Source organism: Moschus berezovskii, chromosome 13 (assembly GCF_049115385.1).
Source record: "Moschus berezovskii isolate FMDL1 chromosome 13, NW_MosBer_1.0, whole genome shotgun sequence".
In the NCBI taxonomy this organism is placed as follows: domain Eukaryota; kingdom Metazoa; phylum Chordata; class Mammalia; order Artiodactyla; family Moschidae; genus Moschus; species Moschus berezovskii.
The window spans coordinates 23,842,456-23,986,634 of NC_142472.1; positions in this window are offsets into that span (position 1 = coordinate 23,842,456).

Sequence of the window (144,179 nt, forward strand, 5' to 3'; positions counted from 1 at the left end):
TTCTGGGAATTAACTGTAAGAACACTTCTCAATCATAAAACCTAGTTTATGCTGCAGTTAAAAATGGTCCCAAGATTTGAGTGACTTATACAGATTTTATCTTGATCTCATGTATTCTTTTTTTTAAGGATCAACTCCATTTCCTCTCCATTACCACCTTCACTCCAGGACCCATGGATCAGTCTTTATACAGCAGTGATTTAAAATCTACTAATCAAAAGTCAGTTCAGTTCAGTCGCTCAGTCGTGTCCGACTCTCCGCGACCCCATGAATCACAGCAGGCCAGGCCTCCCTGTCCATCACCAACTCCCGGACTTCACTCAAACTCATGTCCACAGAGCCGGTGATGCCATCCAGCCATCTCATTCTCGGTCGTCCCCTTCTCCTCCCGCCCCCAGCCTTTCCCAGCATCAGAGACTTTTCCAGTGAGTCAACTCGTCGCATGAGGTGGCCAAAGTATTGCAGTTTCAGCTTTAACATCAGTCCTTCCAATGAACACCCAGGATCGATCTCCCTTAGAATGGACTGGTTGGATCTCCTTGTGGTACAAAGGACTATCAAGAGTCTTCTCCAACACCACAGTTCAAAAGCATCGATTCTTCGGCGATCAGCTTTCTTCACAGTCCAACTCTCACATCCATACATGACCACGGGAAAAACCATAGCCTTGACCAGACGGACCATTGTTGGTAAAGTAATGTCTCTGTTTTTTAATATATTATAAAGGTTGGTCATAACTTTCCTTCCAAGGAGTAAGCGTCTTTTAATTTCATGGCTGCAATCAGCATCTGCAGTGATTTTGGAGCCCAAAAAAATAAAGTCTGACACTGTTTCCCCATCTATTTCCCATGAAGTGATGGGACCAGATGCCATGATCTTTGTTTTCTGAATGTTGAGCTTCAAGCCAACCTTTTCACTCTCCTCTTTCACTTTCAAGAGGCTTTTGAGTTCCTCTTCACTTTCTGCCATAAGGGTAGTGTCATCTGCATGTCTGAGGTTATTGATATTTCTCCCAGCAATCTTGATTCCAGCTTGTGCTTCTTCCAGCCCTGTGTTCCTCATGATGTACTCTGCATATAAGTTAAATAAGCAAGGTGACAATATACAGCCTTGATGCACTCCTTTTCCTATTTGGAACCAGTCTGTTGTTCCATGTCCAGTTCTGACTGTTGCTTCCTGACCTGCATACAGGTTTCTCAAGAGGCAGGTCAGGTGGTCTGATATTCCCTTCTCTTTCAGAATGTTCCACAGTTTATTGTGATCCACAGAGTCAAAGGCTTTGGCATAGTCAATGAAGCAGAAATAGATGCTCTTCTGGAACTCTCTTGTTTTCTCCATGATCCAGCGGATGTTGGCAATTTGAAAGTTAGACATCTCATTTTCTTTTACATTTTTTAGACCCAATTAAGTAACATGAGTAAACTGTTGTTGATAGCTGCAAAGGAATCATTCCCCAGTGAGAGGCAGTGTATTTATGTCAACAATAATACAATCTCATGAGAAGGACTTGTTGTCTTACTTTGAAGATTTTCAGTATCCTACTTTTACTCTTTTTCTTCCTGTTTTCCGTAAGCATCCAGTGATACTTGTTCACCTTCTGCAGAGAGCTAATCATTTTCCTGCCTGGTTTGTGTTGGGACAGTTCCTCAGCTGCTCAGTGAATGGATCATGACTCATGTCCATATGCTTTGTGAAGTTTCTAGGCACACCTTCATGATCAGTTGAAGTATCAGGAACTTTTATTTTTGAATTTAAATGTAACAAACAATGACAATGAGGAATTAAAATATATGCCGCTAAATTGGTCAGATCATGTTTCTTATGGAATATAATTTATGTGTATATATATTATTAAATTTTATTTAATTATGTGTTTATTAGACATTGAAAATTACAGAATAAATGTAATGAAACATAATCATGTCTAGAAAATTGAGAATACAAGGAATAAAGAGAAAATAAAATTCATGAATATAACCAGTTAGGTTATTCTTTTCATTACACTTGTATCAGAAAGTGTTTTAAGTTGTAGAAATAGAAATGACATGTCACAAGCTGAGATAAAGATGGTTTATAGCAATAAAAGCTAAATAAAAATGTGATGACTGTGTTGTAAATTTTAAACTGTTTTAGATTGAAACCAAGGTGAAAAAAATGGATTTCCAACTTTTATGCAAGGAGAAAAGAAGCAGAGAGGGCAAGGAATGTCCACGAACAGGCCCATTTGTCACTTTGGGGAAAGAACAGGCAGAGCTTTATGTTTCTGAAGAAGCTTAGTATAACATATATGGGCTACTTCCCTGGCATTCCCTAGGAACGAATCCTTACATTCTTAATCATTTCAGCAAACTTAGAATCTAATAAAATAACTATAAATCTCAGCATTACCACTAACTAGACACATGACATTGAAAACTTTGCTTAACTTTGCTAAAGTTTAATTTTTATCATCAGAAAACAAGGCTGACTATGCCTTTTTCTTAGGATATATGTGAAGATTATATGATATTGGTTCTGTATCTTTTGTATTTTCCACTATTGGCTCTTGGCACATTTTTGGAACCTAATAAATTGAAGTTTTTATGATAATATCTGGGCATATTAAATTAATTATATTTCAGTATATTTTAAAATTTGAAACAATATAATGAAAAATGTTGAATCATTCAATATAAAAAAATAAAATCATATTTACTGAGGATACAGAAGAAGAAAGACTGAGATAGCAAACCTGCACATCTTATTCTTCATTTCTTACCACTTCCATTTGGAAATTTAGAATAAAAGACAGAGACTTGCCTTTTGCCAAAATTTCTCTGAGACAAAGGCATAACTGGTGAAACCAGAGTGTGGTGGTGGTAGCATGTCTTAGCTTAAACTGCCATAACCACACCAGGGACTGCATGGCTTAAACAACAGATAATTATTTTCTCACAGTTTTGGAGGCTGGTATTCTGAGATAGAGTGCCCACATGGAGAGTTTCTGACATGAGCTCTCTTCCTCTTTTGCACCTGGCCACCCTGTCACTGTATCCTCACCTGACAGAGAGAGAGGGAGAGGGAGAAAAAGAGAGAAGGGAAGAGAATTCTCTGATGTCTCTTCTTATAAAAGCATTAATCCTATCAGACCAGGGCTTTGCCTTCATGACCTAATTACCTCCCAAAGGCTCTATGTCCAGGTATCTTCACATTGTGTGTTGGGACTTCAGCATATGAATTTAGCAAGGGGCGCAAATATGAGGCTCATAGCACCATCCGAAAATTCTGCCATCTTATCTGGTGATGATGTGTTTCAATAAATAAATTCTCAAGTTGGAAAAAATTTAGTTTCTATGGGTTTATAAAAACTATGTATTTTTTAAGTGTAAGCTTTGAAGCAATAATATATCATTCTTTTAGGAATTATTAATTGGATTGTTGTAACAAATGTTTCCTCAAGAGCTTTGTAAATAAGAAATAGAAGTCTGTAATTAAACCAATTTTCCTTCAACAATGTGATATTTAAATTTTACGTTCCACTTTGTGCTTAAAAATGTAGGTGCTTGTCTGTGTAAACTTTAGATATTTTTTCTAATCATACATTCACTATGTACCTATATGTGAAAATGAAATTTCTCAGTCGTGTCCTGCTCTTTGCAATCCCATGGACTGTAGCCCACCAGGCTCCTCTGTCCATGAAGGTTCTCCAGGCAAGAATACTGGAGGGGGTAGCCATTCTCTTCTCCACGGGATCTTCCTGACCAAGGGATTGAACCCAGGTCTCCTGCAAGGCAGGCAAATTCTTTAAGGTATGAGCCACCAGGGAAGCCCCTGTAGTGTGGGAACCAACATAAAAATGGAAATAAGGGAATACATGGAAATAAGGAAATTCCAAAATATTCAAAAATTGTTCCCAGTTAACAAAACTTGAAGATGGATGGTGAAGTTTGTCTCATTTATTGAGAACACAGAACACCAGGTTTTTTTTTTTTTTTTTGGATCTTTATATGTGATACTGTGTGAAAAGACTTTATATAATCAATAAAGAAGTTCATTGTGCCTGTGATTAATTAATACACAATATGAATTCTAAATGAGTATAAAATGAAAACACTTCTTAATTTATTTCAATAACTATATCTAAATTTGGTATCAATTTTAATAAGTTTATCTTTTAAGCCAAAGTTGTTTATAACCGTAATTTACCATTTTTTATCAAGCAGGTGTATTGAAATTACTTTTCTGTATTTATTCATATGTATAGGGGGCTTCCCTTGTAGCTCAGTTGGTAAAGAATCTGCCTGCAGCTCAGGAGACCCGGGTTTGATCCCTGGGTTGGGAAGATCCCCTGGAGAAGAAAATGGGAACCCACTCAAGTACCCTTGCCTGGAAAATCTCATGGACAGAGGACCCTGGTGGGCTTCAATCCATGGGGTTACAAAGAGTCAGGCACGACTGAGCGACTAACACACACACATTTAACATTCTAAATCTTTTGAATAATAATTTTATTTACTTAATTTTTGCTGTGCTGAGTCTTCACTGCTGCCTGGGCTCTTCTCTAGTTGTGGTGAGCAGGGGCTGCTCTCTAGCTGCACTGCAGGGGCTTCTCATCGCAGTGGCTCGTCTTGTTGCAGAGCACAGGTTCTAGTGCATGGACTTCAGAACATGGGCTGCAGAGCGTGGGCTCAGCAGTTGTGGCTGCCAGGGTCTAGAGCACAGACTCAGAAGTTGTGGCACATTGGCCCAGTTGCTCTGCAGTTATATTTTACATGGAATTATATGTTCACTTATATATTTTGTGTGTTAAAAGTATTTTTTAACCTAAAATACTTTGAACTAAATTGACTGACTCCTGTATAGCAAGTTATACCCTTGATTAAACATTCTTTAAGGATACTTAAACTAATTTTCAAACTTAATAATGAATAAGTACACACAGAAAATTCTCCAGTGTAGTTTTATGTTCCTGTTCTGAAATTAATGTTTTTCTTTGTTTTTAGATAAATTTAAAGTGGTATTAATACTTTCCCTTTCCCAAAACATTATTTAGGCTTTTAACTACATATTTTATATTTGTTTCTCCTTGATTATTTTGTGCTTGCTGTGCTTAGTCACTCAGTTCAGTCCAACTCTTTGCAACCCCATGGACTGCAGCCCCCCAGGCTCCTCTGTCCATGGGGATTCTCTCCAGGCAAGAATACTGGAGTGGGTTGCCATGCCCTCTTCCAGGGGATGTTCCCAACCCAGGGATCAAATCTAGGGGTCCTGCATTGCAGGAGGATTCTTTACCACCTGAGCCACCAGAGAAGCCCCTTAGATTATTTTATATATGGACAAATTAGAAGACACATTTTTCAAATTAAAAAATAATTTCAAATGTATGATCTGTATAAATTTTTTAAAATTCATTTCTCATCCTTGTCTTTCTCCTCTTCCACTTCCTTCTCCTGCTCTCCCACTTCTTCCTCTCTCTGTCCATAATCACACACATACAATTTCTAGATATTTTTCAGACACATTGAACCATAACCTAACAAAAGAAAACTGTCTTTTGATACCAGATATGTGCTAGAGTTCGAGTAAACCAGTTAATTCTATGACCTAGGGAGAATCAGTTCCTCATACATAAATTATATTTTGAATAAATGTAAAATAATCATTATTCATATGACATATAAAATTATGTAAGATCATGTTAACTGAGGCACTGAGCAATCAGAAAATCTTAGCAATAAAGCTACCAAAACTGTGAAATTAATATAAAAGAGTTAATTAGAGTGTTGTCTTGCCTTGGATGTTTTGGAACATGTCCTAAATAAAAATAAAATTGACAGCTTCTAATCCAGCAATTGTATATATCAGCAGTGGATAGTGTCCTAGTTTCTCTCTTACTTATTAGACTTGGTGTTTCTGCAATGAAGAAAGAAAGTAGGTATTAGATGTTATAAGAAGCCTTCTAGTATTAGGAGATATGGTCTGTCCTAAGTCAACAGATATGGTCTGTCCCCTTTTTAATCATTTTGAAGATTAAAGAAGTGGGATCAAATAGCCTCTCATAATTCTTTAGGTTAGGAAAATTAAATGTTTAAATCATATTAAATTATCTAGGTTAAAATTATAATAATTCTAAATTAATTGACCAATTTGGCAAATATTTCATATTAACCTGATAAAAGTTCAACTGTTGATTTTTACCCCAAACCTGTGGTTTGTGCTACATCCTTAACTGGATAAAAGACTCTAAAATGCATTTGTTTGTTCAGGCCAAAATTCACAGTCTTCGTTAAATTTTGTTTCTCTTTCATGTGCCTTATTTCATTCATGGAAAAATATATTTGGCCTAAAACACAAAATAATTTGAAAATTATACTGAAGTTGGGCAGGGAAACTACTGGAGACTATCATCACATCCAGCAAGAAACTGGTGAAGGTGAAATTAGGAACTGTGGTGAAATTGACACATGAAATGACACGTGTCATACTTTTGAAATATTAGTTATAAAATGTAAACTTTAAATTCAAAATCCTCCAATGACTTCTCATCACATTTAGAATAAGATTAAAATTTTAATAAAATCATGCAGAAATCTGTATAATCTGGCCTGCAGTTAATTCTCCAGTTTCATCTCTTACTCTTTTCCTAAATGCATTGCATTGACATGTCAAATAGACCCCTGGTTTAAAACCTCTGCACTTCCTTTTCATATCTCCAATCATGTATTCCTGTGGCTGGTTCCCTGACTTCATTTGCTTCTCAGCTATATGCTATCTTCACAGTAAGAATTTCCTGGTACCATTACCTAAATTAGCGTCCCTTCATACCGATCTTATTTCTCTGATGTTTTCCTTAATGCTGTTTGTCACCACATAAACTTATGATGTATGCAATTGTTTATAAGTATATTGTCTATCTTACAGTAATGTGAGTTTCCTGAAGAAGGAGACTTCTTTTGTTACAGCTGTCTATCTCTTACGTGGGAGGAATCTGTTACATGGTAAGGTCTCCTTAGATACATGCTTAGCTTATGTAATTCTCGTAAAAACAAAGTAGCAAGCTTTATTACTGCAGTTTTTGTTAGGGAAAAAAACCAGAGACTTCTCCTTCTAGGTTACAGTTCATTGGGAAATTCAAATTTCTGCTCTGTCAGATCAAAACTATCATCAGTGTTTATTGATGTATTAGAAAATGAACCTCTAAAAATTATACTATTTATATTTTAATTATGTTGGGCAGATGCACATCAAAGGAGAGCTTTCTAGTTATATTTGGGAAGAAGGTTTTAGTAAAAGAACTGTAAGGATCTGTTTACATTATCCGGTTATTATGTGATAATAATTTTTATCTTATTTTTTATTGAAGTATAGTTCAGTCTACAGCCATACCACCCTGAACATACCTGATCTCATCTGAAGTATAGTTGATTTACAATACTGTGTTAGTTTCAGGTGTCCAGTAGAGTGATTCAATTATATATATAAATTATATATATATGGTATATATATTAATGTATATATTAATATTTATTTTTTCATATTCTTTTCACCTATAGGTTATTAGAAAATATTGAGTGTGATTCCCTGTGCTATACAGTAGATGCTTGATGGTTATTTATTTTATATAAAGTAGTGTGTATGTGTTAGTCCCAACCTCATAATGTATCCGTCGCAACACCCCACTTTCCTGTTTGGTAATCATATCTTTCAAGGAATTGTCTTGTTGGTGCTAAGAGAATGCTGCTCTTCATGGCTGAGCAGTTATTTCTGCCAGTGGAGAGATCTGGTCCAGGCATAATGCAGGTACAATGTGCAGTAGAGGGGAGTGAGGACATTAAAGGCAGAAACATCTTTTATGAAATTTTTGTCTTTCCATAAAATATGAATTTTATTTTGCAAACTTTTGGTAACTTTAGGACTCAAACTTGTTATTTTTTTTTTTTTAATTTCTTAATGATATGAGAACTACCTCATTGAAATGTAAAAATCAGGGGAGATCTCACCCCATCTTCCATTTCTGTTTTTGTTGGCTGGCTCCATGCTCCAAGTTCCAAAAACACCTCCTGTCTTCAAGATCTGAGAAATGTGCTTTTCCTCTGGATGAAGCTGCTGAGCTAACACAGATGCTCACCCCAAACAGGTGAAGTTGGAATGCACTATGTGTGAGCAGTTGTGGTGTCCATGCATCTGACAAGAACAGGTTATTATCTTGAGAAGGTGTATGTAATGGGATGTATCTGCTTGAATCTACAAAGAGTGAGCTTTCTGTCTTTCCTGTCTTTTGGTGAATTGTCTATGATGCTCATCACATTCTGATTTTAGTACTTTGTGGAGCCTCAGGAGGACAACCCCAAAATATGTCATAATGGCCTATTTGTTTACTTTGAATTGAAATTACTTGAGAAACAGTCCATGTAAGGCACACCCTGACCCTACTCTGTCCCTCTGAAGGTACCCTTCTTGCATCTGGAGGTAGAAGGACTCCCTTATTGTCAAAAATAAGGAATTCAGGACCTGGAAACCTGTATTAACAAACCTGGCTGCTTCTTTAATTTACTATCTCAAGCCCAACCTCTGTTTAGAGTCCTTGCTAATTAAGCACCTAAAGCCTAAATTTTTTCACCCTGTCAGTTGCTTACAAATTTATTGTTTCTTTGTCTAAAAGTATAAAACCTTCCTGCTTTGGTCACTGTTTAGGTCTCATTTTTATGATACCTTTGTGCACAGAAATTAAACTTTTTTCTTTTCTTCTGTTAATCTGTCTTGCATAAATTTTATTTTCAGTCTATCCACAAGAACCCAAAATCAGTAGAGGGGGAAATTTCCCCTCCCAACAGTTTGTTCAGTAATAAAAGTTTCTCTTTCTTTACTACCTGTGGAAAATTTCTGTGTTGGACAAAATTTTTGTCTTTAATTACATTTCAAAAATGAATTCAATCTCTTACTTTTAATTGTGTCGTTCTATTTGTTAATATATCATAAGGCTAGGTAGTGAAAAATGGTAATATTTGACTCCCATAATAGACCGTCATTTGGCCTGCCTTCCTGGGAAGAGGTATGAAATCCAGATTAACTGAAGTAACTAAATGGATCTCCCATTATCAGATTAATCACACAGAGGTTAATAATCTCTGTTCAAAGTAAACTTGAGAGTCAGTTTACTAGATAATTGTACTGACCTGAGATTTAGGGAACCTGATCTTTTGCAAATTTATAGGAGCTGCTTGTTTCAGTTTCTTTCATGATTTGGCCAGTCACATTTTTTTTTTTATGTAAATGATGAAAATTCAGGAAGGTGAAAAAATAAAGAAATTTTTATTTAGAATAGGGATAATGAAGGATTGGGGCTTCCCTTGTAGCTCAGTCGGTAAAGAATCTGCCTGCAGTGCAGGAAACCTGGGTTCGATCCCTGGGTCGGGAATATCCTCTGGAAAAGGAAATGGCAGCCCACTCCAGTATTCTTGCCTGGAAAATCTCATGGACAGAAGAGCCTGGTGGGCTGCAGTCCATGGGGTGGCAAAGAGTCAGGCACGACTGGGTGACTAACACTTACTTACTTCATTAACCTTACTTAATGAAGGATATTGAAGATTAGAAGGTAAAATCAACTTGGATAGGATAAGGAGACACATTACATTTAGATTAGAACCTTTCCCTTTAATGCATAAAGACATTAGATTGCTTTAAGTCGCCGTAAATTTACATAATAGCATTCCCATGGTTTCCTTTTTTCTAGATGCTCCAAATAATTGTTTAAGAAATCTTGTTATTTAATATCATCCTTTGATGTGATCTTCCTTAGGGGTGTGTAACATTTGGTAATTTGTGATCTTCAAATCACAAAGACAGATGTATTGGTAAAGTGTTAATCTCCAGATATCAAAGGAAAAGACCAGTATCTTAACTTGATTTCAGTCTAAATCTTTCTTGATGTCCCTGTGGTTATATGGGTTTCCATGGCAATGGAAGTATTTGTAGGAGTGAAGACATAAAATATGTGTTGGGATCACAAAACCTTTGTAAAATGTCTTCCTTAAATTTATTCTTTTTTCTTCTTTCTCCATTTGGCTTGTAGAAGGAAGAAAAGTGCATAGCTCAACTCTAATTGTGTTGTTGACAACATATAGCCAATAAAATCCACTTCAGCTTCATTAATCAAAAGTGAAGTTCAGTGCTTTTGACTTGCTAGCCCTACTTAATATAATCATAGAGCAGAATGGCTGGGACAGGAATTCAAGATTCTACATGCATGTAGTACTGCATAATATATTGGAAAAAAAAAAGTATGAATTTGGAGAAACTTAGATCCTCCGTTTACCATTTGGTGAACTTGAAATCATTGATAACTACACTAAGGTTCAGTGCCTCATTAGCAAAATGGAGATAATATCTTGCGTTCTATGTTTTTGTAAGAATCAAACACTAAGTACTGTGCATATCACACAGAAGATGCCTACTTCTGTGAGGGTGTGTGCTCAGTCGCTCAGTCTTGTCCCACTCGTTGCAACCCCAGAGACTGGAGCACACCAGGCTCCTCTATCCATGGAATCTTCCAAACAAGAATACTGGAGTTGGTTGACATTTCCTCCTCCAGGGGATCTTCCTTGTCCAGGAATCAAATGCATGTCTCTTGTATCTCATGAATTGGAGGCAAATTCTTTACCACTGCCACCTGTGAAGACCAATAAATGCCTAACAAATTCAATTAATATATTAGCTATCAAAAATTTGTTATCTCAAGACTCACAGTGGAAAATAAATTACCAATTGAGAAAACCTATTGACTAATAGCAAACTAATGGCTCTGAGGGTTAGCGATATTCACTAAATGTAATCCGTGAATTGAAATTATTTTTGCTAAGCTACACATCAAGCTATCTGTTTTACACTTGCTTCTTTATGATGCCAGGTTCCTCTGTCCATGGGATTCTCCAGGTAAGAATACTGGAGTAGGTTGCCATGTCCTCCTCCATGGGATCTTCCCAACCCTGCATTGGCAGCTGGGTTCTTTACCATGGGCACCATTGGGAAGCACTGTAAGGACTCAGTAATCACTCAGCTTTGATTGTTTGGTTGTGTGATATTCATTATGCAAAGTGATTACTGTGAGCAGCATTTGCATTTACATAAGTAGAGAAATATATAAAATTCTGCATAAAACATTATTTCTATTAACATTTAATTTTTCAAGCACTTTGTAAATAAATGTTTACAAAATTTTTGGTTAGATTTCCTGCACAATACATAAAAACATATATAATGCATATAACCAAAACAATTTGAAATATTCAAATATTTTAAAACTCACTCACCTAGAGCCAGACATCTTGGAATCTGAAGTCAAGTGGGCCATAGAAAACATCACTACAAACAAAGCTAGTGGAGGTGATGGAATTCCAGTTGATTGCAAATCCTAAAAGATGATGCTGTGAAAATGTTGCACTCAATATGTCAGCAAATTTGGAAAACTCAGCAGTGGCCGCAGGACTGGAAAAGATCAGTTTTCATTCCAATCCCCAAGAAAGGCAATGCCAAAGAATGCTCAAACTACCGCACAATTGCACTCATCTCACTCTCTAGCAAGATAATGCTCAAAATTCTCCAAGCCAGGCTTCAGCAATACATGAACCATGAACTTCCAGATGTTCAAGCTGGTTTTAGAAAAGGCAGAGGCACCAGAGATCAAATTGACAACATCCACTGGATCATCAAAAAAGCAAAAGAGTTCCAGAAAAATATCTATTTCTGCTATATTAACTATGCCAAAGCCTTTGACTGTTTGGATAACAATTAACTGTGGAAAATTCTGAAAGAGATGGGAATACCAAACCACCTGACCTGCCTCTTGAGAAATCTGTATGCAGGTCAGGAAGCAAGAGTTAGAACTGTACATGGAACAACATACTAGTTCCAAATAGCAAAAGGAGAACGTCAAGGCTGTATAGTGTCAGCCTGCTTATTTAACTTATATGCAGAGTACATCATGAGAAATGCTGGGCTGGATGAAACACAAGCTGGAATCAAGACTGCCAGGAGAAATATCAATAACCTCAGATATGCAGATGACACCACCCTGATGGCAGAAAGTGAAGAGGAACTAAAAAGCCTCTTGATAAAAGTGAAAGAGGAGAGTGAAAAAGTTGGCTCAACATTCAGAAAACTAAGATCATGGCATCTGGTCCCATCACTTCATGGCAAACAGATGGGGAAACAGTGGAAACATTGGCTGACTTTATTTTGGGGGGCTCCAAAATCACTGCAGATGGTGACTGTAGCCATAATATTAGAAGACGTTTGCTCCTTGGAAGGAAAGTTATGACCAACCTAAACAGCATATTTAAAAAGCAGAGACATTACTTTGCCAACAAAGTTCCATCTAGTCAAGGCTATGGTTCATCCAGTATTCATGTATGGATGAGAGTTGGACTGTAAAGAAAGCTGAGCCCCGAAAATGTGATGCTTTTGAACTGTGGTATTGGGAAGGAATCTTGAGAGTCCCTTGGACTGCAAGAAGACTGAACCAGTCCATCCTAAAGGGATTCAGTCCTGGGTGTTCATTGGAAGGACTGATGTTGAAGCTGAAACTCCAATACTTTGGCCACCTGATGCGAAGAGCTGACTCATTTGAAAAGACCCTAATGCTGAGAAAGATTGAGGGCAGGAGGAGAAGGGGACAAAAGAGGATGAGATGGTTGGTTAGCATCACTGAATCAATGGACATGAGTTTGGGTAAACTCTGTGAGTTGGTGATGGACAGGGAGGCCTGGTGTGCTGCATTCCATGGGGTTGCAAAGTGTTGGACATGATTCAGCCACTGAACTGAACTGAACTGAAGTTTAAGAGTACTTGAAAAATTACTTTTTTCCCATTCATTGAGGCAAAGAGAGCATTTCCCTTTCCCTCTTTCCAAGTTTATTTCCTTGGGAATATAGTAAAGCTGAATCCCAAGTTTTTAGCTCTTGAAATACAGAAAAACCTTGCAAACGTTAAGCTCAGCGTATCACTGTTCTGGGGCTTCTTTAACTAAATACCACAAACTGAATGGCTTAAAATAAAAAAAAAAAATTATTTTCTCACATTTCTGGAAGCTAGACATTGAAAACCAAACTCTCAGTAGGCTCATGCTCTCTTTGAAGGTCCTATGGAAGATTTCTTTTTTGCTTCTTCTTAACTTCTGGTGATGGCCAGCAATCTTTGGCTTTCCTTAGCTTGTAACAGCATCACTTCAATTTATATGTCCATTTCCCTGGTCATCTTTTTTCTCTGAGTGTCTGCATTCATGTGACCCTGTTATAAGGACATCAGCCATCAGATTTTGGTCCTCAAATTGAATGTGATTTCATCTGATCTAATTAGGTTATCAAACCAAAGTTGGGTCCACACTTTAGAAAACCACAGTTGTTCATGTGCTTTAGTAAAAGCCAATCTACTGACAGGGTTGCAGTGAAGCAAAGTGCAATAATGTTTATTGTAAGCTCCAAATAAGGAGACCAGACAGCTCACACTCAAGAAAACCCAGATTCTGATGGATATTAGCAAAGCATTTTTAAAGGCAAGGTGAAGGGTAGGGGATGTCCATGATCACCTTGTTTACTTCTTCCATTTGGTGCAGGTTTTAGTATCTGTAAAACAACTCAGTAATGTTCATCAGATACTGTTATTTGTGTACTTTCAAGGTGGAACCAATGATGCTCTGACTGTCACATGGCATATTTACTGGTCAAATTGTTGTCACTTCTCCAGACCTCACTGTTTTTTTGTTGTTGTTACTAGATGTTCACATTCTTTGAATAATTAACTCTTGAGCCAATGTTTTGTGACTCAGAGGAGGCCTGGAGATCACCTTTTCTACAAGTAGAAGGTAGAGTACATGGTAGTGAGGAAAGTCCATTCTATGAAGGCCCATAGGATTCTGCTTGGTTGCAATCGCATCTGTAAAGCTTTTATTTCTGGATAAGGTCACATTCTGAGATTCAGCATGGATGTGAATTTTGCAGAGAGACTATTTAACCCAATATAGTTTGCTCTCTGTCTCCCCAAATTCACATTTGTCCTACATGCAAAATGCACTTACTGCCTTCAAACATTCCAGAAGCCTTAACCCATTACAGTATTAACTCTAAATACAAATTTCATCTAAATATCATCAACTTAAATGTTTCAAAACTTTTTAAGAACATACATATTTTAGTACTTGATAATAAACCTATGAAACATTTTTAAAGTATATATATACACACAAATTTATATTTTATTCATGAGTAAATAAAATACATATTGCCTTTTTTCATTTTCATGAAAACTTAGGATTATCTTGTCGATTTACATAAACACATGCACACTACTGTTGGTATTTTAGTTGAGATTTCCTTGAATTTGTAGAGTAATTCCAATTCATTAATTTATAAAAATTAAGCAGAATAACATGAAAAACACTGACATCTTAAGTAATAATCTTCTTAGTGCATATATCAATTTTATATTGCTGACATCATTTCTCTTAATAGTCAATAAAATTGACATTCTTAGGCCTTCTGCTAACTGATCTTCTCCAATCCTTACATTTTCAATAATTACATCATCATTTCCATACCATTAGCTGTTAAACATATTATTTTTAAAACTTGATTCTCAGTATACATTGTCTTTGTGAAATATTTAGATTTCTTTACATTCTAAACCTAGGCTTTTATAACATGGGCTTTTTTCTAGTGTTCAGGTTTTATTCTAATTCTCATATTTGTTGAATTCAATATTTCATTTTTTTTTTTTTAGAAAACAAACTGACACGAATTGTATACTCATTTATATGTGTGGGAAGACATAAGATGCTTTTTACCTTGAAAAATAGTTGGATAAAAGACTTAAATATACTTTTTTTGTATAGATATATGAAACAATCATAGAATAGCAATTGCTATTCTTCCTCTGTGTATTTTTGTAATTTTCTAAAATTAGAATATAATTCTTTTTCAGAAGATTGATGGTAATCAATTCTAATTTTTATCCATTTGTCTACATTTGGCTTTTTTTTTTTGTAATTAATTAATTTTTTATTGGAGGCAAATTATTTTACAATATTATATTGGTTGGTTTTGCCATACATTGACATGAATTCGCCCCGGGTTTACATAAGTTCCCCCTCCTGAACCCTCCTCCCACCTCCCTCCTCCGTTTACCCTCCCTCTGGGTCATCTCCGCATACCAGCCCCAAGCATCCTATAACATGCATTGACCCTGAACTAGTGATTCATTTCACATATGACAACATACGTGTTTCAATGCCATTCTCCCAAATCATCCCACCCTCACCCTCTCCCACAGAGTCCCAAAGACTGTTCTATACATGTGTCTCTTTTGCTGTCTCGTATACAGGGTTATCATTTGCATCTTTCTAAATTCCATATATATGCGTTACTATGCTGTATTGGTGTTTTTCTTTTTGGCTTACTTCACTCTGTATAATAGGCTCCAGTTTCATCCACCTCATTAGAACTGACTCAAATGTATTCTTTTTAATGGCTGAATAATACTCCATTGTGTATATGTACCAAAGCTTTCTTATCCATTCGTCTGCAGATGGACATCTAGGTTGCTTCCATGTCCTGGCTATTATAAACAGTGCTGAAATGAACATTGGAGTACACGTGTCTCTTTCAATTCTGGTTTCCTCAGTGTGTATGCCCAGGAGTGCGATTGCTGGATCATATGGCAGTTCTATTTCCAGTTTTTTGAGGAATCTCCACACTGTTCTCCATAGTGGCTGTACTAGTTTACATTCCCACCAACAGTGTAAGAGGGTTTCTTTCTCTCCACATCCTCTCCAGCATTTATTGCATGTAGACTTTCGGATAGCAGCCATTCTGACTGGTGTGAAATGGTATCTCATTGTGGTTTTGATTTGCATCTCTCTGATTATGAGGGATGTTGAGCATTTTTTCATGTGTTTGTTAGCCATCTATATGTCTTCTTTGGAGAAATGTCTGTTTAGTTCTTTGGCCCATTTTTTGATTGGGTCATTTATTTTTCTGGAAATGAGCTGCAGGAGCTGCTTGTATATTTTGGAGATTAATCCTTTATCAGTTGCTTCATTTGCTATTATTTTCTCCCATTCTGAAGGCTGTCTTTTCACCTTGCTTATAGTTTCCTTTCATTTCCCCTAAAGTCAGGAACAAGACAAGGGTGCCCACTCTCACCACTACTATTCAACATAGTTCTGGAAGTTTTGGCCACAGCAATCAGAGCAGAAAAAGACATAAAAGGAATACAAATTGGAAAAGAAGAAGTAAAACTTTCACTGTTCGCTGATGACATGATCCTCTACACAGAAAACCCTAGAGACTCTACCAGAAAACTACTAGAGCTAATTAATGATTACAGTAACGTTGCAGGATATAAAATCAACACACAGAAATCCCTTGCATTCCTATACACTAATAATGAGAAAATAGAAAGAGAAATTAAGGAAACTATTCCATTCACTGTTGCAACGAAAAGAATTAAATACTTAGGAATATATCTACCTAAGGTAACAAAAGACTTGTACATAGAAAACTATAAAAAACTACTGAAAGCAATCAAAGAGGACACTAATAGATGGAGAAATATACCATGCTCATGGATTGGAAGAATAAATATTGTAAAAATGAGTATACTACCCAAAGTAATTTATACATTCAATGCAATCCCTATCAAGCTACCAAGGATATTTTTCACAGAACTAGAACAAATAATCTCACAATTTGTATGGAAATACAAAAAACATTGAATAGCCAAAGCAATCTTGAGGAAGAAGAATGGAACTGGGGGAATTAACCTGCCAGACTTCAGGCTCTACTACAAAGCCACAGTCATCAAGACAGTACGGTACTGGCATAAAGACAGAAATATAGACCAATGGAACAAAATAGAAAGCCCAGAGATAAATCCACGCACCTATGGACACCTCATCTTTGACAAAGGAGGCAAGAATATAAAATGGAGAAAAGACAGTCTCTTTAACAAGTGGTGCTGGGAAAACTGGTCAGCCACTTATAAAAGAATGAAACTAGAACACTTCCTAACACCATACACAAAAATAAACTCAAAATGGATTAGAGAGCTAAATGTAAGACCAGAAACTATAAAACTCCTAGAGGAGAACATAGGCAAAACACTCTCCGACATAAATCACAGCAGGATCCTCCATGACCCACCTCCCAGAATATTGGAAATAAAAGCAAAAATACATTTGGCTTTTTAAAAATATTCTCTATATAACTATTAATACTGTGTGAATCCTTTCTCAAAAGTTTCAGTATATGTGCAGAAAACATGAAGAATTAAAGTTTTACTTTTCCAAACATTTAAATAAATGCAAACGTTTTCATGAGTGACCTAAATTTCAAGGAATTGTTCATTCATAAATAATTTAATATCATCTCAGAAACAGTTGTAATTCAGTGAGCTTGGTCGTACTATCAGTTCATTGTTTACTAAGGCAATATTAACTGACATTTTAAAGTAATACTTAGTAATACACCTGGCTCAAAGGAACAGTTTCATTGCATGCTAGAAGAAAAAATGTATGCACTTACCAATAAAAGGAAATTATTCTTAACTTACCAAACCAATATGATGTGAGATTCAATGAATTATTCTGATTCTTATTGGGTGGCACATCTAATGTGGTAATATGTAATGAATCATTTTTAAATTTTATATAATAGGATAAACATTACATAATTTAAAATATATTTTATCATGTATATTATATATTTTTATACATATTTATATATATGTATATTTCTAGTTTAAATAAACTGAATACAACTTTTTAAAAAAGACTCTTCAGATGGCATCATCAGGACTGAGGTGAACTTGTACTGAATGGAAGTATGCTGAGAATTGCTGAGTGTCTTTTAAGCAGCAAAGAGCTCAGACAGAACTTGATACACTGATGATCAAGTATCATGAAAATGTAACAGCATTTAGAAATGGAGTAGTGGTCTTAGAGTAATGGAAATGGGACTTAATTAAACTTAAAAAAATTTTGCATAGCAAAAGAAATAAACAGGATTTAAAAGACAAACCTCAGAATGAGAGAAAAAAATTGCAAATTATACAACCAAAAAAGGATTCATCTCCAGAATATATAAACAGCTCATACAGCTCAACATCAGGAAAACATACAGCCCAATAAAAAAATGGGCAGAAGACCCAAACAAACATTTCTCAAAGAAGACATAGAGATGGCCAATAAACACATGAAAATATGGTCAACATCACTCATATTAAGAGAAATGTAAATCAAAATTACAATGAGGTTATCACCTCACACCAGTCAGAATGGCCATCAAAAAATCTATAAACAATAAATGGTGGAGAGAGTGTAAATAAAAGGGAATCCTCTTGCACTATTGGTGGGAGTGTAAATTGATACAGCCCCTTTGGAGAACACTATGGCAATTCCTTAAAAAACTAGGAAAGAACTACCAACAATCCCACTACTGGCCATATACCCTGAGAAAACAATAATTGAAAAAGATGCATGTACCCTAATATTCCTCAGCACTCTTTACAATAGCTATCACATGAAAGCAACTTAGATGTCCACTGATAGATGAATGGATAAAGAAGTTGTGGCACATATATACTTTGGAATATTAGTCAGTCATAAAAAGAACACATTTCAGTCAGTCCTAATGAAGTGGGTGAATCTACAGCCTGTTATGCAGAGTGAAATGAGTCATAAAGAAAAACAAATATTGTGTATTAGCATATATATGGAATCTAGAAAGATGTTATACTGATGAACCTAAATGGAGGGTATCAGTGGAGACAGTCACATAGAGAACAGACTTGTGGACACAGAGGAGGAAGTAGTTCAGTTCAGTTGCTCATTCATGTCTAACATTTTGCGACCCCCATGGACTGCAGCACACCAGGCTTCCCTATCCATCACCAACTCCTGGAGTTTACCCAAACTCATGTCCATTGAGTTGGTGATGCCATCCAACCATCTCATCTTCGGTTGTCCCCATCTCCTCTTGACTTAAATCTTTACCAGCATCAGGGTCTTTTCAAATGAGTCAGTTCCTCACATCTGGTGGCCAAAATGAGTTTCAGCTTCAACATCAGTCTTTCCAATGAAAATTCAGGACTGATTTCCTTTAGGATATAGTGGTTGGATCTCCTTGCAGTCCAAAGGACTCTCAAGAGTCTTCTCCAACACCACAGTTCAAAAGCATCAATTCTTCGGTGCTCAGCTTTCTTTATAGTCCAACTCTCGCATCCATACCTGACTACTGGAAAAACCATAACCTTAACTAGACAGACCTTTGTTGGCAAAGTAATGTCTCTGCTTTTTAATACGCTGTCTAGGTTGGTCATAACTTTCCTTCCAAGGAGTGCGTATCTTTTAATCACCATCTGCAGTGATTTTGGAGCCCCTGGCAAAATCACAGTCTGCCACTGTTTCCCCATCTATTTCCCATGAAGTGATGGGACAGGATGCCATGATCTTAGTTTTATGAATGCTGAGTTTAAATCAACTTTTTCACTCTCCTTTTTCATTTTCATCAAAGGGCGCTTTAGTTTTCTTCACTTTCTGCCATAAGGGTGGTGTCATCTGTGTATATGAGGTTACTGATATTTCTCCCGGCAATCTTGATTCCAGCTTGTGCTTCTTCCAGCCCAGTGGTCCTCATGATGTACTCTGCATATAAGTTAAATAAGCAGGGTGATATTATACAAACTTGACGTACTCCTTTTCCTATTTGGAACCAGTCTGTTGTTCCATGTCCAGTTCTAACTCTTGCTTCCTGACCTGCTTACAGATTTCTCAAGAGGCAGGTCAGGTGGTCTGGTATTCCCATCTGTTTCAGAATTTTCCACAGTTTATTGTAATCCACACAGTCAAAGGCTTTGGCATAGTCAATAAAGCAGAAACAAATATTTTTCTGGAATTCTCTTGCTTTTTCAATGATCCAATGGATGTTGGCAATTTTATCTCTGGTTCTTATGCCTTTTCTAAAACCAGCTTGAACATCTCAAAGTTCATGTATTGTTGAAGCCTGGCTTTGAAAATTTTGAGAATTACTTTGCTAGTGTGTGAGATGAGTGCAATTGTGCGGTAGTTTGAGTATTCTTTGGCATTGCCTTTCTTTGGGATTGGAATGAAAACTGATCTTTTCCAGTCCTGCGGCCACTGCTGAGTTTTCCAAATTTGCTGACGTATTGAGTGCAGCACGTTCACAGCATCATCTTTTAGGATTTGCAATAGCTCAACTGGAATTCCATCACCTCCACTAGGTTTGTTCATAGTGATGCTTCCTAAGGCCCACTCAACTTCACATTCCAGGATCAGATACCAAGGGAACATTTCATGCAAATGTGGGCTCAATAAAGGACAGAAATGGCATGGACCTAACAGAAGCAGAAGATATTAAGAAGAGGTGGAAGAATACACAGAAGAACTGTACAAAAAGGTTCTTCACAACTCAGATAATCTCGATGGTGTGAACACTCACCTAGAGGCAGACATCCTGGAATGTGAAGTCATATGGAGGTAGAAGATTGTGGGACAAACTGAGAGCATAGCATCAGAACATATAAATTACTGTGTAAAATAGATAGCCAGAGGAAATTTGCTGTATGACACAGGGAACTCAAATCAGGTGCTCTGTGACAGCCTAGAGGGGTGGAATCAGATGGGAGGGGGATTAAATAAAGTGGTCACATATGTATTTATATACCTATGACTGATTTATGTTGATGTATGGCAGAGACCAATAGAATACTGTAAAGCAGTTATCCTCTAATTAAAAAATAAAAAAAGAAAGAAAAAGAGTAGTGGCATCTGCAAATATTTATCCAGCACAGGTTACAGGGGGACCTATATCTCTCCTCAAAAAAATATTACTTCTTATGCAATTAAAATGAACCCACCATCTGTCTAACAACCACTTATATAAAAGCTTCCTCTTCTCTCATACCTCTACAAGTTTGCCTGCTGACCAGGTTAGGCAGTTGACCAGTGTACATGGAGCCAACAGCTAATGTGTGCATAGCCACGTACAGCCCTGAGTTAACTGCTAGAGAGAGAAGCCCTTTAGTGGATAGCTTGATCTAAACCTACATAGGAACAACCCTTATGTACAGAGCACGCTTCCCCTCATATTCATTAGCATACAGTTCTATCTGCAGTTTGAAGTAGATAAAGTCTGAAAATATTGCATGTATATGTCTGTACACACCCTCACCCAGAGCATGTCCCCCTGCAGGATAGGAGACATGTGTCCCTTCTCCTTGTGTCCTACACACACACACACACACAGGCATGCACACACACACACAGTATATGTAATTAAGTGCTTTCCCATGTATACTTTAAAAGCTACTCTTCTTATGAAATTGTAAAGTGCTTAAGAAAGCTAATATTTGACATATATTAACAATTCTTAGATGATAGATGATAAAATAGTTTCAAATATGCTCAAATCAATAAGAATGGGGTAAAATTATATCAGTAAGGAACCAAATCTGGAATACAGTCAAGTTCAGTTCAGACTCTCTGTGAATGTTTTTAATGAACGATTCAATTTTAATTTCAATTTATAGATAGTATAATCATCGTTCCAAATATTAGAATACACAAATCTGCATGTTGAAAAGACTTGATCTCACCGTTTCTCTCTCTAACTTACTCTACCCATTTTGGTCCTTCCTTTGTAACCTATTTTGTTACACCTTGTGTATTATTCTAGTATTTCATTACAAAACATGATTTTGTGCCCTTATTCACCCCTTCCATAATTACAGCATGTGCTCGTTTGCTAAGTCGTGTCCAGCTCTTTGCAACCCCATGGATTGTAGCACACCGGACTCAGACATTGTCCGTGGGATTTTGTAAGCAAGAATACTGGATTGGGTTGCTATTTCCTTCTCCAATATATAGAGCATACCATTACTTTACTTTGCCATTTTCTATTTTTCACTTCAACACATAGGCAATTTATTATTAGTATTTGTCCTTTTTTTCGTATTTTATTGTTTCTCGTATGCCTAATACTTGTTTGTATTGGCGTGCCATAGTATTATGTCCTAGGTCTAAATAGCTGGTATTTGTTTTTAGTTTTTGCTATTACAAGCTGTATTAACATAAGCAGCTTTGTAGATCCAACATTTCCTCAGTCAGTTCAGTTCAGTTCATTTCAGTCTCTTAGTCGTGTCTGACTCTTAGTGACCCCATGAATCACAGCACGCCAGGCCTCCCTGTCCATCACCAACTCCCGGAGTTCACTCAAACTCATGTCCACAGAGTCGGTGATGCCATCCAGCCATCTCATTCTCTGACGTCCCCTTCTCCTCCCACCCCCAACCTTTCCCAGCATCAGAGTCTTTTCCAGTGAGTCAACTTGTCGCATGAGGTGGCCAAAATATTGGAGTTTCAGCTTTAGCATCAGTCCTTCCAATGAACATCCAGGATTGATCTCCTTTAGAATAGACTGGCAGTCCAAGGGACTCTCAAGAGTCTTCTCCAGTACCACAGTTCAAAAGCATCAATTCTTCGGCGATCAGCTTTCTTCACAGTCCAACTCTCACATCCATACATGACCACGGGGAAAACCATAGCCTTGAATACACGGACCTTGGTTGGCAAAGTAATGTCTCTGCTTTTTAATATGCTGTCTAGGTTGGTCATAACTTTCCTTCCAAGGAGTAAGCGTCTTTTAATTTCATGGCTGCAATCAGCATCTGCAGTGATTTTGGAGCCCAAAAAAATAAAAGTCTGACACAGTTTCTACTGTTTCCCCATCTATTTCCCAAGCAGTGATGGGACCAGATGCCATGATCTTCGTTTTCTGAATGTTGAGCTTCAAGCCAACCTTTTCACTCTCTTCTTTCACTTTCATCAAGAGGCTTTTGAGTTCCTCTTCACTTTCTGCCATAAGGGTGGTGTCATCTACATATCTGAGGTTATTGATATTTCTCCCGGCAATCATGATTCCAGCTTGTGCTTCTTCCAGCCCAGCGGTCCTCATGATGTACTCTGCATATAAGTTAAATAAGCAGGGTGACAAGATACAACCTTGACGTACTCCTTTTCCTATTTGGAACCACTGTTGTTCCATGTCCAGTTCTAACTGTTGCTTCCTGACCTTTATACAGGTTTCTCAAGAGGCAGGTCAGGTGGTCTGGTATTCCCATCTCTTGAAGAATTTTCCACAGTTTATTGTGATCCACACAGTCAAAGGCTTTGGCATAGTCAATGAAGCAGAAATAGATGTTTTTCTGGAACTCTCTTGCTTTCTCCATAATCCAGCAGATGTTGGCAATTTGATCTCTGGTTCCTCTGCCTTTTCTAAAACCTGCTTGAACATCAGGAATTTCATGATTCACATACTGCTGAAGCCTAGCTTGGAGAACTTTGAGCACGACTTTACTAGGGTGTGAGATGAGTGCAATTGTGCGGTAGTTTGAGCATTCTTTGGCATTCCCTTTCTTTGGGATTGGAATGAAGACTGACCTTTTCAGTCCTGTGGCCATTGCTGAGTTTTCCAAATTTGCTGGCATATTGAGTGCAACACTTTCACAGCATCATCTTTCAGGATTTGAAATAGCTCAATTGGAATTCCATCACCTCCACTAGTTTTGTTCATCGTGATGCTCTCTAAGGCCTACTTGACTTCACATTCCAAAATGTCTGGTTCCAGGTGAGTGATCACGCCATCGTGATTATCTTCATCGTGAAGATCTTTTTTGTACACTTCTTCTGTGTATTCTTGCCACCTCTTCTTAATATCTTCTGCTTCTGTTAGTCTGCCTAAATACCTAGAGGGAAATCCCCCCAAAGTGTTTATGGCAGGCAGATCTAAAGGTAGATGTGTTAGTCATGTTGATAGATGGAGCTAGATTATCCCTAACATTGTTTCTAAGAGTTTGTGAATTTGCACTTCCATCTGTAATGAACTAAGGGGATTCTGCTCTATCTGTTCTAACTGAATGTTTGCAAACTCTTGGATTTTTGTAAACCTTACAGCTGATAAATGATACCTCACTGCACTTAACTGCATTTTATTAATATGAGTGAAGTTAGAAATGTCATAATTTTAAGTAATAGTTATTTCTTAGATAATTATTTAAGGTTATCAAGATCATGGCATCTGGTCCCATCACTTCATGGGAAATAGATGGAAAAACAGTGGAAAATGTCAATCTTTATTTTTTTGGGCTCCAAAATCACTGCAGATGCTGATTGCAGCCATGAAATTGAAATTAAAAGACGTTTACTCCTTGGAAGGAAAGTTATGACTAACCTAGATAGTACATTAAAAAGCAGAGACATTACTTTGCCAACCAAGGTCCGTCTAGTCAAGGCTATGGTTTTTCCCGTGGTCATGTATGGATGTGAGAGTGGGACGATGAAGAAAGCTGATCACCGAAGAATTGATGCTTTGAACTGTGGTACTGGAGAAGACTCTTGAGAGTCCCTTGAACTGCAAGGAGATCCAACCAGTCCATTCTAAAGGAGATCAATCCTGGATGTTCATTGGAAGGACTGATGCTAAAGCTGAAGCTGCAATACTTTGGCCACCTCATGTGACGAGTTGACTCACTGGAAAAGACTCTGATCCTGGGAAAGGTTGGGGGCTTAAGTAAATTCAGTTTGTTCATGATATATGTTCTTTAATAATCGGCTAGATTTTGTTTACTAATATTGTTTTTTAGAATTACTATATTGCCATAGTAAGCTAGATCTCTAGAATTTTTCTGTCCTACACTTTGGAAGTTGTGGTATCTGTCTCAAATTGACCCAAATAAAAATTTTTTTTGATCTTTTTTTTTTTCTCTTTTTTTTTGCTAACAATTTACATAACACTGGAATTTCTGAGTTTTGAAAGCTTGGTAGATTTGCCCTATAAATTTTTTTGTGTATTTCTGGCAGTTTCAGTATTTTATAATCAGAATGTTATCTTTATTAGTTCCACAGTTATGTATTTACAATTACTGAGTTTACTGTAAGCTAAAATTTTAATAATTTTAAATTCTTCATGAGTATTCAAAAAGATATTTAGTTTTCTCATATGAGGGTTCCAAGTGTAATATATATCCTTAAGATATGCCTTATTTATTATGCTGATAAAACTTTTTCCTCTCTCTTGTATTGACAGAGATGAATTTATGTCCACCATAATTACATAATCCCATCTATTTATTTTTTGTTTTGTGCTGTGGAGAAATTCAAGAAATATGCAGCTTGTGTCAAGATGTATGTTATTTTTTGAGATAAGTGATTTTTAAAAATCTTACATTTCCTTTCGTTAATGTGGTGTATCACATTGGTTGATTTGTAAACAGTGAACCATCTCTTGAATGAATCCTACTTGATCATGGTATATGCTACTTTTATATGTTGTTGAATTTGGTTTGTTAATATTTGTTTAGAATCTTTGCATCTATACTCATTAGCATGTTGGCCTGTAATTTTCTTTTTGTCATGTCATTGTCTCGTTTTGGTATCAGAGTAATGATTTCCTCATAGAATAGATTTGGCAGTGTTATATCTTCATCAACTTTTTTTAATAGTTTGAGCAAACTAGATATTACCTCTTCCTTATATGTTCAGTAGAATTCCTCTGTAAATCCATCAGGTCCTCGACTTTGTTTCCTGGGAAGTTTTTATTTAAACATCAATTTCACTGTCAGTAATCAGTTAGTTCAGATCATCTGTTTCTTCTTGATTCAGTCTTGGCAAGTTGTATGCTTCTAGAACTTTGTGCATTTCTTCTAGGTTGTCAAATTTACTGGTATATAAGTATTTGCTGTATTCTCTTAATGATTTTTTGTATCTCTGGTATTGGATTTTATTTCTCCTCTTTCATTGTCTATTTTGTTTGATTCCTCTCTTTTGGTATACTTTTTGGTAAGTATAAAGGTTTGTTTATCTTGTTTATCTTTTCATAAAAATAGTTCTTTTTTTCATTGATATTTTCAACAATTCTTTGGCCTCTATTTTATTTATTTTCTCTCTGATCATTATTATAATCATTCCTTCTGCTGACTTTGGGCATTGTTTGTTCTTTTTCTAATTCCTTAAGATGTGGTAGATCAGGTTGCTTATTGAGATTTTTCTTGTTTCTTGAGGAAGGCCTGAACGTTTGCCTCTTAAGAACTGCTTTTGCTGCATCCCATAGATTTTGAAGTGCTATATTTCCAATTTTATTTGTCTCAAGATTTTTTATGATTTCTGTTTTGATTTTTTCATTGTCCCATTTGTTTTTGGGTAGCATGTTGTTTAGTCTCCATGTGTTTGTGCTTTTCCCATTTTTCTTCCTGCAGTTGATTTCTGGTTTCTTATTTCTGTTCTCAGAAAAAAAAATGCTTGATATATTTTCTTTTATCCTCTCTAATCTTTATTTTTATTCTGGACCTTATATATTTTATTTTATTTTTTAATTATTTACTTTAATTGGGGACTAATTACAATATTATAGTGGTATTTGCCACATATTGACATGAATCAGCCATGGGTGTACATGTGTCCCCCATCCTGAAACCCCCTCCCATCCCATCTCTCCCCATCCCATCTCTCAGGGTCATCCCAGTGCACCAGCCCTGAGCACCCTGTCTCATGCATAGAACCTGGACTGGTGATCTGTTTCACATATGGTAATATACAGGTTTCAATGCTATTCTCCCAAATCACCCCACCCTCACCCTATCCCACAGAGTCCAAAAGTCTGTTCTTTACATCTGTGTCTCATTTGCTGTCTCGCATATAGGGTAATTGTTACCATCTTTCTAAATTCCATATATTTGTATTAATATACTGTATTGTTGTTTTTCTTTCTTACTTACTCACTCTGTATAATAGGCTCCAGTTTCATCCACCTCATTACAACTGATTCAAATGTGTTCTTTATAAGAGCTGAATAATATTCCATTATGTATATGTACCACAACTTTTTTATCCATTCATCTGCCGATGGACATCTGGGTTGCTTCCATGTCGTAGCTATTGTAAACAGTGCTGCAATGAACATTGGGGTACACATGTCTCTTTCAATTCTGGTTTCCTTGGTGTGTATGAACAGCAGTGGGATTGCTGGGTCAAATGGGAGTTCTATTTACAGTTTTTTAAGGAATGTCCACACTATTCTCCATAGTGGCTGTACTAGTTTGCATCCCCACCAACAGTGTAAGAGGTTTCCCTTTACTCTGCACCCTCTCCAGCATTTATTGTTTGTAGACTTTTTGATAGCAACCATTCTGACCAGCATGAAATGGTGCCTCTTTGTGGTTTTAATTTTCATTTCTCTGATAAAGAGTGATGTTGAGCATCTTTCCATGTGTTTATTAGCTATCTGTATGTCTTCTTTGGAGAAATGTCTGGTTCTTTGGCCCATTTTTTGATTGGGTCGTTTATTTTTCTGGTATTGAGCTGCATGAGCTGCTTGTATATTTTGAGATGTGTTTTGTGGCCTAGTCTGTGATCTATGCTAGAGAACACTCCATATGAGCTTGAAAAGAATGTGTATTCTGAACATCTAAGTTATTTGTTCTAGTTTCTCCTCTTAAAAATATCATTTATAAGTATGTGGTCCTTAATACTTCTAAAAAGTGTATCCACATGCACAGAAGTTTTATAGTTTTTGCCCAGTTTTAGGAGCTTTACAGAACCTATGTAAACCTATTGAGAACTGTTTTCCAGATTCAGAAGCCATGTTATTGTTATTAATTTAAAACAATGTCATTTATAATAACAGTGCTATTTATACTCCAAGTCAAATGTAGCACTTTATGAAACTTTAACCCTAGAGAGTTTCTTCTTGTTTAGCAGTCATCCTTTATAAATACTATATAGGGAAAATTAATAAGTAATCTTTTGTACTCTGCTATTCAAAATATGCTCTCACAAGGACATTTTATTTCACACATATTTTTGAATAAGGAAGATTTTTGTTCTTATTGTTTTGCTTATTTTTCTCTAACAAAAAAAGGAAACGATGGCTTTATGTAACTGCTGCTGCTGCTGCTGCTGCTAAGTCACTTCAGTCGTGTCCAACTCTGTGTGACCCCATGTGCGGAAGCCCACCAGGCTTCCCCATCCCTGGGATTCTCCAGGCAAGAACAATGGAGTGGGTTGCCATTTCCTTCTCCAATGTGTGAAAGTGAAAAGTGAAAGTGAAGTTGCTCAGTCATGTCTGACCCTTAGCGACCCCATGGACTGCAGCCTACCAGGCTCCTCCATCCATGGGATTTTCTCGGCAAGAGTACTGGAGTGACTTGCCATTGCCTTCTCCGTTACTAACAAGAATATCAGTAGAGCCTTAACTAAAATTTGGTCTTCTGACTCTGTCCTAAATTCTATCCACTCTACCAGTGGATCTCAGTGCTAATCTTTTGAGCAGTACCTGACTGTATAATTTTACATAACCACAGTACAGAGAGAAAAACAAACAGAATAGAAGTTTTATAAAGTAAAAGTATGTTTTCAGAAATGTCCTATACTTTTACATGTTGCCTTTTGTGCATATATGTGTAAAAGTACCATTGAGCTTATTTTAATGACAAAATGCAATGTTGTCACCTTTAAACTTGAGCCTGTTTATTTTCTAATCTACAAAACTCTGAATTCTAAAGATTATCTTCTATACTACAGATACCTAAGATTCATTCAATTAACATCAGCTTAACTGAGTTATTACTGTCTGCTTTTCTCTCTCTTCACTAAAATAATATGTAAGCATTTGACTTAGCCTTACTATGCTCATGATGTATACTTTCATGCATAATATTTATCTAATAAGTCAAGAAATCCTATCAAAATCTGGAACATATTTGAATTGATGATCTCGTTAATTTTCAGTCATCTTAGATTTTTAAGTAATAAGAAGCAATGATAATTAAAATAATTATTGCTAATGAATACTATTTCAGATATTAATTCCCTGTTGCTCATTTAAAGGAGTTTTTAACCAAAAATATCCTACTATTTATAGATACTACTTCATTCATACAATCTGCAGAGAGTCAGATATTCTTATAGCCTTATTAGCTAGTGTCAGTAAAATTAAATCACAGTTTGATCTTTTTTTTTTTTTTAATTTTCAATCATCTATTCAGAAAACGTTCTCAACTAAGTACATAAAGATGTAGACTTCTGCTCAGGAGAGCTATTTAAAAATATGTTCAATAAATTTTCCTTTGTTCATTTCTTTGCATTTGTGCTTTTTCAATAAAAATGCTTTTAACTGAAAAAAAAAATAAAAAAAATAAAAAATCATGGTGTTAACTTTGCCTAGAGATATAGCTGAGGAAAAAGTCTCACATGCAACAGAAGCAAATAGACCATTGTAGCCTCCTATTCAAAAATGATACAGTGATAGTCATCATTAAGCTGTGTGTTTGCTACATAGCAATCCAGAAAATTTGAGTTTGGGCAAATATGTCAATGTATCATTATCACATTATGCTAAACAAATTACTAGTGAGTGTGGACAAATGTCTTATAAAAATATCGATGGTATTAACCATTATATATAAAAATTATATAAATGAGTATGTAAAATAAAATTCCCACAAAGATATTTATTGTATCTGTATCATATTAATTATGTGGCTGTTTAAATAAAGATAAGTTCAATGCAAAAAAATAAAAATAAAAAAATAAAAATATGTTCAATAATTTTAGGATATTTTTCAAAACCTGATTTTAGTGGATTATTTTCAGAGCTCCTGTTTATATTAGAAAGGTGGCACTGGTGGTAAAGAATCCGCCTGCCAATACAGAAATAGTAAGAGATGAAGGTTTTATTCCTGGGTTGGAAAGATTCCCTGGGGGAGGAAAATACACCTCACTCTAGTATTCTTGCTGGGAGAATCCCATGAACAGAGGAGCCTGGTGGTCTACAGTTCATGGGGTTTCAAAGAGTCAGACATGACTGAAATCTGAGCAGCATTCTTTTATTATACTTTTATTAAATAAAAGTATTCACATTACTTTTATTATTAAATTTTGAATTTTGGTCACATGATTAAAAATATATATGACCAAAATGTATATGCAATATGTGACTTATTTTTCCTGGTACAGTTTCACTGGTCTGTTTTCCTGTTTATGTTTCAGCAACTTATCAAGTACAGTAATCAAGATTGCTATATAGTAACATTCACATACTCATTCAATAAAAATACTAAAAATTTGGTTCTTGTTATTTTTAAAAAATATCTTCAATCTAGTTAAATACTATAATCAGAATGGGCTAACATATCTTTCTTAAAAAGTACAATTCTGGTTTACTCTGAATTAAAAAAAAACTTTTTTTTCCTTATAGAAGAACTTAAACATATTCTTTTAATTTCAACAATATGAAGCTAATTTTGATATGAGAATTGATGAGCAATATGCAAGTTAGAACTTACGTAATTTTGAATATAAAAGATAAGGCAAACATGGAGAGGGAAGGTAGATAAATCGTTGTCTTCACTGAAAGCTTTTATTATTTCTAAATTAAATTTCAATAAAACTAGTTCTCACTGCTCTAGTAAAGGCAGTTTAAATAACAGTTTCAATCAGTAAGTATAGTTGCTACTTCTGCATTTTATAGGACATAATATATGCTTGAATAGCTGGATTGTGATTTTGCCACAAGAACCTTCCATATCTACTTTTCTTTTGGTAGTAAATACATAAACCAACATTCATCATTATTTTATTACTGTAAGCAAAGTCATTTGGACTTGGAAAGGCCAGATCATGATGCAAAGCAAGCTTTTAAGAGAGCAGCATGGTAGCTTTGCTCTTCAGCAGTAGCAGTGACTATCCAGTGATTATCACCTTTTATAATGTTTGAAGTTGGTACATCTAGAACATGGACAATTAGTAATAAGTGATCATTTTGCCTCCTTCTCCCTGGCAAAGCCATAAGAGGTTAATCCAGCTCTCTTTTAATCTAGAAATGACGGCAGGTATAAAACATACAAACTTAATTCCTGTTTTCATTTTAAATTCATGACTTAGATGGCTTTTAGTGCTGCCTGAAATTCCTCCTACATACATGTAGTATTTAATAATTAATATTAAATAAAAATAATAAGAACATATGAATTAGTCTGTTCTCTCATTATCCCAAAATTCTGTTTCACATCTTCCCTCTTTTCAAACCCCCATCCGTTCAATATCCTGCTGTCTCTCAGCTGAAGAGTTTATTCATTGTTACACTAAAATAGAAGTTCTCACATAACTACATTCCACCAGTGAGTAAAGTAAATTGGCATCCTGGATTTTTTTTTTTTTTTTTTTTTTGAGGAGAAGGAATACATAATATGCAGCACAATATACTGGGCCCCATCATGCCCAATATACCATAGTGGAGAATGTAGAGACAAATCTCTTGCTTCCGTACGTGTACACACAGACACACACACAGATACACACACACAGACACACCCTTCCCAATCAGAAAAGAAGAGAAAACATGCACCAGGCACTGGCTCAGAACAGTTATCAAAACTTACTCCTGAGTACTCCCTGACACTACTTATCCTGGCAGTAAAATGAGGCCTCCACTTTCTGGTTCTCCTTTATCTCTGTTTATGTCCATAATTCAAGTGTTTCTTCATCATGTCTGTGACTCATTCCAAGGTGAGCACTGAGGAAAAAGAGGTTTCACAGAACACAGGCTAGTATAGCTGGGGGTGGGTGGTGTGTAGGATTTTTCAAAGAGCTTTATAGTCACTTGTGTGAGTGTATGTATGGCTACTCAGGTTTCCGTGGTTAATGTAGTTAACACTTTCAAATCCCTGTGAAGTTACCTATTTCTTTACTTCTGCGAATTTCCTTGGATGACTCATTATAACCAAGAAATTGTCTGGATATAATTTTCAAGCACAAAAAGATTCTTGTGTTTTACCTACTGTGTTCCATTTGTCTTCCCAAGCCTGAAATTGGCAGTTACCATGCAACCAAAGAAAAGTATAATTGAGAAGAAGACATTTTTAATATGGTCATCATCAGTACACTTAATGTCAATATATGTCAGGGCTTATCAGTGGAAGATGTTTTAAAAAGTCTGGTGGGGGGGCATTCAGGACAGAGGTCACATATCCCTATGGCCGATTCATACTAATATATGGCAGAAAGCTTCACAATATTGTAAAGTAGTTGGAGAATTCCAATTAAAATAACTAAATAAATTTTTAAAAAGAAATATGCAAGAATAAAGCTAAAAATATGAATAAAACAAAAAATAAACCAAAGCAAGTCTGGTGGATACAGCAGTGACACTCCTGCTAAGATTACCTGCCTGCAATAACTACTTTAAGAATTTCCATTTGGGCTGCAGGGCAGAGACAGTTGGCTTTTCCCCTGTGCAGGGCTCTGAATCATGGCCCTCTCGGTGATGTCTGCACAGGCAGAGAGCACCCCCACTATTGTAATAGAATATCCTTTGATTCTTGCTTACAGGTGTGATAACTTTGTCCTTAATTCATATTTTTCTTCATGAACTTTGCTAAAAACAGCAAGAAGGCATCATCGTATGGAATATCCTAAACATTCCCTGCGATTTTCTTTGGTTTTATAGTCTCAATAAGTGTGTAGCCTCTTCTCAAAAATACATCAAGTAATGGTTTGACCAAATGTTTATTTTTTTTCCTTTTTGATTTAATTGGAGGATAATTGCTTTGCAATACTGTGTTGGCTTCTGCCATACATCAACATGAATCAGTCACAAGTATACATATATCCCCTCCCTCTTGAACCTCCCTCCCACCCCCCACCATATCCTACCCCACTAGGTTGTCACAGAGAAATGAGTTGAATTCCCTGTGTCACACAGCATATCCCACTTACTATCTGCTTTACATATGGTAATTTATGTTTCTGTACTCTTCTCTCAATCCATCCCATCCTTTCCTTCCCCCACTGTGTCCCCAAGTCTGTTCTCTATGGCTATGTCTCCCCTGCTGCCCTGCAAATAGGTCCATCAGTACCATCTTACTAGATTCCATATGCATGCAGTAAAATACATTTGTCTTGCTCTTTCTCACCTATTGCACTCTGTTTAATAGGCTCTAGGTTCATCTACCTCATTAGGTCAAATGTTTATTAGTATTATTTTAATACCTACTCTACTTTGAACCATATGAAACTCATGTAATATCTCCTCATCACTTTTGTTCTGCCACATATTAGGTTGTGTTACTACCAACACTTCCAAATTTTATCTATTTCAAGAAACATGTTTAGTAAATATTTTTAAAAAGTGTAAGCAAGTTAGAGGCTTATTTTTCCTTTAGATAAAACATATATGGAGTAAGACAGCGCATGTCTTCTTGTGGTAGTTTTATACTTATTAGAGACTAGTAATGAGTGTCTTTGTAGTAGGAAATGGCAACCCACTCCAGTATACTTACCTGGAAAATTCCATGGACAGGGAAGTCTAGCGGGCTACAGTCCACAGGATCTCAAAGAGCTGGACACAACTGAGCATGCATGCAATGAGTGTCTTGCATTCTCAGTGCATCAGGGATACAGGCAGACCTCCTTCTACAGTTCTTCACTTTACTGCACTTCACAGAAGCTACTTTTTTTTTTTTTTTACAAATTTAAGGTTTGTGGCAACCCTGCATGTAGAAAGTATAGTGGAGCCTTTTTCCTAAAGCATGTCCTCATTCCCTATCTCTGTGTGACATTTTGCTTATTCTTGCAGTATTTCAGAATTTTTCATCATTAGTACATTTGTTACAGTGATCTGTGATCAGTGACATTTGACATCACCATTGTAATTGTTTTGGGGTGCCACAAACTGATCTTATCCGGGAGTTGGTGATGGACAGGGAGGCCTGGCGTGCTGTGATTCATGGGGTCGCGGAGAGTCGGACACGACTGAGCGACTGAACTGAACTGAACTGAACTGATGTGCATTCTGACTGCTCTACTGAATGGCTGGTCCCTGGTCTCTTTCCCTCTCCTCAGACTTCCCTATGTCTGAGAAACAGTCATGTTGAACTTAGACAAAGTACTAACTCTCTAATGACCTGTAAGTGTTCAAGTGAAGGGAACATATTAAATCAAAAGTTAGAAATGATTAAGCGTATCAGGAAGGCATGTCAGAAGCCAAGATAGGACATAAACTGACTTGCACCAAACAGCCAAATTGCAAATGATAAGGCAAAATTCTTGAAGGAAATTAAAGGTGCTATTCAAGTGCACACATGAATTATCAGAAATTAAAGAGGCTTGTAACTGATTCAGACTTTTAGTGGTTGGAGAGAAGATCAAACCATCCACAACATTCCATTAAGCCAAAGCCTAATCTAGAACAAATAAGTCTCTCCAATTCTATGAAGGCTGGTGAGTGGAGAAAGCTGCAGAAGAAAAGTTTGAATGAGCTAGCGGAGGTTGCCTCATGAGATTTGAGGAAAAATGCTATCTCCATATCGTAGAAGAACAGATTTACAGTGTAGACAAAGCACCCTTATATTGGAAGAAGATGCCATCTGGGACTTTCAGAGCTAAAGAAGATGAGTCAATGACTAAATTCAAAGTTTGAAAGGACAGGCTTACTCTCCAGTTAGGGACTAATGCAGCTGGTAGCTTGTAAGTTGAAAGAAAGCTTATTTACCATTCTCAAAATCCTAGGGTCTTTAAGAATTATGCTAAGTGTACTCTGTCTATGATCTGTAAATGAAGAAACGAAGCCTGGATAACAAACAACACATCTGTTTAGAACATGATTTACTGAATATTTTAAGGCCACTGTAACCAGAATTGAAAGAGACAAGTGTACCTCAAAGTTCATGGCAGCACTGTTTACAAAGGCCAGGACATGGAAGCAACCTAGATGTCCATCAGCAGATGAATGGATAAGAAAGCTGTGGCAAATATACACAATAGAGTATTACTCGGCCATTAAAAATAATACACTTGAATCAGTTCTAATGAGGTGGATGAAACTGGAGCCTATTATACAGAGTGAAGTAAGCCAGAAAAAAAAAAAAAAACACCAATACAGTATAATAATGCATATATTTGGAATTTAGAAAGATGGTAATGATAACTCTGTATGCGAAACAGCAAAAGAGACATAGATGTATAGAACAGTCTTTTGGACTCTGTGGGAGAAGGCGAGGGTGAGATGTTTTGGGAGAATGGCATTGAAACATGTATATTATCATATGTGAAATGAATCACAAGTCCAGGTTCGATGCATGATACAGGATGCTAGGGGCTGGTGCACTGGGATGACCCAGAGGGATGGTAAGGGGAGGGAGGTGGGAGGTGGCTTCAGGATGGGGAACACATGTATACCTGTGGCGGATTCATGTCAATATATGGTAAAACCAATACAATACTGTAAAGTAATTCAGTTCAGTTCAGTTCAGTCGCTCAGTCGTGTCCGACTCTCCGCGACCCCATGAATCACAGCACGCCAGGCCTCCCTGTCCATCACCAACTCCCGGAGTACACTCAAACTCATGTCCACAGAGTCGGTGATGCCATCCAGCCATCTCATTCTCCGTCGTCCCCTTCTCCTCCCGCCCCCAACCTTTCCCAGCATCAGAGTCTTTTCCAGTGAGTCAACTCGTCTCATGAGGTGGCCAAAGTATTGGAGTTTCAGCTTTAGCATCAGTCCCTCCAATGAACATCCAGGATTGATCTCCTTTAGAATGGACTGGTTGGATCTCCTTGCAGTATAAGGGACTCTCAAGAGTCTTCTCCAACACCACAGTTCAAAAGCATCGATTCTTCGGCGATCAGCTTTCTTCACAGTCCAACTCTCACATCCATACATGACCACGGGAAAAACCATTGCCTTGACTAGACGGACCTTGGTCGGCAAAGTAATGTCTCTGCTTTTTAATATACTATCAAGGTTGGTCATCACTTTCCTTCCAAGGAGCAAGCGTCTTTTAATTTCATGGCTGCAATCAGCATCTGCAGTGATTTTGGAGCCCAAAAGAACAAAATCTGACACTGTTTCCACTGTTTTTCTAACTATTTCCCATGAAGTGATGGGACCAGATGCCATGATCTTTGTTTTCTGAATGTTGAGCTTCAAGCCAACCTTTTCACTCTCCTCTTTCACTTTCATCAAGAGGCTTTTGAGTTCCTCTTCACTTTCTGCCATAAGGGTAGTGTCATCTGCATATCTGAGGTTATTGATATTTCTCCCAGCAATCTTGATTCCAGCTTGTGCTTCTTCCAGCCCAGCGTTCCTCATGATGTACTCTGCATATAAGTTAAATAAGCAAGGTGACAATATACAACCTTGACGCACTCCTTTTCCTATTTGGAACCAGTCTGTTGTTCCATGACCGGTTCTAACTGTTGCTTCCTGACCTGCATACAGGTTTCTCAAGAGGCAGGTCAGGTGGTCTGGGATTCCCATCTCTTTCAGAATGTTCCACAGTTTATTGTGATCCACACAGTCAAAGGCTTTGGCATAGTCAATGAAGCAGAAATAGATGTTTTCCTGAAACTCTCTTGCTTTCTCCATGATCCAGCGGATGTTGGCAATTTGATCTCTGGTGCCTCTGCCTTTTCTAAAACCTGCTTGAACATCTGGGAGTTCACGGTTTACATACTGCTGAAGCCTGGCTTGGAGAATTTTGAGCATGACTTTACTAGCGTGTGAGATGAGTGCAATTGTTTTAGCCTCCAATTAAAATAAATAAATTTATATATTTTTTAAAAAGGCCACTGTTGATATCCATTGCTCAGAAAAATATTCCTTTCAAAACATTACTGCTCATCACCAATGCATCTGGTCACCCAAGAGTCTGATTGAGGTGTAGAAGATTAATATTGTTTTCCCACCTGCTAACACAATATTACCTTGCCAACAAAGGTCCATCTAGTCAAGGCTATGGTTTTTCCAGTAGTCAAGTATGGATGTGAGAGTTAACTCTAAAGAAAGCTGAGCACTGAAGAACTGATGCTTTTTCACTGTGGTGTTGGAGAAGACTCTTGAGAGTCCCTTGGACTGCAAGGTGATCCAACCAGTCCATCCTATAGGAAATCAGTCCTGGTTGTTCATTGGAATGACTGATGTTGAAGCTGAAACTCCAGTACATTGGTCACCTGATGCGAAGAGCTGACTCATTTGAAAAGACCTTGATGCTGGGAAAGATTGAGGGCAGGAGGAGAAGGGGACTTCAGAGGCTGAGATGGTTGGTTGGCATCACCGACTTGATGGACATAGGTTTGGATGGACTCCAGGAGTTGGTGATGGACAGGGAGGCGTGGCGTGCTGCGGTTCATGAAATCGCAAAGAGTCGTACATGACTGAGCAACTGAACTGAACTGAACACAACATCTGTTCTGCAACCCATGAATCAAGGAATAATTTCAAATTTCAAGTCATCTTATCTAAGAAATACATTTCCTAAGGCTATAACTGCCACAGATCTGATGAATCTGGGCAAAAGTAAATTGAAGATCTGGAAAGGATTCTACATTCTAGATACCACTAAAAACATTGGTGATTCATGGGAAGAGGTCAAATTATCAGCCTTAACAGGGATTCAGAAGAAGTTGATTCCAGCTTTCATGGATTATTTTGAGGAGTCCAAGATTTAAGTGGAGGAAGTAATTGCAGATGTGGTGAAAATTGCAGAAACCAGGGTTAGAAGTGGAGCCTAAATATGTGACTGAAATGCTCCAGTCTCATGGTAAAACTTTCACAGATGAGGAATTGCTCTTATAAATGAACAAAGAAAGCAGTTTCTTGATATGAAATCTACCCAGGTGAAAATGCTGAGAAGATCATTGAAATGACAACCAGCAATTTAGAATATTGCTTGAACTTAGTTGGCAAAGCATCAATGAGTTTGAATAGAATTTCCAATGTTGAAGGTTCTACTGTGGCTAAAATGCTACCAAACAATAGCATTGCATGTTGCAGATAAATTTTTCATAAAAGAAATTAATCAGTGTGGCAAAATTCATTGTTGTCTTATTTTAAGAAATTGTATCAGTATCTTCCACTATGCTCAGTCATCACTCATCAATATCAAGAGAGTACCCGCCGCCAACAAAGAGATACAACTCAGTGAATGCTCGGTTGATAGTTCGCATTTTCTAGCTAAAAATAAAAAGTAAAGTATTTTTTCTATTAAGGTATGCACTTTGTTTTTTAGACATAATGCTATTATTGTACACTTGAATAGTATTGTACACTAGTACACTACAGAATAGTATAAACATAACTTATGTATGGACTGGGGAAAATTTTTGTGTGACTCACTATATTGTGATATATGCTTTATTGTGGTGGTCTGGAACAAAAGTCACACGATCTCCAAGGTATGCCTATAGGAGATTCCTGATGGAGTTTCAGTCTACTCTTCCTCATTGTAGAAGACAGAAAAGGGGTCAGGGAGAAATTGCTTGTTCCATTGATCACAGAGAGTGAATCATACTTATTCTCACTGGCCAAAACTATTACAAGGGTGGCTATGGCATTTCAACTGGAAATATTGTACAACTTCTGTAATACAAGGGTTATTCAATAATAAGGAAGGGGAGGTTGGGTATAGAAGAGACTGGATACTTCCATCATCACATCTCTACATGTACTGCACATTTCACTTCATCTCTGCTACTTTGGATGAATATTTAGGATCTTTATAAAAATTGAAAAGTATGTTAGAAGTATATCTGATGCACAATCTTCCCATTGTCTATTATATACCACAGTTGGTTCTTATGACATCACTTGTGTGACTTGCCCTCTTTTGGATTGTCAAGATTTGCCTCACTACTCAGTTATTTACATCAGCCTATCAACCTACAACCCTTATGAAAGAATGTGTGTTTTAAAACTTTTGTTATAACCATCCTCTGCCATCTAATGCCAATATCTCTCTTGGGCCAAGCTGTCCAATGAGGTGGGTGTTACCTTTTGAATTACATAAATAAAATACAAGGAGAATTCAATTTCTCAGTTGCACTGGACACATTCATTCAAGTGTTCCATAACCGTATATGGCTAGTGACTAACATACTGAGCAGTACTGATTATATACTACAATCTTTGTACAATATATATTGGACAGCCCTGTATAATGAAAATATACAAACTTCTTAGCACCAGAAGATAATAAAACAGTAACTATCAAAATTGAGAGATGCAAAAAATTTTTATATGAAGGAAAATGTGTAGCTTTAAGTGCATACTTTAGAAAAGCACATTCAGCTCTAATAAGTTTAGAAAAACAAAAAATCCAGTGATTATAAGGGAAATAAATGAATCAAATGGAAAACAGGCAAATGAAGAGGATTAGCAAAGCCAAAATTTGGTTCTTTGAAATTAATAATAAAATTAATCAATCACTATTAAGGCTTATCCAAGAAAAACAAGTGTCTCCTACAAAATAAATGTTAAGAATAAAAATAGGAGTCCCAAATATCATAAGGAAGAGAGAGCGAATGTTGCTGAAGTGAAGGTCTACATGAAGTTGGCTCTATCTTGGTAGTGAGTGATGTCAAAAAAGCAAAATGTAACTCTGTAAGAAGTCTTTAAGAAAGTGAATAATGCTTTGAAACGCATTAAAGGGAAACAAAAATAATTGTTATCAGTTTGAGAAAATCACCTGTGATCTTTGACACAGAAGAACGGACTTTTTTTAAAGAAAAGTTCAGACTTAGCAGGCAGAAGTCCAGCAGAAAGTGCCCAAACCAAGGGAAGAATATTTGTTTAACCATCCACTCCACCAAAGATTTTTTTGGAGTCTGCTCTGTCTTAATGGTGGTTGTGCAGGGGTCAGTGCCTGACTCTTCAAGCACTCTGTGAGTTCTCAGAAAGTGTTCAGTGTCAAAGTTCTGCATAGAAGTATTCAGTGAATCCCTGCCAAGAGCTCAAGCCACTGTTGCCAGCAAGGGACTAAGGAGAGAGATCTAACCTCCTTGCCTCCCACTGCTGCTGCTGCTGCATCGCTTCAGTCGTGTCCAACTCTGTGCGACCCCATAGATGGCAGCCCACCAGGCTCCTCCGTCCTTGAAATTCTCCAGGCAAGAATGCTGGAGTGGGTTACCGTTTCCTTCTCCAACACATGAAAGTGAAAAGTGAAAGTGAAGTCGCTCAGTCGTGTCCGACTCCTAGCAACCCCATGGACTGTAGCCCACCAAGCTCCTCCATCCATGGGATTTTCCAGGCAAGAGTTACTGGAGTGGGTTGCCATTCCGTTGCCTCCCACTAAGACTCATAAAAAAAGAGTTTCTCCCTAAGTAGGACATATGTGTGGCAGTTGAAAAGTATTCCAACACACAATGGTACCTTTTATTATTGTAACTGTTTTTGAAATTAGAGTATAAACTTTCATATAGCAGAACCTAAGTATATCTCACTGATCTCAGTAAGTACATGTTGACCCATTGTTTTAAGTTTGACAGATTTGTTTTTTTTGATTTATTGCTTTTTATGTGGTAGGTAGAGTTTCACAAGGTAACAAATTATGAGAACCTTATTTTGGTATCAGACAAGTATAGTCACTGAAATGGTGATTAAATAATTGTGAGAGGAAATTAGAATAACTTGTCAAGCTAGATAGACCATCTGTATTGAAATAAATACCCTGTAGAGTAGAGACTCAAACTAAGAGGGTTGTGGCCTTGCTTTAAGGTTCTATTAAATGTGGCCTTGGACATGGAGTATATCTGAACTGTAATTGTTTATATCCCATGGCCTGGATGTGTGTCATTTCATCTTTTGATTAGACCTTTCAACTAACTGTTGCTGTTAGTGAAATCAGGGTCATGTGTATGCACGCTTACAGATTTTAAGATTTTAGAGCTTATTCCATAGTGTAAGGTAACCTCTTTGAGGGTAGTCATCACGTGTTCATTCTTATCACAGAAAAATGCAATTTTAAAAATTGGATTCTATGTAGCACTTAATTTGCTTATGAATCTGTATCTACTAGTTGACTTTTAAATTCATTCTACAAATATGTATTGAGTCCCCATAAGGTGCTAGGTACGTTTCTGTGGCCAGTGATAACAGCAGTGAATGAATCTGTCCTAAACCCCTGTCCTGATAGAGCAGATGCCAGAGTTTGTAGTATATCTGAGAAAGGTTAGTACATCCAATGAGATGAAACAATCTCTTGATATAAACATGAAAGTGTTGTTGTTGTTCAGTTGCTCAGTTGTGTCCAACTCTTTGTGACCCCATGGCCTGCAGCACACCATGCTTCCCCATCCATCACCATCCTGGAGCTTGCTCAAAGTCATGTCAATGAATTCAGTGATGCCATCCAAACATCTCATCCTCTGTCATACCCTTAAATCCAATATAAAAAAGAGTGGAAAATTTTTCTTAGCTATCATTCATGAGTATGTTCAGATTTTGTATTAAGTTATCTTATTTATACTAAAATGCATTTATAATTACATCTCATTTATTATATGCATTATAAGTGCATCTTATTTATAATATCTCTATTCATATTTTGGAAAACTGTAGGTGTTTACTACCTTGCAGACAAGTCAATTTGTATTCCAGTTCCAGTCAAAGTGATAAACATCTCTCTCCAAAAAGATCTAATTTCTTATGATGGCCTTGGTAGATGTATTATACATAATTTATTCATTAATTTAAATACAGATAAGTAAGTATAATAAAAAATAAAAAATAATTTAATTATGCTACTAGTACCGGACCCTGCTCTCAAATAGTAGAGTAACTTTTCTGTCTACATGGAAAAAAATTTTAGCACTTTGTATTGCTTTAAGAAACTCTAATGCAAGCTTATTTTTATATAGACTGCATGCTGCTGCTGCTGCTAAATCGCTTCAGTCCTGACCGACTCTGTGTGACCCCCATAGAGGCCAGCCCACCAGGCTCCCCCGTCCCTGGGATTCTCCAGGCAAGAACACTGGAGTGCATTGCCATTTCCTTCTCCACTGCCTTAAAGTGAAAAGTGAAAGTGAAGTCGCTCAGTCCTGTCCGACTCTTAGCGACCCCATGAACTGCAGCCCACCAGGCTCCTCCGTCCATGGGATTTTCCAGGCAAGAGTACTGGAGTGGGGTGCCATTGCCTTCTCTGATATAGACTGCATTCAGTTCAGTTCAGTTCAGTCGCTCAGTCGTGTCCGACTCTTTGCATAGTTTACCTTAAACATTTGAAGAATCGGATATGTATGTCTGCTAAGCCTATGCTGCTGCTGCCAAGTTGCTTCAGTCCTGTCCGGCTCTGTGCGACCCCATAGACGGCAGCCCACCAGGCTCTCCAGTCCCTGGGATTCTCCAGGCAAGAATACTGGAGTGGGTTGCCATTTCCTTCTCCAATGCATGAAAGTGAAAAGTGAAAGTGAAGTCGCTCAGTCATGTCCGATTCTTAGCTACCCCGTGGACTGCAGCCTACCAGGCTCCTCCATCCATGGGATTTTCCAGGCAAGAGTACTGGAGTGGGGTGCCATTGCCTTCTCCCTGCTAAGCCTATAAACCTGTCTTAAAAGTGAAGCTGATCTTGTGAAGAGAAATTTAGAAAACTAAAATATACCTGAGACTCTCAATATAATATGCATTACATTTGGGGATATTTATTCTGAGATATATGACATTGACTTGAAAATTTAAAAATCTAGTTCTCATTAATTTTCAAACATATATTAAAGAAAGAGAAATTATTAGTTCAAGTGAATAAGATTTTTAATATTCCCCAGTAGTGGAGTACAGTGATTAAAACATTTTATTATTAGAAGAAATTGCTTCCCATAAGAGATTATTATTAAACATCAGTGGAAGAAAGCAAAGATAAATTAGCAGCCTCTGTAACAAACCAGAAGTCATTGAAATCTTGGGAGGAGAATTGCTACTTTAAGACTTTGTATGGGTGCTTCCAGATGGGGAAAATTCTCTGATGGAATACAGTGATTTTAAGTTTGCTATTTGCAGGGTCAAGGAACAGAAGAGTCATAAGAGTAATATCCTAATCAGAAAAAAAATATACAATATATTAATTTCACAGGGCATTTTCATGATAGAATTAAAAGGTAAATGTAGCATAATTACAGAGGAAAAAAGCCATAAATGTATACATGTTAACTAATTAATAAAAAGTGCTAACATTTACAGACATCCTCAGGGTATGTATTTGTTTGCTTTATTCTTGTGTCATATCAAATTTATCTATATCACCAAGTATGTACTGTATAAATTTGAACAATCACTTTCACTACATTATGTTTATTATATATTATATCATGGGCTTCCCAGATGGCTCAATGGTAAAGAATCCACCTGACAATACAGGAAGTGCAAGAGACATGGGTTCAGTCCCTGCATCACGAAGATGCCCTGGAGTAGGAAATGGCAACCCACTCCAGCATTCTTGCCTGGAAAATTCCATGGACAGAGAAGCCTGGCAGGCTTTAGTGCATGGGGTTACAAAGAATTAGACACAACTGCATGAATGAGCACATACTGTATTAGTCTTCTTTGGTATCTCAGTGGTAAAGAATCAGCCCGCCAATGCAGGAAACATGGGTTTGATCCCTGGGTCAGGCGGATCCCCTGAAGAAGAGAATGGCTACTCCAGTATTATTTTTTCTTTTTTTATTTGCTTATTTTAATTGGGGACTAATTACTTTACAATATGGTGGTGGTTTTTGCCATACCTCGACATGAATCAGCTACAGGTGCACATGTGTCCCCGCATCCTAAAATTACCTTCCTCCTCACCCCATCGCTGTAGGTTGTCCCAGAGCAACAGCTTTGAGTACTCTTCTTCATGCATCAAACTTGCATGGTCATCTATTTTACATATGGTAATATACATGTTTCAATGCTATTTCCTCAAATCATCCCACCCTTGTCTTCTCCCACAGAGTCCAAAAGTCTGTTCTTTACATCTCTGCCTTGCATATAGGATCATCATTACTGTGATCTTTTGTGTTCTTTTTTATAGCTCAAATGTGTTCCAATGTGTTCTTTTTTATAGCTGAGTAATATTCCATTGTGTACATGTACCACTACTTCCTTATCCATCCATCTGCCAGTGGACATCTAGGTTGCTTCCTTGTCCTAGTTATTGTAAATAGTGCTGCAGTGAGCATTGGAGTACATGTGTCTCTTTCAATTCTGGTTTCTTCAGTGTGTTTGACCAGCAGTGAGATTGCTAAAACTGGGCATAGAACTGCCATAGGACTCAGCAATCCCACTGCTGGGAATACACACCGAGGAAACCAGAATTGAAAGAGACACATGTTCCCCAATGTTCCATGCCGCACTGTTCACTCCAGTATTCCTGCCTGGAGAATTCCATGGGCAAACGAGCCTGGCAGGTTACAGTCTGTGGGGTCACAAAAGAGTTGGACGTGACTTAGCGACTAAACAACAATACTTATTATATCATATTATACTATACTAATACACTGCCTTTTTTCCTTAACTTGTGCCTGCATGTGTGTGCAGTGCTCTGTTATGTCCAATTGTAGCCCACCAGCCTCCTCTGTCCATGGAAGTCCCCAGGAGAATACTGGAGTTGGTTGCCATGCTCTTCTACAGGGGTTCCTCCTGACCCAGGGATCAAACCCTTGTCCCCTGCATTGGCAGGCAGATTCTTTACCATCTGATCCACCAGGGAAACCCCTGTGCCTGCATAGTAAAAAGTATTTTTGAAGGATTTTTCAGTTTTGTCTGCTTCCAGCAACTGACTTTGAATCTCTCCTTTTCAAGCAGATAAGTGTTAATCTAAAACTCATTAAAATCTTTCAGAGATTCTGCAACCACTTCTTGTACACAGTGATAACATTTAGTGTTATTTGATATTGAAACTGTCAGCCTTGACATATCACTGAATTGTTCCTTTTTACTGTGCCTTCAGATATAAAAATATTTTCTTATATCAGTATTACCTTCATTTCTATACCCTCTATTTAATATCTATTAACAATATTAAATCTTATAATGTCTCATTTGTTTCTATTTACTTTTACCTTTTGAAAGTCTTTTTTCTTCTGGTATTCTTGCTTCTTGATACTTCATTTCTGTTCCATTCCGTCGCTCAGTCGTGTCCGACTCTTTGCGACCCTGTGGACTGTAGCCTACCAGGCTTCTCCGTCCATGGGATTCTCCAGGTAAGAATACTGAAGTGGGTTACTGTTTCCTTCTCCAGGGGATCTTCCCGACCCAAGGATCGAACCGGGGTCTCCCGCATTGGAGGCAGACGCTTTAACCTCTGAGCCACCAGGGAAGCCTGATATTTCATTTACTTCCCTTCAAATAATGTCTGCCTTCTTATATAGAAGGTTGGTTCCTCCACTCTCCATTCATTGTTTTTGTAACACATTATTCTTACTCAGCTCTTGATGTGTGTGTTAGTCGCTCAGTTGTGTCCAACTCTTTGCAAATCTATGGACTGCATCTCTTTCATGTGTCTATCCGACATACTACCTCTTGTAAAGGTCTGTAAAACTGCTTATATAAAGGTCTACAACAGAAATCAATTTGAGAGAAATAAACAACATATAAGAGAGGCTTTTAAATATATATGTAAAACAGAAAAAGATATAACAACAATGTTTATTAATTTTTGAATCTAAAACTAAATGCTCATCAGTAATGATTTTTTTTTTAAACTTTGGAGCTAATAATACTTAATGAAAGTGATTTACAGTGATATATATTCTTTATAATGTGATCGTTTTCTTTATGGTAAAATGTGCAGTGTGTTAAGACTTCAGAATCTGAGGCATGTTTCAGCTCCTTTCACTACCCAAATATTTGAAGTCACCTAATCCCCAAGTCTTCTGCTTTTTCAGTGACATGAGTGGCAAGATAGCCTGGACAGTGTCTTGGCACCCTTCAGAGACAATGAAGCAATGATGTCTGTCAATGCAAATGCAACTTGTATCTGCTTATGAAACCCTTTTGTTACTTGGATTTAAATTTGGGTGTCTCCGTTATGCTAGAGACCAATAAAATAATGAACTGCCACTCTGAAGATTCGGAAAGCTAATCAATCTCCTTCCTGACAAGTATAAAACTTCTCTGCATAATGTATTTCGTGCTTCACATTCATGGTTTGCTTTTCAGTCAGTTATAGAGCTTTTTACTAAGACACTTTCTCTGTCAAATCCCCCCATGAAATAGAGATTCTGTATAAGTCTTTGAGACACCAAGGACTTCTCTCATGGAACAGCAACTGTTTAATATATTGTAGGACTGATTAAATAATTAAATCACTATCTGAGAAATAGTTTTTACTGGTACTGCTGAAGAAGGTTCTTTATACAAAGAAACATTACCCAGCATCCTACATTATAATTGCTCATATTCCAATGAAAAGAATGCTCAAATATTTAAGCAAAGTTGAAAAACTATGTAAGACTCTATGTAAAAGACAACATGTGGTTATCTCAAGGCCAATTAGTATATAGTCCTGTGAAGATGGATGACCATTTCAGGAAGAGGATATAGCATAAGGATTATACCAAAAGACTCAAAAGAGCATAACACCAGAAGACATATAAATAGCTTTGCATGTCGAGGGCATGGGGATAAGAGATATAAGAGGAGATGGAGGAGATGAATCATTAATGACATTTTGTGTCTTGTAAAGGTATTGGATTTTATCCTGGGGATTTGAGATGGGGAAGTGACCCTATCAGGGGTATGTTTGAAAAAGATTATTATGTCAGCTGCATGAAGGATGGATCCGACAGGGATCTGAAGCACGAAGAACCTTTAATAGACACGAAAGATGCAAAGAGCAGGAAAGACAGTGCACATTAGTGAGCCTTCAAAAATGTTTATTGAGTTGAAATGAATTGAAGAAGTTTGTTGAAACTTTTCTTTCTCACGTCTTATTTTTAGAAAATGTCAATAGCAGCTATTCATTGGGTTGCTTCAAAGTTCTTCCACCGACCCCCAGTGAGGGTGAGATAGTTGAAGTCTGGGTGAGTGACCCATCTCATCACAGATGCTTCAAAAATGTCATCAAACACTCCTCTACAGATGTTCCCATTGTTCAAAATCGTCTTTATAGATACTGTCTTATGCTGCAGTCTGACGCACAAAATAGCATCCTGCTTTTTGCAATGGAATTCATTAGGTACCTTAATTATTACCTTTACACTTGGGCAAACAGCATGTCAGTGATTGTGTCCTCTTTGATTATTATAACCATACTCCTTGGCTATTAACTAGTCTTACAGCTGTGGTTTATTCTTTTTTTCTTTCTGGGTCATTTTCAGAAAATTTTGCCAATAAAATAAATCATTTAGCCATTTCTTGTCAACAATCTTGAAAGTTGCTATACCAAAGAGCAAGCTGCATACGGATGATTGAAAGCTGACTGCAGCATTTTTATTTTTGGAACATTTCCACATTTTTATAAATATGTCCTCATAATGCTGTCATATAGACAAAAAGAAATACAACTTTTTCATTTTACAAATGAATGGGCTAAGACCTGAAAGACTGATTTGTAAGAAGTCGGTGTGAAAGTGCTTAGTTCAAAAGGAAACAGAATAGCCCACCCCCACATAATAATATTTCAATCACTAGAATATTTACATTGGTGACATTTTATTAGTTTAGATTTAGCAATAGAAAATTATTTTCAGTAATAATAACACACACATTTTTTCCTTTGTATACATACATATTTCCAAGCTCATAGCCTAGAAACGATGGTCAACCCAGTAGCAGTGTGCACCTTGGCAAACAGACTGTGCTTTCTCATTGAAATGAATCAAAGGTCTTCAAAGAAATGGCTAAATTAGGATATAGTGCAAAAAATATAAAAATCTGGTTAAACATCTCCCAAATCAAAGAATCTATCAAAAGCTAGGAGCATATCAAAGTGATTCATGATCCAATTTAAAGAGGCTTCTATTAATGGTATGACACAGTTTGAGCAGTGAAGCAAGTGGAACCAAATAGATAAAATTATTGAAATTAATAATAAAATATAAGTTAATTAATTGACAATGTTACTTAATGAAAAATTCAGTCACATTTGGTGGATTCTAGGAAACCAGAGTGTTCTGAAAACTGAGAAATAAAAGGAAACATTCAAGCAATCATCTGAACATTTTTGAACAAACTAAAGGTAGCTAATTGAAGTTATTTTTTACATTGAGCATTCCAGGTAATAAAGGGTAAAGAGTATGTGGGAATTGGAATATCATCATATTGCAACAGCTAATGAAGTTATTGACAAAGAAAATTATTAGCAATGACTGCCCAATTATAGGAAAGAGGCTCAAAAGGATTAAGTTAACTACACTTGAACCCACTGATTAATATTAACAGAAAAAGAGAAAGAAAGAAGACTCATGCAAAATTTCTGTGACAGGTAGTACTGAATACTATCTGTGACACGTGTAGTCCAAAATACAAAATCTGAGTTGGATCAAACCAAAAATATCAATTTATTTGAAACACAGGAAATGCAAGGAAAGATTAAATGGTACTAAGGGATACACAATTCAGAATATAAGACATGTACAGGAAAATTTTTTTTCAGAAAAAACGCATTTTTTAATTACATGAAAAATAAAAGAAGACAGTGTAATATACAGAAGACCTGTATATTAAAACAATGTTCAGAAACCCTGTAAATATAATGCATTATGTGGACTTGTTTGGGTACTCATGTAAACCAACCAACTTAGGAAAGAAAGAAAGAAAAATAGGGCACTGTGAATACTGACTAGAGGATTATGGTGTTAAGATATTATTATTAATTTGGTGATATGATGAATGCCATTATATTTTTAATAATTCTAATAATTTAGAAATATATATTGAATTATTTGTAGATGAATTATATAATTTATTTTTGGACACTTGCTTCCATATACTCCAAGGAGGTAAAAATGGAACCATAGTGCTAATGAATTAACTTTTGAAGCTGGCTGCTTGGTAGGTTAGAGCTACTATATTATTTTTTTCACTTCTTCATATGCTTTAAAGTTTCCAAAGTACAATTTTTAAAAATCTTTAAATTTGCTTTAAATTCAACTTAATCCTTTGTGAAGAAACATTTCACTCAGAGTTGTGATGTGGTGTTTAGTCACTCAGTCGTGTCTGACTCTTGCGACCCCGTGGATTGTAGCCTGATAGGTTCCTCTGTCGAGGGGACTTCCCCAGCAAGAATACTGAGGTGGTTTGCCATTTCCTACTCCAGGGATCTTCCCAATTCAGGGATCAAACATGCATCTCCTACATTGTAAGTGGATTCTTTACCACTGGGCCACCAGGGAAGCCCTCACTAAAAGTTAATGTAAAGCAACTGTTTCTGTCTTTATTGATAAGAGAGACGAGGACTAGCAAGAGATATATCATCTTGCAGAAGTGAAGTGAATTGAAGGTTGCTCAGTCGACACTTGTGACCTCATAGAATGAACAGTTCATGGAATTTTCCACGCCAGAATGCTGGAGTGGGTAGCTGTTCCCTTCTCCAGGGTATCTTTCCAACCCAAGGACCAAACCCAGGTCTCTTGCATTGCAGGTGGATTCTTTACCAGCTGAGCCACCAGGGAAGCCCCTCATCTTGCAGAAGGGAATATTAAATGACATGGGTTTGGAGTAGCTGACGAAAATGTGTGACTCTAATGTTGTCTGAAGGCTCTAGGTAACAACACTGGTGTAGATGCTAATGAATGAAATGAAATAGATTGGGATTAAATGATAGCTTATTTTTACACTGATTAATAAGAACTTTGCTCTGGGTTGTGATGGAGGAATGCTGAAGCCCACCAAAATTTAGGTGGCAGAATTAATGAGGGAGTAGATTGAATAGCTAGAAATATGGTAGTTACCCATCAGAGTCACTTAGTAACCTCAGTCATAATTAAAGAAGATTATCTCAATGGAAGAGAAAGATAAGATTAGGTAATTGACCTACAACTGGATGTTTCAAGAGTGAATTGCAGAATAAAATATACATTTAAAATCCAAATTCCCAACATTATTAAGCAATATAGCCTTATTTGGCTTCTCTGAAGATACTTTTTTCCTCTGTCTATGAGAACAAAATTCATACATCATAGTAGAGTTGTGTGTGTGTGTGCTAGTCGCTCAGTCATGTACTCGTCTTTCCAACCCCATGGACTGTAGCCCACGAGGTTCCTCTGTCCATGAAATGCTCTAGGCAAGAATACTGGAATGGGTTTCCATGCCCTTTTCCAGGAGCTCTTCCCAACCCAGGGATCGAACCCAGTTCTGCATTGCAGGCAGATGCTTACCGTTTGAGCTACCAAAGTGATGATTTTATGTATACTGTATTTTAGGTACTCACTAATTTTTCTCAATAGAGAATAATTACTTGGGAACAAAATAATAGAGAATTAATTATCTTTTTGAGATGGGGAAAGCAAGATCAAGAGAAATAAGGGAATATACACAGAAGCCCATTTTTGAGAAATGAGATAACTTGAAGAGAAAGGGTACTGAGTTATAGGATAAAATTGGGGCACAGTTATCACTTTTGGTTTATGGCAATAAAGAAACAATGTTGGAATCCAGGAACCCATAGTGGATAACAAATCTTGGGTCTGGGCATTTGGACAAGATGCAAAGTCATAAGAGTTTCTTGGATAAAATTTTGGCTCCCTACAGTCAGAATATACTCAAAAACATGAACACAATTAAGCCTGAAGCTGGAAAGATTCTTTTGACCAAGATGGCTGGAGCTGATGAGAGAAAACTGAAGAATTGGAGACAAGCCACACACAGATGTTGGAGTCTTCTAACATTGCCTCCAGCCTGTCTTGTTGCTTACTAAATTCATCAACACTTATCCTGTGAAGAGTGCTGGTTTCTCCTACTGTCTTGAAAGAACCATATCTAATGTTGGCTGCCAAATTGAAGACTTACTTACATCGGTATTCCAACTGAAGTTTATCATAATTTCAACAGCATTATCTGGAATCACAGAAGGGTGGCATATTAGAAACAGAAATATCCACAGACATTATACAATAAAATATTTGCATTATATGAAAAAATAAAGGATCTTTATTTTACTTACTTCCTCATACCTGTCAGAATAGATTTTCTCAAAAGGACAAGAAATAATAAGGTTGGTAAAGATGTGGAGAAGACAGAATCTAGAACAGTCTTAGTGGGAATGTAAATTGGTGTAGCCACTATGAAAAACAGTATGGAGGTCCCTCAGAAAACCTAAAGTTAGAGCTATCATATCATTCAGCAGTCACACTTCTGGGTACATATTCAAAGAAAACAAAAGTATGAATTTGAAAAGATGCAAACACCCCAGTGTTGATAGCAGTATTATTTAAAATAGCAAATATATGGAAACAACCTCCAGCACCAACAACAGATGGATGGGTAAAGAAGATGTGATCTGTATACGATGGATATTACTCAGTCATTAAAAAGAGTGAAATTTTGCATTTGCAATAATATGGTTGAACCTGGAAGGTATTATCAGACAGAGAAAAACAAATTCTGTATGTTTTACTGACATGTGGAATCTGAAAAAATAAATGAACAACCATAACAAAAATGGAAGCACCCTCACAGGGAGAACAAGCCAGCGATAATCTTTGGGGAAAAGGGGAAGGAAAGGAACAAGACAGGTGAAGGGAATTAAGAGGTACAAGCTGCTCGGTGTTAAATAAAGAAGCTACGAGAATGTAATGTACAAAACAATATAGCCAATGTTTATAACTTTATATGGAGGATAATCTATAAAAATTCCAAATTAATGTATTGTACACCTGAAATGAATATGATATTGTTACTCAACCACAATAAAAATTCAACAAAAGCTAAAGTACTGGTAAAATTGGCTAAATTAAGATTATCTGTTCAACTCTAAAATTAGCAAGAATGTGACATTTACATCACCTTAGCAAGGGAGTTGAATTTCAAACATTAAATTGAATTGTAGCCCCCAGCAACTCCATTTTCCCTTCCTTGCTTCTATATGACTTTCACTTCTATAATAATTTCATTAAAGAATAAAACACTGGTAGCAATTTCCTTATTTAGGGTTCACTAAATAAAGAATTCCACATAATGATTAGATATTATTTTATCAAAATTATTAGTAATATAACACAAGATAGAAAATGTGGAAACTTAAACTTATGAATGAGATAGAAAAAATAATTTAAATGTTGGGAATTTAGAACTTTCACTATTTTTCCCCTTAGAAGAAATTTCTCTTTGAACATAGGTAACCAGTATTGCAGAGATTGTAATTCTGTGCATTTTGCAGCAAAGGAGGTTGGGCTATGAAGTTCTTTGCCTATACTTTGAAGAAGAAGAACTTGAACTGTAGTCGTTTTCTTCATAAAGGAAGTGTAATTAAAAATACTGACCCGTTACAAGGCATGACAGCCAATAAAGTCTACCCAAGGAAATTGACTGGACAATCTCTAGAATTTTAATACTTTCACTTGGAAGTTAGCAATCTGAGGATGCAGGTGACATGCAAGTACATTTGGTATTCAGGATTGTAGCTTTCTTGTATGCCAGTGGCAATTCTGGAATTCATTGCTCACTGAAATAGTGCAAGTCTGTGAACTGGGCAACATCTGTGAGGTCAGATTGGTATAAAATCTTTCCATGTTTTAGGTAAAATTCCCTGAGAAACAAATTATGATACAAGATAATTCAGCCAAAGATTACTTTGAGTGCCTTCAAGTACTATAATTTTGAAAGAGTAAAGGATTATCGTTATCATCTTTCTAAATTCCATATATATGTGTTAATATACTGTATTGGTGTTTTTCTTTCTGGCTTACTTCACTCTGTATAATAGTCTCCACTCTGTATATAGTACTCTGTATAATAGTTTCATCCACCTCATTAGAACTGATTCAAATGTATTCTTTTTAATTGCTTAGCTGGTGTACTGTGATGAACCAGAGGGATGGGATGGGGAGGGAGGTGGGAAGGGGTTCAAGGTGGGGAACACACGTACATCCAGGGCAGAATCATGTCAGTGTATGGCAAAACCAATACAATAATGTAAAGTAATTAGCCTCCAATTAAAATAAATAAATTAAAAAAAGAGAAAACTAAAAAAAAAAAAAAAAAAGAGTGAAGGATACAGGAAAGTGGAGAGAAAGAAAACAGCCACGAAGGAGAATCAGAGCCCTCAGTCTATTCCATAGCACACTCCAGAACTGAAATAGCAATTTAGAGTTTTCCAAATGACCATAATGAAGGGATGGGGCAGGTTCTGTATCCTTAAAAATCAGTTATTGGAGTTAGGTTAGTCCTAAGGTGGGGTACAATCCTTTGAGCCTTCAGCATCCAACAGTGCTGGCCTCTTGGCCAAAGGAGGGGTTATCTGAGTGATGCACCATGGTACCACCTACACCTGTATGGTTTGGGTGTCCTTCCTGGCTGTGAAAACTCCAAACTCAGCTTTCTGGTCCTCCTGGAGATTGTTAACATTAAGAGGCTTAACTACATGCCTTTTACTTTAGTAAATAAAATAGGTATGCTTTATGCAAGTAATAATTCTGACTGATAAAACATTTATTTCTTTAATTATTCTAAATTCTTACATGAAACATTTCCCCAGTGTTGACTTGATTGAAAATTAAAATATCTCATCATAAATGCAGAAGTCTTATCAAGATTTTCAAAATGTTGCTGATAAGAATAACAAAAATCAGCCTGTACATGTGAGTTTCTCTCTGTCTCTGTTTATATTAGAGTTTATAAGTGAAGACTGGGTGCCACAGAGATGATGAGAGCTTGGTCAAAGCACACCACCCCTGCCAGCGCTACTCATTCTACAACAGGCTCCATCTTTGGCCAGCACTGAGAAGAACTATACAACGACCAAGATAATCACGATGGTGTGATCACTCAACTAGAGCCAGACATCCTGGAATGTGAAGTCAAATGGGCCTTAGGAAACATCACTACGAACAAAGCTAGTGGAGGTGATGGAATTCCAGTTGAGCTATTTCAAATCCTAGAGATGATGCTGTGAAAGTGCTGCACTCAATATGCCAGCACATTTGGAAAACTCAGCAGTGGCCACAGGACTTGAAAAGGTCAGTCTGCACTCCAATCCCAAAGAAAGGTAATGCCAAAGAATGTTCAAACTACCACACAATTACACTCATCTCACACGCTAGTAAAATTATGCTCAAAATTCTCCAAACCAGGTTTCAGCAATACATGAACTGTGAACTTCCAGATGTTCAAGCTGGTTTTAGAAAAGGCAGAGGAACTAAAGATCAAACTGCCAACATCCGCTGGATCATGGAGAAAGCAAGAGAGTTCCAGAAAAACTCTTTCATTTCTGCTTCATTCACTATGCCAAAGCCTTTGACTGTGTGGATCAGAATAAACTGTGGAACATTCTGAAAGAGATGGGAATACCAGACCACCTGACCTGCCTCTTGAGAAACCTGTATAAAGGTCAGGAAGCAACAGTTCGAACTGGACATGGAACAACAGACTGGTTCCAAATAGGAAAAGGAGTACGTCAAGGCTGTATATTGTCACCCTGCTTATTTAACTTATATGCAGAGTACATCATGAGGACCGCTGGGTTGGAAGAAGCACAAGCTGGAATCAAGATTGCTGGGAGAAATATCAATAACCTCAGATATGCAGATGACACCACCCTTATGGCAGAAAGTGAAGAGGAACTCAAAAGCCTCTTGATGAAAGTGAAAAAGGAGAGTGAAAAGTTTGGCTTGAAGCTCAACATTCAGAAAACAAAGATCATGGCATCTGGTCCCATCACTTCATGGGAAATAGATGGAAAAACAGTGGAAACAGTGTCAGACTTTGCTTTTTTGGGCTCCAGGATCACTGCAGATGCTGATTTCAGCCATGGAATTAAAAGACACTCTTTGGAAGGAAAGTTATGACCAACCTAGACAGCCTATTAAAAAGCAGAGACATTATTTTGCCAACCAAGGTCTGTCTAGTCAAGGCTATGGTTTTTCCAGTGGTCATGTATGGATGTGAGAGTTGGACTGTGAAGAAAACTGACTGCTGAAGAATTGAAGCTTTTGAACTGTGGTATTGGAGAAGACTCTTGAGAATCCCTTGGACTGCAAGGAGATCCAACCAGTCCATTCTAAAGGAGATCAGTCCTGAGTGTTCATTGGAAGGACTGATGCTAAAGCTGAAGTTCCAATACTTTGGCCACCTCATACGAAGAGTTTACTCACTGGAAAAGACTCTGATGCTGGGAGGGATTGGGGGCAGGAGGAGAAGGGGACGGCAGAGAATGAGATGTTTGGATGGCATCACCAACTCGATGGACATGAGTTGAGTGAATTCCAGGAGTTGGTGATGGATAGGGAGGCCTGGTATGCTGTGATTCATGGGGTCACAAAGAGTCGAACATGACTGAGCGACTGAACTGAACTGAAGTGAGAAACCTAGAGAGGGTCTGAGCTAATCATGTTTCACAAAAAGGAAAGTTGATTAGATATCATATGGGAGAAGCTGGGATGGAATTATGATACTTGTTTTTTGTTTTGCAGTTTGTCCATTGTAGACAAACATAAGTTAGGTAGAACTAAGCTAGGCTGTACATGGAACAGACTGGTTCCAAATAGGAAAAGGTATAAGTCAAGGTTGTATATTGTCATCTTGCTTATTTAACTTATATGCAGAGTACATCATGAGGAACGCTGGGCTGGAAGAAGCACAAGCTGGAATCATGATTGCCGGGAGAAATATCAATAACCTCAGATATGCAGATGACACCACCCTTATGGCAGAAAGTGAAGAGGAACTCAAAAGCCTCTTGATGAAAGTGAAAGAAGAGAGTGAACAGGTTGGCTTGAAGCTCAACATTCATAAAACGAAGATCATGGCATCTGGTCCCATCACTTCTTGGGAAATAAATGGGGAAACAGTAGAAACTGTGTCAGACTTTTATTTTTTTGGGCTCCAAAATCACTGCAGATGCTGATTGCAGCCATGAAATTAAAAGATGCTTACTCCTTGGAAGGAAAGTTATGACCAACCTTGATAATATATTAAAAAGCAGAGACATTACTTTGCCAACCAAGGTCCGTCTAGTCAAGGCAATGGTTTTTCCCGTGGTCATGTATGGATGTGAGAGTTGGACTGTGAAGAAAGCTGATCGCCGAAGAATCGATGCTTTTGAACTGTGGTGTTGGAGAAGACTCTTGAGAATCCCTTATATTACAAGGAGATCCAACCAGTCCATTCTAAAGGAGATCAATCCTGGGTGTTCATTGGAAGGACTGATGCTAAAGCTGAAACTGAAATACTTTGGCCACCTCATGCGACGAGTTGACTCACTGGAAAACGACTCTGATGCTGGGAAAGGTTGGGGGCGGGAGGAGAAGGGGACGACGAAGAATGAGATGGCTGGATGGCATCACCGACTCGATGGACATGAGTTTGAGTGAACTCCGGGAGTTGGTGATGGACAGGGAGGCCTGGCGTGCTGTGATTCATGGGGTCGCGGAGAGTCGGACACGGCTGAGCGACTGAACTGAACTGAACTGAAGCTAGGATATCTCCTTCTGTAAATGAAACTTGCAAAAGAAAAAATATATATATATAACACAGAAAGAGAGAGACATATTCTAGTTGCTCTCCAAGATTAAAAAAAATAAAATGAACCAAGTGAACTTTTTAAACTAAAAGTTACTCCATTTTGCTCATTATCTTCTTCAAACCTGTGGCTGTACTTCCAAAGTATGACTGTTAAGATGGCAGAAAGCATCTCTTGGCCAGATCAACACCAGTGTGTGTGAGCCAGGGGAAAAGAAAATAAAGACAGAATGGTGCCAGAAAAAAAGTGACATGTAGAAGAGTACTCTGGAGAACTCTGAGAGGAATTTGAATAGTCATTGTAGAGGAAGCATTGGCAGGAAACTATTGGGTTCAAGAAAGCCTCTGAAGTGTAGACAGAACTCCCAGTTTTAAATTGATGTGGGCTGCTGATAGAACTATTAAGCCTATGAAGGAAATCTATGCAGCCCCTGCTGTTAATCCATCTGCAGAAAGTTTCATATGCCAGTTTTCTTAATTAGGGTGGGCAGAGAGGGGCGTCCTGTTGAGATTAAGTCCACTGCACAGCGAAGGAGGAAACTGTTTCTACTTACTGGGCTTCTACCAAGAAATGTGTTAATTACCAAGATAGGAGAACATTTTGTGTATGTGATAAGTGACGTTCTTAACAAAAGAAAAGATTGGAGGTGATCTTTCCAATTTTTATTCAACAAGGAAGTTTGCAACCTACTGAGAATGCTGATTGAACTAACTGTTCTAAGTATATTTATTTGATCTCTAACCCCAATTTACTTAGAATTCCACTCTGCTAGTGTGTGAGATGGACTTTTTTTATTTCAGCCTAGAAGGGGTATTTATATTACTGTCGACTAAATAAAGAAATGTTTTATAATTTTGTTATTTAAGAAGTGTGAATGTTATTTATGCCTATGCTATATAGCACAGCACATACATTGAAGAACATTTTGAAATATAGGAGGATTTACACTACCATCTCTAGAAATGTTCAACGGCATGGGATCAGATACAAATCTTAATTGCAATCTTTTCTTTCATTATTTCCTGTTTTCTTCACACGTATTGGTTCCTTGTAGATTTATAATCTCTTCCAGTCTGAAAAATAAGCCAACATGAAGGTGTTTATAAAGTTCTTACATTTCTCTAACATTCAGTTGGGATTTTAATTACTTTTAATCTTTTGCATTATTTTGTTCTGTTACCAAATTTCTCCATTGGCTTTTGTAATTCAGTTCAGTTCAGTTCAGTCGCTCAGTCGTGTCCGACTCTCCACAACCCCATGAATCACAGCACGCCAGGCCTCCCTGTCCATCACCTTTTGTAATTACATTTGTCTATCTTTGTGATTTAAGTAAACTTGCAAAGTTTTTCTTTTTTGTTGGTATCTTAAACTTTCCCTTTGACTACCCTCAATGATCTAGTTAATATATTTGATTTTTCTTTAAAATGCCATTTATGTCAGCTGACAGAAAGACTATATTTATAATGACCTTCATTATTAATATGTTCACTTCATGTTTTCATTAACCCTTGAAAATAAAGAAATATTTAAGTCAAGTTTATTCTATACTTGGGCTTCCCTGGTGGCTCAGAGGTTAAAGCGTCTGCCTCCAATGCGGGAGACCCGTGTTCGATCCCTGGGTCGGGAAGATCCCCTGGAGAAGGAAATGGTAACCCACTCCAGTATTCTTGCCTGGAGAATCCCATGGACGGAGAAGCCTGGTAGGCCACAGTCCACAGGGTCGCAAAGAGTCGGACATGACTGAGCGACTGAACGGAACGGATTCTATACTTAGAAGACATATTTTAATAAATATAAAACTATCATAATGTTTTATATTCATTATTAAATATATACATATAAATATATACTGTATAAACATATACTAAGTATAATATATACACTATAGATACACAGTTAATTTCTATTTATTGGTCAACTGATAGAGATATACATAGACAGATACAGATGTATATACATATATGTTACATGTTTTTCTTTCCTATAAGACTTTGTATTGTCATCTACACAGTCTCCTAGTTACGCTCATTATATAGAGCACTAGGATGCCAAAATGGTTTGTAAAGCACATAATCAGTTTACCTCTCTGTTCTGGAAATGTAAGTTTGACTTTGATACTCTTTTTTGTCACACTTGGTGAGTAGAATGGGCTATAATTTATCTAGAATTAAGCAAGCCTATATATTTACCTGTTCCTCATATCAAAATCATCAAATTTCAGTTTATATTTTTCTATTAAAAGTACTCTCTTTTCACAATTTTTTTCTCCCATCTTGTCTACCATGCTAAAAATATCCTTAGTATACCTGTTTGTTTCTTTCTTTCATGCCCTCTCATAAGCTCTTCTCTATAAAAGCAAAACTCCTTTCCATGAATATGGTATCTACATGCTTGTTTAAATAGCTATCATTCCATTTTCAAAAGTTAAGTGTTTCTACATACTTGTATTCATTTATAACAAGCTGGTCTATTTTAATCATTATGTAATATAACATATAAAATGTGATATCATGAATAATGAACCTCCAGAGCATTTTGTGTTGAGGAAGAGTAAATGATGTAGGTATGACACAATGCTTAAAAACTCTGTGAATCAAAAATCATTAGAAAGATATGCAAAGCTGTATTAAACAAGATAAATTAGTTACATATATAATTGATGCTGTATGTATGAGATCTAAGTGCAATAAAAGAAAATGTGAAAAACACTGAATTCAACACTTCACTTGGGAAACAGCTGAAAGATGAATTACAGATTGACAAGGAGAAATTATGGAAGAAAGAGGTATTTTATCCAATTATCATGCATTTTAAAATTAAATATGTGTTTGTTCATCACTTATATGTATAAACACTAAGCTAAATGTCCTATTTGGATGTAGGAAAACAATACAGTTATCAGTTGTTAAATTCATGCTAAATATCAGATGTGATCTTTAGAGCTAGAATTTCCAAAGATGAAAACATATGACCCCTAAGATTAATGTACTTATATTCTCATGAGAGAAAAGCAATATATAAATAAATATTTATATATAGAGAGATGCAAAGATACCTGTAAAATGTTGTAAGAGCATAAGTGAAAAAAAAATTTTCCTAGAAAAGTTGAAATGAATGAGTGTACATGAAAGCTGTTATCATTTGAACTATATCTAGAAAAGTGGAATGATTTCCTAAGGAGAGCTAACCAAGTGGTAATTAAAATTATTTCAGATAGAGAAATCAACGTGAATATTGACGCAGAGCTTTACAAATACATGGGGATTTTGGGAAAGATATTCTAGTCCAGTGTTTCCTCGGTCTTCTTTTTATTAACACTGCTCTCCCCAAAAGGAGATTTTTTTTTCCTTATTTAATTTAGCTATTTATTTTTTAATTTATTTATTTTAATTGGAGGCTAATTGCTTTGCATTATTGTATTGGTTTTGCCATACATTGACATGAATCTGCTCCAGGTGTACATGTGTTCCCCATCTTGAACCCCCCTCCCACCTCCCCGCCATCCCATCCCTCTGGTTCATCCCAGTGCACCAGCCCCGAGCATCCTGTATCATGCATCGAACCTGGACTGGCGATTCGTTTCACATATGATAATATACATGTTTCAGTGCCATTCTCCCAAATCATCCCACCCTCGCCCTCTCCCACAGAGTCCAAAAGACAGCAAAAGAGACACAGATGTATAGAACAGTCTTTTGGATTCAAAAGGAGATTTTTAAGAATTTTTTTGCTTAATAACCTCCCCACCCCATGAAATTAAACAGTAAGAATAAAAATTTGGATGCATACATTTAAGCTTCAGCGACTCACAACAAATGTGATAGCTAAGAATAGTTTGCCTAGTCAGAGCGATTTTAAACCCTTAGGGGGAAATATCACCCCTTTGGGAATGCATGATCTAATCTATTAAGATTTTAAGCAAGTGGCGGTTTGTAAAATGACTCAAGGGATGCTGAGGAGATTGGAGAACTAAAAAGTTCCCCGATATCATGGAAAATGATGAGTGATTCTGAGGGTTCTGGATCTCCATGGTAAAAGTGGTAGAAAGTTGTGGCATCCTCAGGAGACAGAGTAATTGATTTGAAAACAGTAGGTAACGGAAGGACTTCCCAGGTGGCGCTAGTGGAAAGGAAACTGCCTGCCAGTGCAGGAGACAAAAGAGAGGCAGATTCCATCGCTGGGTTGGGAAGATGCGGTGGGAAGGTAACGGCAACCCACTCCAGTATTCTTGCCTGGAGAATCCCATGGACAGAAGAGCCTGGCAGGCCACAGTCCATGGGGTCGCAAAGAGTCAGACAAAACTGAGAGATGTAACACAACCCAGGTAACAGAGGAGCACAACAGGGAGAAAATGCAGAGAAGTATTTTTATCATATTGTTCAGTTCAGCTCAGTTCAGTTCAGTTCAGTCGCTCAGTCGTGTCGGACTCTCCGCGACCCCATGAACCACAGCACGCCAGGCCTCCCTGTCGATCACCAACTCCCGGAGTTCACTCAAACTCATGTCCATAGAGTCGGCGATGCCATCCAGCCATCTCATTCTCTGTCGTCCCCTTCTCCTCCCGCCCCCAACCTTCTAGCATCAGAGTCGTTTTCCAGTGAGTCAACTCGTAGCATGAGGTGGCCAAAGTATTGCAGTTCCAGCTTTAGCATCAGTCCTTCCAATGAACACCCAGAAATATCAGACAAAGGTTAAGTTAATTTTTAAGCATAGAAGCATGCTTTAGAATGATTCTTCTTAACATTGCATTCTAAATCTATGTCAATGGTTAACCCACATAGGGTATACATATTTATGTGAAATAGGATACTCATATGAGTTACCACTTGGTGAAACCCTCCTAGATCCTTCCTCCTTCCCAATCTAAAATAATACGCTGGCTGTTTAGGAAACTCAGTTAAATCTTCAGAAACAAAAAATTAGACTTTTCTCAACGTATTTTTTTATGAATACTTTCTGGCTTAGTCCATTGTCTTTATTCAGATCATAATCATATAATTTAATCGTCTTTTTACCCCACAATGATGAGAATTATTTGCATGTCAGTCATTGTACAGTAATAAAATATTTCACATGAAGAATTAGCAAATGATAATAAACAACATTTATTTTTTATCAACACAATTATTTCCTCATTATCATTTTTATAATGGCATTAGTTTAGATTTTGATTTCCAGGCACATTTCCGGACATTGTCAATCCCACATATTAATGAACAACTCATTCCACACTCTTTAACAATCTACTAAAGGTAATGACCAGATTGCATGTGTTTTATTTTCACTAGTCAGTTTTATTTATTTTATTTTTTTATTGGAGGCTAATTACTTTACAATAATATATTAGTTGGTTTTGCCATACATTGACATGAATCTGCCCCGGGTGTACGTGAGTTCCCCCTCCTGAACCCACCTCCCTCCTTCCTACATCCTCCCTCCAGGTCATCCCCGTGCACCAGGCCTGAGCGTCCTATATCATGCATCAAACCTGGACTGGTGATTCATTTCACATATAATAATATACATGTTTCAATGCCATTCTCCCAAATCATCCCACCTTCACCCTCTCCCACAGAGTCCCAAAGACTGTTCTATACACCTATGTCTCTTTTGCTGTCTCGTATACAGGGTTAAGGTTACCATCTTTCTAAATTCCATATATATGCGTTAGTATACTGTATTGATGTTTTTCTTTCTGGCTTACTTCACTGTGTAGTTTTAGATTTTAGAATTTCTGAAAGTACAGTAGATGTACAAGATCATACCTGGAGCTAGTTCATACCCAGTGCTGGAGGTGTGGGCTGTACAAGTAAACAATTCTGGTGGCTGGTCCAACCTCATATTGTTTATGGTGTGGTAATGGTGAATATATATTGTTGCAGTCAGGAGGCAGAGGATGTCTCTAATCAGTTTTTTTTTTTTTTCCTTAGCATAAAAAAGCTGCTGTTGAATTTTGGTAAGGGATGTAGAGAACAGAAGAGAGAAACCAGTGGATGTCTTTTGTCTTTATTATCAGATCTCATTACATCCTAATAGTGGGGAGCAATTAGTCACAGAGAAAAGTAAATGAGGATCATAACAACACTTAAAAAGAGTGTCAACAGAGATGAAAATCATCCAGATAGAAGTGTGTGTGTGTGTGTGTGTGTGAGAGAGAGAGAGAGCCCGCCTCTTGGTACAGATTGCATTATTACATATATGTATATATATATATATACATATATATAAATACCTTATGACTTATTATAAACCCCTAATGCCAAAGGTAACTAGCATCTGTTTTATTTCATTTGTATGTTTCCTATTTTGTAATGGAAGCTTTATTTCTTACATAATTTTACAAAAATATTTAGTGTTCATAGCAAATTCCTAGTGAGAACTATCAGTTTGATTTAAATTGGAGCTAATAGGAGTTTTGTATTTGTTACACAAGATAGCAATTGTTGTTACAGCAGGTTTCTGTCAAGTATTTATTTTCTAAATTCTGATCATTGCTGTTTTACCTAGTGGGCATTTATTAATCAGTGCCACCAATTTAACGTTTTGAAAAGAAATCTCGAAATTACATATCTTAATTTCAAGTTAGTTACTACTGACTTGAAGATATCAGAGTGAAAGCACATATCATCTGCTTCACTGAATCAATTACAGCAGATATAAGAACATTTAGCTGTGTTCTTGTTCCCTTTGGTCCTACTGTTCAGTCTCATTTGCCTCTGATGCTTCCTGTGTTGTTCTTGTCTGCCTTCCTGTTGCATTTATTTATCCTTCCTTTGTAGTATCCTCCTGTCAGTGTCCGCCGGTTGGCTTCTCTTTGCTTTTCTTTCTCATCACTATGCTATGCCTTCCTTATTATGCATTTTTGTCTTGTGTTTTCTTCCATGTCTACGTCATTTTCATTGAACATTCTCCTCTCTTCTGCTTCCTATCTTCTTTCTATTCTCAGTAAAATTGGAAGACCATAGGTCAAGAGCAATGATTTTTAGAATTTTCACTTCCTGCACTTACACATACATACTGATAAATATTGAGTAACATTTGTTTTTTCTTGTGACAGTGCTTTTTCCTTAATTTGGAGTAAGATTATTTAAAATATATCTCAGGTCAGCCCTTATGGAAGGTATGAAAAATAATACAAAGAATTATACCTGTTCCTTTCCTGAAATTTTATAATTTTTTTGCAATTTTATAAAATTATAAAACATAGGTTTCTAACCATGTATATGCATATGTATATATATATATATATATATATCCACTCTATAACTTATCCTTAAAGTTTGATTATGTTTAAGCTTCAAAGTTTAGTCATGAGAACTTTGTTTCTCCCCAGTTCAAGTGTCCAGCTTTTCTCTGAAATTTATTTCACTGAAACAAGTGAGAAACTTGGGTTTCAATCAGTTTTTCTATCTAGAACATCATCCTCAATACTAGCATTTATGATACTAAATATACACATTCTTAGTTTGTACTTGCTGAGTACTGTTATCCATGGGATTCTCCAGGCAAGAATACTGGAGTAGGTTGCCATTTTCCTACTCAAGGGGATCTTCCCAACCCAGGGATTGAACTTGCATCTCCTGGGTCTTCTAATTTGCAGGAGACCTGGTTTTGATCTCCTGGAGAAGGGAATGGAAACCCTCTCCAGTATTCTTGCCTGGAAAATTCAGTGAAAAGAGGAGCCTGCCAAAAGAGTCAGATACCACTGAGTAACCAAGACTTTCACTTTTCTTTCACCTGGAATGCACTTTAATGAAAATATATACATTGTGAATTTGATCTTGCTGAGTACTATTACCATCAGTCCTGGAGTTTTGCTCTGTATTTTATACATATTACTAAAGATTACTACAGTTTGGGATTTATGTACCAAATAGGATGTCTCCCAAAGAAAAGTATACAGAAAGAAAGAGCAAATTTTTAGGCCAAAGGTAGGTTAAAGCATCTGCCTCCAATGCGGGAGACTCGGGTTCGATCCCTGGGTCGGGAAGATCCCCTGGAGAAGGAAATGGTAACCCACTCCAGTATTCTTGCCTGGAGAATCCCATGGACGAAGAAGTCTGGTAGGCTACAGTCCACAGGGTCGCAAAGAGTCGGACATGCCTGAGCGACGGAACGGAATGGAACGGAAAGCCAGCTTAGCAAATGTGATACTTAGTCTTACAGTCCAAAATACTGACCTGTCTCCTGTTGTAAAATATAGACCTTTGAACTCATATATTCAGTTTTGCCTGAAAGAAGTAGATAATGGATTGCTGGATCTACATAACTGTCGTCAAGCCTTGTCCACTTAGTCAATTAAAAACTAACACATAAAACAAGGAAATCCAGATATAAGTAGGCAAATGGCTACACTTCCTCTGGGTGACAAAACTATACTCTTCCCATTTATAGGTGTCTACTTCCTATCAGCTCCCCTGCCCACATCTTCCTTAACGTGCACTATAAAGTAGAAAAGTAGGCCTCATTATGGACTTTGTCAGAGGGAAAGACATCTTCCTCTACATTTCTAGGTTCTTCTGGCTGGCTTAAGAGTTAAATTGACATAATGACAGATTAACCAGGGAAAATTAAAATAAAAATTTAACCACATTTATATGTGGGAGAGACCCAGGGAAACTAATTCACCAAAATAATTGATACCCTTGTGTTAAATAATGCTTCTTGATAAAGACCAAAGAGGATGTTGGGGTAGTGGTTTAGGACTTCAGATGGGAAGAAGGCAATTCACAGGGAGCTGCAGAAGCAATTGTTAGGCAAACAAACATTTACTGGGCCATACAGAGACAACAGGACACAGAGTAGACTCTACTCTTTAGGGTTTGCAGAGTACCCCCCACCTCCCCACAACAAATATAACTCCTATAACTCTGTTAATAGCTCTTTTCAAGAACAGGCCCTTTGTCTACATTCTTAGGCAACTAAGGGGAAGTTAAAAAGAAAGACCAGGAAATCAAAGCAATCAATCCTAAATGAAATCAACCCTGCATATTCTTTGGAAGTACTGATGTTGAAGATAAAGCACCAATATTTTGGCCACCTGATACTAAGAGCTGACTCATTGGAAAAGACACTGATGCTGGGAAAGACTGACGGAAGGAGGAAAAGGGGACAACAGAGGATGGTTGGATGGCATCACCAAATCAATGGACATAAGTCTGAGCAAACTCCAAGAGACAGTGAGGGACAGTGAAGCCTGGCATGCTGCAGTCCGTACAAAGAGTTGGACATGACTTAGTGACTAAACAACAACAAACAAAAAGACCTCCATAAGTCTTGTATTTCTTAAAAATAACCAGCCAAAATTAATCCTCCCACCAAAGAGGATATTTTGGGGTAGCAAATTATGCTCTGCTCCCTCACAACTTCATTATGATGCTGATAAAAGAAGTCACTCATAAAGGATATTTTCTATGTAAGACATTGATTTCTCAGGAGAAGCCCATTTGGTTGATTTTATTTGATTGAATTATATGTAATATAAATATGTATATATGTCAAATATTTGTATTTACGTGTTTTCAAAAGTAATTAGTAGATATACTGTACACATGTTTAATTCCTGCTGACTTTACAGATCCTGTTTCTAATCTTTTTGGCCATTTTTTTTTTATTGGAGGCTAATTATTTTACAATATTATATTGATTGGTTTTGCCATACATTGACATGAATCCACCCCGGAGTGTACACGAGTTCCCCTTCCTGAATCCCCCTCCCACCTCCCTCCTCCCTTTATCCTCCCTTTGGGTCATCCCTGCACACCAGCCCCGAGCATCCTGTAAAATGCATTGACCCTGAACTGGCGATTCGTTTCACATATGACAACATACATGTTTCAATGCCATTCTCCCAAATCATCCCACCCTCACCCTCTCCCACAGAGTCCCAAAGACTGTTCTATACATCTGTGTCTCTTTTGCTGTCTCGTATACAGGGTTATCATTTGCATCTTTCTAAATTCCATATATATGCGTTAGTATACTGTATTGGTGTTTTTCTTTCTGGCTTACTTCACTCTGTATAATAGGCTCTAGTTTCAGCCACCTCATTAGAACTGATTCAAATGCATTCTTTTTAATGACTGAGTAATATTCCATTGTGTATATGTACCAAAGCTTTCTTATCCATTCGTCTGCAGATGGACATCTAGGTTGCTTCCATGTCCTGGCTATTATAAACAGTGCTGCGATGAACACTGGAGTACATGTGTCTCTCAATTCTGGTTTCCTCGGTGTTCTTGGCCATTTTTGATAGGAGTAAATTTAAGACTAAGTTAAAAATTTTAAACCACATATGGCAAAGCAAGATTTTCATTCTATCTCAACATCTTTCCTTGTTTCTTTTTGATCTGTGCAGGAGTAAAGAACAGACTCCATGAGCATGGTTCATTCAAGTTCTGTTGTCAATGTGCTCAACATTATAAAGAGGATGGTTTGTGTGTGTGTGTGTGTTTTAAAGAATCTGGAAGTTGCAGTAACACAGTGGGACTAGTAAAGAAACTACTACAGTCTTCCGAGGTGAAGCCAAATGATGATGCTCTCCAAAATGAAGCAGAATAATAACTGTGTATGAGCCTGAAAAGTGACCAAGATCTCAAGAATATAGGGTTTAGGACTCTGAGAGATAAAGACTAAAGTAACAAAGATAGAGGGAGGTGATGGAAAAATAGACTCTGACATAGCCTGCAAAGTCAGGCAGGCAGCACTGAGTGGATTTCCTACTGTATCTAAACATGAAACCCTTTGTTCCTTGTCTTTCTTTCAGTCTGGTATGAGCCTGGAAAGAGAGTACCCCACTTCTGTATCTCCCAGACCATTGCTAAAAGGGGTGCAGGGAAGGTGGGAAGCTAAGCTCTGAAATTTAGTATGACTTGCTACAAGTCAACTTGCTGACTGACCCATGGCTTGAATGGGTAAACATATCAGTCCTGGTGAATAAACCCATAAATGATAAACAGAGGTGGCCTGTTCTCTTATAGGACTTGTCTTTGTCTGTGGTGGTTATCATTCTTGGGTCTGCAAGGATTGGCACTTCTGGAGAAGTTGAAACTCAGTTATATATGGTCATCTAGTAAGTCACTTGGATTAACTGAGTGACTTCTTCAGTGGGGTTTTTCATTGGTTTGGGTCTTGGAGGATATGACAATTAAATACACTCCAAATATCAGGAAATATCCTGCTTATAGTTAACATCAATAATCCCCTGGTGCATTGTATACTCTCAAAAGTTTTAAATGCATATTCACAACTGCTGACCAGAAGGGAAAGCTACTACAGGCACCCTAAGGCTGGAACATTAAAGAAGTAAGAAGAGTGCTTCAGGGAACTGAGGAAGGCTTCAATCCCTATGAGAAACATACAGCAGCAAGATTACATTGGGTTGGCCAAAATATTCATTCAGATTCATTGCTTTTTATTTTTTTCCTGGTTGCTCATCAGTAAAGAATGTTCCTGGAATGCATGAAACATGGGTTCGTTCCCTGGATCCGAAGATCCCCGAGAAAAGGAAATGGCTACCCACTCCATTATTCTTGCCTGGGAAATCCCTTGGACACAGGAGCCTGGTGGGCTGCAGTCCATGGGACTGAAAGAGTCAGACATGACTTAGCAACTAAACCACCACCAATATTACCAATAAACCATACTAAGTGTCAGTTGAAGGAAGTCCAGTTGCAGACGTCAGGAGTCCAGAGGAAGGAGGTCTAGGCCCCAAAGAACAAAAATAAAATTTGCAATGTAGGGGCTGAAAAAATGTAAAAAGAGATATAAGTAGGATTTGACAGGTAGCTGAGAAGAACTAAGAGGCCATCATGAGTTATCAGAATGGCAAAAGTCTGGCAGTAAGGGGTCATTTTTGCAGAAAATGATCTTCACTATCCCTTCATTCATTGGACTTCACACCACATGTGCCACAATCTTCATAGATTCTGTTGTCACTGCCTTTGTATGAAAGACAGCTAGAACACTTCCTTGATGCTCAGGTTCAGTCCTTTTAATGTGATATTCAGTTATTGCTATTCTTCAGTTGCTCAGTCATGTCCAACTCTTTGCAACCCCATGGACTGCAGCACACCAGGCTGCAAGTAAGGTTCAGTTCAGTTCAGTTCAGTCGCTCTGTCGTTTCAGACTCTGCGACCCCATGAACCACAACGCTAGGCCTCCCTGTCCATCACCAACTCCTGGAGCCTACCCAAACTCATGTCCATCGAGTTCATTGATGCCATCCAACCGTCTCATCCTCTGTCATCCCCTTCTCCTCCTGCCCTCAATCCCTCCCAGCATCAGAGTCTTTTCCAGTGAGTCAGCTCTTCACATCAGGTGGCCAAAGTATTGGAGTTTCAGCTTCACCATCAGTCCTTCCAATGAACACCCAGGACAGATCTCCTTTAGGATGGACTGGTTGGATCTCTTTGCAGTTCAAGGCTTTCTCAAGAGTCTTTTCCAACGAAAGCTTAATGTTACTTCTTACTTGACAATGCTTCCCATGTAGGTTAATGTATCAAGTAAGTCTAGTTAGTTTAACAAGTCTTTTAGAATGTTTCAGGGGCCCTCTGGAAAACTCCTAAAGTTTCTTCCAAGTTAAACAAAACAAAACAAAAACACTTTATATTTAGAATTTTATTTTGGGAAAATTGTCAAAGATATCAAAAGGTTTGGACATGACTAAATGGGATCACAACTCCATGTGAAATGATCTTTGTCTATTTAGCATATGAAAGAAAATTAAGTTCCTGTTTTACATAACTACACTTTTGATAGTAAAGCTTAATTTTAATAATCTTTATAATAACAATTCAGTTTTAGCCAGCTTGATTGCACAAGATAAAATTGGTTTTCTTTTCAACCTTTTGCATACTTTGAATTTGTCCTTTAGCACCTGAAGTTCTAATTTAGATAAAATTACTCTAATTTTCCTTAACAAAATGTATCTTCACTCCTCATACCTTTTCTTAGACAAAAACACATTCTGCTTTTCTTGCATACAAAAATGTTTCCTTTCATGATTTTAGTAGCTTTAGTTACTTTATAATCCTTAACCCTTAGAAACTGTAATTTCTATTTAGAAGCTAAACAATCATAAACTGTCTCTTACGTTAACATTTTTTAGGTTGAAAAGTTTATAATCACTTATAATTTCTAGAAATGTGTTTTCTCATGGAAAATTTCTCAGCATGACATTGAACATCTTACTTTCTATAGAATAAGAAACCAAAAGTAGATAAACCTACATTCATTGATGTCTCAGTACTTTTATTCTTATTTTGAAATACTATAGCTATTCTGTGAATTTCCATCATTTAACTTGACTGAGCAAAACACTAAGGTTTCAAGGTACCAAAAATAATTGGAAAGATATTTTTAAGTGTGTAAACCATAAAATATAATTGTTACTAAGAAAAGTTTATAAATTCTTAAAACAGCTACATTTATTTATTTGTTCCCAACAATTAGGTTTACATTACCTAAGAAAACTTCTTCATATCCAGTTACTTTTTATGCTGACAAATTGTAAGAAACTAGGCTGAATAAAAGTATTGCACTTAATGCTGATAACTCTAAAAATGGGTTTCCCTGGTAGTTCAGATGATAAAGCGTCCGCCTGCAATGCAGGGGAGACCTCAGTTTGATCTCTGGGTTGCAAGTATCCTCTGGAGGAGGGTATGACAACCTATTCCAGTATTCTTGCCTGGAGAACCCCCATGGACAGTGGAGCCTGGCGGGTCATAGTCCATGGTGTGGCAAAGAGTTGGACATGATGGAGTGACGAAGCACACACACTCTAAACACATGTCTGTTTTAATTAAACCAAAAAGCAAACTACCTTTTATTTATTAAAGGTTATTTTAGATCCTATGAACTTGAAAGAATCATTTGGATTAGCTTCTCTGTTTCTGATGAGATTTAGAATAACCAGTCTTCAGAGGTGCTTGACCCTCAGTCCTCTTTAATTAAGAGAGCTCAATTTACAAATTAAGTTCAGATAATACCATCTGAAGGTAGAAAAATATAACACATCCTCAACATATATGTGTGTTGTACAGACAAGACACAGAAACCTTATAATTGCTAATATATGTGGAGAAGATTTGTAAGATTTCTTAATTAGCCAGATTTCCAAATAGCCTCTCCCTCCCTTTTCTCCTTCTGTTGAAAAGTATTTGCATTTCAAGCAATGGATTTTAAGTTCTAGAAAAGATGAGGGTAGAACACCTACCTCACGAAGGGATCCATGATTTCTCCAAGATGGAATTTTGAGGGATGGCACATATTCTCAGGACAGTTCTGTTTGTAGTGTCTTAATATCTACAAGTATTTTGAGAAAATAGAGTAAGTTTTTGGATTGGCAAAAAGGACCAACTCATGCATCCACCCATTTGTTAAGTGTTTCTTTCCCTTCGGGTACATTTATTTTAGGAGAGAAAATCTGAGAAAATTCCTGCCAGGTTTTGGATATCAGTTAGGATAGAATTCAGTCAGACTGGTGGACTCGATTTTATTTTCCACCTTTTTTGCCCACTTATCTCAAGAGGTAATTCATTTACAAAAACTTGAGTTTAAGAAGTGTGTGCTTTGTCACTCCATCATGTCCAACTCTTTGCCACACCATGGACTATGACCTGCCAGGCTCCACTGTCCATGGGGGTTCTCCAGGCAAGAATACTGGAATAGGTTGTCATACCCTCCTCCAGAGGATACTTGCAACCCAGAGATCAAACTGAGGTCTCCCCTGCATTGCAGGCGGACTCTTTATCATCTGAACTACCAGGGAAACCCATTTTTAGAGTTATCAGCATTAAGTGCAATACTCCTCTGGTTTAAGAAATTCTTTAACTATGATCCATAGGTTGGCCTTTGACTTAGGAGTGAAAGATATCTGAAGAGTGTTGCCCGTAGCCTTGGGTGGTCTAATTTTAAAATGAATATTAGCCAGATAAAGGAGGATAGAAGGGAGCAGTAAAAGTTACCTCAGTCTTATGCTGCTGCTGCTGCTAAGTCACTTCAGTCGTGTCCGACTCTGTGTGACCCCATAGACAGAAGCCCACCAGGCTGCCCCATCCCTGGGATTCTCCAGGCAAGAACACTGGAGTGGGTTGCCATTTCCTTCTCCAATGTGTGAAAGTGAAAAGTGAAAGTGAAGTCGCTCAGTCGTGTCCGACCCCCAGCGACCCCACGGACTGCAGCCCACCAGGCTGCTCCATCCATGGGATTTTCTAGGCAAGAGTACTGGAGTGGCTTGCCATTGCCTTCTCCGACCTCAGTCTTATAGGTCAGTCTTATAGGCTTCTGTTTTAGGCACATCTTATCTCTTTAATTTTTTATTACTCTTTTGTAATAAATTTTTCAATGAAGCTATTTTGAAATCTCAGAATCTTTGAAGGTTTCTGCATAATCCTTTTATGTGCTTTTTCTATTTTTTTAAAAATCTCTTTGGAATGTTCCCAGTAATGGCCATTGTAATTCAAGACTGTTGATAAAACTTTGCCATTTTGCTCAATATCTGCAGCTTCCAGGACCAAGGTTCTTAAAAATAATATAAGCAAGTGTGCCAGAAGGTGGCATACTCAATTCTTTGGACATAAAGATTCTCTTCCTTTAGCTAGGACTTTAGATTTCTCAGAGCCACACTTAGCAGTTTCTGGGTATTTCTGAAATTCTCATTAGCAACTAGCCTTTATTTAATATCAGTCTGAAGCTTCCCACTGGGCCCTGTCCAGCTCAGATTGGACCCAGTCTTATCCAGGACCCAGTCCAGTTCTTAAATCAGACCCAGTCCAGATTTGACTGGGAGAAACAGTTGAACCATTGAACCAACAATCCTCAGACTGTGGACCAATTTCACACAAATGAAGAGCTGCAATTGCCACTGACAGTTCCCACCACAGAAGACAGAGGAAGACTGCAGACCAATGGGGAATCACAGACTAAACTGTCAGCAGGTCCCAACAGAGCATCCAGGGACAGAGCTTAGGGCTGGGGTTTTCCACTGTAGAGTTGCTGCCTGAAATCTGGGGAGAATTGTCTGCCAGCTCTACCTGATCTGCCGCCATAAAGGAAAGCCAAGTAGATCAAGGGCTTTAACACAAAAAGTGGAACCTAACCAAGAGGAACTCAAAATGACCCTTGGAAATGGTAAGAAAGATTGTGAACTCTGAAGTGTTCCCAGGGTGCCACACCTGTATTCCTTGTTATTTCCTGATGCCATTTAAAGTTCACTTCAGATCCTACTGTTGCCACCAATTTGTCAAAAAACAGAATTCAACTGAGTAAATTTGAACATTTAATTTGCTTTATTCATGAATTTATTCTAATTTTGCAATTCATGAATTAGACAGGCTCCCATATAGTAACCAGAAGGGCACTCAGAGGGGTTGCGCAGAATGAAAGATTTTAATAGGAAGAAGGAAGCAGGCACAGGAACTATTAGCAAAAAAAAAAACAGAGAGATTATTTTTAGGACAGGACATCTTTTGGTTAATGATGGGGAGAGAACAGCAAGGGTTTTACTATGTGGAATTTCTTTTCTTCCTCATACCTCAGAGGAAGAGATTACCTCACTGCTGCTAACTAGAAATTTTTGGACTGATTGACTATAACTGCATTTCTGGTGAAGGTTGGAATTACAGTTAGGTTAGGTATTATATCTAGGTTTGGTATTGTTGGTTTAGTTCTCTCCCTCGGTTCCTGTCTGACAATAACAAAGATTTGGAATGATGGACTGACTACAGCTCAAACAGATAGGATTTCACAGCTCCTGTCTCATCACACCAATAACTCAAAGCAAGGGACTGTTTATAGTCACTGTTCAGACAGATATTTTATTAAACAGATAGGGGATAGTACACTCCCGAGACATGGGAACAGGCCAACTCCAGAAGAGTGGCCATGATTCCTCTTGGCTTCCCATTTTATACTTCCTGTTTCCTCCTCTTTGTTCTGCCCTGTGCAAAATAGGGTTTGTACCCGCTATCAATAAGGAAAGAGAATGCAAATGGGTATATACTCAGGCCTGATGACAGTTACAAGTTACCTAGCAACAAACTCTAGTGTACATGTCTTTCCCATAATTCAGGCTGTTATAATCATATATATACATGTATAGAGTATTTACAAACCCTTAATGGACTCCTAGCAGCCTAAGGTTACTTGAGGACACAGCTGTGCATCAAGGGCTTATGTGCAGAAACTGGAGAAGCCTCTGTGGTTAGTTTTATAGCATATTTGTGAGCTCTCCTTGGCCCATGTCTGGGGTGGGATTTAGAAATCAGTTTGCATCCTTTTTGCTAGACCACCCCTTGCTCTTGCCTAACTTCCTAATGAACAGTATCATGAACTTTAACACAAGTGATGCCATTTGGGACCTGTGGTTTTTCTCTTTAAGAAAATTAAGAAAGTAATGTCTAAAACCATCACCCTAGTGCTATCCTTAGACTTTTCAATACAAATATGCATCATTTTACAGAATGACATATTTCTGAAAAGCCATGTGAGTTTTACTTTCAGTGAAATTGAATTTATTTAGGAAAGGTGCTACTGGAATTCCAAAGTGAAATATTGTGCAAGGTGAACAATTTTATTTTTAAGTAAAGATTTATAACCTAACGTTTCTGAAAGTTAATTTTCATGCGCTAAAACTACTTAAAGAGGAACAGACTACTTCAAGTCCTCAACAAGACAGAATAGCCAAACTCCTCAGTATTCTTCATGCCGAGTACAGCTAAAAATATGAAGGAAAAAAAAATACACTTAAGACTGTACTGGAGAGAAGAAGGCGGAGCAGCTAGAAACTTTGTAACTGAGGAATGACAAGGCAGTGAGTTCACAGTGTTTTCTTTTTGCTTTCTTCATCCTGGATTATGTCCCGAAGAAGCCCACAGCCTAAAAACACCAAGATCAGACTAAAAAATAAAAGCCCCAAGAAAACCCCTTTTTCTCTAGCCGGACAACCAGGAAAGGGGAAGCCTGGTAGAACAGAAAGTTGTTGGATATGATTTCCCTACTCCAAGTAAACACCTTGGGAAAGACCTGTGGTCCACCTATACACACCTTCACAAAGGCTGTTTGTGAAGCAGAGGCTTCCATCTTCCCCTTCCCACAGGGGTGGAGTGAGAGTACCCTGAGGGAAAGCCAGAGCTTTCACCAACACTCAACAGTGCAACCTACCCTCTATCGCTCCACCCTCACCGCTCCCAGCAGGGGCACAAGAGGTGTCTGGACCCCTACCACGTGGCACTAATGAGTGCCCCTCTGCTTCCCTCTGAGATGATGTTTTAAGAGGCTGCCTGGGAAGACAGGACTTTTATCCCCTTCAGTTGAGGAAGGGTACATAGTACTATTTTTACAATGCCCTTTGAATATATAATTACTTAAAAACAGAAAAAGTTAAGAAACAGAGAAACACATTTATCAAATTTTGAAATTGTTGCTCAAAGTTGATTTCCAACAAAATACTCTGCATTTCCCTTTCAATGTGAAATGAAGGCTGACACATAGAAAATATGTTCACATTTACAAGGCTCCTAATTCTGTTAGCTGCCTCACCACATACATTAACTCTTCCTTTTCAAGTTACTGCATTAAAGGTATGATCCTGAAGATCTAAACCAACCACATGTACAAAAAATAAGATAATCAAGAAAGAAAAGATAATAATACATTTTGGAAGATGGAAAGTGGATGCAAAAGTGGAACTGATAATTTAGGCAAGAGGAAGCCTCAGCTTGACTTTCTTCTGTTAGTTGTAACATGTGAGAAGGAACCCATTCTGTGTGTCAGACACTCAAAAAGCCCAGATTCTGAATGCTAGTTCATAAAGATACAAGTTCTCCAGTATTCATAGCAGCATTATTTACAACTGCTAAGATATAGAAGCAACCTAAGTGTCCATCAGTACATGAAAGGATAAAGAAGACGGCAGTACAGATCAGCCATAAAAAAAATAATGAAATTTTGCCATTTGCAACAACATGGATGAACTTAGAGGGCATTAAGCTAAGTAAAGTAAGTCAGACAGAGAAAGACAAATACTGTATGATATGACTTATATGTGGAATACAGAAATATAACAAATCAGTGAATATAGCAAAAAAGAAGTAGACTCACATGTATAGAGAGCAAACTAGTGGTCACCAGAGGCAGAGGGAGCAAGAGTATAAAGGTATGGATGAAGAGGTATAAATTATTATATATAAAACAAGCTATAAGGATATATTGCACAACATGGTAAATATAGCCAATATCTTATAATAACTGTAAATGAAGTAGAACATTTAAAATTTTGAATCATTATATTATATACTTGTATCTTATATAACATTACTATATATCAATTGTACTTCAATAAATAAACAACAATTCTGAGATAAATATGTGGGAAAAAGAGAGTTTAGGAAGTTTGAAAGTATTCTTGAAAATGTGGAAATAGTTTAGAATAACAATAAACATGTATGATGAGAAAAATATGGAAAAATTCTAAGTAAGGTTGTAAGGATAAAACAAAAATGAAATGGTAAATTTGGAGGAGAAACTTTGCTTCAAAATATTGAATACTGTTCTATTTCTTTTTATTCATAAATCTGTATTGAGAACAGACAGACAAAATGTCTGCACTCAGAATGCTTATTTTAAGATGGGAGGAAAGGAGGTAATAAAAATTATGCATAATATAATTTACAATTCAGTTTAGTTCAGTTCAGTCGCTCAGTCGTGTCCAACTCTTTAATTGTAATAAATGGGGTCCATTTTTCCTTTTATTTCTATGAGTATTTACTTCATATTTGTCTATGGTCTGTTATTAGATACATGCAATTTAGGATTATTATGCCCTCTTATGGAGAAGGAAATGGCACCCCACTCTGGTACTCTTGCCTGGAGAATTCCGTGGATGGAGGGGCCTGGTAGGCTACAGTCCATGGGGACGCAGAGAGTCAGACACAACTGAACGACTTCAATTTCTTTCTTTCTACAGTTCCTTTTGGAGAAGGAAACGGCAACCCACTCCAGTGTTCTTACCTAGAGAATCCCATGGATGGAGGGGCCTGGTGGGTTACAGTCTATAGGGTTGCAAAGAGTCAGACACGGCTAAGCAACTAACATACATGCCCTCTTAATGAATTTATCCCTTTTTATATTTTGCAATGTCTCTCTTTATCCCCAGAAATATGCTTTGGTCTGTTACTTCAGATTACTTTTGCTTTGTCTTGCCATGATGTTTTGTTTGTTTGTTTTCAGCCTTTTGCTTAGCATATCCAGAACAACCTTGTCTTATTTGGTACTAATCCACCCCATTACTAAGAGATGACTCTCCTGGAACTCTTCTCAATGCCTTGTATAGTGCAAGGTCTCTTTACTCTAGCTGATGGACACACAAAATGATTCCCAGCCATGTGAAAGTGCTAGGAATGGTTGGTCTTGGGTGCCTCATGGTGTGTCTTTCCCTTGTCTTGGGGAGTTTCTGCTCACACAGATGCAGATCAGTTCTGAGTGTGCAACTCTGTGCGCAGGCAGGATTTAATGGGCAGGACACACCTAGACTCACCTCGGGACACACCTAAAGCCATTTTTTTTCCTATGTAACTTCCCCTTGTCAGGTACTCTGCCCAAAAATTCTAGTCACCTTTGCCTTCCTGAACCTTGTACCCTCATTTCCACAACTCAGCAAGAAAACAGAGTTCTTCCCAGGTTCACCCTACTTCTTCTGCAACCTGTAGGCAGTGAACTGGCATGTCATATAATGTACAAGACCCATCTGAGAATAACTGAGAAGTAGAAAAGGAGAGAATGGTAGAGGCATATACAAGCTATTATGCTCATATAGTGAGCAGTCAGGAATTGAGATTGACACAGGGAGCACTGAAACTGGTTTAAATATGAAAAGTGAAAGTGAATGTCACTCAGTCTTGTCCAGCTCTTTGCAACCCCATGGACTATACAGTCTATGGAATTCTCCAGACCAGAATACTGGAGTGAGTAGCCCTTCCCTTCTCCATGGGATCTTCCCCAATCCAGGGATTGAATCTATATCTCTCACATTGCAGGTGGATTCTTTACCAGCTGAACCACCAGGAAAGTCTAGTTTTAGTTGACTTATTTTTTAAATATAATTTTACTTTATTATGTTAAATAACTCAACCTTTGAGATTTAGAAATAATGAGACTATTAAAAATGCTATACCGATCCCCCACCCCACTTTCTCTTCTTTTGATCCATCATAGATTATTGTTTGCTCTCTTCCATTGCAGCTGTAAAATCAGCTTTTTCGTACCCTGGGGCTTCCCTGGTAGCCCAGTTGGTAAAGAGTCTGCCTATAGCACAGGAGACCTGGGTTCAATCCCTAGGTCAGGAAGATCCCCTGGAGAAGGAAATGGCAAACCACTCCAGTATCCTTGCCTGGATAATCCAATGGACAGAGGAACCTGGCAGGCTACAGTCCATGGGGTCACAAAGTGTCAGACACAACTGAGCAACTAACACTTCTCATACCCCAAATGTGAGCTGAAAAAGCCCTAGAGTGTGCCCCTTTCATCTCTGAGATATTTCACTAGAAGAATTGTAAAGTCATGGGATAAAATGTTAAGTTCCAGGCACTCTTAGCTACTCTCATATGTATGCTTTTTTTTTTAAATTCACTTTGATTGAGATGGTCTCTAAAATTACAAACTATTATTCATAAGCATTTAGGGGGGAAAGTATTCGTATTTGGTTAGATATATTTTCCCCTTAATAATGTTGGATCATTTAAAAATATCTGCATAATATTTCTCATTTACCAGGCACAATTTTAAGGTACTGCAAACCCATAATCCATACCACTTTAATCCATACCACTTTTACCATACAGTATGAATCGTTATTATCCTTGTTTGTCAAATGAAGATACTGAGGCACAAGAACTTTGATTACATAATCATGATCACAGGGCTGGCAGGTGGTTGTGTCAGAATTCATGTCCAGAGAGTCTGCCCAGAACACTTCACAGACAACAACTTTAAAAAGATTTGTTTTTGATGCTGATTCTATTGGATCTTCTTCTAAACTATTTTCTTCATTTCTCTGACTTTCTCAGTGTCCTTATGAGTAGAGTTGATTTTCACTATGTGCGTTAGTTATGCTCTACAAATTTATCATGAACACTGATTTTAAAACACTGATCCAGTACTCGTAGGGAAAATAGAGATGAAGATCTCAGTCACAACATTTTCATCAAGCAGTCAATACATAACCTTGCTTTATGTGTGTTTTAACACACATTATTTAATATAAATTAAACACATTGATTGATTAGCATTGATCTTGCAGGCAACAGCCCTAAAAGGCATGCCTGAATGACACTCATCTAAACCAGGCAATTTTCTTCATGGAGCACATCATAGCATTTTGCACATGGGGAAACTAAACAATTTATCAACACTCTGCTTTGGACTACTTTAAGCAGTGAAATCACCAACAAAATATAAAATTGTAAGAAATATGAAATGGAGTAAATCATGAAATGGACATTTGTTTACAGTGAACTGAAACAAGAAAGTAGGTCTTTGCCTTGTTTGACTTCAGCTGGGAATGTGTGTAACAGGTGACTCAGTTTTTTCCAACTAGACACATGCCCATGGGTGACCATGAAGGTGCCTCTTGTGTTGATATTGAGGTTACACGTAGTTTCAGCAAGTGGCTGAATTCACAGATAAAGAATCCATGAATAATGAGGGTTCAGTTCAGTTCAGTCATGTCACTCAGTTGTGTCCGACTCTTTGCGACCCCATAAATCACAGCACGCCAGGCCTCCCTGTCCATCACCAACTCCCGGAGTTCATTCAAACTCATGTCCATTGAGTTGGTGATGCCATCCAGCCATCTCATTCTCTGTCGTCCCCTTCTCCTCCCTCCCCAAATCCTTCCCAGCATCAGAGTCTTTTCCAGTGAGTTAACTCTTCGCATGAGGTGGCCAAAGTATTGGAGCTTCAGCTTTAGCATCAGTCCTTCCAATGAACACCCAGGATCAACCTCCTTTAGAACGGACAGGTTGGATCTCCTTGCAGTCCAAAGGACTCTCAAGAGTCTTCTCCAGAACCACAGTTCAAAAGCATCAATTCTTCAGCAATCAGCTTTCCTCACAGTCTAACTCTCTCATCCATACATGACCACTGGAAAAACCATAGCCTTGACTAGATGGAACTTTGTGGCAAAGTAATGTCTCTGTGTTTTAATATACTATCTAGGTTGGTCATAACTTTCCTTCCAAGGAGTAAGCATCTTTTAATTTCATGGCTGCAATCAGCATCTGCAGTGATTTTGGAGCCCAAAAAAATAAAGTCTGACACTGCTTCCACTGTTTCCCCATCTATTTCCCATGAAGTGATGGGACTGGATGCCATGATCTTTGTTTTCTGAATGTTGAGCTTCAAGCCAACCTTTTCACTCTCCTCTTTTACTTTCATCAAGAGGCTTTTGAGTTCCTCTTCACTTTCTGCCATAAGGGTGGTGTCATCTGCATATCTGAGGTTATTGATATTTCTCCTGGCAATCTTGATTCCAGCTTGTTTTTTTCCAGCCCAGCGTTCCTCATGATGTACTCTGCACATAAGTTAAATAAGCAGGGTGACAATATACAACCTTGACATACTCCTTTTCCTATTTGGAACCAGTCTGTTGTTCCATGTCCAGTTAGAACTGTTGCTTCCTGACCTGCATACAGGTTTCTCAAGAGGCAGGTCAAGTGGTCTGGTATTCCCATTTCTTTCAGAATGTTCCACAGTTTATTGTGATCCACACAGTCAAAGGCTTTGGCATAGTCAATGAAGCAGAAATAGATGTTTTTCTGGAATTCTCTTGCTTTCTCCATGATCCAGAGGATGTTGGCAATTTGATGTCTAGTTCCTCTACCTTTTCTAAAAAACCTGCTTGAACATCTGGAAGTTCACAGTTCACATATTGCTGAAGCCTAGCTTGGAGAATTTTGAGCATGACTTTACTAGTGTGTGAGATGAGTGCAATTGTGCGGTAGTTTGAGCATTGCATTTCTTTGGGATTGGAATGAAAACTGACATTTTCCAGTCCTGTGGCAACTGTTGAATTCTCCAAATTTGCTGGCATATTGAGTGTAGCACTTTCACAGCATTATCTTTCAGGAATTGAAATAGCTCAACTGGAATTCCATCACCTCCACTAGCTTTGTTCGTAGTGGAGGTGCTTTCTAAGGCCCACTTGACTTCACATTCCAAGATGTCTGGCTCTAGGTCAGTGATCACGTTATCGTGACTATCTTGGTCGTGAAGATCTTTTTTGTACAGTTCTTCTGTGTATTCTTGCCACCTCTTCTTAATATCTTCTGCTTCTGTTTGGTCCACACCATTTCCGTCCTTTATCGAGCCCATCTTTGCATGAAATGTTCCCTTGGTATCTATAATTTTCTTGAAGAGATCTCTTGTTTTTCCTATTCTGTTGTTTTCCTCTATTTCTTTGCATTGATCAACACCCGCTTCCAACAACACAAGAGAAAACTCTACACATGGACATCACCAGATGGTCAACACCAAAATCAGATTGATTATATTGTTTGCAGCCAAAGATGGAGAAGCTCTATACAGTTAGCAAAAACAAGACCAGGAGCTGACTGTGGCTCAGATCATGAATTCCTTATTGCCAAATTCAGACTTAAATTGAAGAAAGTAGGGAAAGCCACAAGACTATTCAGATATGACCTAAATCAAATTCCTTATGAGTATACAGTGGAAGTGAGAAATAGATTTAAGGGACTAGATCTGATAGATAGAGTGCCTGATGAACTATGGACGGAGGTTCGTGACATTGTACAGGAGACAGGGACCAAGACCATCACCATGGAAAAGAAATGCAAAAAAGCAAAATGACTGTCTGAGGAGGCGTTACAAATAGCAGTGAAAAGAAGAGAAGCGAAAAGCAAAGGAGAAAAGGAAAGATATAAGCATCTGAATGCAGAGTTCCAAAGAATAGCAAGGAGAGATAAAACCTTCCTCAAAAATAATGAGGGTTAGTTGATAACAAAAATTAAGGAAAATGAAATTGAGTCTTAAATCTACAGAATATAAATGTAAAAACAAAAATAAGAAAACAAGAACCCAACCTTGTTTGTAAGGGCATTTCCATTTTCAAACTGGGAATGGATAGTAAAAAATTTAGCAGGGAACATTTGATTTATGATTTTGAGCAAGTTAAATAAAATTCTTTTTCTTCTGTTTGAAGACGTGTCTCAGAGTCTCACAAGTCAGAGATAACATTTTCTAAGAAAAAGAATTTTCCCTGACAGCAAAGCCTGTATCTACTTTTATTTTACAATAAATAAGGATATTCATTTCTCCATATAGAACTGAAAATATGTGATTTTAAAAGATATCCAAAGGTGTAATTTATTTTCCTCAAAGCTTGATACCCCATAACTGGATGAAGAATGGGTTTAGAGACAAAGAGAATATTAATAATGATAAATCAATAACTATTGGTCCAGTCTCTAGAAATGGAAGTTAATGAGCAAACAGAATGAGTGGTACATAACACTTTACTGACAAAATTGGTACCTGTATTATATTACATTCAAAGTACTTAACAATTCTATGAAACAGTTGCTGCTCAATTAGAACTCAATTACATGTTAAATGAACTAAATGCCATTTCATTTGCACAGAGGAATCTTTAATAATGATTAATGGAAATTTAATCAAATATGAGTTGAGACTGCAGTGTGTTCAGCAATAGAATATGAATGAGTTATTGGTGCTAACTAGATCCATTATCTAGATCATGATGCTGATGAGGTCAGCTTTGAGGGTGTGATCCTTACACAGCACATCAAACAAAAAGAATATTATGTAAAGTAACAGATGGCATCTCATAATCGGCTCTTCACCTTGCAAATATATTCCTTTGGCCACAATAGAACAAAGTGATGCGGAATAAGAAAATTACTCACACTAGTTCAAAAATATGTCAGTCAGTAGTTTTGATTTAAAATGCAAAAAACAATTGAAAGGATTTATTAGTAAATAACTACTTGATGATTGGCACATTAAGTCTTACATCCAAGAATTATTTACTTCCATAAGAGAGAGAGTGGGATCTTTGGTCCTCTTTCTTTGCTACCCATATCCAGCATCCATCTATCATTTGGGTAATTGCATAACATTCTCGTATTAGGAAATAATAGTTTATTATTTTATAATAGACATAATGAATAGTTTATATTTCATTTCAAATGAAAATAAATGTTAATTTGATTAGTTAAAATATGAGATTTTTTATTTACATGTAAACCCCAGGCTTGACTTGACTAGCAAATGTATGCTACTTATTTGCATCTGGTACAGTATTATATTCTTTGGCATGTTTTATTCACATTCTATTAGTTTTGTTTTTTGGTTTATGTTATTAGAGATAATTATGCAAATCATTTTCAAACACTCTAGAAGAACTGAAATGTTTATAAATGCGTTATTATCTGTTTTTTTCTAAATTAGTTTTGTTTTGTTCTTTAAGAAGCAAAACTATTTCCTCCATCTTTAATTCTAATACCGACCCTCCAATTTATCTGTGTGACTTTACTGAATTCCTAGCATCCTAGCATTGTTGGAGAGCAGAAAAGCATTATTTATTTTCCTCATTACCTGGTATTTTAAGAATACCCTTTGCTTCAGTAAAAGTATTTTAGCTGTATGAGAATTTTCCTGTTAGCTTATAATTCCTATAGAGTCAAATAAATAAATTGTTTTTGGTTAGTATATGATTATAAAATGGAGTGAAGCTAACATCTATATTTTATTTATAAGCATATTGAGTATGCTGTGCCAGTGATTGAGGCAGGTATTCAAGATAATGCTTATACAGTATCACAATGCCCCTTTGGTAATTTCTGACACTACAGGGAGGAAAAAGTCACTGTTAAATTTCATTTGGTATTATACAAATCTCAACATCGTGGCACGCTTCATGTAGTGTATAAATCCAAATTCTACTTTTATGGTCAAAATGCAGGTCCTGAGTTATTAAGGTCTCATTTGAAGTCACCCACTGAGAAAACTGCCTGCTATTCAATTTAACTATCTCAAAGGAATAAGAGAGACCTAGTTGTTGGAACTCAAATCTATGTATCAAAGAATATGAGCAACGCTTGGTGGATTTCAAGCTGAAAAGAAATGGTATTATTAAAAGAAATGGTATTATTAATATAATACCTATATGAACTATTCTTCCATTAGCAGTTCCAGTTTGCAAAACACTCTCCTTGTGGTTGGTATTCTTTTTAGCTTTGTATCATACAACTGAGCCTACTAGTATTTCAGACTTGGAAACATTGGTGTTTTAAAAGGTTTCATGTCAAAAAGTCCTAATCCAGCTATGTGATAATATCTGTTACCTTTTTAACATTTGGCTTTGAATGTGTATTCAGAGGATCTAGAAGATCATGTAAATAGATCTTAAGGTATCACATGCACTATAAATTTTCTAAAAAATTTTAATTAGAAAAAATACACTACTGGAGAGGAAGGCATGGCAACCCACTGTAGTATTCTTGTCTGGAGAATCCCATGGACAGAGGAGCCTGCTGGGCTATGGTCCACGGGGTGACAAAGAATCGTACATGACTGAAGTGACTTAGCACTTAGGCATGCACGCTCTTGGAAAAAGAAAATTATGAACTATCAGGATTATTTTTAGAAGATAGTAAATTTCTTATTTAAAACATATTCTGTTTAGTTTCTATAGCATTAGATCGATTTTATGCAAATAAAATATATAAAAGAAGTATACAAAATGTAAGTCTTATGAGCTTTCCTCACTTATAAACCATTTGATTTAAATATCATAAATGTTTGTTTCCCTTTCTCAGCCTCCCACATCTGTTCAGTAAGCACAGATATTTAGATAAATGTAAATTTGTCATGTGTTTACTGTTCTTTTTCCTCACACTCCGCATGTATTCCAGTACAGAAATTGAATTGTTTTCTGTCTTCCCTCTCCTTTTACCCTTCCACCCTGGCATCAACCCATTCCCTAGAACCACAGAGATAAGAAAAAGGTGCATATGTCTGTCTATCCAGCCCCAGATCCTCCACTAAATAAGGAATGCATATGTGCCATCCCATAACTGAGCCTGGCACATTACTGTTAACATCACTTTAAAAATGTGCATTTTCTGAGCATTATTTATAGCCAGTTTCTAGTCCTCGATTCACTTCATACATCTAAACTCACCTCATGACAAGTTTTCCTTCTCTTTGTGTCCTTGCTCTCTCTACCATCTTATTTCACTTTTTCTCTGTTCATTCCATGTGTGAGCATAGACAGACAGACTGAAATAAGTCAAAAGCCAAAAATCAGTGTTTCAATAATGATCAAAAGGGCAAGGTAAATGTGAACACTTAGAAAATACAGAGAGCCCCATTTATTTTCACTTAAATTAAATGTACTAAATTCATATAGTTAAACTTTTGAATGGCATAAAATGCCAATAGAGATTATTTATCCAATTTGATATTTACATTCAATTATGTCCCAAATTTTGGGGCTCCAAAATCACTGAAGATGGTGACTGCAGCCATGAAATTAAAAGACATTTACTCTGTGGGAGAAAAGTTATGACTAACCTAGATAGCATATTAAAAATCAGAGATGTTACTTTGCCAACAAAGGTCTGTCTAGTCAAGGCTATGGTTTTTCCAGTGGTCGTGTATGGATGTGAGAGTTGGACTATAAAGAAAGTTGATCACTGAAGAATTGATGCTTTTGAACTGTAGTGCTGGAGAAGACTCTTGAGAGTCCCTTGGACTGCAAAGAGATCCAACCAGTCCATCCCAAAGGAAATCAGTCCTGAATATTCATTTGAAGGACTGATGTTAAAGCTGAAACTCCAATACTTTGGCCACCTGCTGCAAAGAGCTGACTCATTTGAAAAGACTCTAATGCTGGGAAAGATTGAAGGCAGGAGGAAAAGGAGACAACAGAGGATGAGAATGTTGGATGGCATCACTGACTCAATGGACATGAGTTTGAGTGAACTCCGGGAGTTGGTGATGGACAGGGAGGCCTAGCGTGCTGCATTCCATGGGGTCACAAAGAGTTGGACACGATGGAGCAACTGAACTGAACTGATGTCCCAAATTTCAGTGGTTTTCTACATTCACAGGAATGAGGTGTGGAGTAACTGTGTCAGGGGATTCTCTGACAGGTGCAGCCCTGATGAATGTTCCTTGTTCTTAGCGTGAAATCACACCAGACCAAACCAAACCTGCTGCTGGTTGAGCCCTTAGCTGCTGAGTGGAGAAATTTTTCTCCTTCCCAGAACTTACTGGTAGAGTTCTGTTAATATTGCTTTTCTGAATTCTCATGATATTGCAGAAATAGTTCAGGAAGTAAAATTTCTCTCTGATCTTTCTTAATTTCTATTCATATTGGTCCATATAAGTGATAGATAGCTAGAAGAATTTCCACATAATTTACATATGAAGAAAGACTCCAGAGTCTTTACATGCATCCAACTTATCCAATGAGTTCATGCTTTTGTACAAATGAAAAAATTTTGATGGGTAAATGTATAGGACATAGCGAGTGAGGAAAATGATGGAAGCATGGGCTCATATTTCCAATAAAACAGCTACCTTAATTTTTGCATAACTTCATATCAATGTAGTCCTAAGAAACAGCAACCATATTTTTAAATGGCTCTTATATTTAAAAGAACTATTTAATTATCTTTTAATAATTATTTAGGAATATGGACTATGGAAGCATTTTGTGATAGATTTGACTCCTGAATATATCAGTTTGATGAATTTGACCTTGGGTAAATTAAAATCATGTTTTCTGATATATAAAATTATTCTTATGAGAACTAATGTGTATGAAGCATTTTTATTACAATCCAGGATTCATTAAGCATCCACATTGGATATTCTGTTGGAATTTTTTATATTATTATGGAACTAAATATATTTTAAATAGCTTTGTTGTTGTTGTACAGTGGTTAAGTTGTGTCCAACTATTTGCAGCTCCATGGACTGCAGCACACCAGGCTCCCCTGTCCTTCACAGTCTCTGGGAATTTGCTCACATTCATGTCCATTGAGTCAGTGATCCTATCTAACCATCTCATCCTCTGCCACATCCTTCTCCTTTTGCATTCAGCCTTTCCCAGCATCAGAGTCTTTTCCAATGAGTTAGCTCTTCACATCACGTGCCCAAAGTATTTGAACTTCAGCGACAGTTCCTCCACTCCAACCCAGGGACTGTAGCCTTCCAGGCTCCTCTGTCCATGGGATTCCCAGGCAAGAAATGCTGGAATGGACTGCTATTCCCTTCTCCAGGGCATCTTCCAGAACCAAGGGATTGAACCTATGTCTCTGTGTCTCCTGAATTGGCAGTCTGATTCTTTACCACTGTGCCACATGGGAAGTCCAGTAAATATTAAATATTAATATATTTTGTGTGGGATGCAAGGAGAATATATTCAGGCAGTCATTTAAAAAAAGTTCAGTCCTTAGTTTTGCTTTCACAACTAGTTGATAGTTTTACTGGAAATAAAATCATGTTAAAAAAGATTTTACCTTCAACAGTTTAAAGGTATTTCTCAATAGGTTTTCTAATGTCAAGTAAATATTTGTAATAAGCAGCCTTGATTGTCAACATAATTTTTTATAGGTAGGCTTTTCCCCACCTTTTAGGGTATTTTGAATTTCTTCTTTGTTTTCATTGGGCTAAAATATTGCTTGTCACATAAAAGTAGGATACTGCCTTTGAAAGCTATAAACATTCCTTGAAACAATCGATCTAACTTCTGTTTCACTTGCTACCCTATCTCTGAATTGCCAAGACTGGATATTTTTAGTGTACCAAAGAAAGAAAGGCTGTGGTTCTTTTTTTTTTCTCAAGCCAAATGTAGAATTTTCTTTTCTTTTCTTTTTTATTTTACAATATTATATTGGTTGGTTTTGCCATACATTGACATGAATCCACCCCGGGTGTACATGTGTTCCTTTCTTGAACCCCCCTCCCACCTCTGGGTCATCCCCGTGCACCAGCCCCGAGCATCCTGTATCATGCGTCGAACCTGGACTGGTGATTCATTTCACATATGATAATATACATGTTTCAATGCCATTCTCCCAAATCATCCCACCCTTGCCCTCTCCCACAGAGTCCCAAAGACTGTTCTATACACCTGTGTCTCTTTTGCTGTCTCGTATACAAGGTTATCATTTCCATCTTTCTAAATTCCATATATATGCGTTAGTTTACTGTATTGGTGTAGCAATATTCATATCAGATAAAATAGACTTTAAAACAAAGGCTGCGAAAAGAGACAAAGAAGGAAACTACATAATGATCAAAAGATCAATCCAAGAAGAAGATATAACAATTATAAATATTTCTGCACCCAACATAGGAGCACCACAATATGTAAGAAAATTATTAACAAGTATGAAAGGGGAAATTAATAACAATGCAATAATAGTGGGTGACTTTAATACTCCATTCACAACTATGGATAGATTAATTAAATAGAAAATTAACAAGGAAACAAAGTTTAAATGATACAATAGACCAGTTAGACCTAATAGATCTCTATAGGACATTTCACCCCAAAACAATGAATTTCACCTTTTTCTCAAGTGCACACGGAACCTTTTCCAGGATAGATCACATCCTGGGCCATAAATCTAGTCTTGGTAAATTCAAAAAAAATTGAAATCATTCCAAGCATCTTTTCTGACCACAATGCAGTAAGGTTAGATCTCAATTATGGGAGAAAAACTATTAAAAATGCCAACTTATGGAGACTGAACAACACGCTGCTGAATAATGAACAAATCATAGAAGAAATCAAAAGAGAAATCAAAATATGCATAAAAATGAATGAAAATGAAAACACAACAACCCAAAACATCTGGGACACTGTAAAAGCAGTGCTAAGGGGGAAGTTCATAGCAATACAGGCACACCTCAAGAAACAAGAAAAAAGTCAACTAAATAACCTAACTCTACACCTAAAGAAACTAGAAAAGGAATAAATGAAGAACCCCAGGGTCAGTAGAAGGAAAGAAATCTTAAAAATTAGGGCAGAAATAAATGCAAAAGAAACAAAAGAGACCATAGCAAAAATCAACAAAGCCAAAAGCTGGTTCTTTGAGAGGCTGTGGTTCTTAATATTGCTTTTTGTTCTGTTTTTCTTGCTGTGGTGCATAAAATTTCCTTTAGCATTGCTTCACTCAGAGAAGAGGTAATTCATTTTCTGTCACCCTCATAAACTATACAAGAAAATGTTTCTGAACTTTCTAATATGGAATGACTTTAGAACAAAAATTTATTGTAAAGAAAAAATCTATTCCTTGAAAACCAGCAAGATTATTTTTTCTTAAATCTTCAATCATTGTAAAAAAATTGTGATTATTTTTTAAGTTGACTTAAATCAAGGTCAGTTTTCATTCCAATCCCAAAGAAAGGCAATGCCAAAGAATGCTCAAAATACAGCACAATTGCACTCAACTCACACGCTAGTAAAGTCATGCTTAAAATTCTCCAAGCCAGGCTTCAGTAATACGTGAACCATGAACTTCAAGATGTTCAAGCTGGTTTTAGAAAAGGCAGAGGATCCAGAGATCAAATTGCCAACATCAGCTGGATCGTGGTAAAAGCAAGAGAGTTCCTGAAAAACATCTATTTCTGCTTCATTGACTATGCCAAAGCCTTTGACTGTGTGGATCACAATAAACTGTGGAACATTATGAAAGAGATGGGAATACCAGACCACCTGACCTGCCTCTTTAGAAACCTGTATACAGGTCAGGAAGCAAGAGTTAGAACTGGACATGGAACAACAGACTGGTTCCAAATAGGAAAAGGAGTATGTCAAGGTTGTATATTGTCACCCTGCTTATTTAACTTATATACAGAGTACATCATGAGAAACGCTGGACTGGAAGAAGCACAAGCTGGAATCAAGATTGCCGGGAGAAATATCAATAACCTCAGATATGCAGATGACACCACCCTTATGGCAGAAAGTGAAGAGGAACTAAAGAGCCTCTTGAGGAAAGTGAAAGAGGATAGTGAAAAAGTTGGTGTAAAGCCCAACATTCAAAAAATGAAGATCATTGAATCTGGACCCATCACTTCATGGGAAATAGAATGGGAAACAGTGGAAACAGTAGCTGACTTTATTTTTCTGGGCTCCAAAATCACTTCAGATGGTGATTGCAGCCATGAAATTAAAAGACGCTTACTCCTTGGAAGTAAAGTTATGACCAACACTAGATAGCATATTAAAAAGCAGAGACATTACTTTGTCAACAAAGGTCCGTCAAGTCAAGGCTATGGTTTTTCCTGTAGTCGTTTATGGATGTGAGAGTTTGACTATAAAGAAAGCTGAGGGCTTTTTCTGCATCTATTGAGATAATCATATGATTTTTATTTTTCAGTTTGTTAATGTGGTATATTACGTTGAATGATTTGCGGATATTGAAGAATCCTTGCATTCCTGTGATAAAGCCCACTTGGTCATGATGTATGATCTTCTTAATATGTTGTTGGATTCTGATTGCTAGAATTTTGTTAAGGATTTTTGCATCTATGTTCATCAGTGATATTGGCCTGTAGTTTTCTTTTTTTGCGGGGTCTTTACCGGGTTTGGGGATTAGGGTGATGGTGGCCTCATAGAATGAGTTTGGAAGTTTCCCTTCCTCAGCAATTTTCTGGAAGAGTTTGAGTAGAATAGGTGTTAGCTCTTCTCTAAATTTTTGGTAGAATTCAGCTGTGAAGCCATCTGGACCTGGGCTTTTGTTTGCTGGAAGATTTCTGATTACAGCCTCTAGTTCCGTGCTTGTGATGGGTCTATTCAGATTTTCCATTTCTTCCTGGTTCAGTTTTGGAAAGTTGTACTTTTCTAGGAATTTGTCCATTTCTTCCAGGTTATTCATTTTATTGCCATATAATTGCTGATAGTATTCTCTAATAATCCTTTGTATTTCTGTGTTGTCGGTTGTGATCTCTCCATTTTCATTTCTAATTTTATTGATTTGGTTTTTCTCCCTTTGTTTCTTGATAAGTCTGGCTAGTGGTTTGTCAATTTTATTTACCTTCTCAAAGAACCAGCTTTTGGCTTTGTTGATTTTTGCTATGGTCTCTTTTGTTTCTTTTGCATTTATCTCTGCCCTAATTTAGACGATTTCTTTCCTTCTACTGACCCTGGGGTTCTTCATTTCTTCCTTTTCTAGTTGCTTTAGATGTAGAGTTAGGTTATTTAGTTGACTTTTTTCTTGTTTCTTGAGGTGTGCCTGTATTGCTATGAACTTCCCCCTTAGCACTGCTTTTACAGTGTCCCAGAGGTTTTGGGTTGTTGTGTTTTCATTTTCATTCATTTCTATGCATATTTTGATTTCTCTTTTGATTTCTTCTATGATTTGTTCATTATTCAGCAGCGTGTTGTTCAGTCTCCATATGTTGGCATTTTTAATAGTTTTTCTCCCATAATTGAGATCTAATCTTACTGCATTGTGGTCAGAAAAGATGCATGCAATGATTTCAATTTTTTTTGAATTTACCAAGGCTAGATTTATGGCCCAGGATGTGATCTATCCTGGAAAAGGTTCCGTGTGTGCTTGAGAAAAAGGTGAAATTCATTGTTTTGGGGTGAAATGTCCTATAGATATCTATTAGGTCCAACTGGTCTATTGTATCATTTAAAGTTTGTGTTTCCTTGTTAATTTTCTGTTTAGTTGATCTATCCATAGATGTAAGTGGGGTATTAAAATCTCCCACTATTATTGCATTGTTGTTAATTTCCCCTTTCATACTTGTTAATAATTTTCTTACATATTGCGGTGCTCCTATGTTGGGTGCAGAAATATTTATAATTGTTATATCTTCATCTTGGATTGATCCTTTGATCATTATGTAGTTTCCTTCTTTGTCTCTTTTCACAGCCTTTATTTTAAAGTCTATTTTATCTGATATGAGTATTGTTACTCCTGCTTTCTTTTGGTCTCTATTTGCATGGATTATCTTTTTCCAGCCCTTCACTTTCAGTCTGTATGTGTCCCTCATTTTGAGGTGGGTCTCTTGCGGACAACATATATGGGGGTCTTGTTTTTGTATCCATTCAGCCAGCCTTTGTCTTTTGGTTGGAGCATTCAACCCATTTACGTTTAAGGTAATTATTGATAAGTATGATCCCATAGCCATTTTCTTTATTGCTTTGGGTTGAAGTTTATACACCCTTTCTGTGTTTCCTGTCTAGAAAAGATCCTTTAGCATTTGTTGGAGAGCTGGTTTGGTGATGCTGAATTCTCTCAGCTTTTGCTTGTCTGTAAAGATTTTGATCTCTCCTTCATATTTGAATGAAATCCTTGCTGGGTACAGTAGTCTGGGCTGTAGGTTATTTTCTTTCATCACTTTAAGTATGTCTTGCCATTCCCTCCTGGCCTGAAGAGTTTCTGTTGAAAGATCAGCTTTTATCCTTATGGGAATCCCCTTGCGTGTTATTTGCTGCTTTTCCCTTGCTGCTTTTAATATTTGTTCTTTGTGTTTGATCTTTGTTAATTTGATTAATATGTGTCTTGGAGTATTTCGCCTTGGGTTTATCCTGTTGGGGACTCTCTGGGTTTCTTGGACTTGGGTGATTATTTCTTTCCCTATTTTAGGGAAGTTTTCAACTATTATCTCCTCAAGTATTCTCTCATGGTCTTTCTTTTTGTCTTCGTCTTCTGGGACTCCTATGATTCGAATGTTGGAGCATTTAACATTGTCCCAGAGGTCTCTAATATTGTCCTCATTTCTTTTAATTCGTTTTTGTTTTTTCCTCTCTGTTTCATTTATTTCTACAATTCTATCTTCTAGCTCGCTTATCCTGTCTTCTGCCTCTGTTATTCTACTGTTTGTTCCCTCCAGAGTATTTCTGATCTCATCTATTGCATTATTCATTGTATATTGACTCTTTTTTATTTCCTCTAAGTCCTTATTAAACCTTTCTTCCATCTTCTCAATCCTTTTCTCCAGGTTATTTATCTGTAACTCCATTTTGCTTTCAAGATTTTGAATCATTTTCACCACCAAAATTCGAAATTCTTTATCAGATAGATTCCCTATATCTTCCTCTTTTGTTTGTGTTGGTGGGCATTTATCTTTTTCCTTTACTTGCTGGGTATTTCTCTGCCTCTTCATCTTGCTTATATTGCTTTGCTTGGGGTGGCCTTTCCCTCTTCTGGCCGTTTGTGGAGTTCTCTTTATTATGTGATTTCCTCACTGTGTGTGGGGTTGGACAGGTGACTTGTCAAGGTTCCCTGTTTATGGAAGCTTGTGTCGGTGTTCTGGTGGGTGGAGCTGGATTTCTTCTCTCTGGAGTGCAGTGAAGTGTCCAGTAATGAGTTATGAGATGTCAGTGGGTTTGGAGTGACTTTGGGCAGCCTGTATATTGAAGCTCAGGGCTAGTTTCCTGTGTTACTGGAGAATTTGCGTGGTATGTCTTGCTCTGGAACTTGTTGACCTTTGGGTGGTGCTTGGTTTTAGTGTAGGTATGGAGACGTTTGATGAGCTCCTATCGATTAATGTTCCCTGGAGTCAGGAGTTCTCTGGTGTTCTCAATAGATGCAGAGAAAGCCTTCGACAAAATTCAACATCCATTTATGATAAAAACCCTCCAGAATGTGGGAATAGAAGGGACATACCTCAACATAATAAAAGCTATGTATGACAAACGCACAGCAAACATTATCTTCAATGGTAAAAAACTGAAAGCATTTCCCCTAAAGTCAGGAACAAGACAAGGGTGCCCACTCTCACCACTACTATTCAACATCGTTCTGGAAGTTTTGGCCACAGCAATCAGAGCAGAAAAAGACATAAAAGGAATACAAACTGGAAAAGAAGAAGTGAAACTTTCACTGTTCACTGATGACATGATCCTCTACACAGAAAACCCTAAAGACTCTACCAGAAAACTACTAGAGCTAATCAATGATTACAGTAAAGTTGCAGGATATAAAATCAACACACAGAAATCCCTTGCATTCTTATACACTAATAATGAGAAAATAAAAAGAGAAATTAAGGAAACTATTCCATTCACTGTTGCAATGAAAAGAATTAAATACTTAGGAATATATCTACCTAAGGAAACAAAAGACTTGTACGTATAAAACTATAAAACACTACTGAAAGTAATCAAAGAGGACACTAATAGATGGAGAAATATACCATGCTCATGGATTGGAAGAATAAATATTGTAAAAATGAGTATACTACCCAAAGTAATTTATACATTCAATGCAATCCCTATCAAGCTACCAACAATATTTTTCACAGAACTAGAACAAATAATCTCACAATTTGTATGGAAATACAAAAAACCTTGAATAGCCAAAGCAATCTTGAGGAAGAAGAATGGAACTGGGGGAATTAACCTGCCGTACTTCAGACTCTACTACAAAGCCACAGTCATCAAGACAGTACGGTACTGGCATAAAGACAGAAATATAGATCAATGGAACAAAATAGAAAGCCCAGAGATAAATCCATGCACCTATGGACACCTTATCTTTGACAAAGGAGGCAAGAATATAAAATGGAGAAAAGACAGTCTCTTTAACAAATGGTGCTGGGAAAACTGGTCAGCCACTTGTAAAAAAATGAAACTAGAACACTCCCTAACACCATACACCAAAATAAACTCAAAATGGATTAGAGAGCTAAATGTAAGAGCAGAAACTATAAAACTCCTAGAGGAGAACGTAGGCAAAACATTCTCCGAAATAAATCACAGCAGGATCCTCCAAGACCCACCTCCCAGAATATTGGAAATAAAAGCTAAAATAAACAAATGGGACCTAATTAAAATCAAAAGCTTCTACACAGCAAAGGAAACTAAAAATAAAGTGAAAAGACAGCCTTTAGAATGGGAGAAAATAATAGCAATTAAAGCAACTGATAAAGGATTAATCTCCAAAATATACAAGCAGCTCCTGAAGCTCAATTCCAGAAAAATAAAAGACCCAATCAAAAAATGGGCCAAAGAACTAAAGAGACATTTCTCCAAAGAAGACATGAAGATGGCTAACAAACACATGAAAAAATGCTCAACATCCCTCATCATCAGAGAGATGCAAATCAAAACCACAATGAGATACCATTTCACACCTGTCAGAATGGCTGCTATCCAAAAGTCTACATGCAATAAATGCTGGAGAGGGTGTGGAGAAAAGGGAACCCTCTTACACTGTTGGTGGGAATGCAAACTAGTAAAGCCACTGTGGAGAACAGTGTGGAGATTCCTCAAAAAACTGGAAATAGAACTGCCATATGATCCAGCAATCGTACTCCTGAGCATCCACACCAAGGAAACCAGAATTGAAAGAGACACATGTACTCCAATGTTCATTGCAGCACTGTTTATAATAGCCAGGACATGGAAGCAACCTAGATGTCCATCTGCAGACGAATGGATAAGAAAGCTTTGGTACATATACACAATGAAGTATTATTCAGCCATTAAAAAGAATACATTTGAATCAGTTCTAATGAGGTGGATGAAACTGGAGCCTATTATACAGAGTGAAGTAAGCCAGAAAGAAAAACACCAATACAGCATACTAACGCATATATATGGAATTTAGAAAGATGCAAATGATAACCCTGTATACGAGACAGCAAAAGAGAGACAGATGTATAGATCAGTCTTTGGGACTCTGTGGGAGAGGGTGAGGGTGGGATGATTTGGGAGAATGGCATTGAAACATGTATGTTGTCATATGTGAAACAAATCACCAGTTCAGGGTCGATGCATGTTACAGGATGCTCGGGGCTGGAGTGTGGGGATGACCCAGAGGGAGGATAAAGGGAGGAGGGAGGTGGGAGGGAGGTTCAGGAGGGGGAACTCATGTACACCCGGGGTGAATTCATGTCAATGTATGGCAAAACCAATCAATATAATATTGTAAAATAATTAGCCTCCAATAAAAAATAAATTAAAAAAAATAAACAAAAACAACAACAAAAAAAAGAAAGCTGAGCACCGAAGAATTGATGGTTTTGAACTGTGGTGTTGGAGAAGACTCTTGAGAGTCCCTTGGACTGCAAGGAGATCCAACCAGTCCATCCTAAATGAGATTAGTCCTAGGTATTCATTCGTAGGACTGTTGTTGAAGCTAAAACTCCAAAACTTTGACCACCTGATGCCAAGAACTGACTGATTTGAAAAGACCCTGATGCTGGGAAAGATTGAGGGCAGGAGGAGAAGGGGATGACGGAGGATAAGATGGTTGGATGGCATCACCGACTCAATGGACCTAGGTTTGGGTGGACTCCGGGAGTTGGTGATGGACAAGGAGGCCTGGTGTGCTGCTGTTCATGGCGTGGCAAAATGTCAGACATGACTGAGTCACTGTACTGAACTGAAATCCTCTACTTAATGAGCCAGCAATAGGACGCATTATCTATAAAGCATTTATTTTTAACCCTCTGTAGAGAGAAATCTAGAATTTATGTTTTTTGCAGTTTTTTGCTAAACCGCTATCTAGTGTTAATGCGGAGTTCTTTAATAAATGGTAGTGTTTATATGGGTGTATAATATGTTGTGTGTTTATTATCCTATAGTCATGTATTAAATATCTTTTGTGTACTGACTGCTGTTATATTTACTAAGCATACAGAAACTCCCTACATTCATGAAACATAAACTGTAGACAAAATAAAAAACTAAGCTCTTATTTCCATAATGGAAACCAACGCACTGATCTGACACCTACTTAAGAGAAGCACTTAGTGTGACTTGTCATGATGTGAACAGATCTGGGAAACATAGGTAATAGTAAGAAATTACTTAGAATTTCTCAATTACTCAGGAATATTTTCTTTCCATTCTTTCTTCACTGAGGATCTATGAACAATACAAAACCCAAACGTAACTCGAGAAAATATCTTGGAACATTATAAAAAAGTAGTCTGGAATTTCTCAGTTGTAAAGCCTTTTCCTGCTACTCTTTAAGTTTTTTATTTTCTGTCCATGCATAAACCTACATTTTATACTGTTCAATATAACAATTAGTTATATAGATCCTATCAGTGAAAACATAAGTAACTCAAACAGAGGTAGAAGTTTTTATTCAGTTGATGCACATCAGGAAATATCTGAAGATAAGGTAACTCCCTAAGGCAAAATAGAGATTTAAAAATAAAGAGAGAATAGGGGTACAGATCCTTATGATCTTATCCAGGTTACTATTTTTTTTTAATCTGGAGCTGCTGCAAAATTTGTGGTTGGGATGATAGAAGAGTGTTCCATTTTTTATTCCTCTTGCTCGGGATCCTTGGTTCAATTCCATTTTAAAAACTGTCAGAACAGTTCTTTCCAGAGCTGCTTTTGCCAGACTCCTAGTGACCAAGTGCTGCTCACACTCAAAATTATACAGGGTTGTGTATTGCAGGTGGAGAAGCCAGATCTGTGGGACCCTTGTAGAAAATGTCCTATGGTAGGTAAATGGATGGATGGATAGACACAGATCGATAGTAGAAAGGGAAAAAGATTACTTCATATGGATCATTATAAAGTTCGAATTTTATGTCAATCTTAAAGTGCCTTGGTTTTCTACTGTCTTAAAAAGATGAGAATTGTGAGCATGATTGTTAAAATGCACTGCTTTATTTTGCAAAATATAAAAGGAAAAGTATCAACAACTCAAACATTTATTGTATACAGTTAATTTGAGACTAATTTATCTTTGAACCTACTCTATCTGGCAATCACCTTGAAAACTGCTGTAAACATGTAAATAGAAATATTTGAATGTGCCTAATTTAGAAAGTTTTAAAAAATATGCACACTGTTCTGAGTATATCCTCCTTACCGGTTACATGAGAATTGAAGGGTTAATTTTCCCATGTGAATTGGTGGAAAAAATATACAAAGTAAGAATTTTAATTTTTAATATATGAATTTTAATTTTTAAAAAGATGATTCTTGAAAAATAACTGTTTGTTAGAAGTCTGTCCGTCCACATTTAAAATGTGCCATACTCTCCTTCTTGAAAAGAATGATGTACAGTATCCAAAATTTCTTTCTTATAGTTAAGTAATAAACTATTTTACCTGAAGGACCAGCATATACTTGTAAGATAACTTTGGACTGTATGACAATCAAGCCACAGGTGTATATCACTAAACACCCTTTTTTCTTTAACGTGCTATCTGTAGAAGCTATTTGTTAGAATCTGAGTATTGAATTTTTAATCTCTTTTGCAGCAGAGCAAATAGTGTCAATGCATTTTGTGCTAGAATACTTTGGGAAAATATTCATACTTATCAGGGTTAATTTCTAATTTTGTACTCATGAGATAATGGAGTTTGGCTATAATGAATTTACTGGAAGATTTTCCCTGTTTTGTTTGTTTATAATAAAAGACACTGCAGCTATTTTTTTTCTTAAAATTATCATTAAGCAAACATATTTATGGTACAGAAACACATTTATTGGAGAAGGCAATGGCAAGCCACTCCAGTACTCTTGCCTAGAAAATCCCATGGACGGAGGAGCCTGGTAGGCTGCAGTCCATGGGGTCGCTACGAGTCAGACATGACTGAGTGACTTCACTTTCACTTTTCACTTTTACACATTGGAGAAGGAGATGGCAACCCACTCCAGTGTTCTTGCCTGGAGAATCCCAGGGGTGGGGGAGCCTGTTGGGCTGCCGTCTGTGGGGTCACACAGAGTCAGACACGACTGAAGTGACTTAGCAGCAACACATTTATTATATACAGACCTAACATTAAGAAAGAATATAAGTATGCTAATCCCAATGGAAAAAAAATTCTATCGTTTGTTAAGATTATGCTGATAGAAATCCTAACAGTGTCAAAATTTTATTCCCTCTTAGGAAAGGGGCAAGGACAGTTAATCCACTGATTTTTATTTTCTCTGTGTTCATTTGTAACACCAGTAGATCAAAGTGTGTCCAAGAATTATGTACTTAGAGCCAACAAAAAATTGACATTTATGAACCAGATCCTACAGAAATTATATATGACTTAAATATTTACTCATGGAGGTTTTGTATGTACTTTTTTGGCTTTATATTTTTATAGGCTATACAAGCTGCAGAAATTTAAACTATCCACGTTTTAATGTCGAGTTAGACAGTCTATGTCCCTAAAGTATAATTAACCAGAGTTTCTCACCACTTACATCATGTCTTCTAGAGATTTTCTCTCCTCTTTGTATAAGTGCTATGAAGAAATCTGAAAAAGTTAATTATATATTTTAAACTGACACTATTGCCAAATTTTTTAATTCAGTTTGAAAATTTTAAATACCAGTAAACTATCTTCTTACAGTTTGAGTACGTTAACTTAGCAAACTTATCTCCTTACCTAAGATTTCTTTCCCAGTGATTGGTAGCACCATAAATCTAATTGCCAAGAAGTAAGAAATCAGACATAGCCATTCGTTTGTCTATCATTATCAATCAATCACCAAATTCAGTTGACTCCATCTTTAAATATGCTCAACTCTTCTACTTCTCCGAACCATCCTTGTTTTTGTTATATATACAAGAACAGGTAACTGTTAATTCCCATTTGGATAAGTGACAGTTCTCAGTCATTTCCCTGAAAGCAGCATAGGTTAATCTTCCAAAACATAAGTTGTCACCAGCCCCTCTCAATTGGCTTCACATTAAATTTAGGAAAAATGTCCAAATGCTTCAACAAAGCCTATACATTATTTATTCTATAATCCTAGCTAACCAGATTTTCCATTTTTTCACTGTTTCCATACCAGAAATACAGCACTGATCTTTGATTATACTTTTCATCTCACTTTTACTTTCAAAAGTGTTCTTTGTGGTTTAAATACTTGTCTCCTTCCTCTTGCTCCATTTTGCTGATCCAACAACTACTCATAGCTATTTGTGCTGTGTGTTTAGTCGCTCAATCATGTCCAACTCTGCGACCCCATGGACTGTAGCCTGCCATGCTCCTCTGTCCATGGGGATTCTCCAGGCAAGAATACTGGAGTGGGTTGCCATTTCCTGCTCCAAGTTTTCTTCCCAACCCAGGGATTGAACCCAGGTTTCCCACATTATATGTGTATACCATCTGAGCCACCAGGGAAGCCCATTTTTAGAATTTTTAAATTTTAAAAAAAATTTTTGATCCCTAGGTCAATGAACTGCCTTTTTTGACCTTCCTGTGGGCCATTGTCACTTATCCACATCCACTGTCCAGATGTCCATCACACTTGTCATTCTCATGGACACATTGCAGTGACTACCTCAGTGCCAGACATAAGATAAACATTTGATAAATGTTTTTTGAATTAATAAATGAATGGCAGCTAAAAGGAAGTAGAATCAATATACAATTATTAATATATCTATATTATGCAGTATACTCACTTGCTGTTTTTTATTGTTTTTTGAAGGTGGAACAAGTGGATATCAATGGGAAAAGTATATATATATAGCATTAGGCAATCTCCTTTAATTAAACCTATTTCCTTTTAACAAAATGACCAAGTGGAAGATTTTGAGGAAGATAAAGGTGAAACTTATAGACACTCAATGGAGAGGGCATAAATGCATATTCTTTTACTAATAAATAAAAGAGAAAATTATGAAATTTAAATATAGAAGGAATTTAGCTTTCAGAATGATTGATTTAGTAGACAATATAGTCAACTAGCATAGCACCATAGCAAAAACAGAGAAACTTCCTCTTTGAAGTTGCTGTTCTGGTAGACAGTCACTAGGATTATTCAGTTTATACTGTTGGAACCTAGAATTTGAAAGAGACATTTTATAATTTATAAACATTGAAATTGACAGATTTTTAGAGTCATTGCCAAAAATGTCAGGTTGGGTTTATACTTTTTTACCAGCTCTGTTTTGGAGTAATTTTAAATTATAATTCTTAGAAAAGAGTTATTAGGTAAAATAATGTTAGTGAAAACTTCCAATATACTGTGTTCATTGTTTTATGAAACCTAGTATAGCAAAACAAAAGCCTTCACATTCATGTTATTATTGAGGAAAGACAAAAAATGAGGTATAGTTGTTGTACAATATTGTATGTTACAAGTGTGCAGTATAGTGATTCACAAGTGTAAAGGTTACATTTGATTTATAATTTTTATAAAATATTGGCTATATACTCTGTGTTTTGCAATATATCCTTGTAGTTTATCTTATACCTAATACTTTGTACCTATTCCTATGTTGCCCTTGCCTCCTTTCGTCTTCCCACTGGCAACTACTGCTGGTTTAAAACACACAAAAAAATAATGAATATAACAGAAAAGAGGCAGGCTCATAAATATAGAGAACAAAAGCATAGTTTTTCAATGTGAAAATAGAGCATAACAAAGAAATGAGTCTGAAAAGTAAGTAAAATGATAAAACAGGAAAAAAATTGCCTTTTTCATTTTCAGAGTGAGTATTATAATTTCTCACAGAGAGATACACCCATATTATTTTTTTTTTAAATCTATCCCAATATTATTACTACTCTGTTGGTATTTTAATGACATATAGTTCATTACTTTAAGTTATCAAAAGCAGATTATATACAACTTTAATTTTTAAAAACTTTTTTTTCCAGAATTCTCTCTTTAATTACACATGACTTTCTACAATTATATAGTGGAGTATAGTTGAGTAACAATGATGCCTTAGTTTCAGGTGTACAGCAATGTGATTCAGTTATACATATACATGTACTTATTCTTTTTCAAGTTCTTTCCCCATTTTGGTTGTGACAAAATATTGAGCAGAGTTCTGTGTGCTATACGGTAGATGCCTATTGGTTAGGCTTGTTTCCTTCCTCTTTCACTCTGTTGCTCCTTATGTTTCCAGGACAACCCATTGAATGTTTTGTGAAGATGTGTCCAACATTTATTCTTATCTGCTTAGCATCCCATAATCTGATATCTGTGCTCTTTTCAATATGACAGCTGTCTTATCTGAAAACCTAATTGCTAACGATGTGTAAAAGCAGTGTTCATTATTCATATGCTCATAAAAGGGTAAAGCTATATTTCTAAAGGTAATTTTGCATATAAAAATTTTAAAGCAATAGTAGTATAAAATAAAAATTACCTTATCTTCACCTAAAATGACTGTATGAAGCTGTTTTTTATTTTCAGTTTCTCTTCTCTTGACCATATCATCATACATTTTTAAGTAATTGAATTAGTGGTGTGGAATACGTTCATCTGTTAATTCATTTACAAGCATTTGTTATTTACATTGAGTTTGAATTTGGTGGATTGGTGCTTTGCAAAGGTAGCTTCAGACTTCAAGGAACTTATTGTATATTTAGAGATATAAAAATTAGTAGAATAATACCGTGTGTGTGCTGTGCTTAGTCACTCAGTCATGTCCAAATCTTTGAGACCCCATGGACTGTAGCCTGCCAGGCTCCTCTTTCTATGGAGATTGTCCAGGCAAGCATACTGGAGTTGGTTGCCATTCCTTCCTCCAGGGGATCTTCCCAACTCAGGGATCTAACCCAGATCTCCCACATTGCAGGCTGAATCTTTATGGTCTGAGCCACTAAGGAAGCCCAAGTGAAGTGAAGTGAAGTCTCATTTGATTCTGCCCCTCTCACTTCAATACAAATGGATCAGCTTCTGATAAAAGTCATAAACCTTGCATGAAGATGTAGACTCTGTATCATACTGACACAGTCTCTTATTTACATGCAATCTCTTTAGTAGATTGTTTCCATGTGATTTGGAGAGGGATCCAGTCATCAACAGTGGCAGTTTTTGAGGTGCAGACTCGATCAGTAGCTTGATTACAATTGGTCTCATCAGAGATCAAGCCTTTACCATGAACACTAGTCAGTGTCTTAATAGTTGTTTCTTAAATGAATTTGTCTATCCCAGGGAAATCTCCCTAGCAGGGCCAAATAACAATCTGACAAGTACCAGAGCCCAGTGCAAAAACTCTGAGGTATTTTCTTAGCTCCAAATGGACTGTGATTAGCTTGATATACATAGAAGCTGGGCCATAAAGTTTTCCAAGTGATGCCGTTTTTCTTTAACAAGTATTGCATGCCCATTTCATCTTAAATGAACTATCCAGAGTTCTAATGACTCACCTGCTTTTGCACATAGTGGTTGCAAATTTCACCTTGTCATGCTTAGTATAGGTGCATATCTCTGTAACTTGTATCTGAAAGAGATCTGAAGCTTCTACCCGCCTTGGAGGACCTAAAGGCTGACTGGCAAAATTGTGACAAAATTCACTTGCCTGGATGATGGTTAGCACCAAGCCAGGATACCATCTGGGCAGGTGCCTTTGAATCTATCTGCCAGTACTTGGCCTGCAATTACCCTACTAATTCCTCCTCATTAACAGGCAACTTCATGAAGGACTAGTTATTGTCTGAATATCCATATAATGTTGGCAATGTTTTCAGTATTCATTCCCATGGACTTCCTTTGGGTTCTATTAATTGACTCACCAGGTTTCATCTTTCATCTCCCAGAAAATTGTATTTCTATCAATATCTTATTCATATTGCCAAAAACTGTCAAGAATTGTGGAGGTTCTAAGATCTTACCCTATATGCAAGGCAAAAGTTAGCCCCTTACATTTCGTGGATGCTCTCAGAAGACATGGCCCTCCTAGGACAAAGACAGAGTAATCACTCACTTCAGTAGTAGTGGTCAGAGTGTCAGACTCTTCTTGCATCGCTTCTATAAACCCCTATTTCTAAAGAGTGATACAAAGCAAGAAAGCTGACATCTGCACACACAATGGATTAAATTATAGGCAAGGAACATTTTTCTTAGGAAACCCAAATATTTTATAATGGAGGGAACCTTTATAATGGGTGGTAATGGACAGTTTTGCTCTGCAGGGAGATTCTTTGTCTTCCAAATCTGTGTTCTATACAAACATCCTTGAAAACACAGTATAGAACATAGACAGTAAGTGTCTCTGCTCATAAGATGTGCAGAAATGGAGGACATTCCTAGAGAAGTGTCTTCCAATGTGCAAAGGTAGAGAAAAGGGAAGTAGAAGAACAAAGAGCAAGATTTCCATCATGTAAAACACCTGGATTGACTATATCTGGGACCATACTTCATGTGTGAATGAGACCCATGACAAAATTTTTGTAATAAAACTAAATTAGAACATAACCCAGACAGAAAAACGCAAGTCCTGGTCTCAGGGGACATAAGGCTATGCACTGAAACTGTGAGATAATTCTGCACAATTGTATTGGAGAGAAGTCTGGCATTAGATGTGATAGAGTAACAGACTGGATCACTTTTTGGACACTAGAACACGGACAAACCTAAAGGCCCTTCCAAAACTGCCAGTGTATGGAAACATTCTGAGCAGAGAACAGTCTCGCCAAATTAAGGAGACAGAGATGAATGTTCAAAATTACAAAGAGCCCGTAACACAAACTAGCTTGCATTTAATCTTCATCGCTTCGTTTAATTGTAATTTTTTTCGTATTTTAAAGATTTCATTATTTGTGTGTGTATGTGCTCAGTTGTGTCCAATTCTTTGCGACCCCATAGACTTAGCCCACCAGGCTCCTCTGTCCATGGAATTTTCCAGGACTGGAGTGGGTTGCCATTTCCTACTCCAGGGTATCTTCCAGACCCAGGGATCAAACTTGTGTCTCTTGCATCTCTTGCATTGGAAGGCAAATTCTTTACCACTAGTACCACCAATGTATATTATTTTTATATTTACTATAGTTCTCTTTCAAGACATGATAAAAAGAATACCATATCAAAGTTATAAATTTATGATTGCTGGATCATTAATTCTTGGCTACGACTCAAGATATATGTGCTTATTCCAAAGAAATTTTTTCAGAGTAGTGTATTCAACAGTAACCTGAGTCTTTTTTTTTTTTCTCTTTCCAAGTTGTACTATTTAAATCATGAGGTTTATGTCTTTGGTGTAAATGTTAGGTTTTGAAATTCAGTACCTTTACTAGAGCTGATGTATTAATTATATGTCCTGTCATAGAACCTAACAACGAATGGCCCTATTATAATAACATAAAATGATTTCTCTGTGCAATTGGAAACTTATATACAGCTAAACAATATTTCTTCAAAATTTGTAAGGCAAATTCTTACAAGGTCATTTTTATAAACATTTGACTAATCTTTATTTTTTAAATAATGACTCTCTGCCTTTTTTTAAATAGTCCTTTATATGACCTCTGATGAAGATCAATATTTGAGTTTACTTCTAACATTCTTGTTCTTGGGGCATATCTTCATTTTTTGAGGATTTTTTTTTTTACTACTTTAGTGTTTGTACTTTATAAAAGTTTTTGTGTGAGTACATATATGCATGTCTCCATGTTTCATAACTAAGTGCATACTTATAATATAAAATACCCCTATATATGAAAATAATTTAAATTTGTTACTTGTGTAATTGTCATTTTTAAAATTTTGTATAAGTACATATATTATTCTGTATTCTATACTGCTTTTTTCTTTTGGACTCATGGATTTTTATAAGTTCATATTAATCCAAATTACCATAATAATTTTAATATTTCATCTTCTCTTTAACTATTTCAACATGGCCAGTGAGAGCCCCTTTAAAAGACTTCAGTACCTCTGACAACCTTAAAAGTATCCTAAATGTTCACACAGAGTTCATACCAAGCCTATTTCTTTTTCTTGCTTAAAGCAGTGAAATCAGGTTCCTCCAAGGAAGCCTAGTTAATTTAGTAGGCACTACCAACACCTGGAGTTCACTCAAACTCATGTCCATCGAGTCGGTGATGCCATCCAGCCATCTTATTCTCTGTCGTCCCCTTCTCCTCCCGCCCCCAATCCCTCCCAGCATCAGAGTCTTTTCCAGTGAGTCAACTCGTCGCATGAGGTGGCCAAAGTATTGGAGTTTCAGCTTTAGCATCAGTCCTTCCAATGAACACCCCGGATTGATCTCCTTTAGAATGGACTGGTTGGATCTCCTTGCAGTCCAAGGGACTCTCAAGAGTCTTCTCCAGCACCACAGTTCAAAACCATCAATTCTTCGGCAATCAACTTTCTTCACAGTTCAACTCTTACATCCACCAACTCGACGGACATGAGTTTGAGTGAACTCCGGGAGTTGGTGATGGACAGGGAGGCCTGGCGTGCTATGATTCCTGGGGTCGCAGAGTTGGACACGACTGAGCGACTGAACTGAACTGAACTGAGGGGCTTTCCTGGTGGCTCAGATGGTAAAGAATCCACCTGCGATGCAGGAGGCCTGGGTTCAGTCCCTGGGTTGGGAAGATCCCCTGGAGGAGGGCGTGGCAACCACCTCCAGTATTCTTGCCTAGACAATCCTGTGGAGAGAGGAGCCTGGTGGGCTACAGTCCACATTGTCACAAAGAGTCAGACATGACTGAGAGACTAAGCACAACACAGCCCAGTGACAGAAGTTAAAAATAACATCTGAATTACTTCTTAAGGATATTATGAGAATTTTCCCTCAAGTGCAGTTATTCTGTTAAAGTACTTTTAGAAATGATGAAGTTTGAAAAATATTTCTTTCTGTAAGTGATTTCTAACTAAGTTTTCCATTATATCACTTACCTTTCTTACAGTGCCAGGCTTCCTAGACACCAAAGATATTCTCATGCCTTGATAATATGTCCTCAGTTTATTTTAAACTTCAGGCAGTTAAACTCTTAATGCACTGCATTTCTGTGTCAATTAGAAATTTATATTTATGTCAGTTTGGCATCGTAGATGAATGGTATTAGCAGTAGCAGCAAAGGTAAAGGTTTTATAAGAACTGAACTACATCTCTATATTCTTTCCAGACTTTCAGTTCTGACTGAAGTTTCAATGTGGAGCAGCCAAGCCCAGTATATCACAGAATAAATCAGCCTTTCTAAGCTTACATGCTGCAGTTCCTCAGGCATACATTTAAAGGAACACGAGTTGACACTTTCATCTCCTGGCCCCAGCTTCCAAAGCTAGAATTCTTGAAATCATTCTTTCTCCCCCATTAACTTTATTCCCCACATCCAATTTGTTGTCAGGATCTCTTACTTATACTTCCTGGATGTCATTAGAATCCACCCTCTTCAAGGTCATTACTGTCACTGCCTCTGATCAGTGACATTTCTCCTCTCATTTATTGCATTATTTTCCTAACTGTTCTCCATTCCTTCAGCTTTGACCCTCCCCTGCAGTTCCAATCCAGACTGCTGTCAGTAATTTATTTAAAAAATGAACATATGCTACAGCTTTATTTTGTAAAATGATTCCACAATTTTCTACTATATTCAGAATAAAAACTCAAATGCTCGAGCATAACGTAGGAAGCTCTTCATTCTCCTAATCATCTCTTTAGCCTTTCATGACATCTACAGTGCTTGCTAAACTGAAGGCACTTGTTCAGAACTATCATTTCTGTTTTTCTGAATCAACAAACCTCTCCTGTAAATGTTCTGCTAAACTAACTTTTCTTCCCTGGGGACAATATATAGTTATGAGTCCAAAAGGGAAAATTAGAATAAGGTACAGAATAATGTATGTATATATTTATACAAAATTAAAAGTATGTCAATAGTAAAAGAGTTATACTTTTAAATTATTTTCATATAAAGTAGCACTTTGTCCTATAAATATATACTTGGTTATGAAACATAGGCATGTGCATATATATACAGGCACACACATGCATGTATACATATGTATATATATACTATATAGTCAGACTATATATATAATTGGAGAAGGAAATGGCAACTCACTCCAGTATTCCTTCCTGGAGGATCCCATGAACAGAGGATCCTGGCGGGCTACAGTCCATAGGCTTGCAAAGAGTCAGACATGACCAAGTGACTAACACATACACAAATATATAATATATATATATAGTCTGACCATTTTAGTTTTTGTACTTTTCAGTCTATTAGAGTCTATACACACATATACACAGACTCTTATAGTCTGACTATATAGTGTGTGTGTATATATATATATATATAAACACATAGATATACACCTTTTTAAAAAAGGAAACTACCTACTGCTTTTGTGGTAGGCAGAATAATGCTTGCTCACTCACCTCCAAAGATGCCCATGCCCTGATCTCCAGACCTATGCTATGTAATGTAGTAGAAGGATTTATACATGGGGTTAAGATTAAGAACATTGAGGGAGATGTTTTCCTTAGCCTTATGATGCTGCATTACCTGGGTGGGCTCAGCCTAATCAAATGAGTCTCTGAAAGAGGAAGACAGAAGAGTGATTCAGAAATATGTGATGTGAGAAGAACTTGGACCCACTATTGCGGGTTTTATAGGGAAAGGAAGGAGGCTTGAAGCCAAGCAATGTGGCAGTCACCCACTCCAGTATTCTTGCCTGGAAAATCCCATGGACAGAGGAGCCCTTTTCGTTCTCTTTCTTTCTCAGCTATTTGTAAGATCTCATCAGACAACCATGTTGCCTTTTTACGTTTCTTTTACTTGGGGATAATTTTCATCACTGCCTCCTATACAATGCTACGGACTTCCTTCTATAGTTCTTCAGGTACTCTGTCTATATAATCTAATCCCTTGAAATTTTTTCTCAGTTCCACTGTACAATTGTAAGGATTTGATTTATGAATTCTATTATTATTAAAAATTATTAAGTTTTTCATTGCATAATAAATTAGCATTAAATTGATTGTGGTATATCTTACAATGGACTAACAGAGCAGAAGATATTAGGAAGAGTTGGCAATACACAGAACTATACAAAATAGATCATAATGACCCTGATAACCACGATGGTGTGATCACTCACCGAGAGCCAGACATCCTGGAATGAGAAGTCAAGTATGCCTTAGGAAGCACTGCTATGAACAAAGCTAGTGGAGGTGATGGAATTCCAGTTGAGCTATTTCAAATCCTAAAAGATGATGCTGTGAAAGTTACGCACTCAATATGCCAGCACATTTGGAAAATGCAGCAGTGGCCACAGAACTTGAAAAGGTCAGTTTTCATTCCTATCCCAAAGAAAGGCAATATCAAAGAATGTTCAAACTACTGCAGAGGTGCACTCATCTCACACACTAGCAAAGTAATGCTCAAAATTCTCCAAGCCAGGCTCCAATAGTACGTGAACCATGAACTTTCAGATGTCCAAGCTGGATTTAGAAAAGGCAGAGGAACCAGAGATCAAATTACCCACATCCTTTAGCTCACTGTAAAAGCAAGAGAGTTCAAGAAAAAACATCTATTTCTGTTTTACTGACTATGCCAAAGCCTTTGACTCTGTTCAGTTCAGTTCAGTTCAGTCGCTCAGTCGTGTCCGACTCTTTGTGACCCATGAATCCCAGCACGGCAAGCCTCCCTGTTCATCACCAATCACCACAAACTGGAAAATTCTGAAAGAGATGGGAATACCAGAGCACCTTACTTGCCTCCTGATAAATCTGTATGCAGGTCAAGAAGCAACAATTAGAACCAGACATGGAACAACGGACTGGTTCCAAATATGGAAAGGAGTACATCAAGACTGTATATTGTCACCCTACTTATTTAACTTATATGCAGAGTACATCATGTGAAATGCTGGGCTGGAGGAAGCACAAGCTGGAATCAAGATTGCCGGGAGAAATATCAATAACCTCAGATATGCAGATGACATCACCCTATGGCAGAAAGCAAAGAGGAACTTAAGAGCCTCTTGATGAAAGTGAAAAAGGAGAGTGAAAAAGCTGGCTTAAAGCTCAACATTCAGAAAACTAAGGTCATGGCATCCGGTCCCATCACTTCATGACAAATTGGTGAGGAAACAATGGAAACAGTGAGAGACTTTATTTTCTTAGGCTCCAAAATCACTGAAGATGGTGACTACAGCCATGAAATTAAAAGTTGCTTGCCCCTTGGAACTGGCATCTGGTCCCATCACTTCATCGGAAATAGATGGAAAAACAGTGGAAACAGTGTCAGACTTTGTTTTTTTGGGCTCCAAAATCACTGCAGATGCTGATTGCAGCCATGAAATTAAAAGACGCTTGCTCCTTGGAAGGAAAGTTATGACCAACCTTGATAGTATATTAAAAAGCAGAGACATTACTTTGCCAACCAAGGTCCATCTAGTCAAGGCAATGGTTTTTCCCGTGGTCATGTATGGATGTGAGAGTTGGACTGTGAAGAAGGCTGATGGCCGAAGAATCGATGCTTTTGAACTGTGGTGTTGGAGAAGACTCTTGAGAGTCCCTTATACTGCAAGGAGATCCAACCAGTTCGTTCTAAAGGAAATCAATCCTGGATGTTCATTGGAGGGACTGATGCTAAAGCTGAAACTGCAATACTTTGGCCACCTCATGCGACGAGTTGACTCACTGGAAAAGACTCTGATGCTGGGAAAGGTTGGGGGCGGGAGGAGAAGGGGATGACCGAGAATGAGATGGCTGGATGGCATCACCGACTCTGTGGACAAGAGTTTGAGTGTACTCCGGGAGTTGGTGATGGACAGGGAAACCTGGCGTGCTGTGATTCATGGGGTCACGGAGAGTCGGACATGACTGAGCGACTGAACTGAACTGAACTGAACTGCCCCTTGGAAGAAAAGCTGTGACCAACGTAGACAGCATATTAAAAGGCAGAGACATTACTTTGCTGACAGAGGTCCTTCTAGTCAAAGCTATGTTTTTTCCAGTAGTCATATATGGATATTAGAGTTGGACTATAAACTGAGTCCAGATGAATTGACGCTTTTAACTGTGATGTTGTAGAAGACTCCTGAAGGAGAGTTTCTTGGACTGCAAGAAGATCAAACCAGTCAATCCTAAAGGAAATCAGTCCTCAATATTAATTGGAAGGACTGATGCTGAAGCTGAAACATCAATACTTTGGCCCCTGGTGCAAAGAACTGACTCACTGGAAAAGAGCCTGATTCTGGGAAAGACTGAAGGCAGGAGGAGAAGGGGACGACAGAGGATGAGATGGTTGGATGGCATCACTGACATGAGTTTGAGCAAGCTCTGGGAATTGGTGATGGACTGGGAAGCCTGATGTGTTGCAGTCCAAGGGGTCTCAAAGAGTAGGACACGAATGAGCGACTGAATTGAATTGAGCTGACATCTTAGAAACTGCACTGATTTGATTAATTTTAATATTCTTTAAGTTATTTATATATGGCCAAGCTGGTTCTTCATTGCTGCGATGGTGTTTTCTCTAGTTGTGGCAAGTCTTGGGCCTTCTAATCATGATGTACGGGCTTCTCACTGCGGTGGCCTCTCCCTTTGCGGATCACAGGCTCTAGGCACATGAGCTTCAGTCATTGAGCCTCCAGGGTTCTAGAACATAGGCGAAGTAGTTTTGGCACCCCAGACTCTCTGAGGCATATGGGATCCTCCTGGACCAGGGATCGAACTCATGTCCACTGCATTGGCAGGAGGATTCTTTACCACTGTTCCACTAGGGAATCCCCTGATTTGATATTTGCTCAAAATATGAGTGCTTTTAAGTGTAAAATTGATCTTGGAAGAGAGGAGAAAAGCATTGCACAAACAATAAAACTTGTCTCAATCTTGTCATCCTGAAGAAATAATGTTAGAAATTCACAATGTTCTATTCTAAGTTGTACATTTGTCCTCTAGTTTCCCCATCTCAGTTCAGTGAAGTTCAGTTCAGTCACTCAGTCGTGTCCGACTCTTTGCGACCACACGAATCACAGCACGCCAGGCCTCCCTGTCCATCACCAACTCCCAGAGTTCACTCAAACTCATGACCATCAAGTCGGTGATGCTATCCAGCCATCTCATTCTCTGTCATCCCCGTCTCCTCCCGTCCCCAATCCCTCCCAGCATCAGGGTCTTTTCCAGTGAGTCAACTCGTCGCATGAGGTGGCCAAAGTATTGCAGTTTCAGCTTTAGCATCAGTCCTTCCACTGAACACCCAGGACTGATCTCCTCTAGAATGGACTGGTTGGATTTCCTTGCAGTCCAAGGGACTCTCAAGAGTCTTCTCCAGCACCACAGTTCAAAAGCATCAATTCTTCAGTGCTCAGCTTTCTTCACAGTCCAACTCTCACATTCATACATGACCACTGGAAAAACCATAGCCTTGACTAGACGGACCTTTGTTTGCAAAGTAATGTCTCTGCTTTTTAATATGCTATCTAGGCTGGTCATAACTTTCCTTCCAAGGAGTAAGCATCTTTTAATTTCATATCTGAAATCAGTATCCATAGTGATCTTGGAGCCCAAAAAAATAAAGTCTGACACTGTTTCCACTGTTTCCCCATCTATTTCCCATGAAGTGATGGAACCAGATGCCATGATCTTAGTTTTCTGAATGTTGAGCTTCAAGCCAACCTTTTCACTCTCCTCTTTCACTTTCATCAACAGGCTCTTTAGTTCCTCTTCACTTTCTGCCATGAGGGTGGTGTCATCTCCAACTCTGAGGTTATTGATATTTCTCCCGGCAATCTTGAATCCAGCTTGTGCTTCTTCCAGCCCAGCGTTCCTCATGATGTACTCTGCATAGAAGTTAATTAAGCAGGGTGACAAGATACAACCTTGACGTACTCCTTTTCCTATTTGGAACCAGTCTGTTGTTCCATGTCCAGTTCTGACTGTTGCTTCCTGACCTGCATACAGGTTTCTCAAGAGTCAGGTCAGGTGGTCTGGTATTCCCATCTCTTTCAGAATTTTCCACAGTTTATTGTGATCCTCACAGGCAAAGGTTTTGGCATAGTCAATGAAGCAGAAATAGATGTTTTTCTGGAATTCTCTTGCTTTCTTCATGATCCAGCTCAGTATTCTTTAAAATCAGATTGGAGATGTTATTTTTGCATCTAACAAAAACATGTTCACTTCAGCAAGCAATTCTAATAAAATGGATTTTAAGGATTTTAATATTTATTTTCATCTTGAACAATACATTAATACTTCTTTCCCAGCAGTTAGTCAGTGGTGGCACATTTGATAAAATGGTATTTAGGAAAACAAACTTCAGTTGCAAGCAACTGTGGGAGAGGGTGCAAGCAAGTTTTCTGGAGTATATCCTTTCCTGAATAATGATGAACTGAGTGAGGAGTTTTTCAGGTCTGCACCCAAGATTTCCAAAGGGGCTTTGATGAGCCAATTTAGGATTTTCAGGCTAAGAATGTAGTATACAGAGTATTGGATCCTCTATCATCACGTCAAATAGAATTGTCTCCATTGGATTTTTTTCCATATCAGGTACTATGATTCTGGTTAATAGTAACTTTCATGTTTCTAAGTTCAAAGTTAGGAATTATAGTATGTCGATGATTTAGTCTAGATCTAAACCTCTGCATTTCCAAGTAAAGGAAGATATATTGAAACGAAAGCAGTCACGAATTTTTTTAAAAAAAGAAGTGTTTTGTTCACATTAGTGAATCTTAAAATTCCTCTACCAGAAATTAATATATTTCTCTACAATCAGTGGCAAGTGTGTTGGAAAGATTATATTAGGAGATAGGATGCACATGGTGAAAGAGGAAATTCTACACCAAATATGACAGCTTTGAGAATAAGCATAATTATATGAAATAAGAAAGTACCAGAAAAGTAAGGCTTAAAAATATGCCCTATAGGCTTATGAGCTTGTTAACTGAATACCAGAAATACATTTTGTTTAAAATCTATTTTAAAATATGAGGAAAAAAGTCCCAACAAACCTCAAAGAGTAGACTTAGAGAAAATGGCTCTGACCACATGGGATCAAGGTGAATATATTGTCTGGGCTTCCTGGATGGCTTCTTGGTAAAGAATCCACCCACAATTCAGGATAAGCAGGTTAGATCCCTAGGTCAGGAAGATATCCTGGAAAAGGAAATGGCAACCCACTCCAGTATTCTTGCCTGAGAAATCCCATGGACAGAGGAGCCTGGCATGCTGCAGTCCATGGGGTTGCAAGAGTCAGACACGACTTAGTGACTAAGCCACCACCACCACCACCACTTTTGTTTATTACTGGCCTGGAGCTTTTCTCTAGTGCAGTAAAGTGAGAAATCTTTTTTAAAAAAGAGACCTGAAGGGGAAAAAAAGTCAAATTTTCACTATCCACACACATAATTGTCTATACAAACAATCCAAAATGTCTGAGGGAGGTTCAAGAGGGAGGGGATACGTGTATACATATAGCTGATTCACTTTGTTATGCAGAAGCTGCTGCTGCTGCTGCTAAGTCGTTTCAGTCATGTCCGACTCTGTGCGACCCCATACACGGCAGCCCACAAAGCTCCCCCATCCCTGGGATTCTCCAAGCAAGAACACTGGAGTGGGTTGCCATTTCCTTCTCCAGTGCATGAAAGTGAAAAGTGAAATTGAAGTCGCTCAGTCGTGTCCAACTCTTCGCGACCCCATGGACTGCAGCCTATCAGGCTCCTCCATCCATGGGATTTTCCAGGGAAAAGTACTGCAGTGGGTTGCCACTGACTTCTCCTTTTATGCAGGAGAAGCTAACACAATGTTTGTAAAGAAGCTATATTCCAATAAAAAATTAGAATTTATAAGTGGTTTTAACAAGGTCGGGCTTCCCTTGTAGCTCAGCTGGTGAAGAATCTGCCTGCAGTGAGGGAGACCTGGGTTCGATCCCTGGGTTGGGGAGATCACTTGGAGAAGGGAAAGGCTAGCCACTCCAGTATTCTGGCCTGGAGAATTGCAGGGATAATACAGTCCATGGGGTCTAAAAGAGTCAGACACAACCGAGTGACTTTCACTTAACAAGGTCACTGCACATACCAGTATCAAACATCAATTGAGTTTTTTAATATAACAGTACAGTAAATAGGAAATATTATTTTGAAAGAGATAAATTTGTGTTACCATAAATAATCAACCACATACAGTAAATCTAGCGAAGGTTATGGCAGAATAAAACAGTATTAAATATTACTGACTAAAAAGTATAAAAGACCTTAAATAGAGTGATAAATCTTTTTTTGTTATTTGTGATTTAGAATATTCAATAATGTAAAGATATACATTTTCTCCAGATTATTTTATGCATTCAAAGCTGTCTCAATGAAAATATTAGGCTAGAGAGAAAGAATGAGAGAGAGAGAGTCTGTGTGTATGTATGAATTGACAAGCTGATTCTATTAAGTGAATATTAAGTTGCTTTTGAAGAAAAATATTTGAAAATCACTCTACTTGACTACAAGACTTACTTTAAATCCACAGGAATTAAGACAGTGTGAAATTGGCTCAAGAGAGACAAAGAAATAACTATGTTTATGATTTGGGTGCACCTAAAGATTTCCTAAAATGATTACCAAAAATATTAACCTTAAAGGGAAACTTTTGATTAGTTACAAATAAGTATAAACTATCCATCAAGGAAATTAAAACAATGAAAAAGCAAACCAGGGAATAGAGAAAATGGTTGTAATATATATACTAAACAAAGGGCTTTCATGTGGAATGTAACGAAACTTCAATAAATCTAAAAGAAAAATTTAATAGGAAAACAAATTAGAGACTTGAATAGGTGTTTCAAATAAATAAGACATCCAAATACTAATAAACAAAAGGAGAGGTTCGGTTTTGTTATTTATTTAGAAAAAGGAAATAAAGTCTCATGAAATTACTATAATAATTTTATTTTTATCATTATAACCAGTACTTCCATAAAACTTTCTATGTACAAGGCACAGCTGTAGTGTGATGTATATATGCACTTCATAATGTTTACAACTATATTATTTCCATTTACATATGGAGAAACCGAGGTACAAAGTAGCCAGGTAATCTATGAAAGATTGCAGAGCTGGTGAGTGAAGGAGTCAGAATTCAGTTTGATTCCATGTGGTTTTCTATTTACTGTTCTAAACTGCTCCTGCCTCACTACAGCAGGTCAGCTTGATTTGTCATGACTGTTGTATTTTCTTGTCACAAAATTGGGAAAAACAAATCTCCTTGGAAAAATTGTAAGCATTTTGAGGAGAGGGGCACTGTCATTCCTGTTGACAGAAGTGTCCTTAGCTGTGTCTGATGCTTTGTAACCCGCCAGGCTCCTCCGTCCATGAAATTTTCCAGGAGATTACTGGAGTTGGTTGCCACTACCTACTCCAGGTGATCTTCCCGACTCAGAGATCGAACCCTTATTTCTTGCGTCTCCTGCATTGGCAGGCAGATTCTTTACTACTGTGCCACCTGGGAAACTCTGACAGATGTGTGCTCAGAGCCTAATGCGGTGACCAGACATAAGTCACTCAGTGGTAGATAATCTGACTGCCAATGCAGGAGATGCAGGTTTGATCCCTGGGTAGGGTAGATCCTCTGGAGGGGGAAATGGTTACCCATCTCCACTGTTCTAGCCTGGGAAAATCCATGGACAGAGGAGCCTGGTGGGTTACAGTCCATGGGGTCACAAAGGAGTTAGACATGACTCCTTTAGCGACTACACAATAACAAAACTTACATACTTAACAGATGTATCTGCTTTGTTGAATTGGTCTTCTGTTGTGCATACCCAGTATACCTCTTATTTAGATCTTGAAATTGTTATAATAGAGTCTAGCCCACCAAACAGTAAACTACACTTTGACAGTATAAGTTGTGCCTTAGATAGAAGAACATGTTTTACTAGTTTTGATCACACTATTCAACTACTGAAAATGAGTCCCCTTCATACTCTTTTTTTGCCTATTTGCCACTACTTCCTTTTCATAGAACAGGTTTATACTTCTCTGAAAACAACTTCAAAATAATGTTTATTATATAGTCTTTTGGGGACATTTTTCCTTTCTGTCCTTCTATTACTCAGTTTTGTTTGTTTAGTATTGCCTTTTGTAATACATTTTCTCTTGGGTTTTGGAATTTCTTGTCTATAAATAAATTCTCCTTGAACTAATATTCACTAATAATCAAATACCTTTACCTTTGTAAATTACATTTGTTTAGAAAGTTCTTTTCTCTTTTATCTCCCAGATGAACCCTTTATTAAGCTTATCCAATAATATCTTTTCTATTTACATTTTTTTTTTTAATTTAAAGTCAATGAGTCATGTGCGACTCTTTGTGATCCCATGGACTATACAGTCCATGGAATTCTACAAGCCAGAATACTGGAGTGGGTAGCCTTTCCCTTCTCCAGGGGATCTTCCCAATACAGGAATCGAACCCAGGTCTCCTGCATTATGGGCAGATCTTTACCAGCTGAGCCATAAAGGAAGCCCAAGAACACTGGTGTGGGTAGCCTATCCTTTCTGCAGGGGATCTTCTTGACCCAGGAGTTGAACCGAGGTCTCCTGCATTACAGGGTGATTTTTTACCAGCTGACCTATCAGGGAAACCAAACATCTGACACTGTGGTCTGCTATCAGGGAAGCCTTTTCTATTTAAGGACTCACTAATAAAAAGTGCTTACAGATTTCCATTGATTCATTTCATACTGTTTATGGGGTTCTCAAGGCAAGAACACTGAAGTGGTTTGCCATTCTCTTCTCCACTGGACCACGTTTTGTCAGAACTCTCCACCATGAACTGTCCATTTTGGGTGGCCCTACATGGCATGGCTCATAGTTTCATTTATTTAGACAAGACTGTGGTCCATATGATTAGATTGGTTAGTTTTTTGTGATTGTTGTTTTCAGTCTGTCTTACCACTGATAGAGAAGGATAAGAGGCTTATGGAAGCTTCCTGATGTGACAGACTGACTGTGGGGGAAACTGGGTCTTGTTCTGATGGTCAGGGCCATGCTCAGTAAATCTTTGCTCTCTGCTAGAGCAGCGAGAGGTGGCCACAAGGGGATGGAGCCACAACTCCCCAGGTCTATAGGTTCACAATATGCTCCTGGAGATCAGTGCAGGAATAATTCCAGAAAAAATGAAGACATGGAGCCAAAGCAAAAACACCACCCAGTTGTGGATGGGACTGGTGGTGGAAGCAAGGTCCAATGCTGTAAAGAGCAATATTGTATAGGAACCTGGAACATTAGATCCATAAATCAAAGCAAATTGGAAGTAGTCAAACAGGAGATGGCAAGAGTGAACGTCGACATTCTAAGAATCAGGGAACTAAAATTGACTGGAATGGGTGAATTTAAATCAGATGACCATTTTATCTACTGCTGTCAGCAAGAATCCCTTAGAAGAAATGGAGTAGCCATCATAGTCAAAAAAAGCCCTAAAAGCAGTACTTGGATGCAATCTCAAAAACGACAGATTTTGCAATCTCAAAATCTGTTCGTTTCTGAGCACACCATTCAATATCATGGTAATAGAAGTCTATGCCCTGACCAGTAATGCTGAAGAGGCTGAAGCTGAAAAGTTCTATGAAGACCTACAAGACCTTCTAGAACTAACACCCAAAAAAGAATTTCCTCTCACTATACGGGACTGGAATGCAAAAGTGGGAAGTCAAGAAACACCTGGAGTAACAGGCAAATTTGGGCTAGAAGCAGAGAATGAAGCAGGGCAAAGGCTAATAGAGTATTGCCAAGAGAACACACTGGTCATAGCAAACACCCTCTTTCAACAACAACACAAGAGAAGACTCTACACATGGACATCACCAGATGGTCAACACTGAAGTCAAATTGATTAAATTATTTGCAGCCAAAGATGGAGAAGCTCGATACAGTTAGCAAAAACAAGACTGGGAGCTGACTGTGGCTCAGATCATAAACTCATTATTGCCAAATTCAGACTTAAATTGAAGAAAGAAGGGAAAACCACTAGACCATTCAGTTCAGTTCAGTTCAGTCGCTCAGTCGTGTCCGACTCTCCGCGACCCCATGAATCACAGCACGCCAAGCCTCCCTGTCCATCACCAACTCCCGGAGTACACTCAAACTCATGTCCACAGAGTCGGAAATGCCATCCAGCAATCTCATTCTCCATCGTCCCCTTCTCCTCCCGCCCCCAACCTTTCCCAGCATCAGAGTCTTTTCCAGTGAGTCAACTCGTCGCATGAGGTGGCCAAAGTATTGCAGTTTCAGCTTTAGCATCAGTCCCTCCAATGAACATCCAGGATTGACCTCCTTTAGAATGGACTGGTTGGATCTCCTTGCAGTATAAGGGACTCTCAAGAGTCTTCTCCAACACCACAGTTCAAAAGCATCAATTCTTCGGCGATCAGCTTTCTTCACAGTCCAACACTCACATACATACTAGACCATTCAGGTAAGACCTAAATCAAATTCCTATGATTATATAGTGGAAGTGAGAAATAGACATAAGGGACTAAATCTGATACACAGAGTGCCTGATGAACTATAAACAGAAGTTCATGACATTGTACAGGAGACAAGAATCAAGGCCATTCCCAAGAAAAGAAAATGCAAAAATGCAAAATGGCTGTCTGAAGAGGCCTTACAAATAGCTGTGAAAAGAAGAGAAGCCAAAAGAAAGGAGGAAAGGAAAGATATAGCCATTTGAATGCAGAGTTCCAAAGAATAGCAAGGAGAGAAGAAAGCCTTCCATAGTGATCAGTGTAAAGAAATAGATGGCAAAAAAGAATGGGAAAGACTAGAGATCCCTTCAAGAAAAATTAGAGATACCAAGAGTTTTTTTACTTTACACAGGAAAGAGTATTTCTTTCCTGTGCAAAGATGGGCACAAAAAGGACAGAAATGGTATGGACCTAACAGAAGCAGAAGATATTAAGAAGAGGTGGCAAGAATACACAGAAGAACTATGCAAAAAAGATCTTCATGACCCAGATCATTACGATGATGTGATCACTCACCTAGAGCCAGACATCTTGGAATGCAAAGTCAAGTGGGCCTTAAGAAGCATCACTATGAACAAAGCTAGTGGAAGTGATGGAATTCCAGTTGAGCTATTTCAAATCCAAAAAGACGATGCTGTGAAAGTGCTGAATTCAATATGCCAGCAAATCGGAAAACTCAGCAGTAGCCACAGGACTGGAAAAGGTCAGTTTTCATCCCAATCCCAAAGAAAGACAATGCCAAAGAATGTTAAACTACTGCACAACTGCACTCATCTCACACGCTAGTAAAGTCATGCTCAAAATTCTCCATGCCAGTCTTCAACAATACGTGAACTGTGAGCTTCCAGATGTTCAAGCTGGTTTTAGAAAAGGCAGAGGAACCAGAGATCAAATTGGCAACATCCACTGGATCATTGAAAAACCAACAGAGTTCCAGAAAAACATCAGTTTCTGATTTACTGACTATACCAAAGCCTTGACTGTGTGAAAGTGAAGTAGCTAAATTATCCGACTCTTTGCGACCACATGAATTGTAGCCTACCAGGATCTTCTGTCCATGGGATTTTCCAGGCAAGAGTACTAGAGTGGGTTGCCATTTCCTTCTCCAAGGTATCTTCCTGACCCAGGATCGAACCTGGGTCTCCTGCATTGTAAGCAGATGATTTACCATCTGAACTGTGTGGATTACAATAAAATGTAGAAAATTCTGAAAGGGTTGGGAATACCAGACTACCTGACCTGCCTCTTGAGAAATCTGTTTGCAAGTCAGGAAGCAACAGTTAGAACTGGACATGGAACAACAGACTGGTTCCAAATAGGGAAAGGAGCATGTCAAGGCTGTATATTGTCACCCTGCTTATTTAACTTATATGCAGAGTACATAATGAGGAACGCTGGGCTGGAAGAAGCACAAGCTGGAATTAAGATTGCCGGGAGAAATATCAATAACCTCAGATATGCAGATGGCACCACCCTCATGACAGAAAGTGAAGAAGAACTAAAGAGCCTCTTGATGAAAGTGAAAGAGGAGACTGAAAAAGTTGCTTTAAAGCTCAACTTTCAGAAAATGAAGATCATGGCATCCAGTCCCATCATTTCATGCAAATAGATGGGAAAATAGTGGAAACAGTGAGAGACTTTTGGGCTCCAAAATCACTGCAGATGGTAACTGCATCCATGAAATTAAAAGACACTTACTCCTTGGAAGGAAATTTATGATCAACCTAAACAGGATATTTAAAAGCAGAGACATTACTTTGCCAACAAAGTTCCGTCTAATCAAGGCTATGGTTTTTCCCATGGTCATGTATGGATGTGAGAGTTGGACTCTAAAGAAAGCTGAGTGCCAAAGAATTGATGCTTTTGAACTGTGATGTTGGAGAAGACCCTTGTGAGTCCCTTGGCCTGCAAGGATATCCAACCAGTCCATACTAAAGGAAATTAGTCCTGGGTGTTCATTGGAAGGACTGATGTTGAAGCTGAAACTCTGATACTTTGGCCACCTGATGCAGAGATGACTCATTTGAAAAGACCCTGATGCTGGTAAAGATTGAAGGCAGGATGAGAAGGAGATGACAGAGGGTGAGATGGTTGGATGGCATTGCCAACTCAATGGACATGAGTTTGGGTAGACTCTGGCAGTTGGTGATAGAAGGGAGGCCTGTTGTGCTGCTGTCCATGTGGTCGCAAAGAGTTGGACTCGAATGAGTAACTAAACTGAACTAATGATCATACTTGTAAGTCTTGTGTAGATATTATTTAAGTATTCCAACTTCAAACAAAAAGTTGAAGTTATTTTGAACACTAAAACAGCATTTATTAGGATTAATAACTTTTCTCTATATCTGAATAGAAGTGATCAATTACTATTAATTTTTATAAAGTAATATTTGCAAAAGTAATATTTAAACAAACATACAGAAAATGCTGGAAGTTACTTCTAAAATAATTTATATTCTCAGGTGTGTGGATGTTTCTGATATTTATAAATAGTCAATTGGATGTCTATCTATCTAGTAAACCATTCTATTAACACTACCTATTCCTTCTGATACTAGAAGACAAAAGTTGCATAAAAACATGTTTTGTTTCCTTCTTTATTCAGTAGCTGAAAAGTGTGATTTGTACATGGTTAGGTTAGGCTACATTTATTACATTTGATACAAATATAAGTTGGTGTTATTCAAAAATAGGGCATAGAAAACTTTAAAAAACCCACATAATAATGAATCATTAATTTTTAAATGTATCAATAAAGATACCACATAAAAGAAATTTATTAAAAACCAAAATGTTTTCATTGGGAACAGTGTTAATGATTTGGAGTTCAAATATTATTTTTGCACAAATTAGGTGGTCACAAAGAGTCGTACACAACTTAGCGACTGGACAACAACAACCTATTACATATAATGCTGTTCAGTTCAGTTCAGTCGCTCAGTTGTGTCCGACTCTTTGCAACCCCATGAATCACAGCACGCCAGGCCTCCCTGTCCATCACCAACTCCCGAAGTTCACTCAAACTCTTGTCCATCGAGTCGGTGATGCCATCCAGCCATTTCATTCTCTGTCGTCTCCTTCTCCTGCATCAGAGAAGGAGAAGAATCCCTCCCAGCATTAGAGTCTTTTCCAGTGAGTCAACTCGTCACATGAGGTGGCCAAAGTATTGGAGTTTCAGCTTTAGCATCAGTCCTTCCAATGAACACCCAGGATTGATCTCCTTTAGAATGAACTGGTTGGATATTCTTGCAGTCCAAGGGATTTTCAAGAGTCTTCTGTTTTACCTTAAATGTACCATTCAGTATAGAGCTTTAGTAAAGCAGAAACAGATACAGTGTAGCAACAACTGATTTAATGACATAAACTGGCTAAAATTACTTAAGAATATATACATCAGAGAGCTAGATAATGTTTAGACTCTTAAAATCAAATGTTTAAAGGTTAAAGTGTAATATTAAATGTCAAAGTAAATAACAAATCACGAAGCCTAGAAAATATCCAAAATTTACTATAATGTGGCTTCCCTGATGGATCAGCCATAAAGAATCTTCCAGCAGTGCAGAAGACAAAAGTGATTCAGGTTTGATCCCTGGGTCAGGAATGTTCCCTGGAGGTGGAAATGGCAACTACTCCAGTATTCTTGCCTGAAAAATCCCATGGACAGAGGAACCTGGCGGGCTACAGTCTGAAGAGTTGAAAAGAGTTGGACACGACTGAGCAACTGAGCACATTATTATAATACTTGCATTTTTGGCAAAGAAGATAATAGATAGTGGCACTGATGACATGACAATCAAAGGAAAAGAAGTTAAAATTGGAGAAGACAATTAGTGATTGTCAAATTAGGAAATGAAGCAGCAATGAGGGAGAGTACGGATGGGAAAAAGTAAATAAGCAGAGCAAGGAGATGAAAAAGCAATTTGTGAAATCATAAGAAATAATATTTAATGTATGAGCTAAATATTGAAACTGGCCTTCGTGAATTTAGGTGTTTTTTTAGAGTTAAAACCCAAAATCCTTAATATGATCCCAGAAGTCCTGTGTTGTGCTTAGTCACTCAGACATGTCCAACTCATTGCAGCCACATGGACTGTAGCCTGCCAGACTCCTTTGTCCATGGGGATTCTTCAGGTAAGAATGCTGGAGTGGGTTGCCATGCCCTCCTCCAGGGGATCTTCCCAACCCAGGGATCAAACCCAGTTCTCCCACAATGCAGACAGATTCTTACTGTCTGAGCCACCAGGGAAGGCCCTAAAGTCCTAAAAAGTACAAATCGTTTTTTCTGTTTTTACCCTATATTCTGCATGCTTACCTTGAAAATCTTCAACCCGAACTCTCATCCCCTTGACTCCAAATTCTACTCTACATGTACACACGGTTTTTTTTTAATCTTCAGTTCAGTTCAGTTCAGTCGCTCAATCATGTCCAACTCTTTGTGACCCCATGGACTGCAGCACAACAGGCCTCCCTGTCCATCACCAACTCCTGGAGTTTACTCAAACGCATGTTCATTGAGTCGGTGATGCCATCCAACCATCTCATCCTATGTTTTCCCCTTCTCTTCCTGCCCTCAATCTTTCCCAGCATCAGGCTGTTTTCAAATCAGTTCTTCACAGCAGACGGCCAAAGTATTGGAGTTTCAGCTTCAACATCAGTCCTTCCAATGAATATTCAGGACTGATTTCCTTTAAGATGGACTGGTTGGATCTCCTTGCAGTCCAAGGAACTCTCGAGATTCTTCTCCAACACCACAGTTAAAAAGCATCAATACTTCGGTGCTCACCTTTCTTTAGAGTCCAACTCTCACATCCATACATGACTACTGGAAAAATCATAGCCTTGACTAGATGGACCTTTGTTGGCAATGTCTCTGTTTTTTAATATGCTGTCTAGGTTAGTCATAACTTTCCTTCCAAGGAGTAAGCGTCTTTTAATTTCATGGCTGCAGTCACCATCTGTGATTTTGGAGCCCAAAAGTCTCTCACTGTTTCCACTGTTTTCCCATCTATTTACATGAAGTGACGGGACCAGATGCCATGATCTTAGTTTTCTAAATATTGAGCTTTAAGGAAGTTTTTTCACTCTCCTCATTCATTTTCATCAAGAGGCTCTTTAGTTCTTCTTCATTTTCTGTCATGAGGGTGGTGTCTTCTGCATATCTGAGGTTACTGATATTTCTCCCGGCAATCTTGATTCCAGCTTGTGCTTCTTCCAGCCCAGTGTTTCTCATGATGCACTCTGCATATAAGTTAAATAAGCAGGATGACAATATACAGCCTTGATGTACCCTTTTCCCTGTTTGGAACCAGTCTGCTGTTCCATGTCCTGTTCTGTTTCCTCTCTTGAATGCAGATTGCTCAAGAGGGAGGTCAGGTGGTCTGGTATTCCCATCTCTTTCAGAATTTTCCACAGTTTATTGTGACCCACACAGTCAAAGGCTTCACATAGTCAATAAACCAGAAATAGATGTTTTTCTGGAGTTCTCTTGCTTTTTTGACGATCCAACGGATGTTGGCATTTTGATTTCTGTTTACTCTGTCTTTTCTAAAACCAGTTTGAACATCTGAAAATTTGCAGTTCACGTATTGTTGAAGCCTGGCGTACAGAATTTTGAACATTACTTTACTAGCCTGTGAGATGCATGCAATTGTGGGGTAGTTTGAACATTCTTTGACATTGCCATTATTTGGGATAGGAAAGAAAACTGATCTTTTCCAGTCCTGTGGCCACTGCTGAGTTTTCCAAATTTGCTGGCATATTGAGTGAAGCACTTTCACAGCATCATCTTTCAGGATTTGAAATAGCTCCACTTGAAATCCATCACCTCCCTTAGCTTTGTTCGTAGTGATGCATTCTAAGGCCCACTTGACTTCACATTCCAGGATGGCTGGCTCTAGGTGAGTGATCACACCATCATTATCACCTGGGTCATAAAGATCTTTTTTGTATAGTTCTTCTGTGTCTTCTTGCCACATCTCCTTAATATCTTCTGCTTCTATTAGGTCCATACCATTTCTGTCATTTATTCAGCCCATCTTTGCATGAAACGTTCCCTTGGTGTCTCTAATTTTCTTGACGAGATCTCTAGTCTTCCCCTTTCTATTTTTTTCCTCTATTTCTTTGCACTGATCACTGAGGAAGTCTTCAGTATATCTTAGTATACTTATATAGTTAATGTCTGAGATGTTCTAATCATAAACAAGGATCTACACATTAAGATGTAATGGGTTTCATCAACTCTCAGTCACATGACATCTAAGTTGCTCACATTCAAGAGTGCAGGGAATTTTAACTGTGTTAGAAATATCTAGTCTCTCATTGATGACCAACTGAGAAGACTGTCCAGATATTAATATTCAACTAATAAAGACTCAATGGGCCAGGCATTGAAAACTGGTGTTTTTTAAATGAAGCTTGCATGGACAATTATCTTGTCCATTCATACTTAGTCCACCATATTGGATATTGTTGTTTAGTCACTTGGCTGTATCAGACTCTTTTGCAACCCCATGGGCTGTACCCCACCAGGCTCCTCTGTCCAGGCAAGAATACTGGAATGGGTTGTCATTTCCTTCTCCAGGGGTTTTTTCCTGACCAAATACACGTCTCCTGCATTGACAGGCAGATTAGTTACCACTGATCCACCTAGGAAACCCACCATATTGAATCCATGATGATAAAATGTGGTTTTCTATAACATTTAAAGGGCAGTGTCATATCTGATATTGTCAGAGATCCTGTTGACTTTGTAGAGACAGAAATTTTTTCTCTCTTCCCTTCTAGAATCTTTGGCTTAATAATAATATTGGCTTAAAACAAAAGGACAAAATTTAGTATTGTATTTGCAGAATTCGCATAAACATATGAGACTCAAAGAAGTGACAAAAGCAAGCAGCTTTTTTACCTTTTAGGAAAACGACACAATAAATCTGTGAACAACGAAGAAGTTTGGAATCAGGGTAGTAAGTTTAGAAAGAGTACCAAGTTTATACAGCCTTCTTGACCCTAAATTCCCTATTCCTGGTGATAACGATGTCTTCTAACTCCTGGTACAGTGAGTACAGATTCTCATTCAAGGCTTATCTCGTTTTCAGAGGGACAGAACGAGTGAGTTTCTTTGCAGTGACTGTTTCTTAAGAAACTTTAAAATAATCAGTATACCAAATGACTTTGGGGTGTTCCATAGACTACTCCCTTTCACCTTCATATATCTTATTATCCTAGATTATTCCACTGCCTTGACCATTTGTGCATCCTTGTTTGCATAATCAGCCTACCTGCTATACCACATCATCATCTCTAAGCTATGGCATTCCCTCTCTGGTGTTCACCTGTGGCCATGTGTGCTTAATTGCCCCAGTCGTGTCCAATTCTTTGTGATCCCATGGACTGTAGCCCACATTACTCTTCCATCCATAAGACTTCTCTGGCAAGAATACTGGAGTGGGTTGCCATTTCCTTCTCGAGTGGCCATATATACTGTTTATTAATGAAATACCCAGAGATTTCTGTAAATCACCAAATGCTTCATTCACTATGATTCATTGGAACCCTTTTTATCATAATTGCTTCTTTAAACAAGATTCTACAATTGTAACTTTTTTCATTTGTTTCCTAGAAATGTTTACTGACTCATTGCAAATTAACATGTGTGAAAATGATTCATCATTGAATTGAATACAATCCTTTTCAGAAAGACATTGGCTTCCTCTATTTGTTGTTACTTATTTGACAAAAATTATCATCAGACTATATATCACCATACATTTGGTGGGTACTGTTATCCCCTAGTGATTAATCAGAATGTGAAATTCACTACACCTGAGCTCAAGCACTGGTTTTGTGGTGTAGTTTTTTTTATGGCCTTTGGATTATTTCACAGTCTTTTCAGACCTCATCTTTCCTTATCTGTAAGGTAAATATAAATGTGAGCAATGTTTAGGTTTATACTGAATATTAAAGACATGTTGTTTTTAGTCGCAAAGTTGTGTCCAACTTTGAAATCTCAAGAATGAAAATCACTATGCCTAACTCATGTTGGATCATTGGAAAAGCAAGATATTTCCAGAAAAAAACATCTACTTTTACTTTATTGACTATGCTAAAGCCTTTGACTGTGTGGATCACAACAAACTGTGGAAAATTCTTAAAGAGATACGAAGACAACCACCTGACCTGTCTCTTGAGAAACCTGTTTGCAGGTCAAGAAACAACAGTTAGAACTGGACATGGAACAACAGACTGGTTCCAAATAGGAAAAGGAGTACGTCAAGGTTGTGTATTGTCACCCTGCTTATTTAACTTATGGAGAATCCCAGGGACGGGGGAGCCTGGTGGGCTTCCGTCTACGAGGTCGCACAGAGTCGGATATGACTGGAGTGACTTAGCAGCAGCAGCAGCAGCAGAGTACATCATGAGGAACACTGGGCTGGAGGAAGCACAAGCTGGAATCAAGATTGCCAGGAGAAATATCAATAACTTCAGATATGCAGATGACACCACCCTCATAGCAGAAAGTGAAGAAGTACTAAAGAGCCTCTTGATGAAAGTGAAAGAAGAGAGAGAAAAAGCTGGCTTAAAGCATAACACTCAGAAAACTAAGATCATGGCATCTGGTCCCATCACTTACTTGCAAATAGATAGGAAACAGTGGAAACAGTGAGAGACTTTATTTTCTTGGGCTCCAAAATCACTGCAGATGGTGACTGCAGCCATGAAATTAAAAGACGCTTACTCCTTGGAAGGGAAATTATGACCAATCTAGACAGCATATTAAAAAGCAGAGACATTAATTTGCCAACAAAGTTTCGTCTAGTCAAACTATTTTTTCCAGTAGTCATGTATGGATGTGTGAGCTTGACTGTAAAGAAAGCTGAGCATAGAAGAATCGATGCTTTTGAACTGTGGTGCTGGAGAAGACTCTCAAGAGTCCCTTGGACAGCAAGGAGATCCAACCAGTCCATCCTAAAGAAATCAGTCAGAAGGACTGATGTTGAAACTGAAACTCCAATACTTTGGCCACCTGATATGAATAACTAATTAAAAAGACCCTGATGCTGGGAACGATTGAAGGCAGGAGGAGAAGGTGGCATCAGAGGAAGAGACGTTTGGATAGCATCACTGACTCAATCGACATGAGTTTGAGCAAGCTCTGGGAGTTGGTGATGGACAGGAAAGCCTGGCTTGCTGCAGTCCATGGAGTCGCAAAGAGTCAGACACTACTGAGCGACTGAACTAAACTTAACTGAACTCATGTAGCTACAGAACAGAGACCAGACAAAAAACTATATGTGTGTGGACAGATAGATAGATAGATATGAGGCTCATTGCATGAAGTATTCAGAGGTTGAAGTTGTGTATCATTCAAAAACCTTAATAATGGGAAAGGTTGATTCTTACTGGATCCTTACATTATTCTAGTCGTAAGAAGAGTGAAATTTATTTTGGATGAATAATAAAATTTATTATTTTTTTATTATGTTATTTACTATTTATTTAGAACCACATTCCCATAGTAATAGGAAGCATTGAATCTATTGATTCAATGTCGAATGACAGTATACTCAGATCTATAGAACTGTGGTTGTGTTCCCTTTAAAATTCTAAAATATATCCTTTATATAAATGTAAATTCATGTTTCACTATATTTTTTTCTCACCCTGTTTCTGGCCCAAAGTAAATAATGCATGAGGACACATTGTTCTTATAGAATAAAAACAAGAGACGATTCTTAGAAATTCCCCATTGAGGGACAATTTTTCCAGTGCTTATGACAAAGATATGGCCAATGTTACTTGTTCTTGGTTACAATGATTCCTTTTAAAATAAAGGCCCTTGACAACATTATTTATGTTGCCATTGTTGCTGCTTAAAAGGATACTCACATAACATCACTTATATGTTTTATAAAATGTTTTCTTGATCATGTTTGAAATATTTAACTATTTCTCATACAGAATCATTTATCACACAGGCAAGTTTTATGTGCATTGTGCATGTTTGTCTGTGTGTGGTGTACATATGAAAAGAAAACCTGAATTTTTAAATTTATATCTATGTCATGTGTACATATTTTCATGAGTATAATGTTTATCTACATATGCCTAGTAACTTGAAAATGAATCAAAAATAGTTGTTTAAAATTATCTCATTCTAAGAAATATTGTTTTCTCAGTAGAAATGTAATGTACAAGTGTAAATTTGATTCTTCCAAATTATTCAAAGCATTAAGAGATAAATATGACATTCAGATTGACCCTTTGGTAGATGAAAATTGACAATGGTCCCCACAGATAACATCAAGAATGGAGTGAAGAATCTATATACATACTAATGCTTCATTTTTCAAGCATATAATATATATTGACCACAGAGTGTGAAAGTATTTATATGTAATGTGAAATCTAAATGTATAATTTTCACGAAGAATATTCTCACATACTGAAATATCAGGTACAATACTTCATGCACTCATATTAGTTAAATCTTCAGGAGAAATAAAAGACATTTTGGTACAAGAGATATTACAATTCTACATTCTGAAAATTGATAATGCAATAAAATGTAGAGATGAAAAACTGAATATTTGAGGGAACTAGAATAAGAGACAATATAAAATGAAATACTTCATATTTTATTTTACATTACAGCTGTTTCTTGGCTATTAGCAGTGGTAGTGGAGATATGGCTGTGGCAGTAGGGGAGATGAGTACAATAATAAAAAAGATATTAGAGAACCCCTGAAGAGACAAAGAATCTTTAAAACCTCAGTGACATTCAGAACCTTATGAGACCTAAGCATATCTGAAATTTCAAAAATGAAAATCACTATGCCTAATTTATGTATCTAGGGAACAGAGATAAGACAAAAGGCTATATGTGTATCTGAGACTCCATCACATGAAGCGTTGGGAGGTTGAAGTTATGTATTATTCTAAAACCTTAATAATGTATATGGTGATGGTTTATTTCACATATTATACATAAGTGCTTTATCATTATAATATGATAAAACTATCTGTTCTCAAGAAAACATCCTCAAATAGGAATTTAAACCAACTCTAGAAGAAAGATTGGGGAATGATTATGGTTAACAGTAATTAATATACTAGTTAATTTATAAAACTGTTTGTTTTCCTATGTCTACACTTTTGGTCTAGCTTTTCTTTGGCATTTTGAATAGAATTTAATAAAAAAGCTAAATATTACTTTTATAAAACACTTCAACAACAGACAAATTCTAGAAAAAATTTACGGGTGTTTAAAAATATTAAAGTCATAGTTTTGAATCATTCATTAAGGAGGAACTTACATCTATTTCTCTCAGTTTAAAGAACAAATTTTTTATTGAGAACAAAAATGGTCTATTTTGATAGAGTTTCAAAGTTCCAAATATTGGTAAAATCCTTCAGATAAATTTGACTTAAAGGTTGAATCCCTCTGAATCTGATTGTAACAGAGTAGTGGGTATCAGCCTAACTTCTCCTCCAGTTAAATCTGTATGAAATAGCAAAAACAAGTGTACCAGGTGTTGGACTGCAATCAGCCAGAATGAAGAGCTTCCTTGAGAAAAGGAAAGATTATGAATTGTGACCCACACTTATATAGCTGTTTTCCTAGGGCATTTTCAAAACTGCACCAGAGTAAAACAGTACTGTTTGAGTCTATAATCAGTGAAAATAACTTTAAAAATGAAGCTAAAATAAAGATGTTTCCAATCTCTCAAAGAAAAAACTTAAAACAATTGGAAAGTATAGATGTTTCCTACAAGAAATATAGCCATATGATGAAACCCAAGCAACTTTAAGAAGTAAAAACCGAAACAGTATATATCTGGGAAGCAGAAATTAACACTGATATGAAAAGATTCAGTTCAGTTCAGTCACTCAGTCGTGTCCGACTCTTTGCGACCCCTTGAATCACAGCACGCCAGGCCTCCCTGTCCATCACCAACTCCCGGAGTTCACTCAAACTCATGTCCATCAAGTCGGTGATGCCATCCTGCCATCTCATTCTCTGTCGTCCCCATCTCCTTCCACCCCCAATCCCTCCTAGCATCAGACTCTTTTCTAGTGAGTCAACTCATTGCATGAGGTGGCCAAAGTATTGCAGTTTCAGCTTTAGCATCAGTCCTTCCAGTGAACACCCAGGATTGATCTCCTCTAGAATGGACTGGTTGGACCTCCTTGCAGTCCAAGGGACTTATAGCATATATAGGGACTTATCTGCCTCCTGAGAAACCTGTATGCAGGTCAAGAAACCGTGATTAGAACCAGAAATGAACCAGAAATGAAACAGACTGGTTCAAATTTGGTAAAGGAGTACTTTAAGGCTGTATATTGTCACCCTGCTTGCTTATCTTATAGGCAGAGTACCTCATGTGAAATGCCAGGCTGGGTGAATTACAAGCTGGAATAAAGATTGACAGGAGAAATATCAACAACTTCAGAAATGCAAATGGCACCACTCTAATGGCAGAAAACAAAGAGGAACTAAACTGTCTTGATGATGATGAAAAGGAATAGTGAAAAAACTGGCTTCAAATTCAACATTCAAAAAACTAAGATTGTGGTGTCCAGTCCCATTACTTCATGGTAAATAAATGGGCAAGAAAAACGGAAACAGTGACACATTTTATTTTCTTGGGCTACAAAATCACTGCAGATGATGACTGCAGCCATGAAATTAAAAGACACTTGTCCCTTGGAAGAAAAGCTATGGCAAAACTACCTAGCATATTCAAAAGCAGAGACATCATTTGCCAACAAAGATTGGTATAGTCAAAGCTGTAGTTTTTCCCTCATCATGTATGGATGTAAGAGTTGGATCATAAAGAAGACTGAGCGCCAAAGAACTGATGCATTCAGACTGTGTTGTTGGAGAAGACAGTTGAGAGTCCCTTGGGCAGCAAGGAGATCCGACCAGTCAATCCTAAAGGATATCAACCCTAAATATTCATTGGAAGAACTGATGCTGAAGCCAAAGCTCCAATAATTTGGCCTCCTGATATGAAGAGCTGACTCATTGAAAAAGACCCTGATGCTGGGAAAGATTGAAGGCAAGAGGAAAAGCGGGTGACATGGCATCACCAACTCAATGGACATGAGATTGAGCAAACTCTGGGAGATAGTGAAGGACAAGGAAGCCTGGCATGCCACAGTCCATGGGGTCGAAAAGAGTCAGACATCAATTTGTGAGTGAACAACAGCAAAGTAACATATGTAAATAAATTATCATTTAACAATAGTAAAAATGAAATGAGACTAGTGAATAAAGTTGAGCTAGGAAGTTTCTTGCCTTTGGGTGAAGTGATAAATACAAGGCTATGGTTTTTCCAGTGGTCATGTATGGATGTGAGTGTTGGACTGTGAAGAAAGCTGAGCACCGAAGAATTGATGCTTTTGAACTGTGGCGCTGGAGAAGACTCTTGAGAGTCCCTTGGACTGCAAGGAGATCCAACCAGTCCATTCTAAAGGAGATCAACCCTGGGTGTTCATTGGAAGGACTGATGCTAAAGCTGAAACTCCAATACTTTGGCCGCCTCATGCAACGAGCTGACTCACTGGCAAAGACTGATGCTGGGAAGGATTGGGGGCAGTAGAAGAAGGGGATGACAGAGAATTAGATGGCTGGATGGCATCACCGACTTGATGGACATGAGTTTGAGTGAACTCCAGGATTTGGTGATGGACAGGGAGGCCTGGCGTGCTGTGATTCATGGGGTCGCAAAGAGTCGGACACAACTGAGCTACTGAACTGAACTGAGAAAGTTTCTTGCCTTTGGGTGAAGTGATAAGATACTCATTTAGAGAAGATTACAAGACAACATTGATCCATATTGAAAGTAGTAGGATAGGTACTAAAAGAATAATAAAGGGCAGAGCACCTAAAAATCTAACAGGGAAGAAAAAGTTACAACTAAATAGCAAAAATGTAATCCTGGATAAATACTGAATAATTTGAAAGAAAGAAAGGGACAAATATAAGTACAAAGCAGAAAGAATTATTAGAAAGCCAATAGCGAGATGATAGACTAAAGCATATTATGTTATTTGTTTTACTAAAATAAGTGTTCTGTTAAGTAAAAAACAAAGCCAAACTTTAGTAAGGAGAAATTGCACTGGAAGAGACTGTTAAAATTGAGTGAGAGTAACATTTGCCAGTAAGAAAATGCTCAAAGAAAAATTCAGAAATGTCTTTGGGAAGGGGTGGATGAGTAAAGTTTTCATATGCAAAGACACTGGGAAGGTGGCTGTTTAAAGAAGGGGAACTAAAAATTGTTAGAGGGTACTGAAACTTGACAAACTGTCAAATGTTCTGATAACAGGAAAGTTGAAGCAGCAAATGTTCCATTGTGATTAAGCAGAAAGAATACAAGTGGGAAATTCTGGACAAAATTATAACCTGGGGAGTTCTTACAAAGTTCTAGATCTAGATGTCTTAGTCAATTCACAATACAGATATGTCAAAAACAAACTCTGATCAGGCATGTCAGCTCTAAACAATACAGTAAAAGAACAATGTTTGAAATTCTTTATGTAGAGCCTATTATACAGAGTGAAGCAAGTCAGAAAGTGAAATAAAAATATCGTATCAGTTCAGTACAATTGCTCAGTCATGTCTGACTCTTTGCAACCCCATGAACCACAGCACACCAGGCCTTCCTGTCCATCACCAACTGACAGAGTCTACCCAAACCCATGTCCATTGAGTCAGTGATGCCATCCAACCATCTCATCATCTGTCATCCCCTTCTCCTCCTGCCCTCAATCTTTCCCAGCATCAGGGTCTTTTCCAATGAGTCAGCTCTTTGCATCAGGTGGCTTAAGTATTGGAGTTTCAGCTTCAACATCGGTCCTTCCAATGAACACCCAGGACGGATCTCCATTAGGATAGGCTGGTTGGATCTCCTTGCAGTCCAAGGGACTCTCAAGAGTCTTCCCCAACATCACAGTTCAAAAGCATCAATTCTTCAGCACTCAGCTTTCTTTATAGTCCAACTCTCACATCCATACATGACCACTGGAAAAACATAGCCTTGACTAGTTGGACCTTTGTTGATAAAGTAATGTCTCTGCTTTTTAATATGCTGTCTAAGTTGATCATAACTTTCCTTCCAAGGAGTAAGTGTCTTTTAATTTCATGGCTGCAATCACCATCTGCAGTGATTTAGGAACCCAGAAAAATAAAGTCAGCCACTTTTTCCACTGTTTCCCCATCTATTTGCCATGAATTGATGGGACTGGATGCCATGATCTTAGTTTTCTGAATGTTGAGTTTTAAGCCAACTCTTTCACTCTCCTCTTTCACTTTCATTAATAGGCTCTTTAGTTCTTCTTCACTTTCTGCCATAAGGATGTTGTCATCTGCATATCTGAGGTTATTGCTATTTCTCCTGGCAATCTTGATTCCAGCTTGTGCTTCCTCCAGCCCAGCATTTCTCACGATGTAGTTTGCATATAAGGTAAATAAACAGGGTGACAATATACAGCCTTAATATACTCCTTTTCCTGTTTTGAACCAGTCTGTTGTTCCATGTCCAGTTCTAACTGTTGCTTCCTGACCTGCTTACAGATTTCTCAAGAGGCAGGTTAGGTGGTCTGGTATCCCTATCTCCTTCAGAATTTTCTACACTTTATTGTGATCCACACAGTCAAAAGCTTTGGCATAGTCAATAAAGCAGAAATAGATATTTTTTCTGAAACTCTCTTGCTTTTTTGAGAATCCAGCGAATGTTGGCAATTTGACTCTGCTTCCTCTGCCTTTTCTGAAACCAGCTTGAACATCTGGAATTTCATGGTTCACGTATTGCTGAAGCCTGTCGTGGAGAATTTTGAGCATTACTTTACTAACCTGTGAGATGGCTGCAACTGTGAGGTAGTTTGAGCATTCTTTGGCATTGCCTTTCTTTGGGATTGGAATGAAAACTGACCTTTTCCAGGCGTGTGGCCACTGTCTAGTTTTCCAAATTTGCTGACGTATTGATTGCAGCAATTTCACAGTATCATCTTTTAGGATTTGAAATAGCTCAACTGGAATTCCATTACCTCCACTGGCTTTGTTCGTAGTGATGCTTTCTAAGGCCCACTTGACTTTGCATTCCAGGATGTCTGGCTCTAAATGAGTGTGAATAATCACACCATAATGATTATCTGGGTCATGAAGATCGTCTTTGTACAGTTCTTCTATGTTTTCTTGCCACCTCTTCTTAATTTCTTCTGCTTCTGTTAGGTCCATACCATTTCTGTCCTTTACTGACCCATCTTTGCATGAAATGTTTCCTTGGTATCTCTAATTTTCTTGAAGAGATCTCTAGTCTTTCCCATTCAGTTGTTCTTAAACTGATATATATTTTACGAAATCTGGAAAGATAGTACGCATGAATTTACTTTCAGGGCAGCAGTGGAGAAGCAGACACAGAGAACAGACCTATGGACATTTGGGGGGGTGGAGAGAAAAAGTAGATGTATGGAGAGAACAAGATGGGAACTTACAATGCCATATGTAAACAAGATAATCAATGAGAATTTGCTGTATGACTCAGAAGACTCAAACAGGGGCTCTGTGACAATCTAGAAGGGTGGGATGGAGAGGGAGATGGAAGGGAGTTTTAGGAGAGAGGGGGCGTGGGTGTACCTATGGCTGATCCTTATTGATGTATGACAAAAAAACACAAAATTCTGTAAAGCAATTATCCTTCAATTAAAAAAATAAAGAGGCAAAAAAATCCAAAACAATATATATGTGATTAAGAGGACAAAATTACAAATAAGGAAACAAAAACTTTGTATGTAAAAGAATGCAAAATAAAACATTATGCCCACACTAAAAAAATCAAAAGTGGATATGTATATTTATATACTAAATTGGAAAGCAAGAAATGTTCAAGTGACAAAGAGTAATAGTTTGCATTGACAGAGGAAGTTATAATCATTTTAAAAGGGTATACAATTAATTTTATTACATATCTGTATCTCATATAGAGAAAAATCCAAAATTATGTATCATATGCAAAATATTATCATAATTTATCAAACTATATCAACAATTGTATAGAAAATTTGAATAGCAAAATATTAATGCACATGTATTATTTGGGACAGCCAACAATTATAATCATTCATACATTTAAATTTCACATAGACCAATGATTAAAATTGATAACATTATGGATTCATAACCATTCAATAAATTTCAAAGAGTTTAAATAATATAGAGAATGTTCTTTCAACACATTAAAACTCAATAATGTTAAAGCAATTAGAAAATGGTTAGAAATTAAGCAATGCATCACTAAATAGCCCATAGGTTAAAGAAAATAGTAATTAAAGAAGCTTTAAAAAACCTCTTGACTTGAATGATAATGAAAATACAATATCTCAGAACTACAAAACTGTGATTAAAGTACTGTACAGAGAGAAATTTATAGCTTTAAATGTATTTATAAAAAGGGAACAAACAATATAAATCAATGATCTACACTCAAGGTTTAGCTGTGACATTTAAAGGAACTGAAAGTCACTACTCCTACTCTCACAAAAAAATTAGGAAACTGAAAACCAATGACTTATCTTGGACAAGTCAGAGAGCTGAACTTGAGAGACAAGTTCAAAGAACAAACCATCAACCAGAACACAGGAGAGAGAGTAAATATAGAGTCAAAACCAAGACTGGTTTACTTCAAGCAGAAACCTTTGAAACCACTACTGGTAAGAAATTTTAAGTGGTAGTTTGATAAATTGTTTAGTCTGAGTTTTAGACCAGCTCATGAGTGAAAAATTATCTGTTGGTCACAGTCTTGAGGAAGGGGATACTTTTATAGGTTTTACATCAAGAACACATTATTTTAGCATGACAAAAAGCGAAATAATCCCTCATGACCCTAGGAAGGGGAGAGAAAATATGCTAAGAGCATTGTCCAAGAAAGACCTGCTTTGCAAGGCATAAGAGCCATATCCAACCTAGGGTAGTAGCATCATTTGCAAATCAATTCAAATATATTACTGTAACAACAGACTAAAAAAGAAAAATATTATCATCTCAATTGGTAATGAGGAAAGAAAGAAAACCCTAGAAAGGCAAAATAACAGAAAAGGAAAACTCAGACTATCAACATTATAAATAAAAAAATAAAATAGTTCCTCATCAACAGAGACAGAAAGAATAGTTTGAGCATATTACAATAACTTATGCAACTAAGTTTTAAAAATTTATTTTATTTTACATGGACAGATTCCTTCAGAAAGTACAGTAAAATAAATTCTAAAAGATAAATAGAAATAAATATTTTCACAAAGATCACTCCAAGTCCAGTTGGCTTCACAAATAAATTTTTTCCAAATATTTAATGAAGAAATACTAGTAATCTTATTCAGACTTTTCCTGTATACAGAATAAAAATTACAGTCCATTTTCTCTCATAAACACATTGGAAATTTAAACAAAACCAGCAGAAATGATCCAGAGATACGCAAAAAAGTTTAATATAGTGTAAAAAAAAAAGTTTATTCAAAGAGTAGAAGTTTGTCATAAAATTTGAAATTTAATCAGTATTTTCCACATTAAAGAAGAAAACAATATAATTATATTAGATGAATAAGACACATTTGATAAAATTCAAGACATATCCATATTTATATCACAAAAATAGTGAATTCCTTACTCTGATATGCGTTTGTGCTAAGTTGCTTCAGTCGTGTCCCACTGTTGGAGAGCCTATAGATTGTAGCCCTCAGGGCTCCACTATTCTTGAGATTCTCCAGGAAGAATACTGAAGTGGGTTACCCTGCTCTCCTCCAGGGGATCTTCCCAATTCAGTGGTTGAACCTGGGTCTTCTGAATTATAGGCAGATTCTTTATTATCTGAGCCACCAAAAATACCTACATATTAGTATTTAATATTTTACTCATGAGTAGAAGAAAAATGGTTATTCATTATTACCACATCTAGTCAGTCATTAACTGAGTTTTATTCAATACAGTAAAGTAAGACAAAGAAATAATAGCTGTTAAAACTGAAAAAAATTTTTTTTTTACTTTCTCACATCATGTTAATGTTATAGAAAATCAATCCCTGCCCTCAGGAGAAAAAGAAAAAGAACAAAACATAAATACTACAAACAAACTGTAGGAAGTAATGGCTGAATTTAGCTGGATACAAGGTAAATAAATTTATATTTGTCAGCTACATTTCTTTACAAGCCAGCAATAAAAAATGGGTATAAAACTTAAATAGATAACTCCATTTTTTACAACACCCAAACGGCTAAATACCTAGGAATGAGTTAGATAAATATATTGTAAAAGTACACTATCTTTATACTCAAAACTATGCTTTCATTTAAACAAAATATATTTAAATAAATGGAGTTATTTTACGTTTATGAACTGCTAAGACTAGTACTAATAAGATGCTATTTCTCACCACATTTCATTAAAGATTCTGTGAAACTCGAATCAAATTTAAGCTGGAATTTTTGTAGAAATTGAAAATGTGATTCTAGCATGTAGTTTAAAGTGCAAATGACCTAAAAGAGCAAAGGAAATTTTGAAGCAGAATAAAACTGGAGGACATATATTACCATGACCACAACTTTCTATGAATATATAGTATTTCAGACAATGTGATATTGTCTCAAAGACAAATGGTCCAATGAGACAGCATACAGAGTCCAATTAGAGACCCACACATTAATTTTTAACTGATTTTTGACAAAATGCTTCACTTTTATATTTGACAGAGGCACCACTAATTTTGACAAAGACAAATTTCCTGGAAGAAAAAAACAGTGATTTTCCTTTAATTGTATATTCACGAAGGAAAATAAAATTGTAATCCATTTCCCCTTTCAAATAATCAGAAATTGATTTTAGCTGATACATAGACTTAAATGTTAAATGTGAAGTGATCAAACTTCTAGAATATAAGTATGTCTTAATCACCTTGGTCCATGCATAGATTTTTTAAAGAGGACATAGTAAGAAGTAACTAAAACAAAGTGTTGAAACACTGTGCCTCATGTTAAAAACTCACTTTCAAAAGACCTGATCCGTAATGGCATTGATGATAACTATCACATCCACAGAAACATTCTTATAAATCAAGAAAAAATAGACTAAAAATAATTGAGTACATAATTCACAGGAAGATAATAGGAATAAACAACTTATGGAAATATTTCATCACCATTATTAATCATAGAAACACAAATTAATATCACAGTTAGCAATCACAACATACCTCATCAGAATGTCTAATAAAACTGAAAATACTGATGCTAAAGCTGAAACTCCAATACTTTGGCCACCTCATGGGACGAGTTGACTCACTGGAAAAGACTCTGATGCTGGGAAGGATTGGGGGCAGGAGGAGAAGGGGACGATAGAGAATGAGATGGCTGGATGGCATCACCGACTCAATGGACATGAGTTTGAGTGAACTCCGGGAGTTGGTGATGGACAGGGAGGCCTGGCGTGCTGTGATTCATGGGGTCTCAAAGAGTCGGACACAACTGAGTGACTGAACTGAGCTGAACCAAGTGTTATTGAGGACATAGAGTTACAAAGCAGTTACTGTGTTGCTGGTGAGAATAAAAAGTTGTAAATTCATTATGAACAAAATATTTTGTTAATACTTAATTGAAACAGTATTGGCCACACTCATTCATATGATCGGAATCAACAATTATTTTTTCATACATGCCCAATTGAAGTGCCCCAAAACAGATGGATAAAAGTTTTACTCACAGTACCCCACTTGTAATAGAGCAAATGTTCAATAATAGGTAGAATGAGAAAATGTTTCATCTTAGAATTCTATACAGAAATGAAAATGATAAAATTACTGGTGTATATATATGGAGTGAAACTCACAGATATCATGTTGGTGAGTGAAGTGAGATAAGAGTTTCCATTGTGAGATTCCATTTACATTAAATCAAGAAAGACAAATATATATACATATGTATATTCTTTTTCAGATTAATTTCCATTGTACATTGTTACAAGATACTGAATTCCCTATGCTATGCAGTAGGTCCTCATTGTTTATCTGTTTTGTCTGTAGTAGTGGGTATATACCAAAGGGCTAAGGGCGGGGGATAAATTAGGAGTTTAAGATTAACACAGAAAATAATGCTTTTGACAACTAGAAATTACCTCATTCTTCAGTTCACAAAGAAAATTATATAAAGCTGTATTTTATAAAACAAAGATTAATGTACTACCATGAACTACATTCATTCTTAATTTCCTTTTTACACCAGTGTAATATTCTGTTGAAATCATGAAATATTTTAGGCAAACATGCTATTTACTTTTAAAAGGAAATTAACATCATCTTCCACTGTTACCCTATCCATTAGTATCTTGCTCAGAGCGTGGTAATAAAAAAGATTCTAATAAAGTATAAGATTTCAGATTTATAAGAACTCTGTCATGGTGTAAGATACTATTGTACGTCAAATCAATGAATATCACCTGTATCAGACTTGAACACCTTGAATAATAAAAATACAGTTATATATCATTATACTTATACTATATCATTATACTTCAAATTCTCTTAATATATAGAAACTATAAAAAATGAAATAAAATTTGTTAACACATAATAGTAGAATGAATTTGATTTTAATTTTTGGAGACTCTTGGAAAATGAAAATTATGTAGAGCGTGCCAGTGGTCTTTCAGGCACTGTATCCTAGAAACATATGTATTATTTAATCCCATCCTCTCCAAACATGAGTAAATTTAATTAAGAAAAATTAACACTCATACATAAAGACATCCTCACACCTTCTATGTATTATGACACATGGAAAAATTTTATCCTATAGTCATTTTACACAAGTTCCAGACCTATTACAACATTGTTATTGTTCAGTCCTACAGTCATGCCTGACTCTTTGTGACCACATGGACTGCCGTATACCAGGCTTCCCTGTCCTTCACCATCTCCTGGAGTTTGCTCAAACTCATATCCATTGAGTCAGTGATGCCACTGAACCAGCTCATCCTCTGTCGTCCCCTTCTTCTCCTGCCTTCAATCTTTGCCAGTATCAGGGTCTTTTCTGATGAGTCGGCCAAAGTATTGATGTTTCAGCTTCAGCATCAGTCCTTCCAATGAATATTCATGACTGATCTCCTTTAGGATGGACTGGTTGGATCTCCTTGCAGTCCAAGGGACCCCTCAAGAGTCTTCCCCAACACCACAGTTCCAAAGCATCAGTTCTTCAGTACTCAGCCTTATTTATGATCTAACTCTCCCATTCACACATGACTACTAGAAAAACCATAGTTTTAAAAATATGGACCTTTGTCTCAAAGTAATGTCTCTGCTATTGAATACACTGTCTAGGTTGGTCATAGCTTTTCTTCCAAGGAACAAGCATCTTTTAATTTCATGGCTACAGTCATCATCCACAGTGATTTTGGAGCCCAAGAAAATAAAGTCTGTCACTGTTTCCATTGTTTCCCTGTCTATTTGCCATGAAGTAATGGGACTGGATGCCACAATATTAATAGCATGATTATCGGTTTTCTACTAGAAATTCTTCCATAATAACATATTTAGGAGAAATTAGACTACAAATTCTTGGCTTATTTTATTAAAGGAATATTTTCTTCTCCCATTAAGTCTGTGTGATTTGGAGCAAACCAAAATATTTGAGAATAAATCTTATTTAATTTTCTTGATTATATCTCATCAGAAAATATGTAAATTTAAACTGGAAGGTAGATGGAAATTTTATTAACATTGTAGTCAAGAACAGAGAACATTCTTAGTCTCTGATATCTGATAGTGAATAGGAAACACCATTTTATTTCAGAGTTTTCAAATAAGGAACAGGGAAAACGTCGAGAGTTGTCATTTCATTGGCATTCTTCCTTGGTTGTTTCCTTATGGCTCTCTCCTAGATCTCTTCCTTGCGTTTAAAAATCCAGATTGGTTCATAATCTTCCACTTGGCCATATCTTTCAAAGATGCTCTGCCTTGCTTCAGAAAAATTTCTTTTTTTTTTTTTTTTGGCCAAAAATAGTGGTCTTATTTCTCTTGTGAATGACGTTGTAGACAAAGGCATCTGACAAAATGTGGCAATTCAGAAGTTCAGAACAGTTCAAGAAAGCAATCTATGAAAGATTTTTTGTTCCTGAAGGAGATAAAAGACAGGGATATTCTTTTATCTGCTTCTTTATCTTGTCCTTTGCATGTGACACTTCGAAATGGGACTGGATCTTAGAACTGCTTGTAGAGAATAAACATGCTGAGGAGGGCAGAAGTGCGAACTGTATTCTTATTCACCCATGGAATTAGCCATACCTGGAATTGCCCTACTTCCAGACTTGTTTTTTATACCTTTCTGTAACTTGCAGCCATAAACATTATATATTTGATTTTTCATTTCTTATAAGTAAGTAAGTGTTAGTCTCTCATTCGTGCCCGACTCTTTGCGACTCCATAGACTGCAGCCCACCAGGCTCCTCTGTCCATGAAATTTTCCAGGCAAGGATACTGGAGTGGGTTACCATTTCATTCTCCAGGGGATCTTCCCCACCCCAGGATCGAACCCAGATCTCCTGCACTGCAGGCAGATTCTTTACAGACAGAGCTACAAGGGAAGCCCTGAAAACTGAAAGTTGCTCAGTCATGTTGAGTCTTTGCGACCCCATGGACAGTCGATGGAATTCTCCAGGCCAGAATACTGGAGTGGGGAGCCTTTCCCTTCTCCAGGGGATCTTCCCAACCCAGGGATAGAACACAGGTCTCCTGCACTGCAGGCAGATTCTTTTGCAGCTGAGCCACAAGGGAAACAAATCTTATGTTATAAACATCTACAAAACTAATCCTGTGCCAATTACAGAATAGATTCTAAGAATCTAATTTATTTTAATTAATTTTATTGGAGTATAGTTGCTTTACAATGTTATTAGTTTCAACTGGAAAACAAAGTGAATCCACTATAAATATACATATCATTTCAGTCTTTCAGTCATGTCCAACTCTTTGTGACCCCATGAATCACAGCACACCAGGCCTCCCTGTCCATCACCAACTCCCGGAGTTCACTCAAACTCATTTGCATCTAGTCAGGGATGCCATCCAGCCATCTCATCCTCTTTCATCCCCTTCTCCTCCTGACCCCAATACCTCCCAGCATGAGGGTATTTTCCAATGAGTCAACTATTCGCATGAGGTGGCCAAATTATTGGAGTTTCAGCTTTAGCATAAGTCCTTCCAATGAACACCCAGGACTGATCTCCTTTAGGATGGACTGGTTGGATCTCCTTGCAGTACAAGGGACTCTTAAGAGTCTTCTCTAACACCACAGTTCAAAAGCATCAATTCTTAGGTGATCAGCTTTCTTCACAGTCCAACCCTCACATCTATACATGACCGCTGGAGAAACCATAGCCTTGACTAGATGGACATTTGTTGGCAAAGTAATATCTCTGCTTTTTAATATGCTATCTAGGTTGGTCATAATTTCCATCCAAGGAGTAAGCGTCTTTTAATTTCATGGCTGCAATCAGCATCTGCAGTGATTTTGGAGCCCAAAAAATTAAAGTCAGCCACTGTTTCCACTGTTTCCTCATCTATTTACCATGAAGTGATGGGACCAGGTGCCATGATCTGAGTTTTCTGAATGTTGAGCTTTAAGTCAACTTTTTCACTCTCCTCTTTCACTTTCATCAAGAGGATTTTTAGTTCCTCTACAATTTCTGCCATAAGGGTGGTGTCATCTGCATATCTGAGGTTATTGATATTTCTCCCAGCAATCCTGATGCCAGCTTGTGCTTCTTCCAGCCCAGCGTTTCTCATGATGTACTATGCATATAAGTTCAATAAGCAGGATGACAATATACAGCCTTGATGTACTCCCTTACCTATTTGGAACCAGTCTGTTGTTTCATGTCCAGTTTTAACTGTTGCTTCCTGACCTGCATACAGGTTTCTCAAGATGCAGGTCAGGTGGTCTGCTATTCCAACCTCTTTAAGAATTTTTCACAGTTTATTGTGATCCACAGAGTCAAAGGCTTTGGCATAGGCAATAAAGCAGAAATGGATGTTTTTCTGGAACTTTCTTGCTTTTTCCATGATCCAGAGGATGTTGACAATTTGATCTCTGGTTCCTCTGCCTTTTCTAAAACCAGCTTGAACATCTGGAAGTTCGTGGTTCATGTATTGCCGAAGCCTGAATTTGAGAATTTTGAGCATTAGTTTGCTAGCGTGTGAGATGAGTGCAATTGTGCAGTAGTTAGAGCATTCTTTGGCATTGCCTTTCTTGGGATTGGAATGAAGACTGACCTTTTCCAGTCCTGTGGCCACTGCTGAGTTTTCCAAATTTGCTGGCATCTTGAGTGCAGCACTTTCACAGCATCATCTTCCAGGATTTGAAATAGCTCAAATGGAATTCCATCATCTCTACCAGCTTTGTTTGTAGTGAAGCTTCCTAAGGCCCACTTGACTTCACATTCCAGGATGTCTGGCTCTAGGTCAGTGATTACACCGTGATTATCTTGGTCATGAAGTTCTTTTTTGTACAGTTCTGCTGTGTATTCTTGCCACCTCTTT